Genomic DNA, 144,179 nt, shown 5'->3' with positions numbered 1-144,179 from the left:
GACTATGTTTTGCTTACGCCGGGCTCTACTGTAAGAGAAATGGAATGCCAGAAGGGCTAGCATGTTTTTAGCATTTATTGTAAATTGGGATTGTTGTTTTGCAGGCATTATTTAATTTCAAATTCACAATTACTCTACTTTTTGGTTTGCTAAGCTGCTGAAATGCAATATACCAGAAATAGATTGGTGTTTACAATTGGAGTTTATTAGTTCACAAATTTATAGTCCTAAGGCCATGAAAATGTCCCACTTAAGGCATCAGCAGGATGATACATTTTCTGAAGAAAGGCCAGTGGCATCTGGGGTTCCTCTGTCACATGAGAAGGCACATGGAGATGTCTGCTGATTCTTCTTCTCCTGGTCCAAAATGGCTTTCCCAAAAATGTCTCTGGGATTCTTCCTCTCTTAGATTCTCTTGACACTCTGCTTATTTCTCACAGGGCATTTCTGTCTCTAAGGATCTCAGGAATGCTCTCTTAGCTTCCCTATTTTCTCATGTGGGAAAACTCTGAATTACATATCTTAGATTTTCTCCAGCTTCTAATTCCAGTGACTTTCTCTTTAAGCATCTATGGGTTCTCACATAGCTTCTCTGGGGCCACCTCTGGTTTTCTTTTCTTAGCTTAGCATCTCCAAGTGTTTTTCTGTCTTCATCTCCAAGTGTCTGTGTCTGTGTCAGGTCTGAGCTCGCTCTCCATCCCAGAGCTCTCTTAAGGACTCCAGAACACTAATTAAGACCCACTGTGCCAGTTTGGTTATATCACATCCCCACAAAAGCCATGTTTCAATCCAATCTTGTGGGATATTTGGATTAGGTTGTTTCCATGGAGGTGTGACTCACCCAACTGCAGGTGATAATTTTGATTAGATTATTTCCATGGAGTTGTGGCCCTGCCCATTCAGAGTGGGTCTTGATTAGTTCACTGGAGTATTTAAAGGAGAAGATAAGGGCCAACCCAGACAGATACTTGCTGACACTTTGAAATGCTAGCCCAGAGTTTGCTCCAGAGAAGCTAGGAGAGGACAAAATGTACCAAGTGCAGCTGAGAAAGACTTTTGGAGAGACACTTGGGAGCTGACAGAGATGCTCAGAGATGCTTGGGGTTTCAGACAGAAGGACATTTGGGGATTCTAAGCAAAGGATGCACAGGAGCTGAGAGAGGAGCTGAAACACAACCTGGGACCAGCAGACACCAGCCATGTGGCTTCCCAGCTGACAGTTGATCTGGATGACATTGGCCTTTCTTCAGTGAAGGTATTCTCTTGTTGATGCCTTAGTTTGGATGCTTTAAGGACCACGGAACTTTAAGTTTTTTACCTAATAAATCCTTTTAATAAAAGCCAATCTGAGGGGTGGGGCAAGATGGCAGATTGGTGAGGTGTATGTTTTAGTTACTCCTCCAGGGAAGTAGGTAGAAAGCCAGGAACTGTGTGGACTGGACACCACAGAGCAATCTGACTTTGAGCACACTTCATACAACACTCATGAAAACATGGAACTGCTGAGATCAGTGAAATCTGTAAGTTTTTGCAGCCAGGGGACCCACACCCCTCCCTGCAAGGCTCAGTCCAATGGGAGGAGGGGCCATCAGTGCTGGGAACCAGAAGGGAGAACTGTACTGGCAGCTCTTATTGGAAACTCATTCTACTGATCCAAACTCCAACCATAGATAGACTGAGACCAGACACCAGAGAATCTGAGAGCAGCCAGCACAGCAGAGAGGAGATAGCTATAGCAAAAAACAGCAAGAAAAACCCAAAAATAAAAGCAAAGGCTTTTTGAAGTTCTGGTGAACACAGAAAGGGGAAGGGCAGAGCTCAGGCCCTGAGGCTCATATGCAAATTCTGAAGAAAAACTGATCTCTCTACCCTCTGGCTCTTTCCTTAATGGCCCTAACTGCTTTGTCTCTTAGCATTTCAATAACCCATTAGATCTGCAAGGAGGGCCTTTTTTTTTTAAATCATTTTTTCTTTTTCTAAAACAATTACTCTAAGAAGCCCAATACAGAAAGCCTCAAAGACTTGCAATTTGGGCAGGTCAAGACAAGAGCAGAACTAAGAGAGCTCTGAGACAAAAGGCAATAATCCAGTGGCTGAGAAAATTCACTAAACACCACAACTTCCCAAGAAAAGGGGGGCATCTGCTCACAGCCATCATCCTGGTGGACAGGAAACACTCCTGCCCGTCACTGAATCCATAGCCCAGAGCTGCACCAGACAACCGAGTGTGACAGAAGTGCTTCCAATAACATGCATACACCACAAAATTAGGCGTGGACATTAGCCTTCCCTGCACCCTCAGCTGGTTGTCTCAGAGATGGGAAGGTGGAGCAGTGTGAATTAACAAGCCCCATTCAGCCATCATTTCAGCAGTCTGGGAGCCTCCCTACACAGACTGGAAGCCCAGAACTGCCCTCAGGGTATGGCACTCACCTGTGACATAACATGGTCATCCCTTAACAGAGGACCAGGGGATGAACGGCCTGGAAGAGGGACCCACTCGCAAGTCTCAGGGGCCATACGCCAATACCAAGGACTTGTGATTCAGTGGCAGAGACAAACCGTGGCAGGACTGAACTGAAAGATTAGACTATTGCAGCAGTGTTAAAACTCCAGGAACACCAGGGAGATTTGATTGTTAGAGCCTCACCCCTGCCTGACCGCCCAGACACACGCCCCATACACAGGGCAGGCAACACCAACTACACACGCAAGCTAGGTAAACCAATTGGACCCCACAAGACTCACTTCCCCACTCACCACAGAGGCAAAGTAGGGGAGAACTGGCTTGTGGAGAACAGATGGCTCATGGACACCACCTGCTGGTTTGTCAGAGAAAGTGTACTCCACGATGCTGTAGATCTGACAAATTAGAAACAAGGATTTCAATTGGTCTACAAACCCTAAAAGAACCCTATCAATTTAAGCAAATGCCAAGAGGCCAAAAACAACAGAAACTTTTAAAGCATCTGAAAAAACCACATGATATGGATAACCCAAGCCCAAGCACCCAAATCAAAATCAGATGAGACACAGTACCTAGAACAACTAATCAAAGAACTAAAGATGAATGATGAGACCATGGCATGGGATATAAAGGACTTGAAGAAGAGCATGGCATAGGATATACAGGACATCAAGAAGACGCTAGAAGAGCATAAAAAAGACATTGCATGACTAAATAAAAAAATAGATGATCTTATGGAAATTAAAGAAACTGTTGACCAAATTAAAAAGATTCTGGACACTCATACTACAAGGTTAGAGGAGGCTGAACAATGAATCAGTGACCTGGAAGATGACAGAACACAAAATGAAAGCACAAAAGAAAAAATGGGGAAAAAAATAAAAAAAATCGAAATGGACCTCAGGGATATGATAGATAATATAAAACATCCAAATATAAGACTCATTGGTGTTCCAGAAGGGGAAGAAAGGGGTAAAGGTCTAGGAAGAATATTCAAAAAAGTTGTTGGGGAAAACTTCCCAAATCTTCTAAACACCATAAATACACAAATCATAAATGCCCAGTGAACTCCAAATAGAATAAATCCAAATAAACCTACTCTGAGACAAATTCTGATCACACTGTCAAATAAGGAAGAGAAGGAGCAAGTTCTGAAAGCAGCAAGAGAAAAGCAATTCACCACATACAAAGGAAACAGCATAAGACTAAGTAGTGACTACTCAGCAGCCACCATGGAGGCAAGAAGGCAGTGGCACGACATATTTAAAATTCTGAGTGAGAAAAGTTTCCAACCAAGAATACTTTATCCAGCAAAGCTCTCCTTCAGATTTGAAGGAGAGCTTAAATTTTTCACAGACAAACAAATGCTGAGAGAATTTGCTAACAAGAGACCTGCCCTACTGGAGATACTAAAGGGAGCCCTATGGACAGAGAAACAAAGAAAGGAGAGAGAGACATGGAGAAAGGTTCAGGACTAAAGAGATTTGGTATGGGTACATTAAAGGATATTTAATAGAGAGAGGGAAAAATATACATGACAAACATAAACCAAAGGATAAGATGGCCGATTCAAGAAATGCCTTCATGGTTATAACATTGAATGTAAATGGATTAAACTCTCCAATTAAAAGATATAGATTCGCAGAATGGATCAAAAAAATGAACCATCAATATGTTGCATACAAGAGACTCATCTTAGACACGGGGACACAAAGAAATTGAAAATGAAAGGTTGGAAAAAAATATTTCATGCAAGCTACAGCCAAAAGAAAGCAGGTGTAGCAATATTAATCTCAGATAAAATAGACTTTAAATGCAGGGATGTTTTGAGAGACAAAGAAGGCCACTACATACTAATAAAAGGGGCAATTCAACAAGAAGAAATAACAATCATAAATGTTTATACACCCAATCAAGGTGCCACAAAATACATGAGAGAAACACTGGCAAAACTAAAGGAAGCACTTGATGTTTCCACAATAATTGTGGGAGACTTCAACACATCACTCTCTCCTATAGATAGATCAACCAGACAGAAGACCAATAAGGAAATTGAAAATCTAAACAATCGGATAAATGAATTGGATTTAACAGACATATATAGAACAATACATCCTAAATCACAAGGATACACATACTTCTCTAGTGCTCATGGAACTTTCTCCAGAATAGATCATATGCTGAGACATAAAACAAGGCTCAATAAATTTAAAAAGATTGAAATTATTCAAAGCACATTCTCTGACCACAGTGGAATACAATTAGAAGTGAATAACCATCAGAGACTTAGAAAATTCACAAATACCTAGAGGTTAAACAACACACTCCTAAACAGTCAGTGGGTTAAAGAAGAAACAGCAAGAGAAATTGCTAAATATATAGAGATGAATGAAAATGAGAACACAACATACCGAAAACCATGGGATGCAGCAAAAGCGGTACTGAGGGGGAAATTTATAGCACTAAATGCATATATTAAAAAGGAAGAAAGAGCCAAAATCAAAGAACTAATGGATCAACTGAAGAAGCAAGAAAATGAACAGCAAACCAATCCTAAACCAAGTAGAAGAAAAGAAATAACAAGGATTAAAGCAGAAATAAATGACATAGAGAAGAAAAAAACAATAGAGAGGATAAATAACACCAAAAGTTGGTTCTTTGAGAAGATCAACAAGATTGACAAGCCCCTAGCTAGAATGACAAAACCAAAAAGAGAGAAGACCCATATAAACAAAATAATGAATGAGAAAGGTGACATTACTGCAGATCCCAAAGAAATTTAAAAATTATAAGAGGATACTATGAACAACAGTATGGCAACAAACTGGATAATGTAGAGGAAATGGACAATTTCCTGGAAACATATGAACAACCTAGACTGACCAGAGAAGAAACAGAAGACCTCAACCAACCAATCACAAGCAAAGAGTTCCAATCAGTCATCAAAAACTTCCCACAAATAAATGCCCAGGGCCTGATGGCTTCACAGGGGAATACTACCAAACTTTCCAAAAAGAATTGACAGCAATCTTACTTAAATTCTTTTAAAACATTGAAGAAAATGGAACACTACCTAACTCATTTTATGAAGCTAACATCGATCTGATACCAAAACCAGGCAGAGATGCTACAAAAAAGGAAAACTACTGGCCAATCTCCCCAATGAATATAGATGCAAAAATCCTCAACAAAATACTTGCAAATTGAATCCAAAGACACATTAAAAAAATCATACACCATGACCAAGTGGGATTCATTCCAGACATGCAAGGATGGTTTAACATAAGAAAATCAATCAATGTATTACAACACATTAACAAATCAAAAGGGAAAAATCAAATGATCATCTCAATAGATGCTGAAAAAGTATTCAACAAAATTCAACATCCCTTTTAGATGAAAACACTTCAAAAGATAGGAATTAAAGGAAACTTTCTCAATATGATAAAGAGCATACATGAAAAACCCACAGCCAGCATAGTACTCAATGGTGAGAGACTGAAAGCCTTCCCTCTAAGATCAGGAACAAGACAAGGATGCCCGCTGTCACCACTGTTATTCAACATTGTGCTGGAAGTGCTAGCCAGGGCAATCCGGCAAGACAAAGAAATAATAGGCATCCAAATTGGAAAGGAAGAAGCAAAACTGTCATTGTTTGCAGATGATATGATCTTATATCTGGAAAACCCCAAGAAATTGACGATACAGCTACTAGAGCTAATAAACCAATTTAGCAAAGTAGCAGGATACAAGATTAATGCACATGAGTCAGTAATGTTTCTATATGCTAGAAATGAACAAACTGAAGAGACACTCAAGAAAAAGATGCCATTTTGAATAGCAACTAAAAAAAATCAAGTACCTAGGAACAAACTTAACCAAAGATGTAAAAGACCTATACAAAGAAAACTACATAACTCTACTAAAAGAAATAGAAGGGGACCTTAAAAGATGGAAAAATATTCCATGTTCATGGGTAGGAAGGCTAAATGTCATTAAGATGTCAATTCTACCCAAACTCATCTACAGATTCAATGCAATCCCAATCAAAATTCCAACAACCTACTTTGCAGACTTGGAAAAGCTATTTATCCAATTTATTTCGAAAGGGAAGATGCCTTAAATTGCTAAAGACACTCTAAAAAAAGAAAAACAAAGTGGGAGGACTTACACTCCCTGACTTTGAAGCTTATTATAAAGCCACGGTTGTCAAAACAGCATGGTACTGGCACAAAGATAGACATATAGATCAATGGAATTGAATTGAGAATTCAGAGATAGACCCCCAGATCTATGGCTGACTGATCTTTGATAAGGCCCCCAAAGTCACTGAACTGGGTCTTAATGGACTTTTCAACAAATGGGGCTGGGAGAGTTGGATATCCATATCCAAAAGAATGAAAGAGGACCCCTACTTCAGACCCTACACAAAAATTAACTCAAAATGGATGCAAGAGCTCAGTATAAAAGAAAGTACCATAAAACTCCTGGAAGATAATGTAGGAAAATATCTTCAAGACCTTGTATTAGGCGGACACTTCCTAGACTTTACACCCAAAGCACAAGCAACAAAAGAAAAAATAGATAAATGGGAATTCCTCAAGCTTAGAAGTTTCTGTACCTCAAAGGAATTTCTCGGAAAGGTAAAGAGGCAGCCAACTCAATGGGAAAAATTTTTGGAAACCATGTGTCTGACAAAAGACTGTTATCTTGCATACATAAAGAAATCCTACAACTCAACGACAATAGTACAGACAGCCCAATTATAAAATGGTCAAAAGATATGAAAAGACAGTTCTCTGAAGAGGAAATAGAAATGGCCAAGAAACACATGAAAAAATGTTCAGCTTCACTAGCTATTAGAGAGATGCAAATTAAGACCACAGTGAGATACCATCTCACACCAATTAGAATGGCTGCCATTAAACAAACAGGAAACTAGAAATGCTGAGAGGATGTGGAGAAAATGGAGCTCTTATTCATTGTTGGTGGGACTGTATAATGGTTCAGCCACTCTGGAAGTCAGTCTGGCAGTTCCTTAGAAAACTATATATAGAGTTACCTTTCAATCCAGCGATTGCACTTCTCGGAATATACCTGGAAGATTGGAAAGCAGTGACACGAACAGATATCTGCATGCCAATGATCATAGCAGCATTATTCACAATTGCCAAGAGATGGAAACAACCCAAATGTCCTTCAACAGATGAGTGGATAAAGAAAATGTGGTATTTGCACACAATGGAATACTACACGGCAGTAAGAAGGAACAATGTCGTGAAACATATGACAACATGGATGAACCTTGAAGACATAGTGCTGAGCGAAATAAGCCAGGCACAAAAAGAGAAATATTATATGCTACCACTAATGTGAACTTTGAAAAATGTAAAACAAATAGTTTATAATGTAGAATGTAGGGGAACTAGCATTAGAGAGCAATTAAGGAAGGGGGAACAATAATCCAATAAGAACAGATAATCTATCATGGGTAAATTTAACGTTCTGGGAATGCCCAGGAGTGACTATGGTCTGTTAATTTCTGATGGGTATAGTAGGAACAAGTTCACAGAAATGTTGCTATATTAGGTTACTTTCTTGGGGTAGAGTAGGAACATGTTGGAAGTAAAGTAGTTAGGTTAGTTGTCTTTTTCTTACTCCCTTATTATGGCCTCTTTGAAATGTTCTTTTATTGTATGTTTTTTTCAATTATTTTTTTATTTTTTTTATTTTTCATACAGTTGATTTTGAAAAAAAAAAGTTTAAAAAAAAGAAAACAAGGAAAAACATATGCAGAGCCCCCCTGAGGAGCTGGTGGAGAATGCAGGGGTATTGGCCTGCCCCACCTCGATGGTTGCTGATGTGCTCACAGATATAGGGGACTGGTGGTTTGATGGATTGAGCCCTCTACCACAGGATTTGCCCTTGGAAAGACTGTTGCTGCAAAGGAGAGGCTAGGCCTCCCTATAACTGTGCATAAGAACCTCCTCCCAAATGCCTCTTTATTGCTCAGATGTGGCCCTCTCTCTCTAGCTAAGCCAACTTGGCAGGTGAAATCACTGCCCTCCCCCCTATGTGGGATCAGACACCCAGGGTAGTGAATCTCCCTGGCAACATGGAATATGACTCCCAGGGAGGAATCTAGACCTGGCATCATGGGATGGAGATCATCTTCTTGACCAAAAGGGGGATGTGGAAGGAAATGAAATAAGTTTCAGAGGCAGAGAGATTCCAAAAGGAGCTGAGAGGTCACTCTGGTGGGCACTCTTACACACCCTAATGAATTGGGGTAGCTGGTGGTAGATACCTGAAACTATCAAACTACAACCCAGAAACCATGAATCTTGAAGACAATTGTATAAAAATGTAGCTTATGAGGGGTGACAGTGGGATTGGGAAAGCCATAAGGACCACACTCCCCTTTGTCTAGTTTATGGATGGATGAGTAGAAAAATAGGGGAAGGAAACAAGCAAACAAACAGACAAAGGCACCCAGTGTTATTTTTTACTTTAATTGCTCTTTTTCACTTTATTATTATTGTTATTTTTGTGTGTGTGTGGTAATGAAGGTGTCAGGGATTGATTTTGGTGATGCATGTACAACTATGTAATGGTACTGTGAACAATCGAATGTACAATTTGTTTTGTGTGACTGCATGGTATGTGAATATATCTCAATAAAATGAATATTGAAAAAAAAAGCCAATCCATTTCTGGTGTTTTGCATAATGGCAGAATTAGCAAACTGGAATGGATTTTGGTCTCAGAAGAGACCAACATATTGGAATGGCTTTCTAAATGGATAAGGGGAAAATTCTGGAAGAATTGTGAGGAGCTTGATGGAAATGGCCTAGACTGCTTTGAAGAGGCTGTTGGTAGAAATATGGACTCTAAAGATACTTTCAATGAGGCCTTAGACAGAAATGATGAATGTGTCATTGCCAACTGGAAGAAAGGCAATCCTTGTTTTGAAGTGGCAGAGAATTTAGCAAAATCATTTCCTGGTGTTAGATGGAAGGCAGAATTTGAAGGCAACAAGCTGGGATACTTAGCTGAAGAGATTCTGAAATTAAATGTCAAAAATGCAGCCTGGCTTCTCCTTGCAGCTTATAGCAAAATGTGAGAGGAAAGAGATAAACAGAGAAATGAACTCTGGGGTTCAAAGAAACCAGAAGTTGATGGTTTGGAAAACTCTGGGCTTTCAGAAAGTGAGTCCCCAGAGGCTACAGCCCCATATGAGGCTTTAAGAAAATCTGGAATCAGCACACCTGTAACTGATTTTGAGGAGATCTTGGACTTACCTATTGTTACTGAAATGGTTTAGGCTTTTGTGATATTGTGATGGAATGAATGTATATTGTATATGGAAATAACATGTCCTTTTGGGGTCCAGGGGATGGAATGTGCCAGTGTGGACATATCATGTCCCCCCAAAAGCCATGTTTTAATCCGATCTTGTGGGATATTTGGATTAGGTTGTTCCCATGGAGATGTGGCTTACCCAACTGTAGGTGATAATTTTGATTAATTATTTCCATGGAGGTGTGACCTTGCCCATTCAGGGTTGGTCTTTCTTGATTAGCTCACTGGAGTATTTAAAAGAGAAGCTAAGAGCTGACCCAGACCCAGATGCTGGCTGACTCTTTGAAATCCTAGCTGAGTTTGCTCAGAGAAGCTAAGAGAGGAGAAAATGTCCCAAGAGCAGCTGAGAGAGACTTTTGGAGAGACATTTGGGAGCTGACAGAGATGCTCAGAGATGCCTGGAGTTGTGGACAGAAGGACATTTGGAGATGCTAAGCTAAGGATGTACAGCAGCTGAGAGAGGTTCTGAAACAGAACCCAGGACAAGCAGATGCCAGCCATGTGCCTTCTCAGTTCACAGAGGTGTTTTGGATGCCATAGGCCTTTCTTCAGTGAAGGTATCCTCTTGTTGATGCTTTATTTTGGACACTTTATGGCAACAAAACTGTAAATTTGTAACCTAATAAATACCCTTTATAAAAGCCAATCTGTTTCTGGTATTTTGCATAATGGCATACTGGCAAACCAGAACACTCACCTTGAATGGGCAGGACCAAATCTCCATGGAAATAATCTAATCAAAAGGCCACACTCACAATAGGGTGCCCCCATTAGAGTGCATTAAAAGAACATAGTCTTTTATGGGGTATATAACAGATCCAAACCAGCACACTCTATGAGGTAGAAGCTAGTGTTTGTATATAAGGAAACTAAAACTAAGAGAGGTTATGCAATCTATCACACAGTCAATTCATGGTGGAGGTAGAGAAACTTCCCATGATTTTCTGAAAATTCTACGTCTGGTAAGTGGCAGAGCCCAGATAGGAGCCCAGATAGGAACCCAGGTTTTCTGTTTCCAAATCCCATGCTTGTTCCAATATTGCAAATTCTGTCTTCTACTGGATGAGGCATCAATTTTCCTTGGTTACTGAGATAATTACAAAGCATCTGGGGTTGTCATTCTGAACATATATTTCATTCTGTCTGTGACAGTTTTGAAGATTAGACATTAGATGCTCATCTCCAGTGACTTGGGATATTTTCTGTCTGCTCCTTCCTTCTTTCCTAAATTTCCTCAACTGTAAAATTAGGATAATATTGGGCTATATCTGGGATTGCATAGAATAATGCAGGCTGGTGTCCATCACTATGGAGTCAACACATACCTTGTCCAAAAGGTGGTTGTGGGGAGAAGCAAGAGAACACACACACAAATCATAGGTCAGAATGAAACAATTCTCATCCAGTTCTTGGGATGGCAATGAGAGTCGAAGGAGGAACAGGATATCAATATGCAGATATCAGTATGGAAGCTATTACAGGGACTGGGAATAATGCAAAGAGAGTGCTATTTAGGGGAAAGCACAGATGTGTTATAAAGACTAAGAATGCAGCTGACTTGGTGGAGATTAGGGTGTGTAAGAGGGAGTAGAAAAGCATGTGACTTCCAGATTGCAGAAGCCTTCAGATTCCAGGATCCTTTGACTGTGTTGTAAAGGTAATGATAAAATGGTGGAGGTATTGAGGGAGCGAGTATGTAAGCAGTGCCTTGCAAGATAGAAATATAAGAGAAAGACTCATGAGGAAATGCTTTCTTGAGGCCACTTCATTATGGGAAATGAAGAGAGCATGAAAGCCAAAGTGATTTCAATTGATATTTGTACACCAGTGGCCATAGCAGCAAGTTCACAGTTGCCCAAAGGTGGAATCAACCCATGTCCATCAGCAGATGAACAGATAAATGAAATGCCATATATACATACAATGGAATATTATTCCATTATTATAAAAAGTAATGGAGTTCTGATACACCCTACATCATGGATGAATTTTGAAGACATCATGTTGATGTCACAGAAAGACAAATATTTTATGACCTCATTTTTTTGAGATACCTAGAATAAGCAAATTCATAGAGACAGAGTGGATTACAGGTTACCTGGGGTGCAGGGGAGGTGAGGAGCAGGGAGTTATTGTTTAATGGGTACAGAGTTTCTGTCTGAGGGGATGAAAATTTGGGGTAATGGATGTTGAGGATGGTAGCACAATATTGTGAATGTAATTAACACTGATTTGTGTGTTTGAAAGTGGTTAAAATGGGAAATTTTAAGTGGAATATATGTTACTCCAATAAAAAGTTTGAAATTAAAGAAAGCAAAACCAAAAAGAAAGTTTATTTCACCTTCTAGAGGCCGAGTGACAGGGTGAGGACATTAGGCAAGGTGACAAAGGCAGAAGAAACTTTGAGGGAAGGATGCTGAGTTCCCTTTTGGCCTTACTGAATCTGAGGGGCTTTCTGAGCATAAAAGTGGAGGTGTCCTGTTGGTAAGTACAAAACGGAGGTGATAGTTCAGGAAAGTTCAAGGACAAGCATATGATTTTAGGAGGCAGAAGTTGAAGACATAGGTCAATGAGTTCTCCCAAAGTGACAGTGTAGAGAAATGGCATAAAGACAATGCCAGAATTTGTGGTTTTGTATTTTCTGTTGTTGACAAAGCAAAATAAAGTTTCTTGAAATGTTTCTCCCCCGTGATAGAAAAGCTTGATTTGTGAAGTTGTGTTCAAGAGCTGGAAGTATAAATATCAATGCAGAGTGAAATAAAATTATGTGGCAAAAACATTTAAAATATGGTAATTAAATAAATCAAAAGAGTAGAATATTTACAGAAATTATTTGGAATTTTTCTGCATGGGAGATTTGTCTCTTCTCCCCCACCTATTTATACGTCCAATCACTTATTTATATCAGTATGGATGCATGGATTTCTTTTGAACTTTAGGTTATGATCCAATACTACTTTATTTATTTTTCTCAAATTCCTCCAGCTTTAGCCACTGCGAGCTCTTTCAGTTGGCTATGGTGTCCCTCTGACATACCCCCATTAATGTGGCAATGTAGATTGGGGGTATTTTTTTGAGCACTTCATTACATTTTGGTACTGAAAGATGCCTCAGGCTCATTTTGTACATTTCCTGTCTCAGTCCTAGAGTCAGACACTGCTCTAAAAACCCTGGTTCCTTTTATCAGAGAATGTTGGTGGAAATAAGACAGTTGCTACTGAACTGACATTTCTTTAAGATCCCTGAGGCCAACAAAGCAGGGATTTCACAACTGCTTGATGGGCTATAATCTGCAGCTTGGAAAATGTATTAAAATGACCTTTTTCCTTCTTTGTTCCCACTAAGCACATTTAGGGCAGGGGCTTGGCTTTGAAAGCAGATACCCATCAGGACCTGGGGAAAAGAGACATGGGTAGAGGGAAAGAGAAATGAGCAGGGGGAGAGGCTGGGAGAAATCACCAAGCTCATAGGGACCCTTGTTCCAGCCATGGATGAAAAGGTGGCAGATGGTGGGATCAATACAGGTGACGGAGGCAATGGAACACAGTAGAAGACTTGTGGGGAAGGGAGGAAATTCCCCAAATATTTTGTGTGCAGGCTCCATAAGAGGCTCAAAGCATTGCTCCTTCTTACACTGATGTGCAGGAAGAGCCATCTGTGTGTCTCCTGGTGGAAGATGTCCACCACCATGCTTCCTTCCCTGGCTCTGATTTAGAAATTCTGGTCTTTTATTTCTCTGGAGGCATCCAGTGAGCTTGAGAGAAATTTGGTAAATGAAAACAAAAGCAGATATGTCATGAAATAAATATTTTATTTTGAAGCATGTGACTTCCAAATCTCCTGAGGTTCAGCCCGTGTCCTTTCCTGTGCTCACAGCCTCTGCAGCCACGGCCACCAGCCAGTGCCCACTAGCAACTAATCACCAGATGCAGGGCCTTAGCATGTCTGTACCCTTTTCCAGGAGTGCTCCAGTCAGCCGTCTTTCCACTATAACTTCTGAGAATAATCTCTGAGGCACCCCTGTTGCTTTTTCCTTGTGTAACAAAATGCAGATATCCGGAGTGGGCACTCAGAGTGGAGATAAACCTAGAGTTTGGCTTGGGAAATCTGGTGCCCATGTAGAGCTCAATAATGCCTCAGCCCCTTCCCAGACTCACCCGTTCTGATCCTTCTTGCACAAACAATCTCAGAACCCAGGTCTGGGGCACTTTGTTCCCCCGTTACTGACCAGGGCTTCTGCCTTTATCTGGAGTCCCCTTCCTTAGACTGTTAGCACCTCAAGCAGAGTATCTTTTCCATAGGGTTTCCAGATAGATCTCAGAAGCACCCAAAGTCTTTTCTGAGAAGTGAGGGTCTGGTCTCTGGGTTCTGCAAGCTGTTACAGTTCAGTAATGAAAAAAGGGAACATTATTATCAATCACACAGAAGTAAAAAGAACTGTAAGGGGATACTATGAACATCTGTACAGCAACAAATTAGATAACCTAGATGAATTAGAAAAATTCCTAGAAACACACAAACTACCTACTCTGCCCTAGGAAGAAATAGAAAATCCCAGCAAATGAATAATGCACAATGGGATTAAATCAGTAATCAAAACTCTCCCAAGAAAGAAAAGTCCAAGACCATATGTTTTCAAAGGAAAATTTTAACAAACATTCCACAAGAATTAAGGCAAATCCTACTCTAACCATTCCATAATATTGAATACGAAGGAACATTCCCTAATTCATCTTATGAGGCCAACATCTCCCTCATACCAAGGTCAGAAAAAGATATCACAAAGGAAAGAAAATTATGGGCCAATTTTTTTTATGAATATAGATGCAAATATCCTCACAAAATAATAGCAAACCAAATCCAACAGCACATTATAAGAGCTATATATAATGTCTAAATGGGATTTATCCAGATATGCCAGAGTGGTACAACATAAGAAAATCAATTAATGTATTATACCACATTGTTAATGTTCTGCTCTGTTAGAACGAAGGGAAAGAAAAAACACATAATCATCTCAATTGATGCAGAAAAGTCATTTCACAAAATCCAGTACCACTGTTCAATAAGGACACATTAAAAACTTGGAATAAAAGGAAACTTCCTCAACATGCTGAAGGGTATTTATGAAAAAACCACAGCTAACATCACATTCAATAGTGAGAGACTGAAAATTTCCCTTTAAGAATAGGAAAAAGACAATGTCCACTGTCATTTGTTGTCCTGGTTTGCTAATGCTGCCATTATGCAAAATACCAGAAATGGATTGGCTTTTACCAAGGGGGTTTATTTGATTAATCAGTTACAGTCTTAAGGCCATAAAGTGTCCAAAGTAAGGGATCAATAGGGTACCTTCACAGAAGGATGGCCATTGGCATCTGGAAAATCTCTCTTAGCTTGGAAGGCATGTGGCTGGCATCTGTTTGCTCCCAGGTTGCATTTTAAAATGGCATTGTCCAAAGTGTTGCTCTTGGGGCATTTTGTCCTCTCTTAGCTGCAGCTCCTCTTCAATATCACTCTCAGTTTCTCTCCAAAATGTCACTCACAGCTGCACTGCATCTTGGCCTGTGTGACTCTTTTTAAAGTACCCTAGTGATCCAACAAAGACCTACCCTGAATGGGTGGGGCAACACCTCCATGGAAATAATCCTTCCTTCACTGAAGGAAGTCCAATGGCATCCAGAAAACCTCTGTTAGCTGGGAAGGCCTGTGGTTGTCGACTGCTGATCCCATGTTGTGTTCCAGCTCTACTCTCAGCTCCTGTTCATTCTTCAAGGTGTCTCTCTTGACTGCAGCACCTCCTTCTGTTTGTGAACTTTTTTTATAGGACTCCAGTGATTCAATTAGGACCCACCCTGAATGGGTGGGGTAACACTTCCAAGGAAATTATCTAATAAAAGATCTCACCCACAGTTGATTGAGTTGATTGAGTCACATCTCCATGGAAACAAAGGATTCTGACCTAATCAACACTAATACATCTGCCCCCACAAGACTGCATCAAAGAACATGGTGTTAAATGGCATTTTGGGGGACATAATACATCCAAACCAGCACAGGGACTCAAATAGCAAAAGCCATCTTGAAAAAAGAAGAATGCTGCTGGAGACCTCACACTTCCTGATCTAAAAACTTACTACAAAGCCACAGTAATCAAAACAACGTAGTAATGGAACAAGGGCAGATATATAGGCCAAGGGAATTGAATTAAGAGTTCAGAAATCAACCCTCACAGTTATGGCCAACTAATTTCTGACAAGGGGATGAGGATCCCTCTACTGAGAGAGTATAGTGTCTTCAACAAATGGTGTGGGAAAACTGTGTTAGAAACAGAGTTGTACCTGGAAGAAAACAAAGGCTCACTCAATTGTGGAGAAGAAAATAAATTTATTTTTGTTTTTGCAAGAGTGGGTGCATGGCTAAAAGAAAATGAAATGGCTGGCACCGCAAACAAAGGAAGCAACACAATTTATTTTTTAAGCTTATTATGCAGGTCCCTCCCTTGTTTTCCCATTGGCTGGGTACTCCAGAGGTTACAATTTATCCAAGAGAGCTGACTAACATGCTTTTGATTACACCTCATATTTCTTTGCATTTCAGTGACCTTGGTTGTTACTGGCATTAACTCTAGGCTTACATCAGAGGCCCTTTCTTTCCCTCTAATTGCAGAGTCAGTTTGTGCTGGTTGTTTTAGCTTTTATTTCCCCTATTCCATGTCACCTTTACGTGAAAGCTAAACTTAACCCTTTTCTTACAACTGGATCTTCACAAGCAAAGAATCAGCATGAACTCTTATATCACACCATATATAAAAGTCAACTCAAAATGGATCAAAGACCCAAAAACAAAAACCAGGACTATAAAACTCATAGAAGAAAATATAGGGAAGCATCTTCAGTTCTTGTATCAGGCAATGGTTTTTTAGACTTTACACCTAAAGTACAAGCAACAAAAGAAAAAATAGCTAAACGGGCCCCACCAAAATTAAAAGTTTTTTTAAAGTAAAATGACAATCTACACAATGGGATAAAATATTTGGAAACCACATATCCAATAAGGGCTCAATATCCAGAACATATAAAGAAATCCTACAACTCAACAGCAAAAAAAAAAAAACCAATTTAAAAATGGGTAAAAGACTTCAATAGACATTTCTCCAAAGAAGATATATGAATGGCCAAAAAAGAATATGAAAAGACGCACAATACCATTAGCCATTAGGGAAATGCAAATAAAGCCACAATGAGATACCCTTTCATACCCACTAGAATGGCTGCTCTTGAAAAAATGGAAAATTACCAGTGTTGGAGAGGATGTGCAGAAATAGGAACACTCATTCATTGCTGGTGGCAAGGTAAAATGGTGCAGTCACTGTGGAAGACCATTTGGTGGTTCCTCAGAAAGCTAAGTATGGAAATACCATACGACCTGGAAATCCTGCTACTAGGTAATACCCCAAATAATTTCAAGCAGGGCCTTAAGCAGGCATTTGCACTGATGTTCATGGCAGCATTATTCACAATTGCCAAAAGATGGAAGCAGCCTGAGTGCCCATCAACTGATGAATGCATAAACAAAATGTGGTATATTTGTACAGTGGACTATTATCCAGCTGTATAAAGGAAAAAATTCTAATATATGTGACAACATATATGAACTTCAAAGATAATCATACTAACTGGAAAAAAAGCCAGACATGAATGGAAAAATATCATATGAGCTCACTGATATTAAATATCTAGAATAAGCAAATTCAGAGTCATGAAGTTAATACAAGTCACTAGGGGATGGAGCGGGGGTAAGGAATATGGAGTTAATGCTGAAATTGTACAGTGTTTCTATTAGGATGATAGAAAAGTTTTGGTACTGGATTCTGGTGATGGTAGCACAACATTATGAATCTAATCAACAGCACTAAATTATATATTTGAAAGTGGCTAAAAGGAGAAATTTTAGGTTGTATATTTGTTACTAGAATAACAATTTTTTAAAAAATCCATGGGAGTGTACAACAGAAACAGTGAACCCTATGGTAAACATGGACTATGGTTAATAGTACATTTATAAAAATGTACTTTCATCAATTGAAATGAATGTATGATGCAAATGTAAGGTGTTAATAATAGAGTGGCATATGGGAACCCTGTATCTTATGCATGATCTTTCTATTCATCCTCAATTTCTCTAATAATAAAGAAACATATTGACATATCATTATACACTTATCAGAATGGCTAAAATAAAAAATAGTGACAACACAAAATGCTGATGAGGATGCAGAAAAGCTAGATCACTAATACATTGTTAGTGGTGATGTGTGAAATGGTACAACCACTCTGGAAACCAGTTTGGTGGTTTCTTTAAAAAAATAATCTAATGATACACTTACCAAAATGACTCAGCAATTGCAGTTCTGGGCATTTATGCAGAGAAATGAAAATTTATGTTCACAAAAGCCTAAACATGAATGTCTGTATCAGCTTTATTCCTAATATCCACAAACGGAAAACAATCGGATCCCTCTGTTGGTTGAATGGTTAAACAAGCTATGGACTAGCCACACCATGGAACTCTGCTCAGCAATGAGAAGGCATGAACTGTTGATACAGGCAACTATGCAGGAATCTCCAGAGATTAAAAAGCCAACCCCAAATGGCTGCATAGTGTATGAAATGTAATCATTTCAATCAAGCTGCTTGAAATGACAAATTGTGGAAAGGGAGAAAAGGTTAGTGGGTGCCAGAGGTTAAGGATGAGGTGGGTGTAGCTATAAAAGGGCAGCGTGAGGGACCCTGTAGTGAGGGAATGTTCTGCATTCACTTTGCATCACTGTCCATATCCTGGCTGTGGTAGGATACTAACGTTTTCAAAATGTTTCTCTTGGGGGGAAGCTGGGAAAAAGGATACCTGGAATGTCTCTGGATTCCTATAATTACATGTGATTCTACAATCATCTCATAATAAAAGTTTTCAGTGAAAAAAGAAAAAAATGAAAACAAAATATAAGTGTATCTTAAGAGCCTACTGATTAAAATAAGAAATGTTAAAGAAGACTGTTCTGCTTTGCTAATGCTGCCTTTTTGCAAAATACCAGAAATGGATCTGCTTTTTATAAAGGGGGTTTATTTGGCTACAAAGTTACAGTCTTAAGGCCATAAAGTGTACCAGGTAAGTCATCAACAATCAGGTACCTTCACTGGAGGATGGCCAATGGCGTCCGGAAAACCTCTGTTAGCTGGGAAGGCACATGGTTGGCATCTGCTCCAGAGTTCTGGTTTTAAAATGTCTTTCTCCCAGGACATTCCTCTCTAGGCTGCAGCTCCTCAAAAATGTCACTCTTAGTTGCTCTTGGGGTGTTCATCCTCTCTTAGCTTCTTAGGAGTAAAAGTCTGCTTTCAAAGTCCATCTCCAAAATGTCTCTGTAAGCTGCAGCTCCTCTCTCAGCTCCTGTGCATTCTTCAAAGTGTCCCTCTTGGCTGTAGCAAGCTCGCTCCTTCTGTCTGAGCTTATATAGTGCTCTAGTAAACTAATCAAGGCCCATGCTGAATGGGCAGGGCCACACCACCATGGTGATTATCCAATCAGAGTTATCACCTACAGTTGGGTGGGTCACATCTCCATGGAAACACTCCATCAAAGAATTACAATCTAATCAACAATAATGCATCTGCCCACACAAGATTGCATCAAAGATAATGGCATTTTGGGCGACATAATACATTCAAACTGGCACAAAGACCATCACCAATTTGCAACAATGGTGACAGCTCATAGACATTCTCATACAATTTCATGTGGCATCAGGAATATCATTAATATCTGGCTCAACCTTTCCGAAGGACAGTTCACAAATATACGTCAAAACCTTGAGAAATATTCATACCCTGTAGAAAACTTCTACAAATATGCTCTACGAATATCATCTAGCATTTTGCAACTATGTTTGTAAACATAATTTCAATACAATGTTCTTCATAAATTTCATTACTCCGAAGCTCTGAAATATACTTAAATGTCATACAGAACATACTATTTTTACTGAAGCACATTTCTGGCATTTAAGAATGATGTGAAACTGCAGCTGTAAGGATATAGAATTGCATTTATGATGTAGCTGTCCATGAAAAAATTGAGTTCAGTGAACCAATTTCTGAATAATCTTTTCAAATACACACCTCAGTCCTAGAGTAAAAAGGCATCACCTCCTGCTTTGGGTTTTCTTTTTCCCTTTTTATTTTTTCTGACTCATTCCAGTTCAGACCAGGTCAAGAGGAACATACAGCACAACTGGTGTTAAAGAATTTTCCTTAAGGAGAAATCACAGATGACTGAAGTAATGGGAGAGGCCCTGGGAGAAGACATTGAGAATTGCAGAGAAGTGTGTGGTGGGAGCTAATGGGCCTTTCTAATACCACTAAGCACCAAGAAGGTTGGGATGAGCGCACTGAGTTCCTCTGACCTTAACACCCCATCAAAGTGCTTTTCTAGTATTTTAATGGCCCAAGAGAATAAGTATTGTTTTTCCCATTAAAACTCCTGCATCACCATGACTCTATTGCTGGGCCTCCAATGAACTAGGGGCTCAAAGGGGATGATGTTGGCTCATCTCTTGCCTTGGCACCCAGGACCAGGATTTGTTCCCACAAGGCCTGAGATTGGAGCCCCTCCAAGGGGTTCATCCACATGTTTCCTTGCACTGACAATACTTTGTGAAACCTGGACCTAAAACGGTGACTGGCAATGACTTCCCCCATGTCAACCATTCTTATTCCTGAGTGCTCTGAGCAACTCTACACCCTGCTTCCCCTTTTGCAGTGGAAATCAGCCCTAATGCTCTATGTCCCTCATAGAGATACCAGAGATAGGAGAACTGTCCAGATGATCTTGCTGGTCCTTGTGTCAGATATGAGGCATGATTTTTGACCAGCAGAAGGAAGATGAGGAACATGGATTCTCTCTCGCATGCTCTGGTTTGGGTTTAAGGAGAGTAAACTTACTGGCAAAGGCAGAGAGGGCTTAAAATATCTCATCACCCCTGCACATCCTTCCATGGCAGCCAGAATGGTTACAATAACTTAAATTATTCTCTTCTGTACTTATTAGAATGTGTGCTTCTGTGAAGACTACTTCTATATTAATCCATTTTCCCCAACCACCAAATTACTACAAATAGAATGGAGGAGGATGTTTTCTGAAAAAGATATCATATGTAAAATTAGAACTGCAGGATAATCAATGATCCCAAAAGGAATGTACTTATTATTTCACTTAGATGCTGATCTGGGTCCTGCCAGGTGTACCAGTTCTCTGGACTAGTGTAGTAGGTCAGTCAAGAAATCAGATTGAAATTTTTCCCTCCTGGAGCGAGCATCCTAGTGGTGAGAGTCAGATAAAATCACACAGGTGAAATGTGTTATAGAGGATGGTGAAAACTTCTGGTGGAGAAGTGAAGCAGTGGAAGCAGAAAGGAAGTGTTTGGGGGAAAATAAATCTTCCCTGAAAGATTGGCTTATGAGTAACACTAGATGGAGGTGAGAAAGTTCATGATGTGAAATGTCCTTGGAAAACCTTTCCGGTTGGAAGGAAGAGAAGGAAGAGTAAATGCAAGGGCCTATAGCAGGATAGACCCTGGAGCTGTTGTCGATGGCCAGAGGACAATGAGGCTGAAATAGCAAACCAGGAGAGCAGTCCAGGAGTGGTGAGGGTCAGGCGCAGCTTCTATGGGACTCAAGGCATCATAAGGACACTGGCTTCCACTTTGATAATCCTGATGAACTGATGACTTCCATTGACAAATAAAATAATGGAGATTGTTGGGTGACTGCTTTTGCATTATTATTATTACTATATTCAAATAATTTTAAATTAATATATTGATATATTTGACTACATTGATAGTAGACTGAAATGTAAATAATACATTGAAATGATGGTTTAGATATAAATGAAACCTTTTCTGCCTGAGTGCATTACAAAAGTTCTGTGGTATCTGCAGTTAGTGTATACTGGAATAAACATTCTGCTGAGATGGATTCTAGAAAACACCACCAGCTGTAGCACTTACAGGCTCTGAAGGTCTTGTTTGAGTTAGACAGATGTGATGGAAGGGTATAAAGTCCATTAAGGAGTCCCTGGACCAGCCACACATCCTGATCTGGGAGCCTGCAGGCAGCTTCTGACTGCAGCAGAGCCTTAAGAAACCACACCGGGGTGGCACATATGGAGAAGACCTGAGGACTCTGGTAGCCAACAAGGTTCTGCAGCTCCTCCCCAAAGCTTTGGAAAGCTCCAGCATCAGAGAAAAGAGACAGGTGAGAAGAAATGCATATATTTTATATTATTTGACTTTTACCCATTTTCTCTTCTTTGGATATTCTTAGCATCTCTTTTCCTATTGTGCCAGCCTTTGCCTGGGAGAAGTGATGTCTTTTCCATGTGCTAACTCAATGTCGGTGCCTCCAATGCCAAGGGGAGCAGGCTGAGCTGGCTTTGCTTGTCCCCCTGGAGAATGGGATAGGGACACTCAGGAGACAAGGCAGGGGCACCGAGAACCCCTGAGGGGACAATGGGGGACTCCACGTGCCCACACCCTCTTAGACACGCTGCTCTATGCCTTTCTTTCTTCTTTTGTTTCTCAAATCTCCTGAGAATAAATTCTGAACTCTCAAGTAAGGAAGGAAAGGCTCTTTTAATATTTCAGCTTCCATGGGGGAACTTCCCCAAAAGGAAAATAAAAACACAATTCTTGAAAATAAAGAAAATGTATCAATTTCTGAAAGTCACATCTTAAAACCCGCACATATTTGGTCATAAGAGAAGAAAACAGTAACCTAGAAAAATGGAGTAGATTCCATATCTGCCAGGATGGGTGGTAACCAGGCTGCACGTATTCTGAATGTGATAAAAGGTGTCATTCATAAGAGAAAGTCACACTGAGGAAAGGTGACTGAGAGAACCACTTTGGACATGTTTTAGTTTCCAACAAGATGATCCCTTGTTAAAAGTTGAGTACTGTCTAGCTCCAGGGGCAGAGCTCAATACACTTCAGGGATGTCTGTCTCAAGAGCTTTAATCTTTACCACATAATTGGATCCACTGATTGCATTATCAATCTACTGAAGACAATAAAAGCAGGATAAATACTACAAGATACCAAGAAATCTCAAGTGACCGAGGGTGAATAGCAACTGTGCTTCAGATAATTCAGAATTAAGCAGTGAGTTTCCATCCCACTCTCTATTTCATACTGTGCAGTGCTTCCCTCTGCATGATTCATTATAGACTAATTTGTGTTGTGTTTCTATGCATGAATATGTCTCAGGCCTTTAGAATCAGTCCACACTTATTGGGACTAATGATTATGAGCCTCTGAATTATTGAGACGTATCTATCCATACTCAGCAAAGACCCAAGTCTTCCTCATGGCTGCATTTTCTCTCTGTCACTTCTTGGATAGCTTTGATTGCAGAATTAGAAATGTATAGAAAATAAAATAAGGTGACTCCACTTACTTTCCCCTAATGTATTCACTGATTTTATAAAGTCAGGAGACTGCTAAGATAGATAATCAGTAAAATGATGAAGCACTTTGGCAGTGCATCTTCAGTGAGAATATTTCAGTCTATACATAACTCATCGTGACTTTATGAATATACTGATTATAGAAGCATGTCTTAGGACAGATATATTGGAAAGAATAAGGAAATGTATCCCTTGTAGTGGATATTTCTGGGTGAAAAAGGATAGGCTAAGTTTTTAATCCTCATTGAAACCTGCTCTTAGAAAATTATATTTTCAATTGCATTCCAGAAGTCTATAAAAGTGTTTAGAACTGAAAGATACTGCTATGTAGTAAAGCAATTACTTCAATTGAAAAAGTAAGGATGCTTGCTTTCAATAATGGCAAATGAATTAGTTGAGTACAGCCATCCCATTAAAGACAGTTAGAACTGAGCAAATGATTAAAAATAGTTTTAAATCTGTGATTAAATAATTGAAAAACATATTGAAGAATTACTAGGCCAAGTTTCAATAGAAGACTGAACAGAGAGAAAGGAGCTTGGCACATGGAGCTACATTTCCACTGGGCAGTTTTACAATCCAATAAATGGCTTACTGGGACGTGAGTTGGAAACTAAGTCCTAGCAAATGTAGAGGCCCTGGAAAATCCCAAGAACACTGTGCTGCGATCTTGAAGGTTTGATACCCAAGAGCAAAAGTGAAAAGGTAAACTGGCTCCCCCTTAGACGGCAGGTCAGGCTGAAGTCGTTTGGATTTTCTGGAAAAGTCAGTCTCTGAAATTGGGCAATAGGATTAGTGGTTGCTTGTGCCTAAGATGCCTGGCTGAGAAAGCAACATTCCTCGCTTGTGCAGATAACATCATTGAAGGACATAAGCTATTGCTTTACCATATCTGGGATGAAATGGTTGACACCTGGTATCACAGATATTCAGGTGCAAGTGGAGACAAGACCACATCAAGAGTAACCAGAAATGAGCATACAAGTCCACCAAAAGGCACATACAATATACATATAGCAGCTTTATTTATCATAGTCTAAAGCTGAGAGCAACAGAGAAATGGATAAACAAATTATATTATCTTTATACCATGGAAAAACTGTACATCAATAATTGAGAAATAATTATGAATATATGCTAAAAGAGAGACATCCACAAAGATTATATGAAGCATAAGAAGCTAAAGTTACATACTCTGTTATATAATTTATATGACTTTCGAAATAGGCAATTTAATCAATTGTGACAGAAATCATAAAAACTGTTATCATCGTAAGACATAACATGGAAAGGGGAGTAAAGAAACATCGTGATGAAGGAATTATTTCTATCTTCACCTGAGTGGTGGTTAGATTAAAAAGTACGTAGTGTATTCCATTAGAACAACATAAGACTGAGAGTAGGCCGTTCAAGGAAAACAGTGGAAGCCAGAAGACAAAGAAACAACATGGATAAGAAGGTGAAAGAAAGTAAGTGTCAAGTTAAAATTCTATGAAATATCTTTAAAATAGAGGTAAAATAAAATGATTTTCATAATAACAACTACTGATTTAATTTATTGCTCATAGTTCTGCTTTAGGCTAAACATTAAAGACAGTTCTGGCATTTAGAAAATTGTTCCAGATGGAAATATAGAATAGCAGGAAAGAATAAAGAGCACTGGAAAGGGTAAATAAGCTTGTAAATACAAATGGATATTGACTGAAAGAAAATCTCTTCTGAATTTTTTCTGAAAGTTTTGTACACTGCTGGAGGGAATATAAGTTGGTCCAAATATTTTGTAAAATCATTTGCTTGTATCTAACTACTAATCCTGGTGTTTGTATAGACTATAAAACAGCATTTATACCCAACAGAGACCTGTAATACGTCCCTAAAACCAGGTACCTGGAATGTTCATAGCTTTACTACTTTTAATAGGCAAAGTTGAAAATTCCCATCAACAGTAAGATAGACAAATTTTGGTGTATCAATGCAATGGAGAACTATAAAGCTCTGAGAATAAATGAACGATGCAACCTAGACTATATTACTAAGTGAAAGACACCAGACATGAAAGAGTTTGACAAGTTTGATTCTGATTTTATCAAGTTCAAAACTAACAACAACCATATATTATATTGAAAATCAGGAAACTGGCTACCTTTTGGAGGAGTAATTTCTGAAATGCAGTGCAAAGGGGGCTCCAGTGACATTGCTACTGGTGTGTTTCTTGATGTGGGTATGTTTCTATGAGTGTGTACATTTTTGTGAAAATGTGTTGATCTGTCTAGTTACGTTGAAAGTACTGAACTCCATATATCTTATATTAAATAGTAAAATAGCACAATGGGAGAAAGAGAGGGAGGGAAGGGGGGGAGAGTAAAAAGAGGGAGGGGAACCCAGGCAAGTTCCCTTGTAAACATGCTCATCAGACCCCTTAATGGTATTTACAGGAGCAGATATAAAGAAGGGCTCTTACATTTGGGATGCTTTCAGCAGGATACACCTGGTCTACCTAGATGGTTCTGGTAAGCAAATCTGGAGGTGACGGATTTGAGAGCATAGGAAACGTCACTGTCAGCTCCGTAGCTGTTGAAGTATAAAGAGCCCTTCTGCGTTAAATCTGGGCCAGCATGCATCCGAATGCTGTGACTATACAGGAAAGCTCCCGGGACTTGCCCTTCTCCAGGCCGTGCCTGTGTTTTGTGGTTTCCTGTACCTAGGAATTATAGCAAAATTTGGTACAGGCTAAGATCTCTAATTCTAATGACACTGATTTGGCAATAGATCAGTTGCAGAATCCTGCTGTCTACCTGTTTCTTGACTTTGTATCATCTGTACCATTACAGGAAAATAGCTTTGAGTCCAGGTGGAGCTGGGGGAAGGAGAGGGCAGAAGTGGGGGAAATAGTGTACTTTGCTGCGAGCTGCTCCAGGTTCGGGGGAAAAAAAGATATCTCTAATTGGTGATGTTAATTCCTGAAGTTTCTGGGCCATTGTTAGTCCTGCCTGGTTTGAGCTGTTGCAGTTTTTCATTGATATTCATGAGAAATGCACTGTGTGTCCTGGCAAAGCATTGGGTCAAGGAAATTTCCCTAAGGGAGGTGACAGCTGAGGTGGTTTCATGCACATATAGGAGTCTGGGGACAGGTTGGTGCTTTCTCAGCTATCACATAAATGTATCCCGATGCAAATGACAACACAACAAATGCTAAAGGGAAACAAGTACAATCACAAGCTGAGTGCTTAAAATATGGGCCTGGAATCTGGAAATGCAATTTGGCAGTAATGAAAATAACAAAAAGTTCAAATGCTCTCACACAGCTATCCTATAGGAAAAATATTCAATACAAAATAGTTTCTAAACATGCAAGAGGTTTTTATTTAATAGAACACAAAATCAAATTAAATGTCTATTATTAGAATGTCAGTTAAGTACCATACTTAAATAAAAGTGTAACAGTTCAATGTAATGAAGAGGATGCAGCAAATAAGTGGTAATAAATAGGAAAACATAAAGAAATGTTTCATGCCTTCACACTGATCTGAAGTATTGAGTTAAGCACTGACAGTTCACAATCTTTTCTATGCCATGCATATAGTATTTTTTCTACTCATTCAACAGACATGAGTATGTGTGTGTGTGTGTGCATGCATGTGTGTGAGTGAGCTATGTGCTGGAAAATACACCTGAGTGTGAATCAACACACCCACTGAGTTTTTTAAAGTGATAATTGAAAGAAAACAGGTAAATATCTTTTTGTATATTTTTTTCTGATGTGTGTGATTTTATTATTCATTTTAATTTAATATTCTTTCTGATGTTTCCAATTAATTAATAATTTATAGAATATATTCATGGAAAAGAAGTCAATGGTGAAAGGAAAGAAAGGTTGAAGAAAATGAGAAATGCAAAGCTTATTAGTTATCCCACTGTGGTCCTTTAGGCACGTTGGAGAAACTTGCATCTTATGCACACCCTATTGGCTGGTTCTGGAACGGATATGTGAATCTAGAGTTTCTCCAAGAGTTTTCAGGGGGAGAGACTGGCCCTTAGGATCAAGAACAACACTCGTTCAGTTCACACGCACTAGCATCCTGGTGTGGTGAGAAGAGAGTCCTTAGGCTGAAAGAGGGAGGCAGGTGTGTCTATCCTTAGGATCACACACTTTTGCCCTTGGTGTTAGTCTCTGTGGGAGGGTCTGAAGCACGAGTCTGCTGGGTGAACAGGATTGTCCCTGACATCACAGGTCCCTGCTCATCCCCATCTCCCTGCCTTCCTAGGGGTGACTTCCACAGCAGAGCCCAGCAGGTGTTTCCAGAGCCCAGAAATGACACCCTGGCTATCAGATCCAACTAACGGATCTGAGCCACCAATGGAGAACGCAACGGTAGGCACTACATTGAATGAAGACACTTACCACTCCTTTCTCAATTTTGAAAATATCGTTTTCTTGGTCACTGTGTTAATTAGCCTTTGTGGGTTAGTGGCGAATGGAATTGTCATCTGGTTGCTTGGCTTCGTCATCAAGAGGAACCCCTTCTCTGTCTACATCCTCAACTTAGCAAGCGGTGACTTCCTCTTCCTGTTATGTGCAATTGTGTGGTTCATAATTTTTATTTTAAAGCTACAGATATCTATACTAGTGTCACTCGTGGTAGGACTCACCATGACCTCCTGGCTGGTGGACCTGAGTCTCGTGACAGCCATCAGCTTCGAGCGCTGCCTCTCCGTGCTCTTCCCGATATGGTACAGGTGTCACCGCCCCGCACACCTCTCCACCATCTTCTGTTCCCTGATTTGGGGACTGTCATTTTGTTCCGGGATGATGGAGTGCTTATGTGATCAATTAGAAGCTTTACCTTGTGTCCTGATATATTTTGTCTGTTACGTGTTATTCCCCTTTGCACTTTTGGTAATTTGTGTGTCCAGCCTGATTCTCCTCATCCGTGTCCACTGCTGCTCCTGGCACAGACAGTCCAACAAGCTCCACCTGATTGTCTTTCTCACGGTCTTGATATTCCTGACATGTGGCTTCCCTCTGGGTGTAGGCATAATAACATGCATTCTCTCACAAGTTGTCCCTAATTGCCCGGTTGTCATGAGCATCTTCCGTCTCCTGTCTATGGTGAACAGCAGCGTGAACCCCTTCATATACTTCTTCGTTGGAAGGCACAGGCAAAAGAGGGTATGGAAATCACTCAGAGAAGTTCTCCAGGGTGCGCTGGAGGATGATAATGAACCGACCTCAGGGGTCGAAACATTAGCCTCAAGCACAACGTGAGGTCCGTCAGAGCCCGGGGGAAGTGGGAAGCTCAGCTATCACCCTAAAAATGACCCTACATAAAGGGCCACCTCTCTGGGGCCTATAGCTTAAAAAACAGACATCATATCTCTACTGTCGTTACATTATGTGTGCCTGTGTGGGTGCATACAACAGCATGAATTCATTAGGAGAAAATAGATCTTAAAACTATCAATTGGTAATTACAAGTAGAGTATTGCTACCATGTCCATGTTTACTTCCTTGTGTCTTCCTATTAGAAAACATCCTCTCCTGTTGTTGTTGAACCCAGGCTTTCCAAGGTTTCCAGACCCTCTACTCCTAGTGGAGAGGTTGAACACAAGGTCCATGTGTCTGAGAGATATCCTCAGCCCAGCAGGAGGCAGTCCTGTTACCCTCTGCTGGTCCTGACCCATCTTTGGATATCTTCCCTCTCCTCTGACATGGTGCCCCTGGAACCACCTGCAGTGGCATGTGCAGCAAAATCTCTTTTCCAGTACCTGGAGAATATTACAATCAGATGTCTTTTGCTGTAATCGTGATCTCTCTAAAGTTGCCTGGCATGCAAGTCCCTAGGACCTTCATCTGACCAATCAATCTTGGGATATCCAATATATTATGGGTTTAACATATTCCCACAGAAGAGTTTCATTAAACACACAATGAATAAAAGTCTGTATTTGAATGAATTAACTCCTGCTGGATTTATTTTAACTCTACAATCCCTTAAACTGATTAATTCATCTGTGTATCTCCTTGATGCCTAGACAAGCAGGCACAGAGTTGCTAAGGTGAGCTTGGCTCTAGCATAGCAGGAGAGGGGTTTGTGACAGAGTCTTCCCGGTTACCCACTCAGCCCAAACCTCCTTTGTAACAAAGAAACTCACCGACTGGACCCTTCTTTATGCAGGCAGTGAAGGTGAAGTGATTATAGGATTTCTGAAGCAAATTCTACACAAAAAATAAGCTGTCAGTACTGTGAGGGGGCCATCCGGCTTCTCTGTTAGCATATATGGGTCCCATTACTCAAACTAAAAAAAATAATTAAATGAGGGGGTATAGGATTGAATGACATATACTATTTCCAAAGGTAAAACACATATATTTTAAGAAGAAACAACATTCATAGTGGCACTATTCACATTTGCCAAAAAGGTGGAAGGAACCCAACTGTCCATCAATCAATGAATGGATAAATAAAATGTGGTATATACATACAAGGGGATATTATTCAGCCATAGAAAGGAATGAGGTCTGATACATGTGATAACATTGATGAATCTTGAAGACGTCATGTTGAGTGAAATAAGCCAGACACAAAAGGACAAATATTGTATGTTCTTACTGATATGAAGCAATTAGAGGAAGCAAACCTGTAGAGTGAAAATCTAAAATATATATTATCAGGGGACAGGGTGGGTATAGGAATGGGATATTGAGGCTTAAAATTTACAGGGTTCCTATTTGGAGTGATGGAAATGTTCTGGCAATGGATGGGTTGTGACAGCACAGCATGGTGAATATAACATCACTGAAATAAATAGCTGAATGTGATTAAAGGGAGGAATGTTACATTGCATGCATGGTAACAGAAAAAAACATTTTCAAACAAATCCATGGAGCTACACCATAGAAACAGTGGACCAGTAAGCTAAACCATGGTCTTTGGTTAACAATAAAATTATAAAAATGTGCTGTCATCAATTGAAACAAATATTTCCCAACAACGTAAGGTGGTGTTGTTTTTGGTGGTGGTAGCGTATGAAATCCTGTATTTATGCTTGATTGTTCTGTAAACCACAAATCTCTCTAATAAAGAAAAAAAGAAGGAACAATGATATATAAAAAGAAACTACTTCAGATGGGTTTGGAAAGTATCAGAATGGAGACACATCATTAAAATATGCATGTAAGTATCTGGGGTCTCACCTCTTTCAGGAAAGAATAGGCTTCAAGTGTCCGTTATAGAAAAACACACGGTGATACCAAGTAGGCCAGAGAAGAAATTAAAATATTTGCAGAAAGGGTCTACAATGGCAAGGAATGATCAGGGGAGGTATATTAGTCAGGGTTCTCAGGGAAACAGAACCAACTGGAGATATCTGGATATGAGATTTATTAAAGTGTCTAATGCAATTGTGTAACTGCACAAATCCAAATTTTGTAGGGCAGGTCATGAGCTGGCAACTCCAATGAAGATCCTCGATGAACTCCCCAGGAGAGGCTGGCTGAAGAAGAAATGAAAGTTCTCTCTTCTCCCTTAAAAATCTACAATTGATAGTATTAAGTCCAACTGTTTGGATTCTTTCATTGCGGAAGACATTCCCTTAGTTGATCGTGGATGTAATCAGCCACAGATGCAATCAATAGACTGATGATTTAATAAACTAGACTTCTGGTTTATTAACCAGCCTGAAAAGTCCTTCCAGTAATGAGTAGGCCAGTGCTTACTTGACTGGACAACTTGGCACCATCACCTGGCCAAGTTGACACATGAACCTAATCATCACAGTCCACCCCTTGTCAACATGGCAGTTATACACATCACGTTAACCATACTTCATCTCCAAATAGAATGCAAAAACACACGTTTCATCTAACAATACTCAGCTGTCCTGCGTACAAAAGGAATGCACTAAACCTCTCCAGAATAGGTGCAAGTCCTTAGATAACAATCACTTTTTTTAAAATTCATTTTTGTTGAGATATATTCACATACCATGCAGTCATACAAAGCGTACATTCAATTGTTCACAGTACCATTATACAGTTGTGCATTCATCACCAAAATTAATTTTGGACATTTTCATTACCACATGCACAAAAATAATAATAATAAAAATTAAAGTGAAAAAGAACAATTAAAGTAAAAAAGAACACTGAGTGGTTTGTTTGTTTGTTTGTTTGCCCCCATTTTTCTACTCATCCATCCATACACTAGACAAAGGGGAGTGTAGTCCATATGGCTTTCCCAACCACATTGTCACCCCTCATAAGCTACGTTTTTATACAATCATCTTCAAGATTCATGGGTTCTGGGTTGTAATTTGATAGTTTCAGGTATTTACTGCTAGCTACTCCAGTTCATTAGAAACTAAAAAGGGTTTTGTATATTATGTGTAAGAGTGCTCACCAGAGTGACCTCTCAGCTCCTTTTGGAATCTCTCAGCCATTGAAACTTTTATTTCCTTTCACATCTACCTTTTGGTCAAGATGTTCTCCATTTCATGATGCTGGGTCTAGATTCCTCCCTGGGAGTCATATTCCACGTTGCCAGGGAGATTCACTCCCCTGGGTGTCTGATCCCACGTAGAGGGGAGGGCAGTGATTTCACCTGCCAAGTTGACTTAGCTAGAGAGAGAGGGCCACGTCTGAGCAACAAAGAGGCATTCGGAAGGAGGCTCTTAGGCACGATCATAAGCAGGTCTAGCCTCTCCTTTGCAGCAACAGTCTTGCCAAGGGCAAGCCCTGTGGTAGAGGGCTCAGCCCACCAAACCACCAGTCCCCTAGGCAACATTTACTCTTATACTTGATATCCTACAACTTAAATACCATGAAATGAAAATACAACATATGTGAAATGATAAGGGGAAAAGAAAGAGAAGAAAACAAAGCATTTGCTTTATGTTCAAATAAAAACATACTCGTAACAAAACAAGGAAGAAATATGCATGCCTCCGTAGTCCTTATTTCTGTACTGGTCATGATGTCATGGTGCATATTTATCACTAACTTCTTCCACTACCCATTTCATGTTCCTTTTACCCTCAGAAAGCACTTCAGCTAGCCATGGCTCTTTTCCTGGCAGGGTAACCCAAACCTTCATTCCTGAAGTTTCTGGACCATTGTTAGTCATACCTGGATTGGGTTATGGCAGTTTTCCATTGACTGTAATCACAAGGCATGGTAGTACTAAGAGATGCCTTAGGGGATATCCTGTATTCCAGGAAACCTCTTCTTTACCTCCATTCTGTAGTTGCAGTCCTGTTTCCTTTGATAATCAGGATCAATCACCCAGCTAGTACAGTAATTCCTGAACCCATGCATAATCTCCATCCCTACCACTATGACTACTTGTTCATGAGCCCATTGGACAATGACAGGAGTAGCTGGGGAAAGAGGCTGACTGGTATCCACAGAATGGGTTATCTTATCCATTTGATTATTAAAATGTTCCTCTGCTGAAGTCATCCTTTGGTGAGCATTCACATGGGACACAAATATCATCTTGCTTTGTGCACACTCAGAAAGGTGTATCCACATACCTCTTCCCCAGACTTCTTTGTCACCAATTTTCCAACCATGTTTCTTCCAAGTCCTTGACCATCCAGTCAAAAATCATTAGCTACAGCCTATGATTCAATATACAAATGCACATCTGGAAAGTTCTTCTTCCAAGAAAAGTGAACAACCAGGTGCACTGCTCAAAGTTCCACCCACTGGGAGGAGTTCCCCTCACTACTCTCCTTCAGGGACAATCCCAGAAAGGGGGCCTGCAGTGCTTACAAATATTCCCTTTTTGGGTTATACCTGCATATCATGCAGAACCATCTGTAAATCAGGCCTGAGTTTTCTCTTCCTCAGTCAATTGATTGTAAGGAACTCCCCAAGAGACCATAGCTCTGGGCTGGGAAACAGAAGGTAATGTGGCAGGAGTGGGGGCCATGGGCATTTGGGCCACTTCTTCATGCTACTTACTTGCACCTTCAGGACCCACTCAAGCCCTGTCTCATATACACCATTTCCATTTCGTGATGCAGTTCTGCTGTACATGCTCAACTTTATGGCTTGCCGTGTCAGACAACACCCAGCTCATGATAGGCAACTCAGGTCTCATGGTAATTTGGTGGCCCATGGTTAAGCATTCTGTCTCTCCTAAGGCCCAGTAGCAAGACAAAAGCTATCTCTTAAAAGGAGTGTTGCCATCTGCAGAGTATAGGAAGGCTTTACTCCAAAATTCTAAGGGCCTGCATTGTGGTTCTCCTATAGGAGCCTGCGAAGGCTCCTGCAACTGAAACTTTCAGCACCATTGGATCAGATGCATAATATGGTCCAAGTGACAGAGCAGCTTGCACAGCAGCCTGGACCTGTCACAGAGCCTCATCTTGTTCCAGTCCCCACTCAAAACTAGAAGCTTTTCCGATCACTCAGTAAATGGGCTGGAGTAGCACACCTAAATGAGGAATATGTTGTCTCCAAAATCCAAAGAGCCCAACTAGGCATTGTGCCTCTTTTTTGATCATAGGAGGGGCCAGATGCAACAGCTTATCCTTCACCTTAGAAGGGATATAGCAACATGGCCCATACCACTGGACACCTAGAAATTTCACTGAGGTATAAGTCTCCTGTATTTTTGTTGGATTTATCTCCCATCCTCTGACACACAAATGCCTTACCTATAAGTCTAGAGTAGTTGCTACTTCTTGCCCACTAGGTCCAATCAACATGATATCATCAATATAATTGTCTAGTGTGATGTCTTGTGGTAGGGAGAAAGATCAAGGTCCCTGTGGACAAGATTATGACATAGGGTTGGAGAGTTGATATAACCCTGAGGTAGGACAGTAAAGGCATACTGCTGGCCTTGCCAGCTGAAAGCAAGTTGTTTCCAATGGTCCTTACTAAACAGCTCTGGAGAAAAAAAGCATTTGCCAGATCAATAGCTGCATACCAGGTATCATGGGGTGTGTTGGTTTCCTCAAGAAATGATACTATATCTGGAACAGCAGCTGCAATTGGAGTCACCATGTGGATCAGTTATGACAATTCATTGTCATCTTCCAAGACAGGCCAAATAGTTGAGTTTAATGGGGATGTGGTGGGAATCACCACCCATGCATCCTTCAAGTCCTTATGAGTGGCATTAACCTCTGTAATCCCTCCAGAAATCTGGTATTACTTCTGATTTACTATTTTGCTAGTCAGGGGAAGTTCTAGTGGCTTCCACTTGGCCTTTCCTAACTTAATAGCCCTCACTCCACAAGGCAGGGAATCAATGTGGGGATTCTGCCAGTTGCTGAGTATGCTCCAATTATGCATTCTGGAACAGGGGGAATAACAAGAGAATGGGTCCAGGGGCACACTGACTCACTGTGAGATGGTCCTGACCTAAAACCCCATTGATCATGGGATCTCCATAAGCCCCTACTCTGGTGGATCAGAGTGATGTTTTGGGTCTTCTGGAATTAATGTTACTTCTGAGCCAGTGTCTAATAATCCCCAAATTATCCTTTTCTCCAATGCACAGTTACCCTGGTAAAAGGCTTTAGGTTTCCCTGGGGAAGGCTATGAGGAAGATTAACAGTATCAGTTTTGGCAGTGTAACACGGTCCTTCCCCAAGGGTACCTGGCCTTCCCTTCATTCAAGGGCCTCTCAGTCTGTAAACTATCTCATGTCTTGGAATTGATTAAGGGGCCATGACTCTCTCTTTTTGTAATTCAAGTTAGACTTTTGTTCACTTGATCTAGAATTTCACTGCTTGTACAGATCAAACAAGAATTCAGCAGACTGCCCATCTGTTTTACTCCGAGGTACCCCATGAACTACTAGCCAGTGCCATAAGTCTCTGTGAGTCAGATTATTTTGACAGCTGCTTTGGGTCTGCTGTCCATTATGGTAGCTGCAACCACCTTGTCTTTGGAGAATCAGTGCTGCTATGCAGCTTCTGCCAACTCAATATCCAATTATCTCCATTGTGTTTAAGGATTCCAGCTCAGTGACAGCAGTTTCCACAGTAATATCTGACATACAAAGAGTGACCACAGAGCTCTTCAGGGATGATGGAGCTAGTCTCACAAATTTATTCCTCACTGTCCTGGTAAAAGGTGTGTCTTCTGGACATTCCTGGGGTGTGTAAGCAGGTCTTCCATGATAAATCCAATCTAACACTCCAGGGTCTTTAAGCCTTTGAATGCCCTCTTCTACACTATACCAGGGCAGTTCTGGCATTTGGGCTTCAGGTAATGTCAACCACCTTTTTACCCGTATTTCTGACAGCTTCCTCAGAAAACTGTTAACTCCATTTCTAACCCCTTGAGCTACAACACTGAATGCAGAATCTCTGCTTAGTGGGCCCATATCAATAAATTCAACCTGATCCAACTTTGCATTCCTTCCACCATTATCCCACACACTTAATATTCATTTCCACACATAGTCCCCTGATTTCTGTCTATATAAATTGGAAAAATCATGCAGTTCTTTTGAAGTACAGCATACTTTCCATGGGTTACACTTTGTACCTCACCTTTCACATTCTGTTTGGACTTTAGTTATAGGTCTTGAAGAAAAGAGCAGTGGGGTGGTGGGTCATTAAGAGAACTAGAAGTGTCCTTCAAGCAAATTACCTCAGGGCATTCTATTGCAGTTTCATTTGGCGAAATGGGATTAATCTCTCCAGACAGAGGAGTGAGGCATGTTTCCCCAGGGGAGGTGATTTCAGGTTTAGTAGACACTGAAGGGTTAATGGGCAGGCTCCTCAGGGAAGATTGGAGATTGTGTGGCTCTTTCCTCAGGGTAGGCTGGAGGTGGGGGTGCTGTTTCCTCAGGGCAGATCATTACAGTATATCTAGCAAAGTCTCTGCAGAAACTAGGGTTGCAATGTCCCCACTGCCATCATTCTCAACCCATATGTCCCCATCCGAATTTTCAGGATCCCATTCTTTTCCAATCAATACCTTTACTTTAACAACAGACATCCTGTGAGTTTGAGATTTTTGTTTACATTGTAAATCTGCTACTGGCACAATGAGACTCTGGGTCTGGTTTTTGGAGATCTCAAGTCTTTGGCCACAGGAAATAAGATTTTCTTTCAGGGCACAAAAACCTTTATATCTGTCATACCATGTTTAAGTTGCAAATTAAAAACCTTCAGCTCATCCCTTTCTCTTATAACCATATCCAGCATATCTAAGAAAAACCAGTCAAAAACATTGTACCCCTTGTGCCAGTTTGAATGTATTATGTCCCCCCAAACACCATTATCTTTGATGTAATCTTGTGTGGGCAGACCTATCATGTTAATTAGATTGTAATTCTCTGTTTCCATGGAGATGTGCCCCTCCCAACTGTGGGTGATGACTCTGATTGGATAATTTCCATGGAGGTGTTGGCCTGCCCATTCAGGGTGGGTCTGAATTAAATTACTGGAGCACTATATAAGCTCAGACAGAAGGAGCAAGCTTGCTACAGCCAAGAGGGACACTTTGAAGAATGCACTAGAACTGAGAGAGGAGCTTCAGCTTACAGAGATTTTGGAGATGGCCTTTGAAAGCAGACTTTTGCTCCAGAGAAGCTAAGAGAGGACAAACACCCCAAGAGCAACTAAGAGTGACATTTTTGAGGAGTTGAAGCCTAGAGAGGAACGTCCTGGGAGAAAGCCATTTTAAAACCAGAACTCAGAGCAGACACCGGCCACGTGCCTTCCCAGCTAACATAGGTTTTCCGGATGCCATTGGCCATTCTCCAGTGAAGGTACCTGACTGTTGATACATTACTTTGGACACCTTATGGCCTTAAGACTACAACCGTGAAACCAAATAAACCCCCTTTTATAAAAGCGAATCCATTTCCGGTGTTTTGCATTCTGGCAGCATTAGCAAACTAGAACACACCTTAACTCCACAAAACTGTTAAGGTGTCCAAAAACACTGTCACCCAGAGCCTTGCTTCATACAAGAGTATGATGAGGAGAATCAAATGGTGATATTTTGCATATCTCTATTCCCAACTCATGCCATGGACTGCCAATGCCATAATGATTATTGGAAATAGAGTCATTAGTGCCTTTGAATCTAATTAGAGTAGAAAACCAGTTGTAAAAGCCCATTTTAAGATTCTATTTCTCAGGAACCACTCCCGGTACCAGGCTGTATTAGTTAGGGTACTCTGTGGAAAGAGAACCAACAGGATATATCTGTAAATATGAGATTTATAGAATTGTCTCACAGAACTGTGGTGATGCATGAGTCCAAATTCTGTAGGGCAGGATGCACAAGTCCAAATTCTGCAAGTCATGTGGTGATGAACTCTCCAGGAAAGGCTGGCTGGCTGTGCCAGATATGATATATTATGTACCCTGCAAAGCCATGTTTTAATCCAAACTTGTGGGATATTTGGATTAGGTTATTTCCATGGAGATGTGACTCATCCAACTCTAGGTGATACATTTGGTTAGATTATTTCCATGGAGGTTTGGCTCTGCCCAATCAGGGTCTTAACTCACTGGAGTCCTATAAGAGAGCTCCCAGGTAGAAGGAGCTCAGAGTAGCTGAGAAAGGCTTTTGGAGAGACACTTGCTGATACTATGAGACGCTAGCCCAGAGTATGCTCTGGAGGAGCTAAGAGAGACAAAACACGAAAAAAGCAGCTGAGAGAGACTTCTGGAGATATGCTTACTTGCTGATGCTTAGAGATGCTTAGAGATGTTTGGAGATGCTAGCCTAGAGACGTTTTGCAGGAAGCCATTTTGAAGCCAGAGCAAAATATCAGAAGACACCAGCCATGTGCCTTCCCAGCTACCAGAGATTTTCCAGATGCCATCAGCCTTTCTTCAGTGAAGGCATCCTCTTGTTGATGCCTTAGTTTGGACACTTTTATGGCCTTAAAACTGTAAAATTGTAACTTAATAAATCCCCTGTATAAAAACCAATCCATTTATGGTATTTTGCATAATGGCAGCATTAGCAAACCAGAACACTGGCTGAAGAAGAAATGAAAGTTCTCTCTTCTCCCTTAAATGTCTTCAACTGATTGTATTAAATCCAACTGATTGGATTCTCTCATTGTGAAAGACACTCCCTTAGTTGATCATAGATGTGATCAGTCTCTGAAGCAATCAATTGACTGATGATTTAATAAACTAGCCTTCTGTTTTATTAATCAGCTATGAAATGTCCCTCTAGTTATGGTTAGGCCAGTGATTGATTGACCAGACAACTGTTCACCATCACCTGGACAATTTGATGCATGAACTTAACCATCACAAGAGGGATGCAGGGAATAATGCATAATTTATTGAGTGATTCTTGTAGCATGTGTACCTAAAGACATTTAAGGAGAGATGGGCATGTTTAGAAAGAACATAAGGAATACAGTTGGTTTTATATTCTTGGGAATGGAAAATATTTGATAAACCAAGAAGGAGAGTTTCTCAGTCTGCCGGAGCTGCTGTCACAAATACCACAAACTGGATTGGGCTTCAACAACAAACATTTATTTTCTCAAGGTTTTTAGGCAAGAAAAACTCCAAAATCAACACATCAGCAAGGCCTGCTTTCTCCCAGAATGTATAGTGTTCTGGTGCTGGCTGCTGGCAATGCTTTGGGTTCCTTGGCTTGCCTATCTGCATTCCCTCTCATAGTTTTATCTCTCTCTTCTTGTATGTTCTTCCATTTTTTTTCTGACTTCTGGCTTCTGGCTCCTCCTTGTGGCTTTCTCTGACTTCTGTGACTTCTCTGTTCTCTTTTTAAGGCCTCCAGTAAAGCAGATTAAGACCCATCCTGATTCAGATGGTCACACCTTCACTAAAAATAGCATCTTCAAGGGTCCATTTAAAATGTGTTCAAACCCATGGGAAGGTGGATTAAGATTAAAAACATTTTTTTAGGGGGTTAGTTATATAGTTCAACCTACAACAGGAGGAAATAGGAAAAAAAAAATCAGAGGTAGATATATTGTCCTTGTAAACATACCTACCCAGAACAAATGCCAGCTCTAAAAACTGAGCCAGAAGCCTCAATTCATTTATGGAGATTTTGATTCATAGAGTCCACTCCTGATGTATTCATCTTTTTTCCAGAAACACACAAATGTTCACTTGTACAATGATTAAGTGATGGTATCCTTGTTTGTTTTTAAATTCTGAATCAATCAAGCAGTAAAAAATTTAGAAACAAAAAAAATTGATAATACTCAACTAGATATCAGATTCTCAGAGAGCTACACAATATGTACTGTTTTACTGGTCACAGGGTAGACAAAGATCTGGAAAGTCTCCTGTTTCAGTTGGCTAAAGCTGCCCAATTGCAATATGCCAGAAATTGGTTGACTTTTACAAATGGGGAGTTTATATATTACAAATATACAGGTCTAAGTCCACAAAAATGCCCAAATTAAGGCATCAAGAGGAAGACACTTTCTCTGAGGAAACACTACTTGCATCCTGGGTTCCTCCATCCCACAGGAAGGCACATGGCAACATCTGGTCCTTCTCTGCTGGGTTCTTGTTTCAATGGTTCTCTCTCTCTCAGCTCTTGTGGGTCCTTGATTTTTCTCCTGGGGCATTTCTCTCTCCTTGCTCTCTCCAAATGTCTCTGCCTTTTATCCTCTCATTACAGATTCCAGTAAAGGATTAGGACCCAACTTGAATGGGCTGGGTCACATCTTAGTTGAAACAACCTAATTCAAATGTTCCACCCACAATAGGCCTGTCCCCACAGGGGTGGAAGGAAAGAACACGGCATTTTCTGGGGTACATAAGAGCTCCAAAATACCACACTTCACCCTCTGGACCACAAAAAGATATGTTCTTTCCATATGCAAAATACATTCACTCCATAACAATATCACAAAAACTTAAATCATTTCAGTAAAAGTAAAGAAAAACAAAGTCTTATCAAAACCATTATGGGTATGGTCTATCCTAAGGCAAAATTTACTGTCTGGTTGTGGACCTGTGAAACTTAGAACAAGTTATCTGCTTCCAATATATAAAGGAGGGACAGTCCTAAGATAAATGTTGCCATTTCCAAAGGGAGAAATTGTAAGGAAAACAGGGGTCAAAGTTCCAAAACAGTTCCAGAAACCTGCAGGGCAAACTCTATTAGATTTCAAAGTCTTAGCGTTGTTTACAGAAAGATGTTTTATCCTCAGAGCATGAAAAAGAAGCAGTCCCACCCTCTCCAATGGCTTATGCAGTAGTCCCCTGCTCTCTACAAGCACTGGGGTGAGGGTTGCAACATCTTTTGGAGAGACCACCATGTTCTTGGCCCCACTGTCTTCAGGCATCAGGGTGGTACTGGGACCCTCTGCCATCCCTGAGGCACACTCTCAATCCTCTTAGAACAGGAGGGCAGTGGCCAGCCTCTCCCCATTCCCCAGGGAATATGCTCCACCCTCTCTGAGGCCTGCGGCAGCAGCACTCTTCCTGAACAATGGGGTGGTCAAGCTCCCCTCAATTTCCCAGGCATTGGAGAGCCCTTGGGTTGTAACACTCTTCCTGAGCAATGAGGAGGAAGGCCTGACATCTGCAAACTCTGCTGCAAACTCATTTTCTCCATGTCCATGGGTGGGTCTACTCTCCTGGCCCAAGGTTTCTTTGTTCCAGATCTCAGCTTCCATGTTTCCACCTCTGAAGTCAGTTTTCCTTCAATTGGTCCATTTTCTGCCCCTTTTAGTCTAGGCTGGCAGTGGTTCCTTTTATATAAATCCTACAACAAACTTCTCAGTTTAGCATGCAGCACAAGGGGTCCCAACTGTCAGACCATAGGACTTCCCACAAATCTCTTCTGGATAACTCCATCTCTAATCCTGATTCACACTGAGGTAGGTGCTTGGTTCCATGTTTTGGTAAAATCCTCTCATGGGGCACTAGCTTCTGTGGTCTCACTTTCTGGAAGCCCAGAATTTTCCATACCATCTATGATGATTAGGATCATGTGTCAACTTGGCCAGCTGATGGTGTCCAGGTGTCTGGTCAAGCAAGCACTGGCCTAACCATTACAGCAAGGACATTTGTGGCTGGTTAATAAACCAGAAGGCTGGTTTATTAAATCATCAGTCAGTTTGGCTGCAGCTGTGACTGATTACATCAATGAAGGGCATGTCTTCCACAATGGAGAATGTAATCAGCTGGATTTAGTCCAATCAGTTGAAGACTTTTCAGTGAGACAGATAGAGGACTTTCACTTCTTCTTTGGCTAACCAGTGAAGAACTTCCTGAGGAGTTCATCAAAGTTGCCAGTTCATTTCCTGAGGAGTTCATCGAAAGCATTCATTGAAATTGCCAGATCACTGCCTGAGGAGTTCATCAAGCATCTTCATGGGAGCTGCCAGTTTGCTGCCTGGCCTATGGAATTTGGACTCATGCATCCCCACAGTTGTGTGAGACACTTTTATAAATCTTATATTTATAGATAACTCTTGTTGATTCTATTTCCCAAGAGAACACTAACTAATACAACTTGGTACCAGGACTGGTTCTTGAGAAACAGAATCTTAATATGGGCTTTTACAATTGGTTTTCTACCCTGATTAGATTCAAAGGCACTAATGACTCCATTTCCAAAAATCAAGATGGCACTAACAGTCCATGGCATGAGTTGGCAATGGAGATATGCAAAATATCACTGTTTGATTCTCCTAATCATACTCTTGTATGAAGCAAGGCTTTGAGTGACAGTTTTTTGACACCTTCACAGAGTTTTGCAGAATTAAGAGGTATAATGATTTGGGCTGGTTGCTCTTAGATACACTGGATAAAGTTATAAGAGAAAGAGATGAGCTAAAGGCTTCAAATTTAAAACTTAAGTGCCATATGACAGATGTAAAGGTTTCTATGTGTTCCATGAAAGAAAATCTTATTTCTTGTGGCCACAGACTTGAGATTTCTGAAAACCAGACCCAGAATCTCATTGTGTGAGTCATAGATTTACAATGTAAACTAAAATCTCAACCTCACAGGGTGTCTGCTGTTAAATAAAGGCATTGATTGGAAAATAATGGGATCCTGAAACTTGGGATGGGAACACATGGATTGATAATAATGGCAGTGAGGACATTGGAACCCTGGATTCTGCTGCATCTTTGTTAGATATACCTGTAGTAGTTGTCCTGAGGAAACAGCCCCACTTCCTACAGTCTGCCTTGAGGAGACAATCAACCTCCAGCTTGCTTTGAGGAAAGAGCTTCCCAACCTCTAGTCTGCCTGAGGAGTCTGCCATCCAACCTCCACCTAAAGAGATTAACCCTTCAGTAACTGCTAAACCTGTAATCACCTACCCTGAGGAAGCAGCCCTCACTACTCTGACCCACCCCCAACACCAGTCTTCACTTCAAGAACTATAACTAAAGTCCCAACAGGCCCCAAAGGGTGAGGTACAAAGTGTGACCCATGAGGAAGTACACTATACTCCAAAAGAACTGTATGAATTTTCCAACTTATACAGACACAAATCAGGGGAATATGTGTGGGAATGGATATTAAGGGAGTGGGATAATGGTGGAAGGAATATAAGGTTGGATCAGGCTGAATTTACTGACATGGGCCCACTAAGCAGAGATTCTGCATTCAGTGTTGTAGCTCGAGGGGTTAGAAAGGGCATTAACACTTTGGGTTGTTAGTTAAAACATGGATCAAAAGGTGGCCAACATTATCTGAGGTTGAAATGCCAGAACTGCCCGGGTATAATGTAGAGGAGGGAATTCAAAACCTTAGAGAGATTGGAATGTTAGAGTAGATTTATTAGGGGAGACCTGATCTCACACCCCTGGAATGTCCAGAGGACACACCTTTACCAGACTGTGAAGAATAAATTTGTGAGACTAGCTCCATCATCTTTGAAGGGCTCTGTAGTTGTCCTTCTCTGCAGGTCTGATATTAATGTGGGAAGTGCTGTCACTGAGCTAGAATCCTTAAACACAACGGGGATAATCAGATCCTGAGTCAACAGAAGCCATGTGGCAGCAGTTAATTGTCAGAAACAAGGTGGGCATGGCTACCAAAATGGAAAAGAGGCTCAAGGCAGCAGTCAAAATAATCTGACTTGCAGAGACTTATGGCTTTGGCTAGTAGATCACAGAGTACCTAGCAGTAAAATTCATGGGCAGTCTAGTAAATTTTTGTTTAAGCTGTATAAGCAGAAGTATTCTAGGTCAAGTGAGCAAAAGTCTACCATGAATTGCAAAAACATAGTCACAGCCCCTTAATCAATTCCCAGACTTGAGACAGTTTACAGATCCAGAGCCCCTTGAATGAGAGGAAGGCCAGATACCCTCGGGAAAGGAACCTGTAACACTTCCAAAAATTTATATTGTTAATCTTCCTCCCAGCCTTCCATAGGCAGGACCTATGGCCTTTTACCAGGGTAACTCTGCATTGGTGAAAAGGAAATGATCAGATATTTCAGGGATTATTAGACATGGATCAGAAGTGACATTAATGCCAGGAGACCCAAAACATCACTCTGGTCCCTAGTCAGAGTTGGGGCTTATGGAGTTCAGGTGATTGATGGAGTCTTAGCTCAGGTTCATCTCACAGTGGGCCCAGTGGGTCCCCAGACCCATTCTGTAGTTATTTCCCCTGTTCCAGAATGCACAATTGGAATAGACATAGTCAGCAACTGGCAGAGTCATCATATTTGTTCACTGACTCGTGGAGTGAGGACTATTATTGTGGGAAAGGCCAAGTGGAAACCACTAGAGTGGCTCTTGCCTAGCAAAATAGCAAAGCAGAAACAATACCAGATGCCTGGAGGGATTGCAGAGATTAATGCCACTCTTAAGGACTTGAAGGATGCAAGGGTGGTGATTCCCACCACATCCCTATTCAACTCTATTTAGCTTGTGCAGAAAACAGATGGGTCTTGGAGGATGACTGTGGATTACTGTAAGCTTAACCAGGTGGTTACTCCAATTGCAGCTGCTGTTCCAGATGTGGTATCATTGCTTCAGCAAATCAACACATCCCCTGGTACCTGGTATGCAGCTATTGATCTGGGAAATGCTTTTTTCTCAATAGCTGTTAGTAAGGACTACCAGAAACTGTTTGCATTCAGCTGGCAAGGCCAGCAGTACACATTCACTGTGCTACCTCAGGGTTATATAAACTCTCCAGCCCTACGTCATAATATGGTCCACAGGGATCTTGATCATTTCTCCCTCCCACAAGGCATCACGCTGGCACATTATATTGACGATATCGTGTAGATTGGACCTAGTGAGCAAGAAGTAGCAACTACTCTAGATTTGTTGGGAAGGTATTTGCATGTTAGAGGATGCAAGATAAAACCAACAAAAATACAGGGGCCTTCCACCTCACTAAAATTTCTAGGTGTCCAGTGGTGTTGGGCATGTCAAGATATCCCTTCTAATGAGAAGGGTAAGCTGTTGCATATGGCCCCTCCTACTACCAAAAAAGAGGCACAATGTTTAGTTGGCCTTTTTGGATTTTGGAGACATTTTCCTCATTTGGGTGTGCTACACCAGCCCATTTACTGAGTGATCATAAAGCTTCTAGTTTTGAATGGGGACTAGAACAAGATGATGGTCTGTTACAGATCCGGGCTACTGTGCAAGCTGCTCTGCCACTGGGACCATATGATCCAGCTGACCCAATGGTGCTGGAAGTGTCATTGGCAAATAGAGATGCTGTTTGGAGCCTTTGACAGGATCCTATAGGAGAATCACAATGCAGTCCCTTAGGATTTTGGAGTGAAGCCTTACCATCCTCTGCAGATAACTACTCTCCATTTGAGAAACAGTTTTTCCCTGCTATTGGGCTTTAGTAGAGACAGAATGATTAACCACAGGCCACCAAGTTATCATGAGACCTAGTTATCTGTCATGAGTTGGGTGTTCTCTGACCCACCAAGCCATAAAGTTGGGCATGTACAGCAGCACTCCATCATAAAATAGAAATGGTATATATAAGATAGAGCTTGAGCATGTTCTGAAGGCACAAGTAAGTTACAAGAGGAAGTGGCCCAAATGCCCATGACCCCCACTCCTGTCACCTTACCTTCTATTTCCCAGCCCATAGCTATGGCATCTTGGGGAGTTCCTTACAATCAGTTGACTGAGGAAGAGAAAACTTGGGCCTGGTTTACAGATTGTTCTGCAGGATATGCACGCACCACCTGAAAGTGGACATTTGCAGCACTGCAGCCCCTTTCTGGGATGTCCCTGAAAGAGGGTAGTGAGGGGAAATCCTCCCAGTGGGCAGAACTTTGAGCAGTGCAACTGGTTGTTCACTTTGCTTGGAAGGGAACTGGCCAGAGGTGCATTTGTATACTGATTCATGGGCTGTTGCTAATGGTTGGCTGCATGGTCAGTGTCTTGGAAGAAACATGACTGGAAAATTAGTGACAAAGAAGTCTGGAGAAGAGGTATGTGGATAGACCTTTCCCAGTGGGCACAAAACAGGATATTTGTGTCCCATATGAAGGCTCACCAGAGGGTGACTTCAGCAGATTTTAATAATCAAGAGGATAAGATACTCATTTGGTGGATTCTAATCAGCCTCTTTTCCCAGCCACTCCTGTCATTGCCCAATGGGCTCATGAACAAAGTTGTCATGGTGGTAGGGATTGAGGTTATGCATGGGCTCAGCAACATGGATTTCCACTGACCAAAGCTGACCTGGCCACAGCCACTGCTTAATGCCCAATCTGTCAGCAGCAGAGACCCACACTCAGGAATAAGGCACCATTCCCTGAGGTTATCAGCCTGGTACCTGGTGGCAGGGTGATTCCATTGGACCACTTCCATCATGGAAGAGGAAGCAATTTGTTCTTACTGGAATGGATACATACTGCAGATATGGGTTTGCCTTCCTTGCATGCAATGCTTCTGCCAAAACTACCATCACTGGACTTATGGAATGCCTTATCCACCATCATGGTATTCCACACAACATTGCTTCTGACCAAGGAACTCACTTCACAGCAGCTGAAGTGAGGGTATGGGCACATGCACATGGAATTCTCTGGTCTTACCATGTTCCCCATCATTCAGTGGCAGCTGGGTTGATAGAATGGTGGAATGGCCTGTTGAAGACTCAATTACGGTGCCAACTGGGTGGCAGTACCTTGCAGGGCCGGGGCAGTGTTCTCCAGGATGCTGTGTATGCTCTGAATCATTGTCCACTCTATGGTGCTGTTTCTGCCATAGCCAAGATTCATGGGTCCAGGAATCAAGGGGTGAAAACAGGAGTGGCACCACTCACTATCACTCCTAGTGATCCACTAGGAAAATTTTTGCTTCCTGTCCCTGAAAGCTTAAGCTCTGCTGATTTACAAGTCTTAGTTCCAAAAGGCATAGTGCTTACACCAGAAAACACAACAATAATTCCATTGAACTGGAAGTTAAAACTGCCACCTGGCCACTTGGTGCTAATGCCTCTGAATCAACAGGCAAGGAAGGGGATTACCATACTGGCTGGGGTGACTGATCCTGACTAACAAAGGGAAATAGCACTTTAACTACACAATGGAGGTAAAGAAGAGTTTTCATGTAATATAGGAGATCCCCTAGGGTGTCCCTTAGTACTAATATGTCCTGTGATTAAAGTCAGTGGAAAACTGCAACAACCCAATCCAGGCAGGACTGCCAATGGCCTAGAAACTTCAGGAATGAAAGTTTGGGTCACTCCATCAGGCAAAGAACCATGGCAACTGAAGTGCTTTCTGAGAGTACAGGGAACATGGAATGGGTAGTGAAAGAAAGTAGTGATGAATATGAACTACAACCATGTGACCAGTTATAGAAACGAGGACTGATGGCATGAATACTTCTCCTTGTTTTGTTATGAGTATGTTTGTGTTTGTCTGTAAAGCAAGTATCTTTCTTTTCTTCTCTCCCTTATCCCCTTGCCACATGACATAAGCTGTATTGTTCATTTTGCAGTATTGAAGTTAAAGGAAATCAATTTTAAGAGTTAATGTCACCCAAGGACTTGCACCCTATTCTGGAGAGATTTAGTGCATTTCTGGTTGTACACAGGACAGTGGAGTATTGTTAGGCAAAATATATGTCTGTTATTGTCCTCTACTTAGAGATAAAGCATGGTTTAAGGTGATGTGTATAACTGTCAAGTTGACAAGGGGTGGACTGTGATGGTTAGGTTCATGTGTCAAGTTGGCCAGGTGATGGTACCCAGCTGTCTGGTCAAGCAAGCACTAGCCTAACTGTTGCTGCGAGGATGTTTGTGGCTGGTTAATAAACCAGAAGGCTGGTTTATTAAATTATCAGTCAACTAGCTGCAGCTGTGACTGATTACATCAATGAAGGGTGTGGCTTCCACAGTGAGAGTATTCTATCAGTTGGATTTAATCCAATCAGTTGAAGATTTTTAAGAATACAGATATAGGACCCTCTTCTTCTTTGGCTAACCAGAAAAGTGCTTCCTGAGGAGTTCATTGTAGTTTCCAGTTCATTTCCTGAGGAGTTCATTGAACTCATTCATCGAAGTTGCCAGTTTGCTGCCTGAGGAGTTCATCAAACATCTTCATTGGAGTTGCCAGTTTTCTGCCTCCCCTAAAAAATTTGGACTCATGCATACCCACAGTTGCATGGGACACTTTTTAAAATCTTATATTTATAGACATCTCTTGTTGATTCTGTTTCTCTAGAAAACCCTAATAAACCACCTGTATTGGTTTGTATGTATTATGTTCCCCAAAATGCCATGTTCTTTAATGAAATCTTGTGGGGGCAGAAGTATTAGCATTGATTTGGTTGGAATCTTTGGATTAGGCTATTTCCATGGAGATGTAACCCACCCAACTGTGGGTAATACCTTTGATTAGATTATTTCCATGGATGTGTGACCCCACCCATTCAGCCTGGCTATTGATTTCATAACTGGCATCCTATATAAGGGCTCAGACAGAAGGAGCTCACTGCTGCAGCCAGGAGAGACAGTTTGGACACTTTTGTGACACTTTCTTCTGGAGAAGCTAAGAGAGGACAAAATGCCCCAAGAGCAACATTTGGAAGAATGCATAGGAGCTGGGAGAGGAGCCAGAGCACAAGATCAGCAGATGCCAGCAATGTGCCTTCCCAGCTAATAGAGGTTTTCCAATGCCAATGGACTCTCTCCAGTGAAGGTACCCCATTGTTGATGCCTTACCTTGGACACTTTATGGCCTTTAAGACTGCAACTGTGTAACCAAATAATCCCACTTTATGAAAGCCAATCCATTTCTGATGTTTTGCAAAATGGCAGAATTAGCAAACCAAAACAGATTTTCATAGCATAGAAGTGGGGTGCTGCTGAGTTTGCAAATAGCAATCATGTTGGAATGGCTTTTTAAATGGATAAGGGGAAGATTCTGGAAGGATTATGAGGAACTTGATAGAAAGGGCCTAGACTGCTTTGAAGAGACTGTTGGTGGAAATATGGACTCTAAAGATACTTCTGATGAGCCCTTAAACAGAATTGATGAATGTGTCATTGCCAACTGGAGGAAGGGCAATCCTTGTATTAAAGTGGCAGAGAATTTGGCAAAATAGTGCCCTGCAGGCAGCCAATTCAGCCCCCGGCAGTCGGCCTAGTGGCACGGTCCCTGGGCCTTCAGTACATGTCGTGGTGACTGTTCTGCAAGGTGGAGCATCGAGTGGCACCTACGACTCCTGCCTAAAAGGAGTTTGTTTCTTGCTGCTGTTTCTTATATTCATACTGCTTCTTTTTCTCATTTGACATCTTTTGGGCTCTGTGGTGGTGGAATGCTCCCACACCTAGCTACATTAATAAGCCAGCGGCTTACCCTGCATTAGCGTCAGCGTAGTGACAACGCCTGCTCCTTTCTGATTAGACAACAGGTCACCCTTTCTGCTCACTCCCACTGGCCACCTGTCAACTAGGCGGTAATCCCCCTTCCCCAGCTTTGAAAGAGTTAGCTAGAAGAAACAAAAAGGTAATGATTAACAGATTCAAAAACATGAACACAAAAAATAGTTACAGATTGCTTGGTGCTAAATAACAGGAACTGCTATGTCTGTGCCCAGACACTGTGTCTTGCTGCGCTCCAGGGAGTCTGTCCCTGCTAGCCCATTGATCACTGTGTAAGAATAAATAATGTCTGAGATTTAGGCAAAATATTCTAGTATTGCATGCCTGAATGCTAGTGTGTATGTTACAGAGAATTATAAAAATAAAGCTCTGATGCTCTGCTTGGTCGAAGATTCCATCTTCGTACCCGGACACAAGGTGTCTGTCTCCTTCCCTCACCGACTCCAGCCCCCCTATCAGGACCCTGACGTTTGCTGAGGCTGGCCTCGGCAGTGCCCTGGTGTTGGATGGAATGTGAAAGTAAGCTGGAATACTTAGCTGAGGAGATCTCCAGACTACATGTGGAGGATGTAGCCTGGCTTCTCCTTGCAGCTTATAGCAAAATGTAACAGGATAAAGATAAGCTGAGAAATGAATTCTTGGGTACAAAGAAACCAGAAACTGATTGCTTGGAAAATTCCAGGCTTCCAGAAAGTGAGACCTCAGAAGCTACATCCCCATGTGAGGAGTTAACCAGACATGGAACCTGACCTCTATTTCAGTACAAGCCAGGATTGGAGATGGAGTTATCCAGAAAGGATTTGTGGAAAGTCCTATTGTCTGATGTTTTGACCCCTGTAAACTACATGCCAAGCCTACAGAATTTTTGCAAGATCTGTATAAACAGAACCACTGCTGGTCTGGACTGGAGGGGATGGAGAAGGAACAAATTGAAGGAAACATTTATTCAAGGACAGGATCATGAAAGTTAAGGTCTGGAATCAAGAAATCTCAAGCAAGGGTGGCAGAGCAACCCACACATGTGGGAAGGGTGAGTTTTCCCTGGAGGCAGAGTGCTGGCCTTCCGCCTCATTGCTCAGGAAGAGTGCTGGCACCCGGGCCTCAGAGAGTGTGGAGCACATTCCCCAGGGACTGGGGAGAGCCTGGCCACAACTCCACTGTTCTGACAGGGTTGAGCACATGCTCTGGAGAAGGAAGAAAGTCTGGGTGCCACCCTAATGTTTGAGGAGGGTGGGGCCAAGAAGGCAGTCTCCTCAATGCACAGATATGTTGTAGCACTCACCCCAGTGTTTGGAGAGAAAAGGTCTGCCATGTAAGCCCTTGGAAAGGGTTGGACTCCTGCTCTTTCAAGCCCCAAGGATAAAATATCATTCTCTAAATGACTCCCAGACTTTGAAATCAAATGGAGTTTGCCCCATGGGTTTTAGGGATTGTTTGGTCCTATGAACCCTGTTTTCCTTTCAGTTTCTCCCTATGGCAATGGGAATGTTTATCCTATGACCGTCCCTCCTTTTCATATTGGCAGCAGATAATTTGTTCAAAGTTTCACGTGTCCACAGCTAGAGGGTAATTTTGCCTTAGGACAGACCACACCTGTAACTGATTTTGATAAGATCTTGTACTTCCTTACTGTTACAGAAATGATTTAAGATTTTGTGATACTGTGATGGGATGAATGCATTTTGTATATGGAAGGATCATGTCATTTTGGGGTCCAGGGGGTGGAATGTGCTGGTTTGGATGTATTATGTCCCCCAAAATGCCATGTTCTTTAATGAAATCTTGAATTATAAATTTTCAGGTCAAAGGCCATGAAAATGTCCAAATTAAGGCATCCAGGGGAGATACTTTCTCTGAGGAAAGGCTGCTGGCATCCAGGGTTCCTCTATCACATGGGAAGGTACATGATGATGTCTCCTGGTCCTTCTCTCCTGGGGTCTGGTTTCAATGGTTCTCTCTCTCAGCTCCTGTGGGTTCCTGCTTGTTTCACTCTCTCCTCTCTCCAAGTGCTTCTGGCTTTTATCTCTCATTAAGGACTCCAGTAAAGGATTATGACCCACCTTGAATGGGATGGGTCACATCTTTATTGAAATAACCTACTCAAAAAGTCCCACCCAAAATAGGTGTGGCCCCACAAGAATGGATTAAAAGAACATGGCATTTTTGTGGTACACAACAGCTCCAAACTACCACAACTTCCATGTATAATAATACACATGGAAGACCCTAAACTTTTAGAAAATCACTCATGTAGGTATACTTAAAAATATCAAAGGTAGCACAACAGAGAATTGTGGGAAGACCATGTGTTCAAAGAGTACTTGCCAAATAATGACTCCTTCTACTTTAAAAAATCATTCCTAGGAGAGTTGTAGGCTCAAAGGTGAAAGATTAAACATTGAATATAATATAGAAGAAAATCTTTATAATACTGTAATACAGTAATTTTTAAAATTAAACAAAAGCACTAAGAATAAATGAAGAAATTCATAAATTGGACTATGAAAGAATTGAGAAATTCTGTAGACATCATGAGAAGAAAAAGTAAAACCTCAGAGTGGAAGAGAAAATATTTTGCAACACATATAACCAATAATAAGCTATTATCCTGGGATCACTTGAAAACCTATAAATAAGGTTATATCACTTCCTAATGAGTAAATCATTTGGACATTTCATAAAATTCCTAAAATATATACCAGATGAAACCTGACAAGAGAAGAAACATAAAATGTGAACATTTAAAATTGAATACATAATTATAGTCTCACTAAAAAAACTCCAGGCCCAAAGAATTTCACTTTTGATTTCTTCCAATTCTTTTGGTAAGCAATTATACCAGTCTTACACATACTCTTCCAGAGAATAGGAAAAGAAGCAGTCATACAAATGTGTTTTCTTAGCCTGTAGTCAGCTTGATACAAAAATCTGGAAATTATTACAGGACAGGAAAACTGCAGACAATATCTCTAATGACTGTGTGCAAAAACCCAAACACAAGGTTATCAAATGAAAACCAGTGCTCTATAAGTCAACTGAGTTTTACTTTAAGTGGACAAGGGAAACATCAGAGGAAAAATCAAGGAAACTCAGGGTTTTGGTGGCCTCTGCTTGACTGCATTTAGGGATTCCACCATCCTTTCAGGAAGGAAAAAGGAGTGGAACTTTGAGAAATGTTCTTGCTGTGGGAGTGACAGGAATTGGAGAAAGAAGCCATCTACAGTATCACTGTTGAATGTAATGTGGAAAAAGACCTGAAGTTATGCTAATACAGGCATGAAATGCCTGAAATCTCCAGGGAACATGGACATTTGCTATAATAATAGAGAAATACATCTGCTCGGGATCAGATGGGAGACAAAATATGAATTTAGAAGTTCCTTGTGTTCTGAACCCCTAGCTTCAGTCCTAGTCTAGACCATAACTCAGACTCCTTCAGGATATCATGTAGGGTGTAATCATTCATGATGATAAGTCTTTGGTTGTTCTAGTTTCCTGGCAAATGGATCATGAGAATCATAGAACCTACCACAGCAGGTTGTTCCTGATCTGCCTAACTTACAAGATCACCAAATGGGTGAAATGCTTGTATGTGTCTCCTGGTGGTTAAATTTTATGGAATCAATGCAGTGCTGATTCTCAAGATGTCAAGATCACCAAGGAAAAGATAAATCCTGGGCAGATTCAGAAAGGAAAATAATAATATAAGAATCACAAAGTTAAAATCATGATGTACCTGAGGACCAAAAGTGAGCCCTACAAAAAGGGTAATGTGGAAATTTGGAAAGGCAAGTTGTATGAAATTGTTAGACAAAGTGTACAGAACCTGTCCCCTCAGTTATTCAATGCATGAGGTATTTTCTGAGATCTGATGTACCAAAGAGTTTCCTAGAAGATTCACCTATAAATGCAGACAAGGAATCCATGAAAAAGTGGACAGTGATGCAGATTTTCAAGAGATAAAAGGAGTTTTTAAATGTCTTATATTGAATAATGGCAAGAAAAGGGTAATTTTAAAAATGCCTGTCAGTGAGAAAGGGACACTTAATTGTGCAGTTGTTGAAAGCAATATATGTCATCGAGAATTCTCCAGGATGTCGTCAGACAACCTATTAATAAACCCAATCTTAATGTACTAGAACTCTCTGCAGTAAATGGAAATACCACCTTAAAAATGTATCAGCAGTGTCTAGGAAGGGGGGAGTCAGATGTGGATTTTATATAGAGCTTTGGTGTCTGGCACAAATGATCTATGGTGACTCACTCCTGGTTAGAAACTGGTGAAACTTTTGGTGAAGTTTGTGATATAAGAGCTTAGTATTCTTGCTCACAGTGAGGCAAGGGTCTTGAGGTGAGTATTGGTAAGTAAAGCCTTATTTTATAAGGAGATTTTGCTTGGGTGAAGAGGCTGTTGTCCATGATAAAAAGATCTTTGAGAATTTACTGACTCAAATGTGACATTATTTATTAGTTTGCAGATGATCTTTCCTGGATAAGTTTTTCTGGGACGAAAAACCAAGTTGACATAGGTGGCTTACAATTTTATCTAATTCATATTGTCATATGTGGTCTCATTTCTCAATTATTTATTTCTCAATGGTACTGATCAGTGTGATTCAGCTCTTAAAAAGTGTGGCCAGAAGCCTGATGTAATGCTGGACAAAATGACACTGATTCTGAGAAGACACAAGAGAAACCACTACTACGAGATGGAGATTCAAATACCTATATTTCATTGCTCCTTGATAATAGGAAGGAAAACCTATGTATGGACAAGAATTTTGTTTATAGTTTTCACTTGAATATGGTAACATCTTAAGGTTGATAGGAAGACTATTAGGTTTGTGATCTTACATTTTAAAAAATCAAGTCTTTCTAATTTTTCTAATCAAATTTAAAACTCTATGTTCAAATAAAATTACAAACAAAATTTGAGTATTTGCACAATGAATAAATGAGGCTCTAACCATTTTCAATAAATTTTGATAATCCTTGGAAAATAAGTTTCCAGAAAAATAAAAATGAGAAAATATTGCCATGATAATTATTAAAATAGTAAGGAATAGGATTACAAGAGGTTGCTGTAACATTCAGTTATAATTTAAAAATTGAAAAACACAACTTAGATAAAAAGCTTAGTGAATGAGCCCAAAAAAAGAATGGAGAAGGTCAGAGGAAAGAATTAATTACTGGAACTTATAATGATGGAAAAGCTCTGTGGTCATGGATGAATAATTCTCTCTGTAATTCAGATTCCTCTTGTACAAGAAGGAGGTAAAAATGTTTAACATAAATGTTGTGAGGATTAATTAACTCCATGAATATACAGGACTCACTGTTTTTATTTATAAGATGTAGATCAGTCATTCAGTACGGATTATTATTAATATTAAATGTGTGGAATAAAATTACAAAATCGTAGGTTGGATTATATAATCCCTCCTCACTAGATCAGAAAGATGTCCAAAACTTTGCCTTGGACCCACATGTCTTGTATAATGTAGAGTGTCGTCTCCAACCTAATACCATTACATCCTCTCTCTTACTTACTAGATTCTTTCTCCACTAGTTTTCTTTTGTTAAATGGGACAAATTCATTTCACAAGTATTATTTCCTCTATGGGTTATGTCACCAATGTCTTTCCTTGTCTTTGCCTTTTCTAGTTGGCATTTATATATAAAAGCCAACTTCTTGACCTAGCTAGTCTATTATTGTTTTTTTTTCACAACACGTATCAAACTTTGCAATGACTTCTGCCGTTTTGGTGTTACTGTATGCTTCCCCTCGCAGCTGAGAAGACTTGTGAGTTTGAGAATATTGCCTCATGATTAAGTTACTATGTTGTTAAAATCTCTGAAAAATTCTTCTTTGTAGTTTGAATATTCCATTGTCTTTAACTGTTTCCACTTTATTTCACTCATTAGTTTAAGATATGCAAATTCAAACATTCCTTAAAGGACTAGAGTTGACATTTCATGACATTGCTCTTTATACATTTGTCTTTTCCTTAAATTCTAATTGTTTTCATATTTTATTTCTTTGTGGGTAAATATTACCAACAAAATTGTATTTTTTGCACATTCTTAAGATTTTCTCTGTGGCTGTAAACAGGATCAGTGTGATGGTAAGGTTCATGTGTCAACTTGGCCAGGTGATAGTACCCAGCTGTCTGGCCAAGCAAACACCGGCCTAACCGTTGCGGTGAGGACATTTGTGGCTGGTTAATAAACCAACAGGCTGGTTTATTAAATCATCAGTCAATTGCCTGCAGCTGTGACTGATGATGTCAAATGAAGGGTGTGTCTTCCACAATGAGAGACACAGTCAGCTGGATTTAATCCAATCAGTTGAAGACTTTCAAGAGAGACAGATAGAGGACTTTCACTTCTTCTTTGGCTAACCAGTGAAGCACTTCCTGAGTTCATCGAAGTTGCCAGTTCACTTCCTGAGGAGTTCACCAAACATCTTCATTGGTGTTGCCAGTTTGCTGCCTCCCCTACAGAATTTGGACTCGTACATACCCACAGTTGCATGAGACACTTTGATAAATCTTATATTTATAGATATCTCTTGTTGATTCTGTTTCACTAGAGTACTCTAATATGATCAGTTTTGTCCTCCATGAAGTTTAAAATCATGTATGATAACTTTTTAAAGTACAGCTTTTCAAACAACCTTTAATTTGGTATTACTCCTATTTGTACTTAATAATTATGCATAACTTCTGTAAAAAATAGTTTGATTAAAGCCTTATGTTGTGTAGATTTTATTTCTACTCTTATTTATAGTAAGACACCTCTACAGAACTATCCATATTCACAGGTTTCACATCTGATTCAATTCTTCCCTGCACCTATTTGAATGAGGATTTAAAGGAAAACATTCTGAAAGAATTTTTGACAGAGACATAATGTGCTCAACATTGACAAAGTCATTGGCCTGGTCTTTATTTTTTTAACAAGAGAGTTAAAATTGATTCAGTTCATCACTCTCCCATCTTAGAAGCATGATTCAACAGGCATTGTAACAAAGCTCTTTCCTTGTTTTGCCAAATTTTTCTCTCTACTTGAGCCTTCTTTGCTGGTTACTATTTATTCTGACATTCATAACTATAGAGAACTTAAGAAACCCATTCTCAGACTTCTTTCCATAATCATCCTCCTAAACCTGACTACCCAGGTGACTTCATCATAGCAATGACTTTAACACCATATATAGACAAATGACAGCAAGTGTTGAAAAATATTTAAATACTATCCACCAAATATGAAAACATATACTTAGGTCCAAAACATAATGGAACCAAAGGTGCTACTCTCTTGTTACAATCCATGGATATGATAGATTGATATGATTTTTGTATATTTTTGTATTGGGAATCGTAAGTTTTTGGTGTCTATTCAGGTAGTAATTGAATTAATGTTATAAGAAAGTATTTTTTAGTTGGGTAAGAGTGAAAACCTTGAGAAGGACAGATGCCAATAAATCTGAATACATTGAACTACTGAACAACTGAATCCATTGGTCTTCTGTGGCCAGAAAAGCAAAACGTCCTCTCCTGTCTGAGAATTCAGTCACCCCATATTTGGGACACCCAATAGTGACCTTATTTGAGGCAGTTATCTTAGGCAGAGCATCTCCATCTCTATGACTGATCATCCCCAGTGATCATCCATTCTATGGTTAATTCTTCGAAAGATCAAATGTGTTTCCACCATGACCTAGTTATATGAAGATTGCATAGAGGGATATCTTGGTATACAAATTATCTGAAGAAGTAAGAAGTCAACAGTTTTGGAGTGGTTTGATCATGTATCACCTGCCCTCCCCCCAAAGAGACCTTCATTTATGTCAAGTGGAGGCCTAAGAAGGTATCCCAGTCCTCATTTACAAAACCATTAATTGGTGGGCATCAAAATCCTGAAAAAGATGAGATGTGAATGTACTGAATGGACCAGAAATAAGGATGGGAGAATCCATGATGAAAATGTTTCCCCATTCCAATGGAGATAATGGTTGTCCAAAGAGACATAATGGGACTCCAAATTTGGGGTTTATTTGTATCAGACTTGGGGTCAACTGGTACAGAAGCAGAGTAGTAACTGTTTGACCTGCATAGGCATTTCACTTTGGTAGTAGTGAATTTGTATCCCTAGGAATGAAAGAGATATCATATTACACATTCTTCCTGGTTATGCTTAATGCAAACAACTCCAAGGGTTTATAACTGGAAGTTAGTTTTAAATTGAACATCAAAGCCACTCATCCATTTCCAAAGAAAGTCTCTTGATTTAAGACATGTAAGTCACTTTAGTACCCCATATTCTTGCCACAATATGCACCATATGTCCTTAGTCACAGCATTCCTCAGATGAATCTCTAGACATTCATTAATCAGGGAAAGAAAATTCTTGGATTCGGGAGGAATTAGGGATGTCTGGCTTTGAGTAAAAAAATGCTAGAATGGGCCAACAGTTGTACTGAGAGCTTGTGGCAGGTAAGAGATAAAAGTAGTTTTAGCCTGGAACTTTCCCAGAAGGGTCTCATGTCCATAAGTCTATACTGTGGTTATTTCCTCTATTGGAAAATTTCCAGAGTCCCCCTATTAGTTCCCTGATCCTTGGAGTGAGGGCTCTTTGGTATAAAGAGCCAAGTGGAAGCTACTTTCCTACCAAAAGTGTAAACCTCATATGACATGGCAATCCTGGGGAACTAAAAGATATTTTTTCCCACTAATAAAGTTTTGAAAAATAAAAGAGTATGAAATCATATCATAGCCCATTGTCTGGTAAAAAAGAGAGATGAGTCTTAAATAAACAAAAGGCAATCATAACATTAATCTAGTGGTGACTCTAATAATCAGCTGCTCTTTCATAAATGTTCTCAAAATGAAGCTTATTAAGGCAGCCACTAGCCTGTAAAATAGGGTTATTTGATGTGATGCATGTTCCTCTATGAATTAAAAATACCAAAAGCAGTTTGCTTTTTCCTGATGGGGCCAACATCCTACCTTTTACCATTTTTTACCATTTTAACACTTCCAATTGATTGCATAAGGAGACTCCCCTTGTTCCAGTTTGCTAAAGCTGACATTTTGCAAATAATCAAAAATGGATTGGCTTTTATAAAGGGGATTTATTAGGTCACAAATTTACAATTTTAAGGCTATAAATGTGTCCAAACCAAGGCATCAGCAAGAGTATATCTTCACTAAAGAAAGACCAATGGTGTCCGGAACACCTCTGTCAGCTGGGAAGGCACGTGGCTGGCATCTGCTGGTCCTTTCCTCCTAGGTTGCATTTCAAAATGGCTTTCTCCAAAACTTCTCTCTTAGCTTCTCTTTTAGCTCCTGTCTCAGCTCCTGTGCATCCTTCCTTCTTTCTCCCAGCGCATTTCTCTCTAAGCATCTGGGTGTCCCCCTCTAGGCTTCTCCAAGGTGAACTCTGGGCTTCATCTATTAGCTTAGCATCTCCAAACATCCTTCTGTCTGCATCTCCAAGTGTCCCCAAGTGTCAGAGTCTGTGTCAGTTCTTAAACTCTGTTAAGGACTCCAGTGAACTAATCAAGACCCACCTTGAATGGGCGTGGTCCACACCTCCATAGAAATAATTCAATCAAAGCTATCACCCACAGCTGGGTGAGTCACCTCTCCATGGCAACACTCAATCAAAATGTTCCTTCTAACAAAATTGGATTAAAAATCATAGGTTTTCTGGGGTCCATAACAGCTTCAAACCGGCAAACCCCTCATTGCTGATGTCAATTGTACATATTTTCCTATTTCCATTATGGACAAACATATCCTAAACTCTATGATAATTTCCAAAGCTATGACATATTGTGATCTCTTTAGAAAGTTGGATGCATCATTTATATCCAATATGAGCTTGGTGTGGAGATCTTATTGGCATTCTATCTCAGACAAATCTATAGAAACCAATAGTACTTAGCATCAGTCAGAATCAATCTAGAGAAATATTATAATAAGCTCTAATGTCCAGGCAAGAAACACAGGGAGACAGATCAGGATGGCTGGGCCAGTTACTTACACTTTCCAGCCAGCAGCTTATCAGAGAATGGGCTTATAAATGCTGGGTTAGGTCACTGGAAGAATTAAAAGTACAGGCCAATATCAGCCACTGAACAGTGGAGGTTCCTTCCACTTTTTTACCCAGGATGCCTCCATTGTTACATAATGCATAGGGGCCACGTCCTCACTCCGTTTTCCCTGTAAGTATGTAGTGTTAGAATTAGTGTTATTGTTTCATGACATGTTTCACTGATTTCCATGCACTTAACTTCACTTACTGACACAGTTAAAAATATGTTTCACCTACAAAGCTGCAAAACTGCATCATGGGACAGGGTTCTTTTCTATTGGTAAATGGGTTGTGCTTTGAGATAAAAACATTTGTAGGATAATTAGTGTTAAAGGCAGTACACTGTCTATTCTCTACTCATAAGCATTTGCCATCAACCCTGTTGTAAAACTCCTTTTGTTCCCATGCTGCCTTTGTATTACGTGGATTGCTTATATGTATGACCATAGAGATACTATAGAGTCTCACGCTTCATTTTTAAAGTGGGTTATACTGCATGTAGTCTTCTATTAATGACTTTCTTTTACTCAATATCATATTGTTAGGGAGACTCCTACTTTCAAACAATGTAGAACAGCAGAAACTGATTTAAACTGTCATGTGAAATCTTTTTTTTTTTTAATGAGCTGAACAATGATTTTCAGACATCAAATATCAGAGAGCAAACACAGTGACCCCTGAGGGAGGATACAGAAATTAAGTAAGCACTATCATTTTCCAAGTTTACTACCTCAACAAAATTTGCAGTTTGCAGTGGATATTGGGGGAACCCAGGAAAAGCATGGCAGACACCTGGAGCTGTGGAGACAGAGCAAGGAAACCAGGGAGTTCAACGTGGCTAGAATTCACTGGGCAGAGTACCAGGCAGAATTGTACGACAGGGAGAGAGAGATTGGGAGATATTCAGAGGGTCCCATTTGAGTCTTCTGCTGAATACTGATCAGTATTTGCACATGAGGAAACTACAAGCGGCCGGCTGGGGAAAGAACCACCAAGGATCAGAGGGAACATGTCATGGAGTTCTCAAGGGAAGGGAATAGATTGTTTTAACACCATAAATACAAGGAGAAGAAAATCTCAAAACTCCTGGCATATTGGATAGAGTAATCAGAAGCATGTTGCCTTAGTACTTGGGAATAACTAACTCAACACAAGAGGCTGCTGTCAGCCAATCTAACAAAGTTTTAATACAAGTGTTGAAAAGTTCAATCTGTTGCCAAGCAATTTACATCTTCACAAAGCAAAACTCAGTATTAATAGGAATTTAAAAAGTTTTACACAAAAAGTTAAAATTCTGACATCCAGATAAACATCACCAGATATGCAAAGAAAAAATAAATATCAACACCAAGGAGGAGAAAAATGAGTGAATTGAAACAAGCTTTAAAACCTGTATACAAAACATTAAAACAGATACTATATTTCTTATGGGTAAAACAGTACAGGGAAGATTGAGTGTGGTTTAAGTAGAGACATGGAAGTCATAAGATATATGCTGCCTATAAGAAACACTATTAAATATAAGTGTAGAAATACATGTGTGGGCATGATTCTAAGATGGGCCCAGTATCCCCACCACAAGATGTGCACAGCCTGCAAAATTCCCAGGATTGTTAATATGATGGATTCCATTCTGGTGACTGGGGCATGTTACATGAAACAGTTAACTTGAAGCACTGTGGTATTATTGGGAGAACCTGATCTGATCACATGAGCCCTTAAAAGGCAAAGGTTTTTGACATCCTGTGCACTAGGAGGATTTGACTCAACACTGCCAGCTTGAAGAAGGAAGGGCCAACTGGAAAGGAATGGAGCCACTCTCCAGTGCCTGAGAAGAGCCCCCAGCTGACAGTCAGCAAGCACATAGGCGCCTCAGTCCTGCAAATGCAAAGAACTGAATTCTGCCCGCTAAACTAAAATGAACTTGTAAGGATATATTCCTCAAGTCTCCATAAGAGAATTCAGTCCAGCCAACACCTTGATTTCAACCGTGATGACCCAAGCGAGAACTCTGCCATACTGTGCTGGACTTCTGAGGTAAAGACTGTGACCTAATAAGTGGGTGTTGTGGAAACCACTAAGCACGTGGCATTTCCTTGACCAACAAGTGAAAACTAAAATGATACAATAAAAGTAAGCAGGTGGAAAAAGAAACATTTACACAAATCCAAAGAAAACTAAGGAAGATCCGAACCAACCAACCAACCAACAAAAGCTAGAGCGCGGGAGCCTTCCTGCAGGAGGAATATGTGGAAGGGAAAATCCAGGCGGGACCATGGCAATACGCAATGGCTCCGCCCACCCAGCAGCACCTTTCCCGTGGAGGCCATTCACAGTGTGGGCAGGAGGGGAGTTACCCTTTCCCGGCAACCTCCACGCGGGAGAGTGACGGCTCCTCGCTGAGGCCAAACTTACCGGGCAGAAAAAGAGCGCGGGCTCCACCAGCCTTTCCCAGCTGGGGGAAGATGGCGGCCCTGGGAACTGGAGTGAACTGTGCATCTGGGACGGAAGAGGAAGAGGGACAATTGCAGTCTCAATGCTGATGGCCGGGAAATAGAGACCCATGGAGTCTGAAAATATTTACCTGTGTCCATGCATTTAGTTGAACAGTGTCACACAGCATACAATGTAGTTTTGTTTTTTTTTTTAATGGATTACACATTCATACAGAAAAAGTAAGTATAGTCAGGAAAACAAAAAATTTAAATGTAAACACAGAACTATTGTGACATAATTCAACATATTTCCCTTATGTGCATTTCTCTTTGTGGCTTTAACCTTAATTAACTGCTCTGAATACAGCAGGAGCTCTCTAAGTTTAGCAGATCTGTCTAATCCAATTAGGTGGCAGACTTTCATTTCACATGAATAACAAAGTCCTCTTAGGAAAATAGAGGCCCCATTGATGGATGAAGTTGAATGTAACTAGGATCAGCTCAGCCTCTGCCAGGAATGCCTGATAAGTCTGAATCAAACTCAGAGGGTGAGTGTCCAAAGAGTTCTGGATCATAGTCAAGGGCCCCTATTGTAGCAAGAAACCATGGGTTCATCCTTGGCAGTAGTCCTTATAAATTCTGGAAACTATGGCTCCATATCAGATCTAATATTGATATTAGGATCTGAAATTGAATCATGAAAATAATGTGGTAGACCTTATATACCCTGAGCCACACCCACACCCATACCCACACACTTTTTTTGGTTCGGACATTAGTGAAATTAGGCTATTCCACACAACAAACCAAGTTGCTCATGACCCTAGTAGGTTTAACAAGACACTTAGTGTCAAGAAAAGAGAACCACTTATAGCTCTTAGGAGGCAATGAATTCACCTGTCTAGGGGGGTATCACTGGCTCATTCATAGGTAAGTCAGATTCTCCCCTATAGATTGCAAACCACAGCAGTTAAGAGATGACCTTTTCAAAATTTCCCATCCCACGTCATCATTCACAGCAACTTGTCCTAGTTCAGTGAAATTTCAAGCAAAGAGCCTTTGTTCTACATGATAAACATGTACCAACCTTGCCCATCCTAGAGAAAAGGTGGAATCCACATTCAGAATCCCATAACATGGAGTTCTTTCCTTCCAATTCTGACATGAATGTCTATAAGTGTGCTGGCTTGGATATATTATGTCCCCCATAAAAGCCATGATCATTTTTTATAATATTTTTTGTTGAATACAACATACATACATAGAAGTGATAACTTTCCACGTGCAATTTAACAGGTAGTTAGAGAGCAAAGTTCAAAGAATATTATAGGTTATAGTTCCACAGTTTGTTATTTCCTTATTATGAAATATTATATACAAAAAAGTAATATCTTTGAAAGTATGATTTAACAAGTAGATATAGAGGAAATTTCCAAATTTGTTATGAGTTATATTACCATAGTTCCAGTTATTTTCTTATTGTGAAATACAACATACATACAAAAAGAATTGCTTTCAAATTACAATTTATCAAGTAGCTATAGAACAAATTTCAAAGGATGCTATGGGTTACACTTACACCATTTCAATTCTTTCCTTCTAGCTTTTCTAATACCCTAGCATCTAAGAAGAAGAAAATTATATAGAGATTCAGTATTTATCATCCTTTGTTAAATTCCTTCTTGTCTGTTGCTACCCCTTCCTCTAGTTTAATCACTTTTCCGATCTTCAGGATGGCTAGGCAGTGACCACCCTAACCTGTTCATGTTGAAAAGGGGTGTCAACTTTATGAGCAAAGGGCACACGTCTAGCTTATGTTCTTGAAGAGGCTATTACCTCTGGGTTTGGGGACTTAGCTGGCATAGGCGCACTCTAAAGGATTTAAGTTTCTAAAGAATGAACTTAGTGAGTGAAGCTTATATAGAGTCTAAGATAGGGATCTAGTACTCTTTGAGGTTTTCAGGACTACTGTTGACTTGGGCTTAACATATTGTGGTCATTTGGCATATCTATGTGAAATTTGCCTAGGAGTAACCTCCAGGACAGTCTCTCCACTATTTGAATTCTCTTAGCCACTAAAATCTTATTTTCTTGACTTTCTTTTCCCCCTTTTGGCCAAAAAGGCATTCTTAATCCCTCGATGGCAGTGTCAGACTCATTTCCGGAATCCATGTCCCACATCATCAGGAAGGCTCATTAATCTTGGAGGTCCGGTCCCACGTTGGGGGATGGTGGTGAATTCATTTGCAGAGTTAGGCTTAGAGAGAGAAAGTCCACATGTGAGCAAAAAAAGAGGTTTTCTGGAGGTGACTTCTAGGCATAATTATAGGTGGGCTTATCCTCCCCTTTACAACCATAAGTTTCATCTGAGAAAGCCTCAATATTGAGGGCTAGACTTATAAAGCAGGGGGTCCCTAAGTTCACATAACATATGTTATATCCACAATAATCCATCCATATCTCACATTATCATCACTTAGGTGTACAGTTCTCCTCCCTGAGTATTTTAAACAATTCTCATGACCAGAAACATCTTGTCGCTCTTGTCAGCCCTTAATTATTTGTCCCTACTATTTATGTAATACTAGTATGGTATTCCTATTAATTATAGTCCCTAGTATGCAATAGGTAGTGTTTTTCCATATACCCTTCTGTTGTCAACTCTCTGTGCTAGGGTCATACCTTAGAAGTATATCATGCAAATACCTATCTATATTTGTGGTACTGATCTGTGGGAAACATGCCTTTAAAGAACCTTTCAATCCTATTCACCTTCAATATGGCTCTGATACTTATAATCCTATTAACAAACATTTGTCACCTCTGTTCATTACCATAGCTTTGAATTCACCATCATTAACATATATGAACATATTAAATTATCATCTCCCCCCAGTAGCTACTGTCTATCACTAGATCCTCAATATTCTATTTTATAAGACATTGATTTTACATTGTTCAGAGTTCACAGAAGTGGTAACATACAATATCTCTCCTTTTGTGTCTGACTTATTTCACTAAGAATTACATCTTCAAGGTTTATCCATGTGTCCATATGTTTCAGGACCTTGTTGCTTCTTACTGCTGCATGGAATTCCATTGTATGTATAAAACACATTTTGTTTATCCATTCGTCTGTTGAAGGACAATTGGATTGTTTCCATCTCTTGGCAATTGTGAACAATGCTGCTATGAACGTCAGTGTACAAATGCCTGTTCGTGTCACTGCTTTCAAATCTTCTGGGTATGTACTGAGAAGTAGAATTGCCAGATCATAGGGTAATATCTAGTTTTCTGAGAAATTGCCAAACTGTATCCCAGAGTGGCTATACCATTGTACAGTCCCACCAGCAATGAGTAAGAATTCCAAGTTCTCCACATCCTCTCAAGCATTTGTAGTTTCCTATTTGTTTGATGGCAGCCATTCTTATTGGTGTGAGATGATATCTCATTGTGGTCTTGATTTGCATCTCCCTAATAGCTAGTGAAGATGAACATATTTTCATGTGTTTTTTTAGCAATTTTTATTTCCTCTTCAGAGAAATGTCTTTTCACATCTTTTGCCAATTTTATAATTGGTCTATTTGTACTACTGTCATTGAGTTCAGGATTTCTTTATATATGCAAGTTGTCAGTCTCTATCAGATACATGGTTCCATATATTTTCTCCCGTTGCATTGATTACCTCTTCACCTTTTGACAAATTCCTTTGAGGTCCAGAAGCTTTTGATTTTGAGGATTTCCCATTTATCTAGTTTTTTTCTTTCATTGCTTGTGCTTTGGGTTTAAGGTCTAAGAAGTGACCTCCCAATATTTGGTCTGGAAGATGTTTCCTTACATTCTCTTCTAGGAGTTTTATGGTACTGCCTCATATATTGAGGTCTTTGTTACACTTTGAGTTAATTTTTGTATAGAGTGTGAGGTAGAGACTTCTTGCATTCTTTGTCTTAGGGCTATCCAGTTCTCTCAGCCCCATTTTTCAAAGAGACTGTTGTGTCCCAGTTCAGTGGATTTGGCAGCCTTATCAAAAATCAGTCGACTGTATATCTGGTAATCTATTTCCAAACTCTCAATGCAATTCCATGGATCAACATGTTTATCTTTATGCCAATACCATGCTGTTTTGGCCACCGTGGCTGCATTGCAGGCTTCAGTGTCTGCAAGTGTAAGTCTTCTCACTTCATTCTTCTATTTTAGGATGTTGTTGGAAATTTGAGGCCGCTTTTCCTTCCAAATAAATTTGATAACAAGCTTTTCCAAGTCTGCAAAGTAGATTGTTGGAATTTTGATTGGAATTGCATTGAATTTGTAGATAAGTTTAGGTAGAATGTTTAGTCTTCCTGTCCATGAACATGGAATATTTTCCCACCTATTTAGCAGTATTTTATAATTTTCTATGTAGAAGTCTTTTACATCCTTGGTTAAGTTTATTCCTAGGTACTTGATTTTTTCAGTTGCTATTGTGAATGTAATTTTTTTATTACCTCTTCATTTAGGTCATTACTAGTGTATAGGATATTACTATGTGCATTAATCTTATATCCCACCACTCTGCTGAATTTATTAATTCAAGTAGCTTTGTGGTCAAATTCTTAGGATTTTTCAAATATAAGATCATATCATTGGCAAATAGTGTCAGTTTTACATCCTCCTTTCCAATTTGGATACCTTTTATATTTTTGTCTTGGCAAATTGCTCTGGCTAGAACTTCTAGCACAATGTTGAATAATAGAGGTGACAGTGGGCATCCTTGTCTTGTTCCTGATCTTGCAGGAAGGCTTCCAGCCTCTTACCATTGAGTACTATGCTGGCTGTGTGCGGGATACTGATTACGTGCTTCAACCTGGCGGGCCTGGGCCGGGGGACCGGATCCACCCCTGGGGAGGGTAGTGGGTACGGGTGACAGCGCCCTCCACAGCCCCCCGGGCCTGAGAAGGTGAGGCCGGAGGCAGGCCCCAATTCCTCACCCAAAACCAACCGTTGGAGGAAGCTTGCCGGGTAAGACCGCCTCCCTCGTCTAACCACTCAACCCCTCCGTTACAATGCAACGTCCCCTACTGCCAGTGCGCATGCACCAATCATTGTGCAACACCCAACAACCAACCTCCGCGCCCTCTCAGAACCAATCCAAGCCTTTAACCTCTACAGCTACCCCGCCCTCTAGACCGCCCGTTATAAGCTTGTACTCTCCCCTAATAAACTCTCTTGGTTTCTTCACCCTAAAAAGAAACGTGTCCCGCCTGTTCCTTTCTCGCCGCCCTCCATACTTTGCACGCCTCCGCCGGGGACCTGGCCAAGTCCCCCGCCTCGCCCTCGCCTCTGGGAAAGAGCCCCCGCCGCCGGTACCCTCCGAGCAATCCTGAGAGCCTAGGATTTAGCGACCGGCCGCCACCCCCCCCCAGACGAATCAATTGCGACTGCAGCTGTGGATTTTTCATACATGCCCTTTATCACATTGGGGAAGGTTCCTTCAATTCTTACCTTTTGAAGTGTTTTTATCAAAAAGGGATGTTGAATTTTGTCAAATGCTTTTTCAGTGTTGATTGAGATGATCATTTGATTTTTCCCTTTTGATTTATTAATGTGTTGAATTATATTAATTGATTTCTTATGTTAAACCACCTTGCATGCCAAGAACAAACCCCACTTGGTCATGGTATATAATTCTTTTAATGTGCCTTTGGACTCTATTTGCAAGTATTTTGTTTAGGATCTTTGCATCTCTATTCGTTAGGGAGACTGGCCTATAGTTTTCCTTTTTTTGCAGGGTTTTTATCTGTTTTTGGTATCAGAGTGATATTAGCTTCATAAAATGAGTTAGTGTTCATTTTTATTCAATTTTTTGAAAGAAGCTGAGCAGGAATGGTGTCAATTCTTTTTGGAAAGTTTGGTAAAATTCCCATGTGAAGCCATCTGGCCCTGGGCTTTTATCTGTAGGTAGATTTTGGATGACTGATTGGGTCTCTTTGCTTGTGATTGGTTTGTTGAGGTCTTCTATTTCTTCTTGCATCAGTCTGGGTTGTTCATGTGTTTCCAGGAAATGTCCATTTCCTCTAAATTGTCTAGCTTGTTGGCATACAGTTGTTCATACTATCCTCTCATAATTTTTTTTATTTATTCAGGATCTGTAGTAATTATCCCCTTCTCATTTCTAATTCTCTTTATTTGGGTCTTCTCTCTTTTTGACTTTGTCAGTCTAGCTAAGGGTCTATAAATCTTTTTGATCTTCTCAAAGAAGGAACGTTTAGTTTCATTTTTCTCTCTATTGTTTTTTTGTTCTCCAGCTCACTTATTTCTGCTTTAATCTTTGTTATTTCTTTTCATCTTCTTGCTTTAGGGTTAGTTGGCTGATCATTCTCTAGCTTCTTCAGTTGTTCAGTTAGGTCTTCAGTTTTAGCTCTTTCTTGCTTTTTGATATATTCATGTAGAGCTATAAATTTCCCTCTCAGCACTGCCTTCACTGCATCCCACAAGTTTTGATAGGTTTTGTTCTCATTTTCATTCATCTCTCTATATTTACTAATTTCTCTTTCGACTCCTTCTTTGACCCACTGGATTTTTAGGAGGGTATCTTTTAACCTCCATATATTTGTGAAAGGTTGGGTTCTTTGGTGGTTATTGACTTCTAGTTGCATTACATTGTGGTCAGAGAATATGCTTTGAATAATTTCCATTTTTTTAAATTTATTAATACCTGTTTTGTGCCCTAGCATATAACCAATCCTGGAAAATGTTCCATGGACACTAGAGAAGAATGGTACTGGTACTTTGGGATATAATGATCTATATATGTCTGTTAAGTCTAATTCATTTATCATATTGTTTAGGTTCTCAATTTCCTTATTTATCCTCTGTCTAGCTATTCTATCTAAAGAGACTTCTGTATTGATGTCTCCCGCTATTATTGTAGTCCTGTCTATTTCTCCCTTCAGTTTAGCAAATGTTTGTCTCATGTATTTTGAAGTTCCTTTATTGGGTTCATAAACATTTATAATTGTTATTTCTTCTTTTTGAATTACCACTTTTTAAAAAAATAGAATGTCCTTCTTTGTCTGTTATGACATGTTTGCATTTAAACTCTATTTGGTCCACCACTGGTGGACCAGCTTTCTTTTGATTGCCGTTTGCATTAAACATTTTTTCCAACCTTTTGCTTTCATCTCTTTGTGTCACAGAGTCTAAGACGAGTCTCTTGTAAACAGCATATCGATGAGTTATATTTTTAAATCCATTCTACCAGTCTGTATCTTTTAATTGGAGAGTTTAATCCATTCACATTCAAAATTACTACTGTGAAGGTAGTTCTTGATCTAGCCATTTTATCCTTTGGTGTTAAATTGTTAGATCTAGTTTTTTTTCCTCTTTAAGTTACCCTTACTAATAACACTTCAATTCTGTGCTCTTCTCCAGACCTCTCTCCTTTCTTTTTTTCTCAGCTGGTAGAGCTTCCTTTTGTATTTCTTTCAGGGCAGGTCTCTTGTTAACAAATTCTAGCAGCATTTCTTTGTGAAAATTATAAACTCTCCCCCAATTTTGAAGGAGAGCTTTGCTGGATAAAGAATTCTTTGCTGGCAATTTTTCTCTTTCAGAATCTTAAATATGTCTTACCACTGCCTTCTTGACTCCATGGTGCCCACTGAGTAGTAAGTTCTTAGTCTTATGTAGTTTCCCTTGCTGCTCTCAGAAGTTGTTCCTTCTCTTTAGCATTTGATAATTTAATCAGTGTGTCTCAGAGTAGGTTTATCTGGATTTATTCTATTTGGCATTCATTCAGCATCTTTGATTTGCATATTTATATCATTTAGAAGGTTTGGGAAGTTTTTCTCAACTATGTCTTGAAACACTCTTCCTAGTCCTTTACCCTTCTCTTCTTCTTCTGGGACACCAATGATTCTTATATTTGTTTGCTTCATGCTGTCCATCATTTCTCTGAGATCCATTTCAAATTTTTCAGTTTTTTCCCATTTGTTCTTTTGTGTGCTCGCATTCAATTAATCTGTCCTCAAAGTTCACTTATCCTTTCTTCTGCCTCTTCAAATCTGCTATTGTGTCTCTAGTATATTTTTAATTTGAGCCACAGTGTCTTTTATTTCTATAAGGCTGCTATTTTTAAATTTACTCTTTCAAATTCTTCATGGTGTTGTAGAGTCTTCCTGATTTCCTTTATGTCTTTAGCCATCTCATTGAAGTTGTTTTAGAGATTTATTTGTACTTCTTTAATTGATTGCTCCAAATTTTTTGTCTCTTTTGGCTTTTTAATTTGTTCATTTGGCTTGTCCATATCTTCTAGATCCTTCAAGTGCTTTGTAATTTTCTGTTGTCTTCAGGGCATTTGCTTGTCTTGATAGGGTTATTTCGGAAGTACAGAAATCTTTGAACATTTATATATAATTTGGTTTGCTGGTGTGCAGTTTTCCAATCCTACCATCATGTGGCACTTTGAGGTACAGCTTGCTGGAATGCAGTTTCTGCAATCTACCAGCAGGTGGAGCTCTCAAGTAGGTTTTCCCCAAACTTCTCCTCTGTGGTGGACAGGGTCTAAACTGGGTGGGGAACCAAGCAGTGCACCCATTGTCTCTGTGCACTGGAAAATGCCTGTCCTGGGGCTGTGTCATGGGCCCTGAGCAGGTAGGCAGGAAGTCCAATCAAGGGCCCCCTTCAGATGGAACATGGGCCCTACCTGCCTGCCCCCTGACTTCTGTGTGCCTGCAAGTCTCTGCAGTGTGGGAGGGGCTCTTGATCACTGGTATGGTGCCTCCCCCTTTCCCGCTTCTCACCATTGTACCCCCTGGACTTCCATGGGGAGAGTCCAAATGCTGCCTGCTGGGTTCGCTCATGGGAGCTCCCTGCTGTCTTGACTGGAGGATCATCCCCCAGGTGCATGGGAATGGGGAGCTGCTGCTCACTCCCTTGCTTGGTGGTGGTTTGCTCCTGCCAGCTGGGAGTCTGTCCAACAGGAACATACTCACCATGTCCCTCCAAGTGCTGTCTCTCCTCTGTTTTTGTCAGTGTCCCCTTCATGTACTGTGGGGGACACTCAATGGCCAGTCACAACCTGAAACTGCAGTCTCTGGTGTCCTCTGGCCCCTTTCTGGTTACTTTCATGGAGGAGAAGCCTGTTCCTCCTTAGCTATTCTGCCATCTTCCCACAAGTCTGCTGAGCCATGATCATTTAATCCAATCTTGTTAGGTGGAAACTTTTGATTGAATGTTCCCATGGAGATGTGACTCACCCAACTGTGGGTGAAACCTTTGATTATATTATTTCCATGGAGGTGTGTCCCTGCCTATTCAGTGTGGGTCTTCATTAGTTCACTGATGTACTTAAGAGAAGTTAAGAGCTGATACAGAAGCTGATGCTGAGAGATGCCTGGAGATGCCAACAGGAGGACGTCTGGAGGTGCTAAGCTAAATGATGAAGCCCAGAGACTTCACCTGAGAGAGAGGACCTAAGAGAAGATGTGCAGACAGTTAGAGAGAAATGCCCTGGAGAAAAGAAGCAAGGATGTATAGGAGCTGAGAGAGAGAAAGCCATTTTGAAACACCTGGGAGCAAATCACCAGCCAACGCCAGCCACATACCTGCCCAGCTGACAGAGGTGTTCCGGATGCCATTTACTGTTCTTCAGTGAGGGTATCCTCTTGTGATGCCTTAATTTGGACATTTTCTTGGCATTCAGACTGTAAACTTTGTAACCTAATAAATCCCCTGTTCTAGTTTGCTAATGCTGCCGGAATGCAAAACACCAGAAATGGACTGGCTTTTATAAAGGGGATTTATTTGGTTACACAATTAAAGTCTTAAGGCCATAAAGTGTCCAAGGTAACACATTAGCAATCGGGTACTTTCACTGGAGGATGGCCAATGGTGTCCGGAAAACCTCTGTTAGCTGGGAAGGCACGTGGCTGGCGTCTGCTCCAAAGTTCTGGTTTCAAAATGGCTTTCGCCCTGGACGTTCCTCTTAGGCTGCAGTTCCTCAAAAATGTCACTCTTAGTTGCACTTGGGATATTTGTCCTATCTCAGCTTCTCTGGAGCAAGAGTCTGCTTTCAACAGCCGTCTTCAAACTGTCTCTCATCTGCAGCTCCTGTGCCTTCTTCAAAGCATCCCTCTTGGCTGTAGCAGCTTGCTCCTTCTGTCTGATCTTATATAGTGCACCAGTAGTTTAATTCAGACCCACACAATGGGTGGGCCAACACCTCCATGGAAATTATCCAATCAGAGTCATCACCCACAGTTCAGTGGGGCGCATCTCCATGGAAACACTCAAAGAATTACAATCTAATTAACACTAATAGGTCTGCTCACACAAGATTACATCAAAGATAATGGCATTTGGGGGGACACAATACATTCAAACTGGCACATCTCCCTTATAAAAACCCATCCATTTCTGGTATTTTGCATAACAGCAGCATTGGCAAACCAGAACAATAAGGAAGATCAGATCTTTTCTTTTTTTTTCTTTTTCTTAAGACAATTGTAAGAAGTTGTTTAATTCAATTGAACATAGCAGACATTCTGCACTGGAGAATGCATTGTTTTACATCAAAACAGGGGTCTTATGACCAATGAAAATAATTGGGACTGATCAAAAAGCTTGGCAGAGGACAAAAAGACAAGTTACTTTGACCAAGAATTTCAACCCAGCAGCACTGGCAAAAGACTCTGTTGTTTGTCTAAGACAATGAAATTGTCTATGGGGCACATAGAGCCTTGTTGCTGAACACCCAAGAGAACATATGCAGGCTTTCTTTGTTCAGAAGATAAAGATCAGAAATTCAGAGACTAATAATTATACTGAGTTATATCCCTCTGAGAAGCCAGCTTCCCATGTGCAAGGAAAACAAAGGCCACAGAAGAACATAATGAGAACCTGTGAGGTAGGTTCAGGGACATGACAATAACAGAGCACCTGGAGCTCCAGTGAGCACCTGTGCCTTAAAGCTGATACGGGGGAAGACACGATAGGCAGGCTGGAGTGGTCACCTTCCATCCTGTTCATATCCTTTCATATATACATGGAAAACTACAAAACATTGCCAACGAAATCAAAGATAACCTAAATAAAGAAAAGGGCATCTCTATGGATTGGAAAACTAAATAATGTTAAGATGTCAATTCCACTCAATGTAATTTAGAGATTCAATGTAATCCCAATCAGAATTCCAACAGCCAGCACCTGCCCTTGCACTCAGGGCCTCCTGGAACAATGCCATCCCAGTCTGGCACTCCACCCCTCGCCTGCTGTTTCCCATCCTCCTCACAGCACCTGCCAGTGGGCTTCCCCTTGGTCTCTTAGGAATATTGAGCAGTCTTTGTTGCATTTCCTGACCTCCTCTGCAGAAGCCAAGGTTTGTACCTGAGTCTGGCTTCAGCCTTGGCCAGCAGAGCCCCAGGCTGGGTCAGGAGCCACAATGTCTCAGGCTGTGCAGACAAATGACACTCAGCTCTTAAGCAAAATTGTGAATTTTATTCCTCCAGAATCTTTGTATATTTTTATTTTTCTATAAAAACTATAGTATATTCATGAATGCCAAGGCTCAAATTTACTATGCTTAAAAACAATTCTCGTAGCATTAATAATTTCATGGTATCTTCTTTGCAGAAATGGAAAAGCCAATCATCAAATTCATATAGAAAGATAAAGGGGCCTGGATAGCCAACACCATCTTGAGAAGGAAAAACAACATTGGGTGACTCAAAATTCCTGATTTTAAAAATTATCACAAAGCTACAGTAATCAAAACAGCATAATACTGGCACAAGGACAGACACATAGACCAATGGAATCAAATTTAGAGTGCAGAAATAAGCCCTCATACATATGTCCATTTGCTTTTTGAAATGAGTCCCAAATTCATTCAATGGAGAAAGAAAAGTCTCTTCAACATATGGTGTTATAAAGCTGGATATCCATATGCAAAAGAATGAAACTATATACACAATAAAAAATTAACCTAAAAGGGACAAAAAACTAAACATAGGAGCCCAAAGTATAAAACTCCTGGAAGAAAACCTAGGGAAGCTTGGAAAACCTAAGACCTTGAATTAGGCAATGGTTTCTTAGACTTTACACCAAAAGCATAAGTAACCAAAGAAAATACAGAAAATGGGACTTCATCAAAATTAAAATCTTTATGGGTATTGAATGACTTTACCAAGTGAGTAAAAAGTCAACCTAGTAAGAATGGGAAAACGTATTTGGAAATTGTGTCTCTAGTAAAGACTTTAATATACAGAATCTATAAAATCTCTTACAACTCAACAACAAAATAGACAAACAACCCAATCAAAAATAAGGTACTCAAATAGCCAATAAGCATAGGAAAAGATGCTCAACCATATTAACCATTACAGAAACATACATCAAAATCACAATGAGATACTACTTGACACACAGCAGAATGGCTGTTATTAAAAATGGGGAAGAAGAGGAACTCTAATACATTGTTGGTGTGGAAAAACGTTCAGCAGTTCCTCAGAAAATTATGTATAGAATTGCCATATGACCTGGCAATCCCTTTGTTAGGTATATGCCTCATAATTCAAAGCAAGGACACAAATATATGCACACCAATGTTCATAGCAGCATTATTCACAATTGCCAAAAGATGGAATGAATTCTGTACCCCAGCTGGACATGATCTTGGTTTTGGCCTGCATTCTGGTAGGTGTAGACCCCTTGTTCTTTCTCCATCTGACATTCACTCTGCTTATAAAGGACTCCAGTTATTGGAATAATGCTCAATCCCTTCCAGTTTGTCTATACCTTAACTGAAGTAACATCTAGAGGATATCTTATATACAATGTGTCCACTGTCCCCAGAATGTTCACCAAAACCCAGAGCAATTCCAAACCAGGGTACTCAATTCAATCTACCACAATCAGTAATAAAAAACAAAAGCCTCCCCACAAAGAAAAGACTAGAAGCAGTCCGCTTCATTGGTGGATTTACCTAACATTCCAAGAAGAATTAACCACAATCCTGCTCAAACTATAAAAAAAATTGACGATGAGGGAAAATTCCAGAATTCATTCTATGAGGAAAGCTTCACCTTAATATTAAAGCCAGATAAAGATATCACAATGATAGAAAATGACAGAACAATATCCTGTATGACTATAGATGCAAAATTCCTTAAAAAATCCAATAGCACATTAAAAGAATTATGTATATCACTCTACTAAAAGAAATAGAAAGGGACCTAAAAAGATGGAGAAATATTCCATGTTCATGGATAGGAAGGCTAAATGTCATTAAGATGTCAATTCTACCCAAACTCATCTACAGATTCAATGCAATCCCTATCAAAATTCCAACAACCTACTTCACAGACTTGGAAAAGCTATTTATCAAATTTATCTGGAGAGGGAAGATGACTCAAACTGCTAAAACCATTCTAAAAAAAGAAAAACAAAATGGGAGGACTTACACTCCCTGACTTTGAAGTTATTATAAAGCCACAGTAGTCAAAATAGCATGGTACTGGCACAAAGATGGAATCAAATTGAGAATTAGGAGATAAACCCCAGATCTACTGTCAATTGATCTTTGTTAAGGCCCCCAAAGCCATTGAACTGGGACATGACAGTCTTTTCAACAAAAGGTGCTTGGAGAGCTGGATATCCATATACAAAAGAATGAAAGAGGATCCCTACCTCACACTCTACACAAAAATTAACCAAAAAAGAATTAAAGACCTCAACATAAGAGACAGTATAAAACTCCTAGAAGATAATGTAGGGAAATATCTTCAGGACCTTGTATTAGGAGGTCACTTCCTAGAACTTACAGCCAAAGCACAAGCAACAAAGGAAAGAATAGATAAATTGGAACTCCTCAAACTTAAAAGCTTCTGTACCTCAATGGAATTTGTAAAAAAGGTGAAAAGGCAGCCAAATCTATGGGAAAATATATTTGAAAACCATGTATCTGAAAAAAGACTGATATCTTTTGCATATATAAAGAAAAATCCTATAACTCAACAATAGTACAGACAGCCTAATTGTAAAATGGGCAAAAGATATGAAAAGACAGTTCTCTGAAGAGGAAATACAAATGGCAAAAAACACTTGAAAAAATGTTCAGCTTCACTAGCTATTAGGCAGATGTAAATTAAGACCACAATGAGATACCATCTCACTCCAATTAGAATGGCTGCCATTAAACAAACAGGCAACTACAAATGCTGGAGGGGATGTGGAGAAACTGGAACTCTTATTCATTGTTGGTGGACTGTACAGCCACTCTGCAAGACAGTCTGGCATTTCCTTAGAAAACTAGATATAGAGTTACCCTTCAATCCAGCAATCACACTTCTTGGTATATACTCAGAAGATCTGAAAGCAATAACATGAACAGATATCAGCATGTCAATGTTCATAGCAGCAATATTCACAATTGCCAAGAGATGGAAACAACCCAAATGTCCTTCAACAGATGAGTAGATAAATAAAATGTGGTATATACACACGATGGACTACTACGCGGCAGTAAGAAGGAACGATGTCATGAAACATGTGACAACATGGATGAACCTTGAAGATATAATGCTGAGCGAAATAAGCCAGGCACAAAAAGAGAAATACTGTATGTTACCACTAATGTGAACACTGAAAAATGTAAAATAAATGGTTTATAATGTAGAACGTAGGGGATCTAGCGATAGACAGCAAATTAGTGAAGGGGAAATGATAATCTAATAAGAACAGATAAGTTACTGTGGGTAAATTCAATGTTCTGGGAATGCTCAGGAATGACTATGGTTTGTTAATTTCTGGGGGGTATGGTAGGAACAAGTTCACAGAAATGTAGTTACTTTAGGTTATCTGTTTTTCTTATTCCTTTGCTGGGTTATAGTCTGTTTATTTTCTTGGGGTAGAATAGGAACATGTTGGAAGTAATTCTAGGATATTTGTTATTCTAGGATATTTGTTTTTTCTTATTCCTTTGTTTTGGTTTTGTTTGAAAAAATTAACTTTTTAATTTTTTGAGAAAGTTAATTTAAAAAAAGAAACAATTAAAAAATATGCCAAACTCCCCTGAGGAGCTGAGGGGAAAATGCAGAGGTGTTGGGCTTCCTCACATGGATGGTTGCTGATGTTCTCACAAACATTGAGGACTGGTGGGTTGATATGCTGAACCCTTTATCACGGGACTTGCCTTTAAGAAGCCTGTTACTGCAAAGGAGAAGCTAGGCCTGCTTATAATTGTACCTGAGAGTCTTCCCCTGAATCCCTCTTTGTTGCTCAGATGTGGCCCTCTCTCACTAACTAAGCCATCTCGGCAGGTGATCTCACTGCCCTCCCCCCTACATGGGACCTAACTCCCAGGGGTGTAAATCTCCCTGGCAACATGGGATATGACTCCTGGGGATGAATCTGGACCCAGCATCATGGGATTGAGAACATCTTCTTGACCAAAAGTGGGCACGAAATGAAATGAAATAAATCTTCAGTGACTGAGAGAATTCAAATGGAGTCGAGAGGTCACTCTGGTGGATATGGTTATCCACATGTGACAGAAATTGATTAATAGGAGGGAACATACCTGATAGAGGAGAGTGGGTAGGAATCAGTGGAAATGACTCCACACTTTACTGTCTACAATATGGACAACCATCACTAAGCAGCACTTCATGACATCTCGAGACTTTAATTAATAATGGGAAATTGGATATAATATTCACATCTGAATTGATTTAGGTGTGGGAACCTTATTGACGTTCTACCTAAAATGGATCTATGATAACTGCTAATATTTATAATCAGTGCAATAAATCAAGAGAAATATATTTAATAAGCTCACAGATCCAGCATGGACCACTGAGAGTTCTGGATGGCTCTGCAAGTTACTTTCAATTCTTTCCAGAGGTTTATCAGAGACTGGCCCAGAAATGATGGTTAGTTCCATGGAAGAACTAAAAGTACAGGCTATTAGCCACTAAGGCAGAGGAGGCTCACTTTTCCTTACTCAGGGTGCCTGCATTGTTACGTAGTTGAATAAGTGTCCATGACACACTGCGTTACCCTATAAAGATGTAAAGCATCATGAAACAGAGTCCTCCACAGTAAATGCACCAGGGTATGGGCAGCTTGAGATAAATACATTTTTCTGTAGGAAAAGTAGAGTTAAAGGGAGCACACTGTCAATTCTCTACTTAAAAGCTTTTTTTTTGGGGGGGGGGGGGAGCATTGGTGTTCTTATTTACATACAGTGACACACAAAAACCTAAATACCTTTCCTTCCTGCTTGCCATTTCGTTTACTTTGGGAGTCTGTATGTCCCAAGGTCCTTTAAGGAGTTAATGCCAAACCTTGAGGTGACCCCTGGGAGGTGAGCAGTTCACTGCAGAAGCTGCTGCAAATGTGTCAAGATACAAGGAGGGGAATACAGATAAAATGGCAGCATAGAGAGGAGTGGAAGCTAAGCAGTCCCCCTGGAACAACTACAAAAAAACAGAAACAACTAGTAAATAATCCAGAACAACTGCGGGGGGACAAACGAGACCATCCACTCATCATACACCAACCTGAATTGGGAGGAATGCCCGAGAACACAGCATAAAATCTGTAAGTAAAACCTGCAGATCCAAGTCGTGAGACCCCCTCCCCCATAGCCCGAGCTGCAGAGCTGCGTGGTGCCACAGAGAAGCTCTCTCCCAGCAAGCGAATACAGCTCAGCTGAGCTCCAGCTGGGGTTTTAAGTAGCGAGTGTGAACTGCTCACTACAGATACGCATCCCCAAAAAACAGAGGCTTTGGGTGACGACTGACCTTGGAGAGCCGGAGGGTCACCTTGGACTGGGTCTGAAGGGGACTATCTGTTTTTTTTCGGCTCAATGGAAAAAGCCCCAGTCATTGTCAGTTTCCAGGGCTGTGACTCTGGGAAGGGTGGAGACACCACAAGCAGAGAGTGAGACCACTGAAATGCTAATGACCTCCACCTGGGGGGTCTGTCTTCTCTAGGAGGAAAGGGGTGGGGCCCTTTCCATTCAGAACCAGACCCCAGAGCCTGGGGGAACTTGGCCACACCTCCTCACACCAGTCAAGAATTATAGGCTAACAGGCATCACCTGCTGGGCAGAAAAGCACAGTGACCTGAAGCATCCAAGGGTGGAGCAATTTTCTAAGACACACCCTCAGGGAAACCAGATACTGAATATTTCTTCCCTCTGGGACCTGAGCCTGTTCTGGTCTGGGAAAACCTGATTTGGATAACCAAGGAAACCATGCCTAGACAACAGAAAATTACAACCTACACTAAGAAAAGCAAAGTTATGACCCAGTCAAAGGAACAAACGTACACTTCAACTGAGATATAGGAATTTAAACAACTAATGCTAAATCAATTCAAAAAGTTTAGAGAAGATATTGCAAAAGAGATAGAGGCTGTAAAGGAAATACTGGGCATATATAAGGGCAGAAATCAAAAGTTCAAAAAAACAACTAGTAGAATCTATGGAAATGAAAGGCACAACACAAGAGATGAAAGACACAATGGAAACATACAACAGCAGATCTCAAGAGGCAGAAGAAAACACTCAGGAACTGGAGAACAAAACACCTGAAAGCCTACAAGCAAAGGAGCAGATGGAGAAAAGAATGAAAAAATATGAGCAACACCTCCGGGAACTCAAGGATGAAACAAAGTACAATAATGTACATATCATTGGTGTCCCAGAAGGAGAAGAGAAGGGAAAGCGGGCAGAAGCAATAATAGAGGAAATAATCAATGAAAATTTCCCATCTCTTATGAAAGAGATAAAATTACAGATCCAAGAAGCGCAGCGTACTCCAAACAGAAGAGATCTGAATAGGCCTACGCCAAGACACTTAATAATCAGATTATAAAACATCAAAGACAAAGAGAGAATCCTGAAAGCAGCAAGAGAAAAGCGATCCATTACATACAAAGGAAGCTTAATAAGACTATGTGCAGATCTCTCAGCAGAAACCATGGAGGCAAGAAGGAAGTGGTGTGATATATTTAAGACACTGAAAGAGAAAAACCGCCAACGAAGAATCCTATATCCAGCAAAGCTGTCCTTCAAATATGAGGGAGAGCTCAAAATATTTTCTGACAAACAGACAATGAGAGACTTTGTGAACAAGACACCTGTCCTACAGGAAATACTAAAGGGAGCACTATAGGGTGATAGAAGACAGGAGTGCGTGGTTTGGAACACAATTTTGGGAGATGGTAGCACAACAATGTAAGTACACTGAACAAAGGTAACTATGAATACGGTTGAGAGAGGAAGGTGGGGAGCATGTGAGACACCATAAGAAAGGAGGAAAGATAAAGACTGGGACTGTGTAACTTGGTGAAATCTAGAGTATTCAACAATTGTGATAAAATGTACAAATATGTTCTTTTACGAGGGAGAACAAGCAAATGTCAACCTTGCAAGGTGTTAAAAATGGGGAGGCATTGGGGGAGGGATGCAATCAGCATAAACTAGAGACTGTAACTAATAGAATCATTGTATTATCCTTCCTTTAATGTAACAAAGGTGATATACCAAGGTGAATGCAGATAAGAGGGGGGGATAGGGGAGGCATGTTAGACACTTGACATTGGTGGTATTGTCTGATTCTTTATTCTACTTTGATTTAAGGTTATTTTTCCTTTTTCTGCTTCCTAGTTGTCATTTTTTTTTTCCTCTTTCTTTTGCCTCTCTACCTTCTTTGACTCTCCCTTCTGCCTTGTGGAAGAAATGCAGATGCCCTTATGTAGATAGTGGTGAAGGTGGTGAACACATAAATGTATGACCATGCAGAGAACCATCGATTATTTACTTGGGATGGAATGTATGGTGAGTGAACAAAACCATAGTAAAAAAAAATGGGTTGATGACAAAACCTCGAGGGCAATATACTGAGTGAAATAAGCCAGACACATAAGGACAATTATTGCAGGGTCTCACTGATAGGAACTAATTATAATATGTGAACTCACAGACATGAAATATAAGGTACCAGGATATAGGACGAGGCTTAAGAATGGGGAGTGGTTGCTTAGTATGAGCAGAATGTTCAGTTAGGACGAACTTAAATGTTTGGAAATGAACAGGGCTGTTGGTAGCAAGATGTGAGAATAACTAACAGCGCCGAATGGTGTGTGAATGAGGTGGAAAGGGGAAGCTCAGAGTCATAGATGTCACCAGAAGGAAAGTTGGAGGTCAAAAGATGGAAATGCATAAAACTGAATCCTATGGTGGGCAATGTCCATGATCAGCTGTACAAATACTAGAAATCACTTCCATGAACCGGAACAAATGTATGACAATACAATTAGAAGTTAATAATAGAGGGGCATATAGGGAAGAACTATATACCTATTACAAACTATATACTACAGTTAGTAGTATTTCAACATTGTTTCATAAACAGTAACAAATGTACTATACCAATACTACGAGTCAACAATTGAGGGGGGTTGGTTAGGGATGGGGAGGATTAGAGTTTCCTTTTCTTTTTTTCTTTTTTCATCTTTCACTTTATTTCTTGTCTGGAGTAATGAAAAGTTTCTAAAAATTGAACAAAAATTAAGTGTGATGGATGCACAGCTGTATGAGGGTACCCAGGGACAAGTGATTGTACACTTTGGATCTTTGGATAATTGTATGGTATCTGTGCCGGTTTGAATGTATTATGTCCCTCAGAAAAAGCCATATTCTTTGATGCAATCTTGTGGGGCAGACATAATAGTGGAGATTAAGTTGGAACATTTGGATTAGGTTGTTTGCATGGAGATGCGCCCCACCCAACTGTAGATGATAACTGATGGGATATTTCCATGGAGGCGTGGCCCCACCCATTCAGGGTGGGCCTTGATCAGTGGAGCCATATAAATGAGCTGACTCAAAGAGAAGGAACTCAGTGCAGCTGTGAGTGACATTTTGAAGAGGAGCAAGCTTGCTAGAGAGGAACGTCCTGGGAGAAAGCCATTTTGAAACCAGAACTTTGGAGCAGACACCAGCCACGTGCCTTCCCAGCTAACAGAGGTTTTCCGGACACCATTGGCCATCCTCCAGTGAAGGTACCCAATTACTGATGTGTTACCTTGGACACTTTATGGCCTTAAGACTGTAACTGTGTAGCCAAATAAACCCCCTTTTTTATAAAAGCCAATCCATCTCTGGTGTTTTGCATTCTGTAGCATTAGCAAACTAGAACAGTATCTGAACAATCTCAATAAAAATGAATAAATAAATAAATAAATAAGTAAAATAAACCAGACACTGAAATGTAAAATGTAAAACAATAAAACTCTTATAAGGAAAAAAAAAAAAAGATACAAGGAGGGCACCAGAGGGTTTGCTTCTCTAGTGGGGTTGGTTGAGGTAAGAAATGGGATACTGTAAGTGTCTTCCTGTGGAACCTATGTGTGCAGCTGTCTAAACGAGTCCCAAATGTACCGAACAGTTTAGGTCTAAAGGCAATCCTTTATGTCAGGATTGTTTAAAGCAAGTTTCTCCCTATCCCAATGGTTGACCCAGAGGAACGGTCTTACTGAGAATTTTATTTTTAAAAACCTTCCTTTTCTACTCTAGCCTGATGCCACCATGACAGCTTTCTTTTTCTGAATTCCTAAAAAGTGTGATGGTTGTCGGTACGTCTTTGTTGCTGCATTGCGTTCTAATCCGTATTGTTCTTTTATTATTGTTTTCAACTGCTATTTAACCTAATGATATACTTTTAACTTTTCACTTATTTTCATGAGTTCTATTAACTAGACTGTAATCTCCTCAAGAGTCTTTAACTTGTTCCGTTCCTCCAGGGAACTTTCCCTATTGCCCCAATTCTAAGTTCTTTTCTCCTTGGCTGCCTGCAATATAAATTCAACACTGCACTACCTTTAAGATGGAGGACATATATTTTACTTCTTTGTAAAGTGCCTTGACAAAACAGGTGTCTAATCAACCTTTGTAAAAGAATTACTAGATCTTCCATGTTAAAAACTGGATACAGCTGACCGCCTGAGGTGAAGTCCTTATGATCTTCCTGTCAAGATTCCAGAAGGCCCACAGTCAGACCAGTGTATTTGAAGAATAAACCACATGAACAGGATGGTTCCCACCTCACGAATATCCCTAGTATTCCTAATCACTAGGATCCCTCTACCCATATCCTCCTTCTCCCATGCCATCCCTATGAGACACCCACCTCTATCCCTTAAAACAAAATATATTTCCATCTTCCCTTCAAAACTGTTATTTAATTAAAAGCCATAACCAACATTTAGAGCCTTTCAAAAAAAATCTAGCACTCCAGGCCCTGTTATCTTAATTGAAAACAAAGCTGATTTCATGCCCACCCTTTTCAGGTTTTCCCTGTTACTAGAAATCGAAAATACTAGAAGGTAACCTGAGAGGGCTGAGATGCCATCTTGGAGGAACTATTTTTCTCCCCTTTTAGAATTTTTTGTTGGTTTTATTTGGTGCCATCACCACTGCCCTGACCACAATCATTCCACCTGATCCTTTAACAGGATCAAAGAGGTGACCAGGGTAGCCCAAAGATTGGTAAAGTTTTTCTTTATAACTCAAAGTTTTCTGAACAGATTTGACTTAAGCAGAGCTGGATTACTGCAATTTACCTCAACTTTATCATTAGCTATTACAAGAAGAAATATTATTCCTTAAAGATTTTTGTTGGTTGCTTCAGTTTTTGTTTTCTCTTTATGACTTAGATTGGGCATCTTCTTTAAGGGTTGCTCCCTCACTCCTAGTATGAATGCTCTATAAATCTCTTCAAATTCTTCAATTAGGATCACCCCTAATGAAACCTAGAAAGTAGCAGAGCTTTCTCATTTTTTTAATGCTCCATAAAGCATCACTATTACATTATCACATATGTGTGCATACATTCAAATATATATATGTGTGTGTATATATATATGTATATATGTATTTGCTGTTTTTAAAAAGCAAAAATGTTCCCCTTATTCTTTTTTGTTTGATGTGGCACCCAGGTGTGTAGTGGAAAGAAATTTTAAAACACCACAAAAACTTCCCAAGGAAGATCACTAAAAAGAAAAATCCTCTCTTCCTCTCCATTTCCAAATAAAATAAAACAAAGAAACAAGAAAGACAAATACCCTGATAGAACGTCATTGATATAACTGATATAACTGATACAACTTCATTACTTCCAATATGTTCCTACCATACTACAAAAAAATTAACAAATCATAGTCATTGAACATTCCCATATCATTAAGTGTACACTCAATATCTTGTCTGTTCTTATTAGATTATCGTTCCCCTTTACTAACTGCTATCTATCTATAGGTCCACTATATTCTACAGAGTTCACTTTAGTGATAACACATAATGTCTCTCCTTTTGTGTCTGACTTATTTTCCTCAGCTTTATGCCCTCCATAAAGCCATGCTGTCCTATGCTTCACAACCCTGTTCCTTCCAACTGCTGCACAGTATTCCATCATAAGTATGTACTATATTTTGTTTATCCACTCATCCAATGTAGGACCTTTAGGCTGTTTCCATTTCTCGGCAATTGTGGACAATGCCACCATGAACATCAGTGTGCAAATATCTGTTCATGACACTGCTTTCAGATCCTCTGGGTAAATACCGAGAAATACCAAGAAATGAAATTGCTGGATCATAGGGTAACTCAATACCTAGATTTTTTAGAAGTTTTAAGAAACGGCCAAACTGTCTTCCAGAGTGGCTGTACCATTAGGCAGTCCCAAAAATGAAGAAGAGTTACAATTTCTCTACATCCTCTATGACAACACGGATGAACCTTGAAGACGTAATGCTGAGCGAAATAAGCCAGGCATAAAAAAAGAAATATTATATGCTACCCCTAAAGGGATGAACATTGAAAAATGTAAAACAAATGGTATATAATGTAGAATGTAGGGGAACTAGTGATAGAGAGCAATTAAGGAAGGAGGAATGATAACCCAATAAGAACAGATAAGCTATCGTGGGTAAGTTTAACGTTCTGGGAATGCCCAGGAATGACTATGGTCTGTTAATTTCTGATGGGTATAGTAGGAACAAGTTCACAGAAATGTTGCTATATTAGGTTATTTTCTTGGGGTAGAGTAGGAACATGTTGGAAGTAAAGTAGTTATCTTAGGTTAGTTGTGTTTTTATTACTCCCTTGTTACAGTTTGTTTGAAATGTTTTATTGTATTTTTTTATATATATTTGATTTTTTTAAAAAAAGAGTTAATTTAAAAAAAAAGACAGAAAAAAATAATGAAAAAAAATATGCAGATCCCCCTTGAGGAGCTGGTGGAGAATGCAGGAGTAATGGCCTGCCCTACCTCGATGGTTGCTAATGTGCTCATAGACATAGGGGACTGGCTGAGCCCTCTACCACGGAATTTACCCTTGGGAAGATGGTTGCTGCAAAGGAGAGGCTAGGCCTCCCTATAATTGTGCATAAGAGCCTCCTCCCGAATGCCTCTTTGTTGCTCAGGTGTGGCCCTCTCTCTCTAGCTAAGCCAAATAGCCAGGTGAAATCACTGCCCTCCCCTCTACGTGGGATCAGACACCCAGGGGAGTGAATCTCCCTGGCAACATGGAACATGACTTCCAGGGAGGAATCTAGACTTGGCATCGTGGGATGGAGAGCATCTTCTTGACCAAAAGGGGGATGTGAAAGGAAATGAAATAAGCTACAGTGGCAGAGAGATTCCAAAAGGAGCTGAGAGGTCACTCTGGTGGGCACTCTTACACACAATATAGACAACCCTTTTTAGATTCTAGTGAACTGGAGTAGCTAGCAGTAAATACCTGAAACTATCAAACTACAACTCATAACCCATGAATCTTGAAGACGATTGTATAAAAATGTACCTTATGAGGCGTGATAATGTTATTGGGAAAGCCATATGGACGCACTCCCCTTTGTCTAGTTTATGGATGGATGAGTAGCAAAATAGGGGAAGGAAAACAAACAAACAAAGGCACCCAGTGTTCTTTTTTACTTTAATTGCTCTTTTTCACTTTAATTTTTATTCTTGTTATTTTTGTGTGTGTGCTAATGAAGGTGTCAGGGATTGATTTTGGTGATGAATGCACAACTATGTAATGGTACGGTGAACAATTGAATGTATGCTTTGTTTTGTATGACTGCATGGTATGTGAATATATCTCAATAAAATGAATTTAAAAAGCCAATAGAGGAAAAAAAAAACTGTTTATTAAGATCACTCAAGCAACTTTAAGTAATTCTGACCATGAAAAGACCTTGGCAAAATAACTTGCTGTTGCTGTAATCTCAACAACAAAAACTCATTCTCTGCTCCAGGGAACTTTCCCAGCATTGCCTGCAGTAAGACATGAGGGATGTAACCACATGGTCTCATAATCAGGACCTTGGAAAACAAACCTGCATGAGGGGAGAGCCTGAGGATAACAAGGAAATGCTGACCAAACAGCTTTCTCTCTTCTATTTTTCTTTTTTTTTTTTTTTTTTTTTTTTCTTTTCTGCTTTCTTCTGGCTTCTGGTCATTTCTTTGTCTGTTTGGGGTTATAAAAGCCCAAATAATTCTTCTCACTCTGAACTGGTCTTGGAAAGCTTTTTTTTTCCCTCCAGTTCTTTGTTGATGCATCTTCAATAAACTCACCTTCTCACCAAGCAAAGAGACTCGTTTCTCTGTTTGATGCAGGATCAGGCGGGCCTAACTATTTAGAACCGTGTTTTCAAACGGTAACAAGACTAAGTGCATATTTGGCCCACTAGAAGTGGCATCAATTTAATAGAACTGAAATGAAATTAGCCAGTGGGTCTTAAATAGGGATTCTCACTGGACACCCATTTCACTGATATCTTTGTCCCTTTATGAGGCCTCCTTCACCCCAAACCCAGCATAGACATCTGAAAACTTGTAGAAAATACTTCATTCATTAGTGGCTTAGTAATTGCATGATTTAATGATGCAACAACTGCTGTCCTGACAAAGAATCAGATCATAAAAATGACAACTCCCGTATTTGAGGGAAATGGGTACATGAGATCTGTGGCTTGCAGGGCAGATGCTACCTGATGGAACATTTGGGAAAAAAACTTCTTGCTTAGATTCTTAAATTTTCCATTGGTGACCAACTCAGTGCATTACATATCACAGTGATGCAGAGGAGTAGGCTCATGTGATTATCATGGATATTCAGTTCTGCAGAAGCTATTGTTTGCAAATAAGGAAACTAAAACTAAGAGAGGTTATTAACCAATCAATCAGGCAATCAATTCATGGTGGAGGTAGAGAAACTTGCCAAGATTTTCTGAAAATTCTACAGCTGGTAGTCTCCTATATGGACTTGAGGAGGAACTGAGTCTTCCCTGTGGAGATTCATCAGCTTAAAGACCAAGATCTAGGAAACCAAAGGAACCATCATCAACATCTCTCAACATTCATCTTCAGGGTTCTTCTCTCCATCCTGTGAATCCAGACCCAAGAGAGATGTCTATGGCTTCCAAGGATCCTTCTAGATGAGACCAGAGCTAGGAGTTATTCTCCTAGAATGGAATGTTAGGAGAATGTTATTCTTCTAGAATGGAATGTTTCCTCCTTGGGTGAGGACCAGAATTGTTGGTGCCTTTCCTGGGTGACAGGGACTGAATACAGTGATCAAATCTGTGGTGGGCTTTGTTTGGGAAGGAGTGAGACTCAGGGAGTTATCCTCAGCCCATAAATTATCTGCTCTTCTGTAGTATCCTCTGATATTCCCACACTTGGAAGACAACAAACCATATAGATCTCCGAGACTGACAACTTCAGTGCAATGAATAAGTGTTTTGTTTTGGTTTTTTTTATTAAATTCAGTTTTATTGAAATACATTCGCACACCATACAATCATCCATGGTATACAATCCACTGTCCACAGTATGATAACATAGTTATGCGTTCATCACCACAATCTATCTCCCAACATTTAATGAATAAGTGTTTTAAAGGAAACACGTGACAAGAACAGCCTCTTATGTAGCAGGAAAATCAGGGAATGGACTCATGGAAGCCAAAAAGGAACAAAGAAGGTTCAAAATGGTGGGTGTGCTTATCTGTTCAGATGTTGCAAAAAGGGGAAGATGAGTGGAGAGATGGGGTCTTCCATTTAGGGCCATGTCCACAACTCTCCTTTACCAACTTTATTCCTTACTAGAAGCTTCAGTTGGAGGTTGCAAACACATCACTGGAGAAACCTACAGAATCTGAGTTTGGCTTTGTTCCTGTTTCGTAAATCAGACTACTGCCACCTATGGGCCCAACAAGGAACTGCTTCCTGACTGCCATTCTGAGTTGAGAATCTCCAGACTTTTCCTGATTACCACCCCCTTTTGCCAAACAGCCATCCCCAAATGGGGTTCAAAACTTGCACAGCACAACCCCATTCCATACGTATTTGCTTGTTTCTGTGTCTTGTTTTATGTCTCCCAGTTGCCTGTGTGTGCTTGACCTTTTTCTGAATATGAAAATATGACGATAAGATCCCATACACAGAAGAGCAGCTGATGGAAGGAGACATCCCAAAGAGTACAAGAAACTTTACTATAGAGACACTCACCAACTACAATAGCCACAGGGTCCCAAGTGTTCAGAACGTTCTCTTTCTCCCAGCCTCTATGATCCCCCAGCAGCTCTCCCTCCCCATAGCTCCTGCCTGACATAGACCCAAATTCCTGGTGCCTCCTCACTTCTTATCCTATCCCCCTGGTTCTGGAGCTCAACAGAAGAATCAGCGTCCAGTTTTGAGGGTAGGTCTTAGAAGGAGGGGTTGGAATCAGGAGAGGTGATAATGGAAGACTCAGGGAGCACGGAGAGGGAGGCCCACAATGCCAACGCTGCCCGGAACAATGAAGGAGGGAATTGTGAGGCTTTTCCAGCATGTTCCAAGGCAGCAGCTCCCAAGTGTGGTCACAGCCCACCCCATGTCTGACGGCTGAGCAGGACAGTGGTCTGGTACCCCCACCCTGGAGGAGACGGCCCCCAGCCAGGAAAACTTGCTGACTAAATGCAGGGAAGGGGATTCCTTGGTGAGCAAGACTGAATGTCTATCCTTGAGGAATGCACCAATCCTTGGTAAGGATATCGTGGGACCCTGTCCCCACATTCTGTGCATGTGAGAATGGAAAGAATAAACAAGAGAAAGCAAGGTTAGAAATGCCCAGAGAGATACTAGCTCCCTAAACCCAGAGACTGGACCCTTGCTTCTCAGAAGAGACTTTGGGTGCTCCTGAGATCGACCTGGAAACCCTCTGGAAAAGATACTTCTCCTGAATGGTGCTAACAGTCTAAGGAGGGAGACTCCAGATAAAGGCAGAAGCCCTGGTCAGTAATGGGGGGCAAAGTGCCTCAGATCTGGGTTCTGGGGGTGTATGTACAAGAAGGATCAGAATGGGTGAGTCTGGGGTGGGCCTTGGGCCTTATTGAGCTCTAAGTGGGCAACAGATGCCCCAAGCAAAACTCTAAGTCTTTCTCCACCCTGAGCGCCCACTCTAGATCTCTGAATTCTGTTACACCAGGGAAAAGTAACAGGGGTGTCTCAGAAATTATTCTCAGAAGTAACAGTGGAAAGGGGGCTGACTGGAGCACTCCTGGCAAAGGGCTCAGATGTGCTAAGGCCCAATGGCCAGCAGGAGTCCAGGCATTGGAGGGATTGGGAAGCAGCCAATGGAGTTGTGGCTCAGAGTGCAGGTGGCAGAAGGGGACCTATCACTGAGGTAGGTATCATGGTTTTAATCCTGGGGATCCTTCTGATGTGTGCATCCTATACCCTCACACCAATTATTCTCAACTTGGTGAAATCTGGGTACCCATTCATTTGTGCCAAGTATGTGAGTAGAATGGGGCAACGTTGCAGGGAGGGCCTGGGAGAGAGGGGGTCCACAAGCTGCTCACATACTACCTCCTAGTGTCTCTGCATTTGTAAAACAAAGACCCAGACATGGAACTTGTTTGGGGGGTTAAACAGGCAACAATGGCAATGGGGGGCTTTGGGAGGAGGCCAGGGTTTGGGTGGTGGAAATGGCTCTGCTGATTGGAACACTGGATTGGCTGGCTCAAACATCATTTCCTCTGGTGGCAATGTAAAACGGTGCAGTCGCTGTGGACGACCATTTAGTGGTTCCTCAGAAAGCTGAGTATGGAACTACTATATGACCTGAAAATCCCACTACTAGGTAATATTCCAAATAATCGAAAACAGGGCCTTAAGCAGGCATTTGCACACTGATGTACAGAGTGGCATTATTCACAATTGCCAAAACATGGAAGCAACCCAAGTGCCTGTCAACTGATGAATGAATAAACAAAATGTAGTATATACACACAATATTATTCAGCTGCAAAAAGGAATAAATTCTAATGTATGTGACAACATGGATGAACCTTGAAGATATCACACTGATTGGAAAAAGCCAGACACAAAAGGAAAAATATCATACAATCTCACTAAATATTAAATATTTAGAATAAGCAAGTTTATAGTTATAATCTGGAATACAATTCAGTAGGGGATGAAGTGGGAGTAGGGAATACGGAGTTAATTCTTAAATTGTATGCTGTTTCTATTTGGGAAGATGTAAAAGTTTTGGCAATAGATGGGTGGAGATGATTACAACATTGTGAATGTAATGAACAGCACTAAATGATATATTTGAATGTGGCTAAAAGGGGAAATTTTTGGTTGTATATTTATTACTAGAACAAAAATTGTGCCTAAGTTTCTCCTCCTGAATGCCTTTTTGTTGCTCACATGTGGCCTCTCTCTCTAGCTAAGCCAACTTGGCAGATGAAATAACTGCCCTCCCCCCTACATGGGATCTGACACCCATTCTGTGGATTCCAGTCAGCCTCTTTCCCCAGCTACTCCTGTCATTGTCCAATGGGCTCATGAACAAGTGGTCATGGTGGTAGGGATGGAGATTACGCATGGGCTCAGGGATTACTGTATTGGCTGGGTGACTGATCCTGACTATAGAAGGAAAACAGGACTGCAACTACAGAATGGAGATAAAGAAGAGATTTCCTGGAACACAGGAGATCCCCTAAGGCATCTCTTAGTACTACCATGCCTTGTGATTACAGTCAACGGAAAACTGCCATAACCCAATCCAGGCATGACTAACAATGGCCCAGAAACTTCAGAAATGAAGGTTTGGGTCACCCTGCCAGGAAAAGAACCATGACTAGCTGAAGTGCTTTCTGAGGGTAAAGGGAACATGAAATGGGTAGTGGAAGAAGTTAGTGATAAATATGCACTATGACATTGTGACCAGTTACAGAACTAAGGACTATGAAGGCATGCATATTTCTTCCTTGTTTTGTTACGAGTATGTTTTTATTTGAACATAAAGCAAATAGTTTGTTTTCTTCTCTTTCTTTTCCCCTTATCATTTTACATAAGTTGTATTTTCATTTCATGGTATTTAAGTTATAGGATATCAAGTTTAAGAGTGAATGTTACCTAGGAGACTGGTGGTTTGGTGGGCTGAGCCCTCTACCACAGGGCTTGCCCTTGGCAAGACGGTTGCTGTAAAGGAGAGGCTAGACCTGCCTATAATTGTGCCTAAGAGCCTCCTCCCGAATGCCTCTTTGTTGCTCAGATGTGGCCCTCTCTCTCTAGCTAAGCCAACTTAGCAGGTGAAATCACTGCCCTCCCCTCTACGTGGGATCAGACACCCAGAGGAGTCAATCTCCCTGGCAACGTGGAATATGACTCCCAGGGAGGAATCTAGACCCAGCATTGTGGGATAGAGAACATCTTCTTGACCAAAAGGGGGATGTGAAATGAAATAAGTTTCAGTGGCTGAGAGATTACAAAAGGAGCCAAGAGGTCACTCTGGTGGTCACTCTTACGCATAATATAGATAACCCTTTTTATGTTCTAATGAATTGGAATCACTAGCAGTAAATACCTGAAACTATCAAACTACAACCCAGAACCCCTGAATCTTGAAGACAATTGTATAAAAGTGCAGCTTATGAGGGGTGACAATGTGATTGGGAAAGTCTTATGGACCACACTCCCCTTTGTCCAGGGTATCGATGGATGAGTAGAAAAATGGGAGCAAAAAAATGCCATTATCTTTGAAGTAATCTTGTGTGGGCAGACATTATCAGTGTTGATTAGATTGTAATTCTTTGAATGTTTCTTTGGAATGCGCCCCACCCAGCTATGGGTGATGACTCTGATTGAATAATTTCCATGGAGATGTTGCTCTGCCCATTCAGGGTGGATCTAAGTTGATCAGTGGAGCCATATAAATGAGCTGACATAACAGAAGGAACTCAGTGCAGCTGCAGCTGAGAGTGACATCTTGAAGAGGAGTTATATCCAAGAGGGACACTTTGAAGAACGCACTGGAACTGAGAGAGACGCTTCAGCTTACAGAGACATTTTGCAGACGGCCTTTGAAAGCAGACTTTTGCTACAGAGAAGCTAAGAGAGGACAAATGCCCCAAGAGCAACTAAGAGTGACATTTTTAAGGAGCTGAGGCCTAGAGAGGAACGTCCTGGGGGAAAGACATTTTGAAACCAGAACCTGGAGCAGACACCGGCCATGTGCCTTTCCAGCTAACAGAGGTTTTCCAGATGCCATCGGCCATCCTCCAGTGAAGGTACCCGATTGCTGATGTGTTACCTTGGACACTTTATGGCCTTAAGACTGTAACTGTGTAACCAAATAAACCCCCTTTATAAAAGCCAATCCATTTCTGGTGTTTTGCATTCCAGCAGCATTGGCAAACTGGAACACACACCCAGTGTTCTTCTTTACTTTAATTTTTATTCTTACTACTTTTGCATGTGTGGTAATGAAAATGCTCAAAATTAATATTGGTGATGGACACACAACTATATGGTGGTACTGTGAACAACTGATTGTATGCTTTTTGTATGGCTGTATGGTGTGTAAATATATCTCAATAAAATTGAATTACTGAAAAAAAAAAAAAAGAAAGAAAAGCCATGGGAGTGTACAACACAAACAGTGAACCCTAAGGTAAACAATATACTACAGTTAACAGTACATTATAAAAATGTAGTTTCATTAATTGAAACAAATGTACCACACAAATGCAAGGTGTTAATAACAGGGTGCTATATGGGAAACCTGTATTTTATACACGAGCTTTCTGCTGATCCTCAATTTCTCTAATAATTAAAAGAAACATAATGACATATCATTATACACTTATCAGAATGGCCAAAATAAAAAATAGTGACAACCCCAAATGCTGATGAGGATGCAGAATCATTAGATCACTAATACATTGTTAGTGGTGATGTAAAATGCTACAACCACTCTGGAAAACAGTTTGGTGGTTCTTTAAAAAAACAAACAAACAAACAAACAAAATAATCCTAATCATACACTTACCAAGTGACCCACAATTGTTCTTCTGAGCATTTATGCAGATTAATGAAAATTTATGTTCACAGAAACCTGAACATGAATGTTTATATCCGGTTGGTTCTTAATACGCACAAATTGAAAGCAATCCAGATCCCTCTATTGGTTGAACGCTTTAACGAGCTGTGGACTGTCCATGCCATGGCATACTGCTCAGCAATGAGAAGGCATGAACTATTGATACACGCATGAATCTCCGGAGGTTAAAAAGTCAATCCTAAATGGTTGCATAGTATGTGATTATGTTTATATGACATGCTTAAAATGACAAATTGTAGAATTGGAGTAAAGATTCATGGGTGCCAGAGGTTAAGCATGAAGTGGGTGTAGCTTGAAAAGGGCAGTGTGAGGGGATTCTGTGTTGATGGAATGTTGTGCACTCACTTTGCATCACTGTCCATACCCTGGTTGTGGTAGGATGCTATCTTTTTTCAAGATGTTCCTATTGGGGGGAAACTGAGAAAAGGGTACCTCAAATCACTTTGGACTCTAACAGTTGCATGTGATTCTATAATCAATTTAAAATAAAAGTTTTCATTGAAAAAAGAAAAAAATGAAAACAAAATATGATTATATCTAAGAGCCTGTTTATTAAAATGAGAAATTTTAGAGAAGACCATTACCATTTTCCAATACGGCATCATCTCAGATGTTTTTGTACATTCTCACACACCATCGGTTGAATCTTTCTGAAGGACAATTCAAAAATACAAATGAAAACCTTTAGAAATATTCATATCCTGTAGAAAACTTCTATAAATATGCTCTATGGATACCATCTAACATTTTGCAACTATGTTTGTAACAAATTTGCAACACAAGATTCTTCATAAAGTCTGCAGCTCAGAAGTGCTGAATAGTCATAAATGTGTTATAGTACATATCAATTTTACTGAAGCACATTTCTGGCATTTAAGAATGATGTGAAACTGCAACTGTAGGGATATGGAATTGCATTTATGATGTAGTTTTCAGTGAAACAATTGGGTTCAGTGAACCAATTTGAATAATCTTCCAAATACACTCACCTCAGTTTGAGAAAGAAAAGGCATCAGCTCCTGCCTTGTGTTTTCTTTCTCCTTTTTTATTTTTCCAGACTCATTCCAGGTCAGGGCAGGTCAGGGGGAGCATGCAGTAAAATCGGTGTTAGAGAACTTTCCTTTAGGAGAAATCACAGATGACTGAAGTACTGGAGAGGCCCTGGGAGAAGACATTGAGAAATGCGGGGACCTGTGTGCTGGGAGCTAATGGGCCTTTCTAATAGCACTAAGCACCAAGATAAGGTTGGGGTGAGTACCTGGACTTCCTCCATCCTAAACACCTCATGGCAGTGCTCCTGTAATATTTTAATGGCCCAAGAGAATGAGTATTTTGCTTTTGCTGTTAAAACTCCCGCATCACCACATACAGCAATGCAGAGCCTCAGATGAACCAGGGGCTCTAAAGGGGTTACGTCAGCTCATCTCTCACCTTGGCACCCAGGACCAGGATTTGTTCCCACAAGGCCTGAGATTGAAGCCCCCTGCAAGGGGTTCATCCAGATGTTTTCCTTTCACTGACAAGACTTTGTGAAACCTGGACCTAAAATTTTTGGTGGTAACAGGCAATGGTATTCCTATGTCCACAGTTCTTGATCCTGGGTGTTCTAAGCAACTCTACACCCTGTGCCCCCTTTCCCAGTGGAAATCAGCCCTAATGTTTGATTTCCCTGATGGGGGGACCAGTGATAGAAGAGCTGCAGAGCTGGTCTTGCTGGTTTTTGTGTCAAACATGAGGCACGATTTGTGACCAGGGAAGGAAGATGAGGAACATGGATTTCTCTCTGTCACGCTCTGGTCTGGGTTTAAGGAGAGTAAACTTACTGACAAAACCAGATAGGGCTTAAAATGTTTTATCACACCTGAACATCCTTCCATGGCAGACAGAATGATTACAATTGGAAAATTTAATTATTCTCTTCTGTAGTTGTTAGAATGTGTGATTTTGCAATGACTATTCATATTTATTCATTTTCCCCAACCACTAAATTAATAGAAACAGAATGAAGGAAGATGTTTTCTGAAAAAGATATCATATGTAAAATTAGAACTGCAGGGTAATCAGTGATTCCAAATGGAATGTGCTTATTACTTTCCTTAGATGCTGATCTGGGCCCTCCCAGGTGTACCAGTTCTCTGTACGAGCATAGTTGGTCAGTTAAGAAATCAGATTGAAATTCTTCCTTCCTGGAGTGAGTAGTGAGAGTCAGATAAAATCACAGAGGTGAAGGGTGTTATAGCAGATGGTGAAAACTTCTGGTGGAGAAAGGAAGCAGTGGAAGGAGAAAGGGAGTGTTGGGGGAACATAAATCTTCCCCGAATGTTTGGCTTATGAGTAAGACTAAACAGAGTGAAATAGTTCATGACCTGAAAAGTCCTCGGAAAACCTTTCCAGCTGGAAGGAAGAGAAAATGCGATGGCCTGTAGCAGGGTAGACCCTAGAGTTTTGTTGTCAGCCAGGAGGGCAATGAGGGTGAAACAGCAAACCAGGAGAGCAGTCCAGGAGTATATGAGTGGTGAGGGTCAGGCACAGCTTCTATAGGACACAAGGCATTGTAAGGACACTGGCTTCCACTCTGATAATCCTGATGAACTGATGACTTCCATTGACAAAGAAAATAATGGAGATTGTTGGGTGGCTGCTCTTGCATTTTTATTAATGCTATATTCAAATAATTTTAAATTATATTAATATATTGATATATTTGAATACATTGATAGTAGCGTCAAATATATTTGTAAATAATATACTCAAATGATGGTTTAGATATAAATGAAGACTTTTCTGCCTGAGTGCATCACAAAAGTTCTGTGGTATCTGCAATTAGGGTATACTGGGATAAACACATTCTGCTGAGATTGATTCTATAAAACACCAGCAGCAGCAGCACTTAACAGGCTCTGAAGGTCTCGTTTGAGTAAGACGGATGTGATGAAAGGATATCAAGTCCATTAAGGAGCCCCTGGACCAGCTGTACATCCAGATCTGGGAGCCTGCAGGCACAGTTGGACTGCAGCAGAACTTTAGGAAACCACAGTGAGGTGGCAGATACGGAGAAGATCGGAGGACTGTGGTAGCCAACGAGGCTCCCCAACTCCTCCAAAAACCTTTGGAAAGCCCCAGCATTGGAGAAAAGAGACAGGTGAGAAGAAATGCATATATTTTATATTATTTGACTTTTACCCATTTTCTCCTCCTTGGATATTCTTAGCATCTCTTCCTTATTGTGCCAGCCTTTGCCTGAGAGAAGTGATGTCTTTTCTATCTGCTTCCCCATTGTCACTGCCTCCAGTGCCAAGGGGAGCAGGATGAGCTGGCTTTGCTTGTCCCCCTGGAGAATGGGATAGGGACACTCAGGAGACAAGGCAGGGGCACCAAGAACCCCTGAGGGGACAATGGGGGACTCCACATGCCCACACTCTCTTAAACACACTGCTCTATGCCTTTTTTTCTTCTTTGGTTTCTCAAACCTCCAGTAAATGATGCTTAATTGTCAAGTAAGGAAGGAAAGGCTGTTCTGTTTGAGCTTCCGTTAGGTAACTTCCCCAAAAGAAAAATAAAACACAATTCTTGGAATTTAAGAAAATGGTATGGATCCTTGAAAGTCACATCTTAAAACCAGACATATTTGGTCATAAGAGAAGAAAACAGTACACTAGAAAAATGGGGTAGAATTCATATTTGCCAGGATGGATGATAAGCCAGCTCAATGTATTACTCCACCTGTTTAAAAGATGTCATTCATACAGGGAAGTCACAATGAGGAAAGGCAACCAAGAGCATCACTTCTGACATGTTTTAGTTCCAATAAAACGATCTCTTATCAAAACTTAAGTATTGTCTGGCTCCAGGGGCAGAGCGCAACCTACCACAGGGATGTCTATCTCAAAAGCATTAATCTTTACCACATAATTGGATCCGCTGACTGCATTATCAATCTAATGAAGACAACAAAAGCAGGATAAATATTGAAAGATTCTGAGAAATCTGGTGACCAAGGATGGATAACTGCTGTGCTTCAGATCATTCAGAATTAAGCAGTGAGTTTCCATCCTGCTCTCTATTTCATACTGTGCAGTGCTTCCCTCTGCATGATGATTACAGACCCATTTGTGTTGTGTTTTTATACATGAATATGACTCATACCTTTAGAGTCAGTCCACTCGTATTGGGACAGATGATTGTGAGCCTGCAGGGTGTTGAGCCCTATCTACTTGGCTGTCAGTACTCAGCAAGGACACTCTCTGTCACTTCATGGATAGCTTTGATTTCAGAACTAGAAATACACAAAAAATAAAATAAGGCAACTCCACTTACTTTTCCCTAATGTGTTCCCTAATTTCAGGAGTCTGCAAAGATAGACAATTATTAAAATATTGAAGCACTGTGGCTTTCATCTTGATTGAGAATATTTCAGTCTCCACATAAATCATTGTGACTTTATGTATAGAATGATTATAGAAGCATGTCATAGGACACATATATTGGAAAGAGTAAGGAAATGTATTGATCGTAGTGGATATTTCTGGGTGAAACAGGGCAGGCCAATTTTTTCATCCTCATTTAAACCTGCTTTTAGAAAATTGTATTTTCAGCTGCATTCCAAAAGTCTATAAAATTGTTTAGAACTGAAAGAGACTGCTATGCAGTAGACCAAGTACTGAAACTGAAAAAGTAAAGACACTTGCGTTCAATAATGGCTCACTAATTAGTTGAGTACAACCATTCCTGCGAGGACTTTAAGAACTAACCAAATGACTGAAAATAGGTTTAAGTCCATGATTAAATCATTGAAAAATACTGAGGAATTACCAGGCCAAGTTCCAACATAAGACTGAACAGAGAGAAAGGAGCTTGGCATATGGAGCTACATTTCCACTGGGCGGTTTTACAATCCAATAAATGACCTACTGGGACATGTGTTGGAAACTAAGTCCTGGCAAGTGTAGAGGCCCTGGAAAATCCCAAGGACACTGTGCTGCGATCTTGAAGTGTTGCAACCCAAGAGTAAAACTGAAAAGGTAAACTGGCTCCCCATTACATGGCAAGCCAGGCTGAAGTCATTTGGATTTTCTGGAAATGTCAGTCACTGAAATTGAACAATAGGATTAGTGCTTGCTGGTGCCTAAAGTGCCTGGCTGAGAAAGCAACAATCCTCACTGGTGCAGGTAACATCATTGTAAGACAAAAGCTATTGCTTACCAGATCTGAAATACGATGTGTGCACATGGCATCACAGGTATTCAGGTGCAAGTGGAGACAAGACAACATCAAGAGTAACCAGAAAGAAGTATACAAGTCCACCAAAACACATATAAAATATACTAATAGCAGCTTTATTTATCAAGGCATAAGCTCAGAGCAACAGAGAAATGGATAAACAAATTGTATTATCCTTATACCACAGAATATTGCAGATCAGTAATTAAGAAATAATTATGAATATATGCTAAAAGAGAGAAATCCACAAGGATTATTTTGAGCAAAAGATGCTAAAGTTACACACTCTATTATATAACTTATATGACTTTCAAGCAAAGCAATTTTAATCCATTGTGATAGAAATCATAAAAATAGTTGTCATTGTAAGGTAACACATGGAAAGGGGAGCAATAGAAACATCTTGTTGAAGCAATTATTTCTATATTCATCTGTGTGATGGTTACAGAGATTAACCATATATATCTGTGTGGATGTGTGTGTGTATATATACATATTTATGTATATATATGTGTCTATGGTTATTATATAGAGAGAGCTCATTATCTTTATATACACACTGCATCAAATTATATCTGTAATGTGCACCATAAACATATATATTATATGTAATGAAGATACTGATATATACCCTCAAAGGTTGTACACTTTGTATATCTCATTTTATATTTTATACCTCTATGAAAATAGAGTAAAAATGGATAAAATAGATTTAAAAGTGAAAAGTACTAAATAGACATGCTATAACTAAAAAACTCAACATCTAAAAATTAAGAATTTGCTAGATGAGATTAATAAGGGATTGGAATTAAAAGAAGACAGGATTTATGTTCTAGAAAAATAATATACATAGAAAATATGAAACCCAAACATAGAAAAAAAATCTATTAAAAGTGGAAAGGAGCTTAAGAGCTTCATGGAACTCCTTAGGTCTAAACAGACTTATAATTGGAGGAAACCTGTATGTGAAGAGATAATGATTGACAATTTTCCAGAAGTTCAGCAAGACCTCAACAAAAAAATTCAAGAATCTCAGTGAACCCAAAGCAGGATAATTACAAAGAAATCACACTTGCCCATGTTATTGTCAAATTTCTGAAAGACAAAGACAAACATAAAATCATAAAAGCAGTCGGATTAAAAAGTACATAGTGTACCCCATCCAAGAAGCAACATAAGACTGAGAATAGGCTGCTCAAGGGAAACAGTGGAAGCCAGAAGACAAAGACACAACATGGATAAGAAGCTGAAAGTAAATAATTGTCAAGTTAAAATTCTATGAAATATCTTTAAAATAGAGGTAAAGTAATATGTTTTTCATAAAAACAAATACTGGTATAATTTTTTGCTAATAGTCCTGCATTAGGCCAAATATTAAAGACAGTTCAGGTGTTTGGAAAATTATTCCAGATGGAAATATAGAATAGCAGGAACAAATAAAGAGCACTGGAAATGGTAAATATGCATGTAAATACAAATGGATATTGACTGAAAGAAAATCTTTTCTGAATTTTTTCTGAAACTTTTGTACACTGCTGGAGAGAATATAAACTGGTCTAAATATTTTGTAATACAATTTGCTGGTATATTTGTAATATAAAATCCTGATATTTGTAAAGACTATAAAACAGCATTTACACCCAACAGAGACCTGTAATATGTCCCTCAGTCCAGGTACATGAATGCTCATAGCTTTACTACTTTTAATAGACAAAGTTGAAAATTCCCATCAACAGTAAGATAGACAAATTTTGAAGTATTCATGCAATGGAGAACTATGAAGCTATGAGAATAAATCAATGATACAAACTACAATATATTACCAAGTGAAAGAAGCCAGACATGAAAGAGTTTATCATGTACGATCCTGATTTTAGCAAGTTCAAAAACTAGCAACAACAATGTATTATATTGAAAATCAGGAAACTAGCTACCTTTTGGAGGAGTAATTTCTGAAATGCAGTGCAAAGGGGGCTCCAGTGACATTGCTACTGGTGTGTTTCTTGATGTGGGTATGTTTCTATGAGTGTGTACATTTTTGTGAAAATGTGTTGATCTGTCTAGTTACATTGAAAGTACTGAACGCCATATATCTTATATTAAATAGTAAAATAGCACAATGGGAGAAAGAGAGGGAGGGAAGGGGGGGAGAGTAAAAAGAGGGAGGGGAACCCAGGCAAGTTCCCTTGTAAACATGCTCATCAGACCCCTTAATGGTATTTACAGGAGCAGATATAAAGAAGGGCTCTTACATTTGGGATGCTTTCAGCAGGATACACCTGGTCTACCTAGATGGTTCTGGTAAGCAAATCTGAAGCTGATGGATTTGAGGGCATAGAAAATGTCATGACCAGCTCCGTAGCTGCTGAGGTATAAAATGGAGATGCGCTAGTTGAGTAGCTGATGGACCTCACTCATCATCCATCACTTAGAGACCTTCCGTGTTAAATCTGGGCCAGCATGCATCTGAATGCTGTGAGGAGGCTCCGGGGAGCTGCATTTCTCCAGGCCATGCCTGTGTTTTGTGGTTTCCTGTACCTAGGAGTTATAGCGAAAACTGATACAGGCTAAGATCTCTAATTCTAATGACACTGATTTGACAATAGATCATTTGTAGAATCCTGCTTTCCAACTGTTTTCTTGACTTTATATCATCTGTCCAGTTATAGGAAAATAGCTTTCGGTTCAGGTGGAGCTAGGGCAAGAAGAGGGTAGAAGTGGGAGAAATCATGCACTTCCCATTCAACTGCTCCAGGCACGGAAGAAAAAAAAAAAAAAAAAAAAAAAGATGTCTCTTATATAACCTAATTGGTGATGGTTTATTTTCCTTCCACTTAACCAAATTCATGAATCACTGATATTCCAATCATTGTCTCTTCAACAGGATAAATATTGTTTGACCTCAAAGTTTTATAGTGGGTCTTAGTGGAAAGATTCTCAGGAAGATAAAATATATCCCTCTATGCTTGACAAGATAGTTTCTCACAGGAAGTGTCTTTGGACTACTCCATATACCTGGGTAAGTTGCTTTACTTTCTTTTATTTTGACGGCACTGCTTTACAATAACTCTAAATTTCTATTTCTTCTAGTTTCACTATTATTCTTTTTATGTCAGTGGTGAATGATATTTTTATATTTTTCTACTTCTGGATATTAATTAATTGTAAGAGAGACAAAAGGTGGGTGTAAATTTCAATACTTAGGCATTCTTTGAGATAACTTTGGATATTAATTTCTAAATTTGAATTAATGAGTGTTAAATACATCAAATAGATTAAACAGATTATTTATTTGATATGATACAGAATAATAGTACAAAATTTGAAGCATACAATTTAAAATTTACTGACAATTATAAACATTCCAAAATAAAATTATAATTACAATTAAAATGAAGAGAACATACTTCAGAACATATTTGTTTGGTAAATATTTGTTAATAACTATCTCTTTGTTCACAGTCAGTGCTGCCATTAAAGGGATTAGCATGGAATAGATAGAAAGTCACATAAAGTACAATTTTCATGGGAAATCCACTGTGTGTTATGGAAAGCAGTGGGACAGGGAAATTTCCCTAAGGGAGGTGATAGCTCAGGTGATGATTCAAGCACAAATAGGAGTTTGGGGGGACAGCATGGTACTTTCTCAGCATCACGTAAATGTATCCCAGTGCAAATAACACAACAAATGCTGCAGTACATTTGCGCAGTCACAACCTGAGTACTTAAAATATGGGCCTGAAATCTGGAAATGCAATTTGTCAGTAAAGAAAATAACAGAAAGTACAAATGCTCACCCACAGCTATCCTATAGGAAAAATAATGAATACAAAATAGTCTCTAAGCATGCAACAGGTTTTTAAATAATAAAACACAAAATCAAATTAAATGTCTATGAATAGATTGTCAATTAATAGATTACTTAAAAGTGTATCAGTTCAATGGAATGAAGATGCAGCAAATGACTGGTAATAAAAAGGGAAAAATAAAGAACTGCTTTATGCCTTCACACTGATCTAAAGTATTGAGTAAAGCAATGATATTGCTCAATCTTTTCTATGACATGCTTCTAATATTTTTCAACTTATTCAAAAGACGTGTGTGTGTACACATGAGTGGGTGTAAGTGAGCTATGTGCTGGAAAATATCACTGAATGTGAACCCACACACCCCTTGAGTATTCTGTATGTAGTAACTTAAAAAGCAAACAAGTAAATACATTTCTGTAAATTAATTTCTGATGTGTTAGGTTTATGTGATTTTATTATTATTCATTTTTATTTAAATATTCTTTTTTATGATTTTTCCACTGAATTATAAATTTAAAAAATACATTCAGGGAAAAGAAGTCAAGGGTGAAAGGAGAGAAGAGTTGAAGAAAATTTCAAATGCAAAGCTTAGTAGTTATCCCTCTGTGGTCCTTTAGGTACATTAGAGAGACCTGCATCTTATGCATGCCCTATTGGCTGGTTCTGGAAGGGATGTGTGAATCTAGAGTTTCTCCAAGAGTTTTCAGGGGAGAGACTGTCCCTTAGGATCAAGAAAAATACTCACGCACACGTTCTAACATCCTGGTGTGGTGAGAAGAGTCCTTAGGCTGAAAGAGGGAGGCAGGTGTGTCTCTCTTTAGGATCACACACTTTTGCCCTTGGTGTTAGTCTCTGTGGGAGGGTCTGAAGCACGAGTCTGCTGGGTGAACAGGATTATCCCAGACCTCAGAGGTCCCTGCTCATCCCCATCTGCCTGCCTTCCCAGGGGTGACCTCCGCAGCAGAGCCCAGCAGAGCCCAGAAATGACACCCTGGCAATCAGATCCAAGTAATGAATGAAGACACTAACCATTCCTTTCTCATTTTTTAAAACATCATGTTTTTGGTCACTGTGTTAATTAGCCTGTGTGGGTTAGTGGCGAATGGAATTGTCATCTGGTTGCTTGGCTTCATCATCAAGAGGAACCCCTTCTCTGTCTACATCCTCAACTTAGCAAGCAATGACTTCATCTTCCTGTTAGGTGTAGTTGTGTGGTTAACAATGTCTCTTTTACATCACCATCCACCTATTTATGAGTCACTCATGGTAGGACTCACCATCACCTCCTGGCTGGTGGACCTGAGTCTCATGACAGCCATCAGCTCCCAGTGCTGCCTCTCCGTGCTCTTCCCAATCTGGTACAGATGCCGCTGCCCCGCACACCTCTCCACCATCGTCTGTTCCCTGATTTGGGGCCAGTCATTTTTTTTAGGGATCTTGGCACTTTCGTGTGAATACTTTGAGGATTTACCATGTGGTGTGATGTATGTTGTCTGTTATGTGATTGTTCCCTTTGCATTTCTGGTGCTTTGTGTGTCCAGCCTGATTCTCCTCATCCGTGTCCACTGCTGCTCCTGGCGCAGACAGTCCACCAAGCTCCACCTGATTGTCTTTCTCACCGTCCTGACGTTCCTGATTTTTGGCCTCCCTCTGGGTGTAAGCTTACTGACATGTAGTACGCATTCAGACTTTCTCCCTGAGTGCCAGATTCTTGCGCCCATCTGCCTTCTCCTGTCTGTTGTGAACAGCAGCATGAACCCCCTCATATACTTCTCTGTTGGAAGGCACAGGCAAGAGCGGGAGAAGAAGTCACTCAGAGAAGTTCTCCAGAGTGCGCTGGAGGATGGCAACGAGCCAAGCTGAGGGGTAGAAGCCTTATCCTCATGGACAACGAGAGGTCTGTAAGAGCCCAGGGGGAGTGGGACGCTCAGCTATGACTATAAAAATGACCCTACACCAAGGACCACCTCTCTGGGGCCTATAGCTTAAAAAAAGATATCATAACTCTACTATAGTTTATTATGTGCATGTGCATTTAACAGTAAGAATTCATTAGGAGAAAACAGATCTCACAACTATTGATTGGTATTTACAAGTAGGTTATTGCTACCATGTCCATGTTTACCTCCTTGTGTTTTCCTATTAGAAAACGTCCTCTTCTATTGATTTTTATCCCAGGCTTTCCAAGGTTTCCAGACCCACTACACTCCTAGTGGAGGGGTACAGCACAAGGTCCATATATGTGAGGGATATCCTCAGCCCAGCAGGAGGCAGTCTCCTGTTACCCTCTGCTGATCCTGCCCTGTCTTTGGATATCTTCCCTCTCTTCTCACATGGTGCCCTGGGAACCATCTGAAAGAGAATGTGCTGCAAAATCCCTTTTCCAGTGCCCACCTGGAGACTGTTATAATCAGATGTCTTTTGATGTAATTGTGATCTCTCTAAAATTCCCTGGCATGCAAGGCCCTGGGTTCTACATCTAACGAAGTAATCTTTTTGATCTGATTTTGCATATTTGTTCCATTCCCCAAATGGGTGGGGACACATCTCCATGGAAATAATTTAATAGAAGTTATCACCCACATTTGGGTGACTCATTTCTCCATGGAAACACTCAGTCAAGAGGTTCCATCCACCAAGATTGGGTTAAAAGAGCATGACTTTTGTGGGGGACATAATATGTCCAAACTGGCACAAATGGATAAATAAAACATGGCATATACATACAAGGGGATATTATTCAGCCATAGAGAGGAATGAGGTCTGATACATGTGACAGCATTGATGAACCCTGAAGACACCATGTTGAGTGAAGTAAGCCAGACAGAAAAGGACACATATTGTAAGTTCTTACTGATAAGAAGCAATTAGAGGAAGCAAAATAATAGAGTGAGAATATAGAATACACATTACCAAGGGACAAGGTGGGGATAGGAATGGGATGTTAAGGCTTAAAATGTACAGGGTTCCTATTTGGAATGAAGGAAATGTTTTGGTAATAGATGAGTGCTGACAGTAGCACAACATGGTGAACATAATTAACATCAATGGAATACATATCTGAATGTGATTAAAAGGGGAAATGTTAGACTGTATACATGGCAACAGAATAAAACTTTTTATTAATAAAACATCTTTAAAAATCCATGGAACTATACTATATGTACAGTGGGCCCTAAGCTAAACCATGGTCTTTGGTTAATAGTACAATTAATAAAATGTGCTGTCATCAATTGTAACAAGTTTTTCCCAACAATGGAAGGTGTTCTTGGGGGGGTAGTGTATGAGAATCCTGTATTTTGTTCTTGATTGTTCTGTAAACCCCAAAGGTCTCTAATAAAGAAAAAAAGAAGGGACAATGATATATAAATAGAAACTACTTCAGGTATTTGGAAACTTTCAGAATGGAGACACATCATTAAAATATGCATGTTAGTGGAACTTTGAATAGGAAGTGAGCTATGGTAGGTCTGTACAGATTAGAATGAAATAGCAACACATCCTCAAGTAATTTGGATAGAGAATAAACATATATATTCAGGGCCCCTCTGAAGAGTGGGAAGGGGATGTAGAGGTTTTGGACTTCCTCACCTGGATTGTTGCTGATGTTCTCACAAACACTGGGAACTGACAGCTTGATGTGTTGAGCCCTCTGTCCTGGAGCTGGCCCCTATGAAGGTTGTTACTGCAAGGAGAGGCTAAACCTGCTTGTAGTTGTGCCTAAGAGTCTCCCCCTGAGTGCCTCTTTGTTGCTCAGATGTGGCCCTCTCTCTCTAGCTAAGCCACCTTGGCCGCTGACCTCACTGCCCTCCCCCCTACATGGGACCTGACTCGCAGGGGTGTAAATCTCCCTGGCAATGCAGGATTTGACTCCTGGGGATGAATCTGGACCCAGCATCGTGGAACTGAGAACATCTTGACCAAAAGGGGGATGAGAAATGAAACAAAATAAACCTTCAGTAGCTGAGAGATTTCAAGTGGAGTCAAGAGGTCACTCTGAGGGACATTCTTACGCACTATATAGATAACACTTTTTAGGTTTTAATGTATTGGAATAGCTAGAAGTAAATACCTGAAACTACCAAACTCCAACCCAGTTGCCTTGACTCTTGAAGACGATTGTATAATAATGTAGCTTACAAGCGGTGACAGTGTGATTGTGAAAACCCTGTGGATCGCACTCACTTTATCAGTGTATGGATGGATGAGTAAAAGAAAGGGGAGAACACCTAAATGAAAAATAGGGTAGGATGTGGGGGGGTGACCTGGGTTATTTTTTTTTTTATTCTTATTCTGATTCTTTCTGGTGTAAGGAAAATGTTCAAAAATAGATTGGGGCGATGAATGCACAACTATAAGATGGTAGTGTGAACAGTTGATTGTACACCATGGATGATTATATGGTATGTGACTATTTCTCAATAAAACTGAATTTAAAAAAATATGCATGTAAGTATCTGTGGTTTCATCTCTTTCAGGAAGGAATAGGCTTTGTGTGTCTATTATAGAAAAAAACAGGGTGACAGCAATAGGCCAGAGAGGAAATTGAAATATTTACAGAAAGGGTCTTTCATGGCAGAGACTGATCAGGAAGAGGGATTCAGGGAATAATGCATAATTTATACAGTGATTCTTGTACCAAGTGCACCTGAAGACCTTTCAGGAGAATGAGCATGTTTAGAAAGAACATAAGGAAACCAATTGGTTTTACACTCCTGGGGACTGAGAATACTTGGTGAACTGTTAAGAAGGGTGTCTTAGTTTGCCAGAGCTGCTTTCACAAATACCGCACAGTGGTTTGGGCTTCAACAACAAGTATGTATTGTCTCAAAGTTTGGAAGCAAGAAGTCTCAAATCAAGATATCAGCAAGGCCTGCTTTCTCCCAGAATGTGTAGTGTCCAGGTGCTGGCTGCTGGCAATGCTTTGGGTTCCTTGGCTCACCTATCTGCATCCTCTCCCATGACTTCATCTCTCTCTCCTTGTCTGCTCTTTCATTTTTTTTCTGGCTTCTGGCTTCTGACTTCTCTTTGGGGCTTTTACTGACTTCTGTGACTTCCGTGTTCTCTTTTGAAGGCCTCCAGTAAAGCAGGTTAAATTGATTCAGTTGGTCACACCCTGATTCGGTTGGTCACATCTTCACTAAAAATAGCATCTTCAAGGGTTCACTTAATATTGGTTCACACCCACCAGAAAGTGGAATAAGATTAAAAAATATGTTTTCTGGTATATAGTTCAACCTACCACAGGAGGAAATAGGAAAAAGCAGAGAAAAACAGATTGTCCTTGTAAACATACCTACCTGGCAATAAGTCAACTCTTAAACTGAGCCAGAATCTTCAATCTCCTGATGTATACTTTGATCCATATAGTCCACTCCTGATGTACTCATCATTCTCCCAGAAACATGCAATATGTTTACTATTGTGCAATGGTCAAGTGATGATATCCTTGTTTGCTCTTCCTAAATTCTGAACCAATAAAGCAGTAAAAATCTTGGAAAAGAAAAAAATTATATGTCACTCTGCTACACATTAGATTCTCACTCAGCTACACAATTTGTACTGTATTTTATTGGTCATAAGATAGACAAAGAAGAGAATAGACTTCCGTGCATAATAATATACATGGAAGACACTAAACTTTAAGAGAATCACTCATAGTTAAATAAATATCAAAGGTACCACTACAGAGAATTGTGGAAAGACCATATGTTCAAAGAGTGCTTGCCAAAGAATCAGACTCCTTCTAAATAAAAAAAAATTTCAAGAAGAGTTGTAGGCTTAAAGGTGAAAGATATAACAGAATATAATATAGAAGAAAATCTTTATAATCCTGGAATACAGTAATTTTTAAAAGTAAAGAAAAAGTACAAAGAATAAATGAAGAAATTGATAATTTGGCCTACAAGAGTTAAGAAATTCTGTAGATATGAAAAGAACAAGAAAAATCTCACAGTGGGAGGGTAAATATTTGGAAACACATATAACCAATAAAATGCTATTACCCTGAGATTGAAAACCTAGAAATTAGGTTATATCAGTTCCTAATGAGTAAGACAATTATTCAGGCATTTCATAAAATTCCTAAAAACATAAACCTCATCAACCCTGACAAGAGAAGAAATGTAAAATATGAACATTCCTGTATGTAAAAATTGAATATGTAATTACAAAGTCTCACTAAGAAAACACGAGGCCCAAACAATTTCACTATGGTTTTCTTCCAATCCTTTTGTAAGCAATAACATCAATCTTACACATACTCTTCCAGAGAAAAGAAGAGGTAATTCATTCAAATGTGTTTTCTAAGCCCATATTTAGCTTCATATGAAAATCTGGAAATATTACAGGGCTGGAAAACTGCAGACTAATCTCTCTAGTGACTCTGTGTTCAGAAACCCAAACACAATGTTACCAAATCAAAATCAGTGCTAAATAAGTCAACTGAGTTTTACTTTCAGTGGACAAAGTAAACATCATAGGAAAAATCCAGGAAGCTCAGGGTTTGTTGGCCTCTGCTTGATTGTGTTCAGGGTTTGCACCATCCTTGCAGGAAGGAAAAAGGAGGGGAACTTAGGAAATTCTGGTGCTGTGGAGTGATAGGGATTGGAGGAAGAAGCCATCTACAGTATCACTGATGAACGTAACGTGGAAAAAGACATCAAGTTATGCTAATACAGCATAAAATGCCTGAAGTCTCCAGGTAAAATGGGCATTTGCTATGAAAAGAGAAAAATACATCTGCTGGGGATCAGACAGGAAACAAAACACGACTTTGGAGTTCCTGGTGTTCTGAACCCCTAGCTTCAGTCCTGCTCTAGATCATAACTCAAACTTCAGGATATCATGTAAGGTGTCGTCTTTCACAACGATAAGTCTTTGACTGTTCTAGTTTCCCGGGAAATGTATCACAAGAATTGTAGAAAACTGCCACCGCATGGCTGTTCCTGATTTACTCATCTTAGAAGATCATCAAATAGGTGAAATGCTTGTTTCGGTCTCCTGGTGGTTAAGTTTTACAGAATAAAAACAATGCTCATTCTGAAAATATCAAGTACACCAAAGAAAAGACAAAACAGGGACTGATTCAGAAAGGAAAATAAAATAAGGTAAGAACTACAGATTTAAAATCATCAAGTACCTGAAGACCAAAAGTGAGCCTTACAGAAACAGAACTTTCTTTAAGAGGGTAATGTAGAAATGTGGAAAGATAAGCTGTACAAAACAGTTAGACGAAGTGTGCAGAACCCATCTCCTCACTTATTCAATGAATGAGGTATGTTCTGAGATCTGATATACCAAAGATTTCCCAAGACGACTCACCTATAAAGCAGAGAAGGAATCCATAGAAACAGTGGACAGTGAGGCAGATTTTCAAGAGATAAAAGTAGTTTTTAAATGTCATATAGACAATGATCGTAAGAAAAGGGAATTAAAAAAAAAATGCCTGTCAGTGAGGAAGGGACACAATTCTGAGTTGTTGAATACAAGGGGATTAATTCTCCAGAGTGTCACCAGCAACTATTAATAAACCCAAGATAAATGTACTAAAACTCAGTGCAGTAAGGGGAAAAAACACCTTGACAGAGTCTCAGCAGAGCCTTAGACAGGGGAAGTCAGATGTGGAATTTCTATAGAGCTTTGGGGTCTGGCACAAATGATTTATGGTGACTTGTTCATGGTTGGAAATTGTTTGGTGAAACTTTGGGTAAAGTTTGCAATACAAGGGCTTAGGATTCTTGCCACAGTGAGGCAAGTGTCTTGAGTGAGTATTTGGTAACTAACTCTTATTTTATAATGAGCTGTTTGCTCAGGTGAAGAGGCTATTGTCCATGATAAAAAGATCTTTAGGAATTTGCTGCCTCAAATAGTGAAGTTATTTGTTAGTTTGCAGATTAACTTTCCTGAACAAAGGTTTTCTAGAACAACCAAGTTGACATAGGTGGTTTACAATCTTATCTAATTCATATTGTCATAGATGGTCTCATTTCTCATTTCTTACGATCATTTTGTCAATGGTATTGATCAGTGTGATTCAGCCATTAAAAGCTGTGATGGCCAGCAGCCTGACATAATACTGAACAAAACAGCACAGGTTCTGTGAAGACACAAGAGAAACCACTAGCTCAAGATGGAGATTCAAATACCCCTGCTTCATTGCTCCTTGATACTAGGAAGGAAAACCTATGTATGGACAAGGATCTTGGTTATATATGTCATTGAATGTGATAACATCTTGAGATTAATAGATAGGAAGCCTATTAAGGTTGTGATATATTTTTAAATCAAATCAAATTTTTCTTATTTATCTAATAAAATGTAAAGCTCTAAGTCCAAACAAACTTACATATTTGAGTTTTGGCACAATGAATAAACATGAGGCTTTATCCATTTTCAATAAATATCGATAACTATTGGGAAATAAGAGTTTCCAGAAAAATACAAATGAGAAAATATTTCCATGATAATTATTAAAACAGGGGTAAGGAGTAGGATTACAAAGAGCTTGCTGTAACATTCAGTTATAGTGTAAAAACTGAAAAAATATAGGAACTGATAAAACCTCAGTGAATGAGCCCAACAGCAGAATGGAGGAGGTCAGAGGAAAGAATTTAATTATTAGAAGTTACAACAATGGGAAAGCTCTGTGGTCATGGATAATCACTCTCTCTGTAACTCAGTTTCCTCTTGAGCAAGAAGGGGGTAGAAATGTTGCTTAATTTACATGTTGGGGGATTAAATAACTCTGTGAATATACAGGACTTGTTTTTTATTTATAAAAAGTTACATTAATCATTCAGTAAGGATTACTATTAATATGTAAATTGTGGAATAAAATTACAAAATCATAGGTTGGATTATATTATCCCTCCTCACTAGATCAGAAAGATGTCCAAATCTTCGCCCTGGACTATTATGTCTTGTATCATGTACAGTGTCCTTCTGTCTAGCCTAATACCATTATTTCCTCTTTCTTGCTTACCAGATTCTTTCCCATTGCCTTTCTTTTGTTACAGGGACAAATTCATTTCACAAGTATTCCTTTTTTTTATGGGTTATGTCTCCAATGTATTTCCTTTTTTTTTTTTTTTTGCCTTTTCTAGTTTGCATTTATAAATAAAGTAAACTTCTTGTCCTTACCAGTCTATTATTATTCTTTGATCATAACCCTTATCACAATTTGTAATGACTTCTGCCATTTTGGTGTTATTGTATGATTCTCCCAGCCTCTGGGAAGACTTCTAAGATTGAGAATATTGCCTCATGATTAATTTACTACGTTACAGTGCTTTGTACATATTAATCTCTGAAAATTTTACCTTTGTAGTTTGAATATTCCATTCCCATTAAATGCATACATTTTATTTCACTCATTAGCTTAAGATATGTAAATTCAAACACTCCTTAAAGGAATAGAGTTGATATTCCATGACATTGCTCTTTAAACATTTGTCTTTTGCATAAATTCTAGTAATTTGCATATTGTATTTCTTTTTGGGTGAATATTACCAACAAAATTGTATTTTTTGCACAGTCTTAAGATTATGTCTGAGGCTGAAAACATGAGCAGTTTTGTCCTACATAAAGTTTAAAATCATATATGTATGTATGTACTCTTTAAGTACAACTTTTCAAACAATCTTTTAATTTGGAATTATTCATAGCTATCGTTATTAATTATGCATACTTTTTGTAATAAAGAAAGGTTGGTTAAAGCCTTACCTTGTGCAGGTTTTATTTCTACTGCTATTTATAGTAAGACACTTCTACAGAGCTGTCTGTTTTCATGGATTTCATATCTCATTCAATTCTTCCCTGCCCCTATTTGAATGAGGATTTAGTTGCCAACATTCCACTGACAGCATTTTTGTCAAAGACATAATGTGCTCACCATTGACAAATTCATTGGCTTGGTCTTAATTTTATTAATGAGAGAGTTAAATTTGATCCAGTTCATCACTCTCCAATCTTAGAGCATGTTATTCAACAGGCATTATAACTTAGCTCTTTCCTCGTTTTTGTTTTACCTGCTTTTCCCCTTCACTTGAGTCTCCATTGTTGGTTACTATTCATTCTGGCATTCATAACTATGGAGGCCTGAAGAAACCCATTCTCAGACTCCTTTCCTTAATCATCCCCCTAACCCTGACTACCTAGTGACCTCATCCTAGCAATGACTTTAATGCCATATATAAATAAATGACACCAAATGTTGAACAATAAATACTATCCACCAAATTTGAAAATATGCACATAGGCCCAAAAAATAAAGGAACCAAATGTTGTGGTCCCTTGCTATAAACCATGGATGGAATAGATTCATGTGATTTTTGTATATTTTTACATTGGGAGTCCTAAGTGTTTGGTGTCTATCTAGGTAGTAATGCAGTAATGAATCAAGGTTACCAGAAATATTTTTGGTAAGTGTGAAAACCTTGAGAAATGGATACCAATAAATCTGAATACACTGAACCACTGAACAATTGAATCCATTGGTCTTCTGTGGATAGCAAAAGCAAAGCATCCTCTTCTGTCTGTGAATCCAGTCATCCACTACTTGGACACCCAACATTGACCTTATGTGACAGTTATATTAGGAGACATGTCTCCATCTCTATGACTGATCATACCCAGTGATCAACCATTCTATGGTTAATTCTTTGAATGGCTGAAATGTGTATCCACCATGGCCTAGTTATATGAAGATGGTGTACAGGGATATCTTGGTATAGAAAAGGGTCTGAAGGAGTAACAAATTAATTCTGGAGCAGTTTCAGGTATCACCTGCCCTCCCCCACAGACACTTATGTCAACGTGGAGGCCTAAAAACTCCAGTCCTCATTAATAAGCCATTAATTGGTGAGCATTGAAATTCTGAAAAGTCTGAGACGTGGATGTACTGAACGGACCAAAAATAATGGTAGGAGAATCCATGATGAAAATGTTTCCCTGATTCCAATGGAGATAATAGTTGCCCAAAGTGATACAATGCGATCCAGACTTTGGGGCTTATTTGTATCAGAGTCAGGGTCAACTTGTATGGAAACAGTAGTAAATGCTTGAACTGTACTTTGATATTGGCTAATTTGTTCCCAGGAATGAATGAGGTATCAGACTACACATTCTTCCTGGTTATGCTTAATCCAAATAACTCAAAGTGTTGATAACAGGAAGTTAATTTTACATGGAACATCATGGCCATTCGCCCATTTCCAAAGCAAAATCTCTTGATTTAAGACACGGAAGTCGCTTCAGTACCCCATACTCTTGCCACAAAATGCACCACATATACTTACTCAGCCTTCCTCGGATGAATCCACAGAAGTTTATCAGGGAAAGAAAATGTTCAGATTTGGGAGGTATTGGGGATGCCTGGCTTTGAGGAAAAAAAAATCTAGAATGGGCCATCAGTCATACTAAGAGCTTGTGGTTGCTTAGGGATAAAAGTACTTTTAACCTGGAACTTTCCCAGAAGGCTCCCATGTCTATAAATCTATTCTGTGCCTATTTCCTCAGTTCTTGAATGCATAGTTGTGAAATACATGCTGGAAACTTTCCAGAATCCCCCTGATCCTTGGAGTGCTGGGTCACATGTATAAAAGCCAAGGAGAAGCTACTTTCTTAAAAAAAAAAGAGTAAACCTCATATGGCATGGCAATCCTGGGGAACTACAAGATATTTTTCCCACTAATAAAGTTTTGAAAAATAAAAGAGTATGAAATTGTACATTATCCCACTGTTCAGTAAAGTAGAGAGATGAATCTTTAATAAACAATAGGCAATTATAACATTAATCTAGTGGTGACTCTAATATCAGCTGGTATTTCATAAGCGGTCTCAAAGTGAAGCCCAGTAAGGCAGATACTAGCCCCTAAAATGGGGTTATTTGATCTGACATATGTTCCTCTATGAATTAAAAATACCATCAACAGTTTGTTTTTTCCTGATGGGGCCATCGGTCTGTCTTTTACCAGTCTTACACTTCCAACTGATGGCATGAGGCGACTCTGCTCTTTGCTAAGGTCAGTTGTACATACTATGCAATCAGCCATAGAAGCAGGAAAATGACTAATGATGTAAATCCATCTATGAAATACCCTCTCAGCAACAATCAAGCCAGTGCCTGCTTGACCAAACGCGTGAGTCCATCACCAAGTTGAAACATGAAATTAACCATCACACTAATGGTTTGGAAAGATACATGCATGTCAGTGGGCAGGAGATATCTCCCCATACATTTCAGAAGCCTGACAACTTTAAGAAGTTTCTAGGGGTCAGTCATCTGAAGGATGAAAAGACATCTCTTTTCCAGTGAAATACCAGATGCTCTAACCTGCACCCTGCACCAATACAAAAGATACACAATGCTTGCTAGGCCCTTTGAATTCTCATGGCAACTATCACCACAGTTGAACAGGCCAAGGTTTAATCATTGGATAATTGACTAAACCATTTTATCCAGTAACCTTTATGGTTTCCAGTTCCATGTGAGGCATGGAGAAAGACAACAACAACAGCTTAATCATCAATTAAATCTATAAAAATAAGAATTTCTACAAAGCACTGTGGCATAACTTTGGACTGAAATATATGTATCCATGAATAAACTAGACAAATAAAATATATAAGAAACCAACAAAATTTTCAAAAGACATCTATTAGCAAATGTGATACCAGACTATACCAAATGAGACAGAGACTCTGGTATGTACACAGATTATATTAATACATACATACATATACATATGTGTATATCATGTACTATGGCAGGCTAACAAATTCATTAGCTTATCACACTCTACACAGCTTCTGACTTAACAACAAAATGAAAGATATTCTTGCTTATCACTCTTTCAACAAGGGTGAAAGACATTAATAAAAGTGAATACCTAATATTCAGGAAAGAGGGTGGGAATCAGGAGAGAATGATAAACTTGCTATTTTTCTATTTTCAGTATGGACAAACCTATCTATCACTGATTTCCCAATGCTATGACTTATAATGTGATCTCTTGAAAAAGCTGGATGCATCATTCATATCCAATATGACCTTGGTGTGGAGATCATGTTGACATTTTATCTCAGGCAAATCTATAGAAAACAACAATACTTGCATCAGTCAGAATCAATGTAGAGAAATATTATAATGAACCCTAATGGTGAGGAATGAAACACATGGAGATAGATCAGGATGGCCGGGCCAATTACATTCACTTTCCACCCAGCAGCTTATCAGAGAAAAGGCTCATAAATGCTGGGTTATTTCACTGGAAGAACTAAAAGCACAGGCTAATATTAGCCACTGAACAGTGGAGGCTCCCTCCTACTTACGTTACCCAGGACGTCTCCATTGTTACATAATGCTTAGGGACCACCTCCTCACTGTGTTTTCTCTATAACTATGTAGGGCTGGAGTTAGTGTTATGGTTTCACGACATGTTTCACTGACTTGTATGCACTTATCTTAACTTAGCAACACAGATAAAATACAAGTTTCACCTTCAAAGCTGCAAAACTGTGTCATGGGACAGGGTCCTTTTCTACTGGTTTAAATGGGCCATGGTGTATGCTACTTGAGCTAAGCATATTTCTTTGTAGGATAAGTGGAGTTAAAGGAAGCACAGTGTCAATTCTCTACTTATAAGCATTTGCCATCAACCTTGTTTTATAACTTCTTTTGTTCCCATGCACCCTTTGCATTATGTGAATTACTTACATGTTTGACAATAGACATATTATTTAGTCTCACTTATGCTTCATTTTTAAAGTGGGTTATCCTGCATGTAGTCTTCTAGAAATGACTTTCTTTTACTCAATTTCATATTGTTAGGGAGACTCTTATTTACAAACAATGTAGAATAGCAGAAACTGATTTAAAATGTCACATGAAATCTTTTTTTTTTTAATGGGCAGAACAATGGTTTTCAAACTTCAGATATCAGAGAGCAAACACAGTGAACCATGAGGGAGGGTACAGAAATTAGGTAAGCACTACATTTCCCCAGTTTTCTACCTCAACAAAATCATCAGTTTCTACCAGATATTGGAGGAACTCGGGAAAAGCCTGGCAGACACCTGGAGATGAGGAGACAATGCAAGGAAACTAGGGAGTTCTAGGTGGCTAGAATTTACTGAGCAGAGTACCAGGCAGAATTGAACTACAGGGAGAGAGAGATTGGGAGATAAGCAGAGGTCACCCTTTAGTCTTCCACTGAATACTGATCAGCATCTGCATGTAAGGAAAACACAATGGGCTGGGGAAAGAACCACCCAAAAGGATCAGAGGGAACAAGCCGTAGAGTTCTTAAGGTAGGAAACTGATTGTTTTGACAACACTAATACTGGGGGAAAAGAATCTCATAACTCCTGGCATATTGGGTAGAATAGTCAGATCTGTTGCCTTAGCAGTTGGGAATAATTAACTCTACACAAGAGGCTGCTTTCGTCCAACCTAACAAAGCTTAAATGCAAGTGTTGAAAAGATCAATCTCTTTCCACATAATTAACTCCTCACAAAGCAAAACTCAAGAATATTTATAGGAATTTTAAAGTTGTTACCCAAAAAGTTAAAATTCTGAGATCCAGATAAGCATCACCAGACGTGCAAAGAAAAAAGTAAATATCAACAACACACAGGAGGAAAATTAGTCAATTGTAGCAACTTATAAAATTAGTATACAAAGACATTAAAACAGACACCATAACTATATTTCTTATGGGCAAAATGATAGAGGGAAGATTGAGTGTGATAAGCAGAGACACGGAAGTCAGAAGATATATGCAGCCTAGAAGAAACACAATTTAATAAAAACATAGAAATATGCATGTGGGCACAATTCTAAGATGGGCCTTAGATCTCTATCACAAGATGTGCACAGCCTGCAAAATTCCCAGGATTGTTAATATGATGGGTTCTATTTTGGTGATTTGGGTATGCTATTTGAACAAATTTAAACACAGGAATACTATTGGGAGAACGTGATCTAATCACATGAGCCCTTAAAATGCAAAGGTTTTTGATGTCCTATGCACTAGGAGGATTTGACTCAACACTGCCAGCTTGAAGAATTTAATTAAAACAAAGAAATAGAGGGGGAAGAAAGAGAAGAAGGAGGAAAAAGAGAGGGGAAAGGAGGAGGAGGAATTGATGAAACAATTGCATAACTTGGTATGTCTCAAAGAAACAACAATGTTCACTCCAAGACACATTCCCAAATACTAAAACACAATGGAGAAAAAATAAGACAAGAAACTGATGAAATATAATGCATCATGAAAACCCAAATTATTTTTTAGTGTTCAAAAAATATTACTATGATTTTTTGCCAACAAGTAAATCATCCATAAAAATTAAAAGACTTTATTGTCTGGAAATTAGCATTTTTCTCTTAAATAATGTTAATAGTAGAGTATTTTAACATGAATATTATTTAGAAAATAAAGATGATGAGCATATTGATAATGGGTTTAGCAAAAATGTCAATAACATAAAGGACCTACAGAAATTGCAAAACAACTATAGCATGAAGAGGATGAAAAGCCATAGGGGCAAATAAATTCAGATGTGGAATGTGAACCAGATAAATGCATAATGGACTCCATTGCTAGAGAAAGAAAAATATGAATAAACACAGAAAATGCTTTAATGAGTACATCACAGCACAGGTATTTATAAGGAAAAGGCAGATAGGCACTCTCATTATGTGCATGTTAAATGGAGCCACTCCAACCAGATGGAGAGCAACAGTAGATATGTCCTGAGGATAGGAATAACTATACCAGAGGAGGAAGATGGGACAATTGCAATCTCAGTGCTGATGGACAGGAAGCAGAGACCCATGGAGTCTGAAAATGTTTACCTATATCCATGCATTTGGTTGAACTGTGTAACACAGCATATCATGTAGGTTTTTTTATGGATTACACATTCAGACAGTAAAATGAAGTATAGTCAGGAAAAGAAAAATTTAAACGTAAACAGAGAACTATTCTGACATAATTCAACATATTTCCCTGGTGTATATTTCTCTTTGTGAGTTTAACCTTAATTAACTGCTCTGAAGACAGCAAGAGCTCTCTACATAATTGATCTCTCTTATCCATTTAGGTGGCAGTCATTCATTTCATATGAATATCAAAGTCCTCTTAGGAAAATAGAGGCCCCATGGGTGGATGAAGTTAAATATAACGAGGATCAGCTCACTTCTACCAGCAAGACCCAATGGGTTTGAATCAAACTCAGAGGGTGAGTGTCCTCAGAGTTCTGGATCACAGTCAAGGTCCCCTATTGTAGCAACAAAACGTGTGTTAATCCTTGGGGGCAATCCCTATAGATCCTGGAAACTCAGGCTCCATATCAGATCTAATATTAACATTATGATCTGAAATTCAAACAAGCAAATAAATGTAGACCCCATCTTCCCTGAGACACACACACACACTTTTTTTTGGCACTGATATTTGTGAAATTAGGCTACTCCTTTCAACAATCAATTTATTCATGACCCTCGTAGGTTTACAAAGACCCTTAGGCTCAAGAAAAGAGAAACACTGACAGCTCTGAGTGGTCAATGAATGCACCTGTCTACAGGCATCACTGGCTCATTTATAGGTGAGTCAGACTTCTTCCCTATAGGGCGGGAACCACAGCAGTTACGAGATGACATTTCCAGAGTTTCCCATCCCAAGTCATAATTCATAGCAATTTGTTCCATTCCAAGGAAATCTCAAGCAAAATTTCGAGTAAAAATTTGTTCTATATGATTAAAATGTAACAACATTGCCCCTCCCCCCCCAAGAAAAGATGGAATTCACATTCAAAATCCCACTTACATGAAGCTCTTTACTTCCAATTCTGACACAAGTGTCTTCAAGGAAGATCAGATCATTTCTTTTCTTCTTCTTCTTAAGATGATTTTAAGAAGGCATTTAATTCAGTTTGACATAGCAGACATTCTGCCCTGGAGGGTGCATTGTGTTACATTAAAACAGAGGCCATATGACCAACGACAATAATTGGGCTTGATTTCAAATTTCAGCAGAGGACAAAAACACAAGTTCCTTTGACCAAGAATTTCAACCCAGCAGCACTGGCAAAACACTCCATTGTTTGTCTGAGACAACAAAATAGATTTAACTGGGCTACAAAAAGCCTAGTTTCTGAACAGACAAAAGAACAGATGCAGGCTTTTTTGGTCCATAAGATAAAGAGCACAAACTCAGAGTCCAATAATTATACTAAGTTACATCCCTCTGAGAAGCCAGCTTCCCATGTACAAGAAAACATAGGCCACAGAAGCATTATGAGAACCTGTGAGGTAGGTTCAGGACATGACAATAACAGAGCACCTGGAGCTCCAGTGAGCACCTGTGCCTCAAAGCTGATACGGGGGAAGACACGATAGGCAGGCTGGAGTGGTCACCTTCCATCCTGTTCATATCCTTTCATATATACATGAAAAACTACAAAGCATTGCTAAAGAAATCAAAGAAAATCTAAATAAATAGAAGGGCATCTTGTATGGATTGAAAGACTAAATATTGTTAAGACATCAATTCCACCCAAAGTGACTTAGACAATTATTGTAATCCCAATCAAAATTCCAACAGCAAGCACCTCCCTTCATATCCAGGGCCTCCCAGAGTAATGCAGTCCCAATCCTGTGCTCTTCCCCAACCTCCTCACAGCACCTTCTAAGATGGCTTCCCCCCAGTCTCTCAGGAATATTGAGCCACCCCTGTTTCATTCCCTGAGCTCCACTGCAGAGGCCAAGGTTTGTACCTGAGTCTCACTCTGCCCTTGGGCAGTGGAGCCCCAGATTGGGGCAGGAGGCACAATGTCTCAGGCTCTGCCAACAAATGGCACTCAACTGTTAAGCAAAATATAGTGAAGTAGTTTGAAATAGTAAAACATCTTGCAGACTATAGCACCTTCAGGGCCCCTTGCAAGTGGAAGCATTTGGAGACAACAATAAATTCACCCAAAACCAAAAGCAGCTAAGCAAAACAGGATAGGTTACTCGACTACAAGTCATGGACTATAAATTCACATAAAGCAGTGCATTGTTTAAGATAAAGATTAACAAGGAGGGTAAGAGACATGGGGGAGAGAATGGAAAATTCCATTCCCAGAACCTCACCCACAGCCCCTCAGTTAGGTCAGAGGCTTCAAAGGCCAATTGACAATCCCTAATTTGAATGTGTATGAACCAATCAAAATGTGCCAGCATCTCTAATCTCACATTCCTTTGTTTAAACTAATAAAATCCTGTGTGCCAAAGAGCCTGGTGTGTGTCTCTCCCTGGAGCATGCCCATGCTCACCCCTTTGAGCATATACTTCTGTTCTCTTCAATAAACTTTTTTCACTTGTTTATACCTGCTTGTCTTATACTCGAATTCCTTCTTGCAACAAGACGTCGAGCCTAGAACAAGGGCACCAGTAACAAAGGTGTTCTGGTAACACTGGGTTCTCTCACCTCTGAACTTTCTTTTCTTGCAAGAGTGCTCACATGTTTTCTTACATGTGTACCTAATACATTTTCTACCTGCTTGCTCTTTGCTCTGCTGTGGCATTGAATTCCTTCTCACAGTCTGGCAAAGAACTTGGAAGCCTAGTCCAGTAACAACAGGAACTCAGTTTATATGAATTACAACCAATACCTGAGGAGGCAATAATGGATGGTCTGGAAACTGCAGTTTCACCCTGAGTTTACACAGTCAGCTAAGGTGCCCACTCTGGATATGTTGAAAAACACCATGACTACAAAGGAGTGCTTGCATTGTTTTGGTGCAGACTGCATTATCACAGCCCTCAGAATTTGCAAGCAGGTCAGTCCTACTTATTGTAAAAAACTAGTTTTCAAAAGATTACTAAGATCAGACCCAAACTTTGATGCACTGATCAGCAAAATTTATCCAAGTTGTGCTGAATATGAAACTCATCAAGACAGATTATTAGCCAGGACCAAAAAGCACAATAATCAGCTAGCACTCAGTCACAGCCTTGAGGAAGGACTGAAGATACAGGCCATGAAGAGACTCCAGTGAGGAAAGACACAACAGATTGAAAATGGTAGTGGAGCAGATGGTAATGGCAACAGTTCTCACTGTAGTAATGCACCCATACCTAGAAATCAGGAAGCAGGACCTAATAGCAAACAGAAAGAATTATCTGATGATTCTGGGCTTGAGCTTGATTATAACAATGCAACAATGTCCACTGACCCTGTAATGGATGGTGCTAGTGAAACTGAATTTGTATTCGAGCTTCATCCCACACTTATGCAAAAAGACAGCAGTACACAGACAAGATACATAAAAACTTCAAGCAACACCACTGTTGATCACTTAGCCAAATATTTGGCTGTGAGGTTAGTTTTAGAAGAACTCTGGGGCAAAAGAGAATGAAACCAGATGAACCTTCCTACAGCTAGTGAGAAGCAGCATACTATTTACACAGTAACAGCCAAAGGCCAATTCACTGTACTAAATGGCACTTTTTCTTTGGAGTTGGTCAGTGAGAAATACTGCAGAGTGAACAAACACTATGAACCCAAGAAAGAGCATAAATGAGCTTTTCCTAAAAACAATTCAGAGAATGAACTTTTTAAGTTGCCTATTTCTTTAACATTAAGATGTACAGTCATAAGACTTCTGGGAAGACAGCAGATTAGGAGAGGCAGAGAAAATTTCTCCTCTGTGAAAAAGAGTAGATAAAGGGCAAAGAGCACTCCCGAACAGCAGATCCAGGGCGCCACCTGATGAACAGGGACTCTATACCACATAGTGGGGACTTAGGTGGAGAGGCACAGAAAATGCACTGGAAAGGATGGGGTGAGTTTGTTCAGCCTGGACTGTTGTCAGGGACTGGTGGCCGGAACTGGCCACTAAGCACAGGAGAGAGAAGCTTTCCACACTGCTTGCATCCATTTCAGCAATTGACTGGGGAGATGCAACCATTCAGAGCCCTGCAGCCAAAAGCACCTGTGAGGGAACTCAGAATTCAGTGGTCTTCTGGTGACTGCACTCACTCTTCCTCCATGGAAGGCTGTGATGTGAACAGCTGAGAGGCAAGGGTGCCACACTGAAGTGACAGGAGCCCCTCCCCATCCCAGAGCCTCACAGGCACATGACAGACAGGGACTGTGGTACATTTGAGCTGGAGTTTGAAATGCACAGCCCCTCAGCCCCAGAGTGATCCACTCATAGCCCCGGGAACTGCTAGACTCTCTGTGTTCTGAAGCAGACTCCCCACAGAATTGTGCAGGGCCCACCCCCCATCCAGAGGACTGGCAGTCCCCAGTGCACACAGAATACACAGATAAAGTTGTGCACAGATGAAGTTGGGGGAGAGGTGGCTTTAGAGTAAATGGTGGCTTAAAAGAGACATCTTCTGGTAGGACAGGGAGAGTGTACTCTACCAAGGTGAAGCTCTGCCAATTAACAGATGAATGTTCAAATAATCCTACATATCCCAAAATAAACTTATCAAGATTAGCAAATGTCCTGAGGTCAATAACAGAAAATCATAAAGCACATAAAGAAACTAGAAAATATGGACAAACCAAATTACCAAATTAAAAATCTGGAGGAGACACAGAACTTGGAGCACTTAATCAAAGGACTACACACAAATCTCCAAAACAACTTCAGTAAGTTGTCTAAACACATAAGATATCAAGAAGACTCTAGAAGAGCATAAAGAAGAATGTGAAGGAGTAAATTTAAAAAATAGCATATCTTATGGAAATAAAACATACTGTTGATCTAATTAAAAATATACTAGAGACACACAACAGCATATTTGAAGAGGCAGTAGAAAGAAAATAAGTGAATTAGAGGAAAGAGAATTGAAAGTGAACACAAAAAGAACAAATGGTGAAAAAAGTAAAAAAAAAATTTGAAATGGATTCAGGGAAATGATGAACAACATGAAGCACACAATTATAAGAATCACTGGTGCACCAGAAGAAGAACAGGAGGGTAAAGATAAAGTCAGGGAAAACTTCCCAACTCTTATGAATGACATAAATATGGAAATCAAAGGTGCCTAATGAACTCTAAATAGAATAAATCCAAATAAACCCACTCTGAAGCCTATACTAATCAGATTGTGAAATGCTGAAGGGAAGGACAAACTCCTGAAATCAGCAAGAGAGAAGTGATTCACCACATACAAGGGAAACCAAATAAGACAAATTCAGAATACACAGAAGGTACCAGGCAGGTGAGAAGGCAGTGGTATAAAATATTTAAGACTTTGAAAATGAAAAATTGCCAGCCAAGAATTCTTTATCAAGTAAAGTTCTCCTTCAAAATTGATTTTCACAGACAAAAAAATGTTGAGAAAATTTGTTAAAAAGAGACCTGCAATGCAAGAAATATTAAAGGGAGTTCTACTGGCTGAGAAAAAAGAAAAGGAGAGCGAGGTCTGGGGAAGGACACAAAACTGAAGAGGATTAGTAAGGGTAATTTAAAGGAAAAAATAGAGGGGGTGGAAGAATGAATCTGACAAATAAAAACAAAAGAATAAGCTGGTTGATTCAGGAACTGACTTTGCAGTAATAACATTGACTGCGAATGGATTAGACTCCCCAATTAAAAGATACAGGTTGGCAGAATGCATTAAAAAATATGAACCATCAATATGCTATTTACAAGAGACTCATCATAGACACAGTGACACAAAAAGATCGAAAGTGAAAGTATGGAAGGAAATATTTCACACAGGCTACAGCCAAAAGAAAGCAGGGCTAGCAATAATAATATCACACAAAATAGACTTTAAATGCAAAATATCATAAGAGACAAAGAGGTACACTATATATTAATAAAAGGGACAATTCACCAGGAAGAAATATCAATCATAAATGTTTCTGCACCCAATCAAGCTGCTCCAAATACATGAGACCAACACTGGCAAAACTGAAGGTAGCAATAAATGTTTCTAAAAAAATTGTGGGAGACTTCAACACATCACTCTCTTCTATACACAGAGCAGCCCATCAGAGGACCAATAAGAAAAGTGAGAATGTAAAAGATGTGATATGATAAATGAATTATACTTAAAAAACATGAACAGGGCATTAACTCCCAAATTACTGGAATATACATTCTTGTCTTGCACTCATGGAACATTCTTCAGGATAGATGATATGTTGGGGCGCAAAACATGCCTCAATAAATTTAAAAAGAATGAAATTACTCAAAGCACATTCTCTGACCATGAAAGAATGCCACAAGAAGTCAATAACCCACCAGAGAAACAGAACGTTCACAAATATGTGGAGCTTAAACAACACACTCCTAAACAATCAGTGAGTCAAAAAAGAAACTGCAAGAGAAATTGGCAAATATCTAGGAATGGATGAAAATGAGAACATAACATATCAAAATGAATGGGAATTCTCAAGGAAACTCCACACCCAGGTCCAGACCTGGGCCTCTCTGGACTGGGAAAACCTGACTGGGGTTGACCATATTTGAGGAGACCATCACACAAAAAGGCTACATACTGGCAGGGCAAGAAACAGGAAAACAAGAGGTGAAGAACTCTGATCAACCTAACAGAATCTAAGTTTAAAGTCTAGAACAAGCTGAACTGAACACCAAAGGTTAGAGAACAAAGCCAACCAACAAGAAAACCCTAGGTAAAAGAGTGAAAACAAGCTCCAAAATAAACTAATCAAGAAAGTCAGATGCCTAGACAGCTTAAGATAATGAACCATACTAAGAAACATGAAAATATGGACCAGCCAAAGGAACAAACTAATAGTTCCACTAAGATGTAGGAGTTGAAGCAATTATTGTTAAATCAATTCAATGAACTGAAGGAAGAACTAATTGGAGATGTTCAAACAATCTAAAACAACTCAAAAATCAAGTCAGTGAACTGAGGGAAGTCATAGCAAAAGAGATGAAGGATATAAGGAGGACATTGGATGACAATAACGAAGAATTCATAAACTTGAAAAAGCAAATGGCAGAACTCACAGAAATGAAGGGCATAATGGGTGAGATGAAAAAGACAACGGAAGGATACAACAGTAAATCTGAACAGGCAGAAGAAAGGACCAGTGAATTGGAAGACTAGACATCTGAATTCACACATATGAAAGAAGAGATGGTGAAAAGAATGGAAAAATATGAGCAGGTTTTAGGGAACTGAGTGACAACATGAAATGCACAAATATACATGTTATGGGTGTCCCAGCAGGAGAAGAGAGGTGGAAAAGGGCAGAAAGAATAATAGAAGAAATAATCACTGAAAATTTCCCAACTCTTACGAAAGACAGAAAATTAGACATTCAAGAAGTGCAGTGCCCCCAAACAGAATAGACACCAATATACCTACTCCAAGACACCCGAGAAGAAACAGATGACTTCAATAAACAAATCACAAGTAAAGAGATTGAGTCAATCATCAGAAGGCTCCCAAAAACAAAAAGCCCAGGAAGAGATGGCTTCACATGTGAATTCTACCAAGCATTCAAGAAAGAATTAATACCAATCCTGCTCAAACTCTTCAAAAAAATTGAAGAGGGGGTAAAGCTACCGAACACATTCTGTGAAGCCAACATCACCCTAATACCAAAATCAGAAAAAGATACTACAAAAAAAGAAAATTATAGACCAATCTCTAATGAATATTGATGCAAAAGTCCTCAACAAAATACTTGCAAATTGAATCCAGCAGCATATTAAAAGAATTCATACACCACGACCAAGAGGGATTTATTCCAGGTATGCAAGGCTGGTTCAACACAAGAAAATCAATTAATGTAATACACCACATCAATAAATCAAAGCAAAAGAACCACAAGATCATCTCGATCGATGCAGAAAAGGGATGTGACAAAATTCAACACCCTTTCTTGTTGAAAACATTTCAAAGGATAGGAATAAAAGGGAATTTTCTCAATATAATAAAGGCAGTATATGAAAAACCCATTGCTAACATCGTACCCAATGGGGAGAGACTGAAAGCTTTCCCTCTAAGATCAGGAACAAGACAGGGATGCCCACTGTCACCATTGTTATTCAACATTGCGCTGGAAGTTCTAGCTAGAGCAATTAGGCAAGAAAAAGAAATAAAAGGCATCCAAATTAGAGAGGAAGAAGTAAAACTTTCACTGTTGGCAGATGACATGATTCTATATGTAGAAAATCCAGAAAAAACTACAGCAAAGCTATTAGAATTAATCAATGAATACAGAAAAATGGCAGGCTACAAGATCAACATGCAAAAATCTGTAGTGTCCTTATAAACAAGTAATGTGCAACAAGAGGAAGAAATAAAAAAAAATCCATTTACAATAGCAACCAAAAAAATCAAGTATTTAAGAAAAAACTTAATGAAGGCCACAAAAGACCTTATAAAGAAAACTACAAGGAACTGCTAAAAGAAATTGAACAGGACCTTAAAAAATGGAAGAACATACCATGTTCATGGATTGGAAGACTAAATATATTAAGATGTTAACTCTACCTAAACTGATTTATAGTTTCAATGCAATTCCAATTAAAATCCCAACAACTTACTTTGCAGAAACAGAAAAACCAATAACCAAATTTATTTGGAAAGGCAAGGTGCCCCAAATAGCCAAAAATATCTTGAGAGAGAGGAATGAAGTGGAAGGTCTCACTCTACCTGACTTTGAAGCATATTACAAAGCTACAGTGCTCCAAACAGCACGGTACTGGCATAAGGACAGAGATACCAACCAATGGAATTGAACTGAATGTTCAGAAATAGATTCTCACATCTACAGACAATTGATCTTTGATAAAGCAGTCAAGCCAAAGCAACTGGGAGAGAGCAGCCTCTTCAATAAATGGAGTTTGGAGAACTAGATACCCATTTCCAAAAGAATGAAAGAGGATTCCTACCTCACACCTTATACAAAAATTAACTCCAGTGGATCAAAGACCCAAGCATAAGTGCCAAGACCATAAGACTCTTAGAAGAAAACATAGGGCAATATCTTAAAGATCTTGTGATAGGGGATGGTTTCCGAGACCTTACACCCAAAGTGAGAGCAACCAAGAAACAAATAGACAAATGGGATCTCCTCAAAATCAAACACTTTTGTACATCAAAGGACTTTGTTAAAAAAGTAAAAAGGCAGCCTACACAATGGGAGGCAATATTTGGAAACCACATATCACATAAGGGTTAAATATCTTGAATATATAAAGCAATCCTACAACTCAACAAAAGACAAACCACCCAATTTAAAAATGGGCAAAAGACATGGAGAGGCCCTTTTCTGAAGAGGAAATACAAATGGCTCAAAAACATATGAAAAAATGCTCAACTTCCCTGGCTATTAGGGAAATGCAAATCAAAACTGCAATGGGATATCATCTCACACCTACCAGAATGGCCATTACCCAAAAAACAGAAAATTACAAGTGCTGGAGAGGATGTGGAGAAAGAGACACACTTATTCATTGGTGGGAGTGTAAAATGGTGCAACCACTCTGGAAGGCAGTGTGGAGGTTCCTCAGGAAGCTAAGTGTAGATCTGCCATATGACCCAGCTATTCCATTGCTAGGTATATACTCAAAGGAAGACACAAACGGACATTTGTAAACCAATGTTTACTGTGGTATTATTCATGATTGCCAAGAGTTGGAAGAAACCCAAATGTCCATCAACAGATGTGTGGATAAACAAACTGTTGTATATACACATGATGGAACATTACACAGCTGTAAGACAGAACAAAGACATAGAACATAGAATAATGCAGATGAACCTTGAGGACATTATGTTGAGCAATGGTAGCCAGAAACAAAAACATAAATACTATATGTTCTCACTAATATGAACTAACATTAATGAGCAAACTCTGAGAGTTAAAAGCTGATAACACAGGCTACCAGGAGATAGAAAGAGGGTAGAGACCAGGCATTTGATGCTGAAGGACTACAGAATGTTCAGCAGGATTGAATAGATCCAGAAATAGATAGCATAATACTGTGTGATGGCAGCACAATATTGTAAGTACACTGAACAAAGATGACTGTGAGTAAAGCTGAAAGGGACGGGAGAGGGGAATGTATGACACCAAAGGTAAAGATAGATGATGAAGACTGGGACTGTATAACTTGGCAAAAACTGGAGTGGCCAATGACTGTTACTAAATGTACAAATATAAAAATGTTCTCACATGTGGGAGAACAAGTGAATGTCAACCATGCAGAGTGTTGAAAAAGGGATGGTATTTGGGAAAAAACATAATCAAAGCAAACTGGAGTCCATGGTCAACAGTAACATTGTAACATGCTTCCATTAAATGTAACAACGGCAATATACCAAAGTTAAATGTGTGTGAGAGGGGGATATAAGGGAGGGATATGGGATTCTTGGTAGTGGTGTTCTTTTCTGTCCTCGTATTGTATAACACTTTATTTTTCTTTTCATTAGCTTTTTTATTTTTCACCAAAAAAAACAAGTTTTTCACAGTAGTCAATATGTGCAAGTGCTGACTGTGGTGATAAATGTACAACTATATGATGATACCATGAACAACTGATTGTACACTGTGAATAATTATGTTATATGAATATACCTCTATAAAATTGTAGGAAAAAATAAAAGTAGGGGTAAAAGGGCTGGAGAAAACAAGGAGAGAGGGATGTACCTATTTGCTGTTGGTGAGGAGGTAGGATGGTGTAGCCTTTCTGGAGGTCACCTATGGTGATTCCATAAGAAACTAAGTATGTGGGGGCCATAAGGTCCCACAATCTCATTATGGGGTGTATACTTGGAAGATCTGAGAGCAGAGACATGAATGGACATCTGCACGTGTTTATGGAGGCAGTATTCATGATTTACAGTGGATGGAGGTGACCTAAGGGTACACTGACAGGAACAGAATGGTGAACTGTGGTGTATGCATGCAATAGAATACTGAGGAACTACAAGAAGGAGTGAAGTTATGAGACATGCAAGGAGGTGAATGGATCCTGTAGACAGCATTTTGAGTGAAGTACACCAGAAACAAAGGCAAACACTATAATGCCTCACCGATATGGACCAACTACAATGTGTAAACAGAATTGAATCTTAGAGCACAGCCTAATAGGGAAACGATTATGGTAATGAATGGTCCCTAGACTGTAAGCTCTCACAGAAGTCAAACCTATTCCTGAATTGTAATGGCTATCTCCAGATTCTGAGATGTTGATCCCTTTGTGTATAGCCTGTTTGGTATCTGGAACATTGGGCATCTGACAACTGAAACTCAGAGCTAGAGCTCAGCAGATACGAATGTCAGTATTAATGCATACAGCAATTGTTAAAAAAAAAAAACCAATGGGATGCAGTGAAGATGGTGCTGAGGGGGAAATTTATATCTTTAAATGCATATGTTAAAAATTAAGAAAGAACTAAAATCAAAGACCTAGCCTAACAACAGAAAAAGCTAAAGAACTATCAGCAAACTAACCATAAAGCAAGTAGAATGAAAGAAATAACAAGGATTAAAGCAGAAATAAATGACATGGAGAACAAAAAAATCAATAGAAAAAAAACAAAACAAAACAAAAGTTGGCTCCTTAAGAAGATCAACAAGATTGGCAAACCCTTAGCTAGACTGACAAAATAAAAAGTAGAGAAGACCCAAATAAACAAAATCACAAATGAGAGGGGGGACATTACTGTGGATCCTGAAGAAATTTTAAAAACCTAAGAGGATACTATGAATGCAACAAACTAGACAATTTAGAGGAAATGGATAATTTCCTGGAAACACATGAACACCCTAGACAGACCCGAGAAGAAATAGAACACCTCAACAAACTGGAAACAGGACCATGTGAGTGTTTGAGGCTTCTGAGAAACCTAGAGACAGTATTTGGAGGTGGGTTAGTTTAAAAACCCAGAAAGTGGCTGCAGACCAAGCCGGCAGAAAGAGCTGCAGTCGAGCATGCATGGTGGAGAGTGCCTTCCACACCCCAGGCACCCACCTCGGTATCTGATGTGGGTGAAAGCCCTTCACACACCCACAGCTAACAGCCCCCACTGCAGCAGGTGGAGGACTGTGAAAGTGGGCAGCTTCCACACCCCGTGCAGCCATCTTTTCTGCAGGCTGGGAGACTCCCCCTCGCAGCACCACAGACAAGAGCTTCCTTAGGGATTCTGTTGCCTGTGATGGTGCACACTCCTCTTCCACAGAAGCCTGTGGAATGCACAGAAGTGCCAAGACCCCTAAACCAATCCCAGGAACTTGTGGGTCCATGGCAGGGAGAGACTGTACAGACTCTGAGCTGAAGGGTTAGACACGTGCTACAGCCCCAGAGTATTCCAGCCACAGCCCCAGGAACAGCTAGGAGTACTGGGTCTTAAAGCTCTCTGCCCTGCCTAACTGCACAGGCCATGCACCACACTCTCAGGGCAGGAGGTCCCAACTGTACATGGAAAATTGGTGTACTGATAGGACCTCCACAAGGTTTGGACACCCACTCACTGCATAGACAAAGTTAGGGAGAACTGACTTGAGGGTAAAAGGTGGCTGGGGACTGCCATCTGCTGGTAGTTCAGGGAAAGAGCACTCCAGCAAACTGCAGCCCAGTCAAATTTTAGATAATTGTTTAAAGAAGCCTGCATATGCTAAAAGAGCCCTATCAAGATAAGCAAATGCCAAGAGGCCAAAGAGAGCAGAAAATTTTAAAGCATATGAAGAAACCAGAAAATATGGATAACCCAAATGCCCAAATCAAAAAATCAGAGGAGACACAGAACTTGGAGCAATTAATCAAAGAAGTAATCACAAACACCAATATCATGTCTCAGGATATAAAGGACATCAAGAAGACACTAGAAGAGCATTAAGAAGAATTTGCAAGAGTAAACAGAAACAATAGAGGTGTTTGTGGAAATAAAAGAAACAATCAAATTAAAAAGATTCTGGAAACACATAGCAGCAGATTAGATGAAGTAGAGGAAGGAATAAGTGAACTTGAAGAAAGTGTTTTAGAGAGTGAAAACACAAAAGAACAAATAGAGACAAAAATCAAAAATTTGAAATGGATCTCAGGGATATGTGGACAACATAAAGTGCACAATTATAAAAATCATAGGTTCCAGAAGGGGAGAGAAGGGTAATGGTCTATGAAAAGTATTCAAAGACATTGTAGGGGAAAACTTCCCAACCTTTAAGCAACATAAATACAGAAATCATAGATGCCCAATGAACTCCAAACAGAATAAATGCAAATAAACCCACTCGAGACATATTCTGATCAGACTGTCAAATGATGAAGAGAAGGAGAAAGTACTGAAAGCAGCAAAAGAGAAGCAATTCACCACATATAAGGAAAACAACATAAGAATAACAGTGACTATTCAGTGGCCACCATGGAGGCAAGAAGGCAGTGGTATGACATATTTAAAATTCTGAAAGAGAAAAATTGCCAAAGAAGAATTCTTTATCCAGCAAAGCTCTCCTTCAAATCTGAGGGAGAGCTTAAAATCTTCATAGACAAACAAATGCTGAGAGAATTTGCTAAAAAGAGACCTGCCCCACAAGAAATACTAAAGGAAGCCCTACCAGCAGAGGAAAAAAGAAAGGAGGGAGAGGTATGGAGAAGGGCACAGAACTAAAGAGTTTTAGTAAGGGTAAGTTAAAGGAAATAAAGAGAGAGAGGGGGAAAATATATCTGACAAATAAAAACCAAAGGATATGATGGCATATTCAAGAATTGCTTTCACAGAAATAACATTGAACGTGAATGGATTAAGCTCCCCAATTAAAAGATATAGATTGGCAGAATGGATTAAAAAATGTGAACCATCAATATGTTGCTTACAAGAATCTCATCTTAGACCCAGAGACACAAAGAGATTGAAAGTGAATGGATGTAAAAAAATATTCCATATGCAAGCTACCATCAAAATAAAGCAGGAGTAGCAATACTAATCTCAGATAAAATAGACTTTAAATGCAAGGATGTCATAAGAGACAAAGAAGGTCACAATATACTAATAAAAGGGACAATTCAACAAGAAGAAATAACTATCATAAACGTCTATGCACCCAATCAAGGTGCACCAAAGTACATGACACAAAGACTGGCAAAACTGAAAGAAGCAATAGCTGTTTCCACAATAATTGTAGGAGACATCAATACATCACTCTCGCCTATAGATAGATCAACCAAACAGAGGACCAATAAGGAAATTGAAAACTTAAACAATATGATATATGAATTTGACTTAAAATACATATATAGAGCATTACATCACAAATCACCAGAATACAAATTCTTTTCTAGTGTTCATAGAACTTTTTCCAGAATAGATCATATGCTTGACATAAAACAAGCCTCAATAAATTTAAAAATATTGAAATTATTCAAAACACATACTCTGATCAAAATGGAATACAATTAGTAGTCAATAACCATCAAAGATTTAGAAAATTCACATTCACAGATATTTGGAGGTTAAACAACACACACCTAAACAATCAGTGGGTTAAAGAAGAAACTGCAAGAGAAACTGATAAATATCTAGAGACAAATGAATATGAGAGCACAACATATCAAAACTTATGGGATGCAGTGAAAGTGGTATTGAGAGGAAATTTATAGCTCCAAATGCATACATTACAAAGGAAAAAAGAGCGAAAATCAAAGAACTAATGGAATAACTGAAGAACTAGAAAATGAATAGCAAACTAATTCAAAACCAAGTAGAAGGAAAGAAATAACAAGGATAAAAGCAGAAATAAATGACATAGAGAACAACAACAACAACAAAAAAAACACAGAATAAATAAAACCAAAAGTTGGTTTATTCAGAAGATCAACAAGATTGACAAGCCCCTAGCTAGACTGATAAAATCAAAGAGAGAAGACTGAAATTAACAAAATAATAAATGAGAGGGGCAACATTACTGTGGATCCTGAAGAAATTAAAAAAAAAATTATGAGGATACTATGAACAATTGTAGGTCAACAAACTAGATAATGTAGAGGAAATGGACAATTTCCTGGAAACACATGAACAACCTAGAGTGTCCAGATAAGAAACAGAAGACCTCAATAAACCAATTACAAACAAAGAGATCCAATCAGTCATCAAAAGGCTTCCCACCAATAAATGCCCAGGACCAGATGGCTTCACAGGGGAACTCTACAAAACTTCAACAAGAACTTACACCAGTCTTATTAAATTTTTTCAAAAAATTGTAGAAAATGGAACACTACTTAACTCATTTTATGATGCTAACATCACTCTAATATCAAAACAAGGTAAAGATGCTACAAGAAAGGAAAACTACACGCTAACCCCCTCATGAATATAGATGCAAAAATTCTCAACAAAATACTTGCAAATCGAATCCAAAGACACATTTTAAAGATCATACACCATGACCAAGTGGGGTTCATTCCAGGCATGCAAGGATGGTTCAACATAAGAAAACCAATGTAAGACCATATGTTAACAAATCAAAAGGGAAAAATTAAATGATCATTTCAACAGAAGCTGAAAAAGCATTCAACAAAATCCAGCATCCTTTTTTGATAAAAACACTTCAAAAGGTAGGAATTGAAGGAAACTTCCTCAATATGATAAAGGGCATATATGAAAAACCCACAGCCAGCATAGAACTCAATGGTGAGAGACTGAAAGCCTTCCCTCTAAGATCAGGAATGAGAAAAGGATGCCCCCTGTCACCACGGTTATTCAACATTGTTCTAGAAGTGTTAGCCAGAGCAAATCTGTCAAGACAAAGAAATAAAAGGCATAAACAGTTATTGTCATTATCTGCAGATGATATGGTCTTATATTTCAAAAACCCTGAGAAACTGATGACACAGCTACTTGAGGTAATGAACAAATTTAGCAATGTAGTGGGATACAAGATTAATGCACATAAATCAGTAATGTTTCTATACAACAGAAATGACCTAACTGAAGAGATACTCAAGAAAAAGATTCCATTCTCAAATAGCAACTAAAAAAAGTACCTAGGAATTAACTTAACCAAGGATGTAAAAGACCTATACATAGAAAATTACATAACTTTACTAAAAGAAATAAAAGAGGACCTAAAAAGATGGAAAAATATTCCGTGTTCATGGCAAGGAAGGCTAAATGTTGTTAAGATGTCAATTCTCCCCAAACTCATCTACAGATTCAATGCAGTTCCGATCAAAATTCCAACAACCTATTTTGCAGACTTGGAAAAGCTAGTTATCAAATTTATTTGGAAGGGAAAGATGCCTCAAATTGCTAAAAACATCTAAAAGAGAAAAACAAAGCAGGAGGACTTACACTTCCTGACTTTGAAGCATACTATAAAGCCACAGTAGTCAAAACAGCATGGTACTGGCACAAAGACAGACATATTGATCAATGGAATTGAACTGAAAATTTGGAAATAGACCCCCAGATCTGTGATCAACTGATCTTTGATAAAGCCCCCAAAACCAATGAACTGGGGCACAGCAACAAATGGGGCTAGAAGAGCTGGATATCCATATCCAAAGAATGAAAGAGAATCACTACCTCACGCCCTACACAAAAATTAACTCAAAGTGGATTAAAGATCTCAATATAAGAGACAGTACTACAAAACTCCTAGAAGATAATGTAGGGAAACATCTACAAGACCTGGTATTAGAAGGTCGCTTCTTGGCCCTTACACCCAAAGCTCAAGCAATGAAAGAAAAAATAGTAAATGGGAACTCCTCAAAATTAAAAGCTTCTGTACCTCAAAGGAATTAGCCAAAAAGGTGAAGAGGCAGCCAACTCAATAGGAAAAAATATTTGGAAACCATATATCTGACAAAAGACTGATACTTGCATATATAAAGAAATCCTACAACTCAACAAAAATACTACAAACAGCCTAAGTATAAAATGGGCTAAAGATATGAAAAGACATTTCACTGAAAAGGAAATACAAATGGCTAAAAGACACATGAAAAACTGTACATCTTCACTAGCTATTAGAGAGATGCAAATTAAGACCACAATGAGATATCATCTCACACCAATTAGAATGGCTGCCATTAAACAAACAGGAATCTACAAATGCTAGAGAGGATGTGGAGAAATTGGAACTCTTATTCATTGTTGGTGGGACTGTATAACGGTACAGCCACTGTGGAGGACAGTCTGATGGTCCTTTAGAAAACTAGATATTGAGTTACCCTTTGATTCAGCAATTTCACTTCTCAGCATATATCCAGAAGATCTGAAGGCAGTGACATGAACAGGTATTTGCAGACCAATGTTCATAGCGGCATGATTCACAATTGCCAAGAGATGGAAACAATCCAAATGTCCTTCAACAGATGAGTGGATAAACAAAATGTGGTATATACACACGATGAAATACTATGCAGCAGTAAGAAGGAACAAGGACATGAAACATGACAACATGGATGAAACTCGAAGACATAATGCTGAGTGAAATAAGCCAGACACAAAAAGAGACATATTGTATGTTACCACTAATGTGAACTCTGTGAAAAGTGTAAAATAAATATTTTATATTGTAGAATGTAGGGGACCTAGAGATAGACAGCAATTAGTGAAGAGCGAACAATAATCTAATAAGAACAGGTAAGCTATTGAGGGTAATCCCAACGTTATGGGAATGCTCAGGAATGATTACGGTTTGCAAATTTTTCTCGGGTATGGTAGGATCATGTTGGAAGCAGTGTAGTTATTTTAGGTTATTTGTTTTTCTTATTCCTTTATTTTGTTTTTTGTTTTTTTTTTTAATTTTTAGTAAAGTAAAAAAAAAGCTATTGCATTTAAATAAAATTATTGGCTTCTAAGTAGTTTTTTAGGTTATTTGTTTTTCTTATGTCTTTGATTATGGTTTGTTAACTTTCTGGGGGTATGGTAGAAACATGTTGGAAGCAATGTATTTTAGGTTATTTGTTTTTCTTATTATTCCTTTGTTTCGTATGAAATATTGGTTTTGTTTTTTTTATTTTTCGATAAATAAAGTCAAAAAAAGAAGTGATCTACACTATCACTGTTGAATGTTATGTGGGAAAAGACATCAAGTTATGCTAATACAGGCATAAAATGCCTGAAGTCTCCAGGGAACAGGTACATTTGCTCAGATGAGAGATAAATACATCTGCTGGGGATCAGATAGAAGACAAAATAAGACTTTATTAGTTCCCAGTGTTCTGAAACCCTAGTGCTTCAGTCCCAGTCTAGACCATAACTCAAATTCCTTCAGGATATCATGTAGGATGTAATTTTTCACAATGGCAAGTCTTTGGTTGTTCTAGTTTATTGGGAAATGGATCATGAGAATTGGAGAAACTGCCACAGTTTGGCTATTCCTGAGCTACTTAACTTTCAAGATCACAAATAGGTAAAATGCTTGGTTGGGTCTCCTGGAGGTTAAACCTAATGGAATCAAAGTGATGCTCATTCTGAAGATATCAAGATCACCAAGGAAAAGAAAAAGCCTGGGTAGATTCAGGCAGGAAAAAAATTAATGGAAGAACCACAAAGTAAAAATCATCAAGTACATAAGGACCAACAGTGAGCCTTATGGAAAGGATAATGTGGAAATGTGGAAAGACAGTTGTACAAAATTGTTGCACAAGTGTACAGAACATGTCTCCTCACTTATTCAATGAACGAGGTATTTTCTGAGATCTCATGTACCAGAGTTTCCAAGAAGACTCACCTATAAAAGCAGACAAGGAATTCATTGAAAAAGTGGACAGAAATGTGGATTTTCAAGAGATCAAAGGAGTTTTTAAATGTCTTACATAGAATGATGGCAAGAAAAGGGGAATTAAAAAATGCCTGTACACAAGGAAGGGACACTTAAATGTGCAGTTGTTGAAGACAACATGTTATAGAGAATTCTCCAGAATCTCACTAAATAACCTATTAATAAGCCCAAACAAAATGTACTAGAACTCAATGCAGTGAAGGGAAATACCACATTGATAGAGTCTCAGCAGAGTCTTGGAAGGGGGAAGTCAGATGAGGAATTTCTATGGAGCTTTGGGATCAGGTACAAATGATTTACGGCACTCATTCATGGTTGGAAACTGTTCTGTGAAACTTTGAGTAAAGTATGTGATATAAGAGCTTAGGATTGTTGTACACAGTGAGGCAAGGGTCTTGAGTTGAGTACTGGTAAGTAAACTCTTATTTTTGTAATGAGCTGTTTGCTCAGATGAAGAGACTGTTGTCCATGATAAAAAGATCTTTAGGAATTTACTGACTCAAACAACGAAGTTATTTATTAGGTTGCAGGTAATCTTTCCTAGATAAAGATTTCCTGGAACAAACAGCCAATTTGTCACAGGTGATTTATAATTTTATCTAATTCATATTGTCATAGATGGTCTCATTTCTTTGTAATTTATTTTGTCAGTGGTATTGATCAATGTGATTCAGCCAGTAAAACTGTGATGGCCAGCAGCCTGACATAATATTGGACAAAACAGCAATGGTTCTGTGAAGACACAAGGGAAAACATTAGCTAGAGATGAAGATCCAAATAGCTATGCTTCACTGCTCTTTGCTACTGGAAAGAAAAACCTACTATGGACAAGGACCTTGGTTATAGTTTGCACTTGAATATGATACTGTCTTGGGGTTAACAGATCAGAAGCCTGTTAGATTTGTGATGTCATATTTTTAAAATCAAATCTTTCTCATTTATCTGATCAAATTTAAAATTTTAAGTTCAAACAAAATTATATATTTGAGTATTTGCATAATGAACAAATATGAGGCTTTAGCTATTTGCAATAGATTTTGATAACTCTCAGAAAATAAGAGTTTCCAGAAAAATTAAAATGATAAAATATTTCCATGATAATTTGTAAAATAGGGGTAGGAAGTAGGATTACAAAGAGGTTACCTTGTCATTCAGTTATAGTGTGAAAACTGAAAAATACAATCACCGAGATAAAAAGCTCAGTGAATGGGACAATAGCAGAATGGAGGAGGTCAGAAGAAAGAATTATTGTATATTATAACAATGGAAAAGCTCTGTGGTCATGGATGAATCCCTCTGTAACTCAGTTTCCTCTTGCACAAGAAGGGAGTAAAATGTTGTTTAATTCACATTTTGTTGTATTAATTAACTCTGTGAATATATAGGAATTGTTTTTTATTTACAAGATGTATATCAATCATTAGTAAGGATTATTATTAATATGAGATATGTGGAATAAAATTATAAAATCATAGATTGGATTATATAATCCCTCCTCACTAGATCAGAAAGATGTCCAAATCTTTGCCCTGAGCTAATAGATCTCGAATAATGTACAATGTCCTCCTCTCCAAACTAATACCATTACATCCTCTCTTTTACTTACTAGATTATTTCTCCATTGGTTTTCTTTTGTTACAGGGACAAATTCACTTCACGAGTATTCTTTCCTCTGTGGGTTATGTCCCCAGTGTCTTTCCTTGATTGCCTTTCCTAGTTTGCATTTGTAAATAAAAGCCAACTTCTTAACCTTGCCAATCTATTGTTGTTTTTCATCATGACACGTCACAATTTGTAATGACTTCTGCTGTTCTGGTGTTATTCTATGCTTCCCTCAGCAGCTGAAAATTGTGAGGTTGAGAATATAGCCTCATGATTAAGTAATTATGTTACAGTGCTTTGCACACATTAAGTTCTCTGAAAAATTCTCCTTTGTAGTTTGAATATTCCATTCCCTTTAACTATGTACAGTTTATTTCACTCATTAGTTTAAGATATGTAAATTCAAACATTCCTTAAAGAACTAGAGTTGACATCCCATGACATTGCTCTTTACACATTTGTCTTTTGCATAAATTCTAGTTATTTGCATATTGTATTTCTTTGTGGGTGAATACTAACGAAAATTGTATTTTATGCACATTCTTAAGATTTTCTCTGTGGCTGAAAACATGATTGGTTTGGTCCTCCATGAAGTTTAAAATCATGTATGAACCCTTTTTAAAGTATAACCTTTAATTTGGTATTATTCCTAGGTTTGGTTATTAATTATGTACACTTTTTGTTTTAAAAATGGTTGGTTAAAGCCTTATATCATGCAGCTTTTATTTCTACTCATATTTATAGCAAGACACCTCTACAGAGCTGTCAATATTTGCACATTTCATATCTCATTCAATTCTTCCCTGTACTTATTTGAATGGGGCTTTATTTGCCAACGTTTCACTGACAGGGTTTTTCTCAGAGATATAACGAGCTCCACATTGACAAAGTCATTGGCCTGGTATTTATTTTTTTTTAAGAGTGCTAAAATTGATTCAGTTCATCACTCTCCCATCTTAGAGTATGTTATTCAACCAGCATAGTAACACAGCTCACTCTTTGTTTTTGTTTTCCCTCATTTTCCTCTCCACTAGAGTCTCCTTTGTTGGTTACTATTCATTCTGACTTTCATAACCACGAAGGAGTAAGAAACCCATTCTCAAACTTCTTTCCTTAATTATACCCCTAATCCTCACTATCTAGGTGACTTCATCCTAGCAATTATTTTAACACCATATTTAAACAAATGACTCCAAATGTTGAACAATATTTAAATACTATCTACCAAATATAAAAATGTATACTTGGGTCAAAAAAAATGGAACCAAAGGTGCTGGTCCTTGTTATAATCCATGGATGTGATAGATTGATGTGACTTTTTGTATATTTCTGCTTTGTGAATCCTAAGCATTTGGTTTCTATCTAGGTAATAATTGAATTAAGGTTACCAGAAGTATTTTTAGTTGGGTAAGATTAAAACCTTGAGAAATGGACAGATGCCAATAAATCTGAGTACACTGAACTACTGAACAATTGAATCTATTGGTCTTCTGTGGCCATAAAAGCAAAACATCCTCTCCTGTATGTGAATTTAGTCACCCCATACTTGGACAGCCAACAATGATCTTATCTGAGACAGTTATCTTAAGATGAGCATCTCCATCTCTATGATTGATCATCCCCAGTGATCAACCATTCTATGGTTAATTCTTCTGAATGGCTGAAATGTGCACACACCATATGTACCATGGCTTAGTCATATGAAGATAGCATGGAGGGATTTATTGGCATACACAAAGGGATCTGAAGGAGTAAGAAGTTAATTTTGGAGTTGTTTGATCGTGTGTCACCTCCTCCACACAGACCCTCATTTATATCAATGTGGAGAACTAAAAGGTATACCAATCCTCATTTACAAAAGCATTTAATTGGTGAGCATTGAAATCCTGAAAAAGCTGAAATGTGGATGTACTGAACTGACCAGAAATAACGGTGAGAGAATCCATGATGAAAATGGTTCCCTTATTCCAATAGAGATAATGATTGTCTGAAGTGACATATTGGGACCCAAAACTTTGGGCTCATTTGTGTCACAGTTGGGGTCAACTTGTACAGAAGCAGAATAGCAAATGTTTGACCCACATAGACAGGTCAGATCATTTTGGTAATAGCTAATTTGTATCCCTAGGAATTAAAGAGAAAGCCTGCAAATTCTTCCTGGTTAATTAAGCTTAACCCAAACAACTCAAAGTGTTAAAAGCTGGAACTTGGTTTTAAATGGAACTTCATGGCCACTCACCCATTCCCAAAGCAAAATCTTTTGATTCAAGATGTGTAAGTACCTTTAGTACCCCACACCCTAGTCACAAGATGCACCACATATACTTACTCATAGCCTTCCTCAGCTGAGTCTCTAGACATTCATCAGGGAAAGAAAATGCTTGGATTTGGGAGGAATTAGAGAAGTCTGGCTTAGTGGGAAAAATGCTAGAACAGGCTACCGGTCATATCGAGAGCTTGCGGTAGGTAAGGGATAAAGGTAGTTTTAGCCACCGACCCAGCATCATCTCACCCATGGAGACCACCCCCTGCTGTGAAGTGCCTTCTCCCAGCAACCCCCGCGCCTGCGAGCAACGGCTCCTCGCTGAGGCCAAACTTCCTGGGAGGAAGGACTGGGAGGGCTCCTGCGGCCTTCCCCAGCTGGGGAAAGATGGCGGCCCGGGGACCTGCATTGAATAGCGCACCTGGTTAGGGATGAGCGCCAGGGCTGCCACAACCAGCTCTTTTCCTGGGTCTCCAGAACCACTCCCAGTAGAGGAGGAAGATGCGAAACAGATTGTCGACCTTGCACCTCAGCCCCCAGAAGGAGAGCACTCGTCACCGCAGGAATATCCTTAGCGAAGACATTAGTTTCGTCTTCTTTCCCATGGCTCTACCAATATTTAACTGTTGTTCAGTCCAAGGAGTTTTGTTCCAGATGAGTATTGGCAGTCTCTAAAAGTTGCACACCTGGTTTTCAATTATGTTTATTTGAACTGGGAAGGACAGAAAGATTGAGGGGTTACACTTCCTCCCTCGTGTTGGCAAGCATTTACAAGATCCTGCATCTCTGGGGGAAGAAAGTGTTCCGTTGCTGATTTGGTTTCTAGACCTGCCTAATCAGTTATGTCTGTTATAGCAGATATGAGGCTGTGAGGCTTTATTCATTAATGGTGCAACTAGAAAATCAGGAAATGTTAAGATGGATTTATTTCTTTTTTGCCAGTTGTGCTGTTGTTTCACATTGTATTGCTATATCTCTTACAAACATCTTGGAAACTATTCTCGCATTCTCTTTTCTGCTATCCTCTGACAGGTTCAGTCTGTGAACAGTATCAAGTGCCACCCCTGGAGTCACTTGCCTTCAAAATCTCTGTCACAGCTGCCAGTCCCTGGATACCCTTGCTCTTCAACATTTATGGCAAGAACAGGGAAAGCTTAATCTTATCCACAGCATTTTTTAATCTGTGGGAGTTGTCACTTTGGGTTTGTTTCTGATCGTTGATCATATTTTGTTTCATCACAATAATTGCTAAATGATCTGAATATTTGGGAGAATATACAGTGGTTTAGTCATCAAAGAGGTACCTTTGATGTAATGAGGCACATTCAAGAGCATCTTCAGCTTTAGTATTTGTAATGATGTCTTGGCACTCTACTCCTTATTAAAGCTACATTCATTGACCAGTTCCAGTGAAATTTTTCCAGTATCCCCAAGAATTGATTAGAAAAAGTCATTATTTCCACAAAGCACATATCTTTTACCTAAATCTTCAAAACCATTATATAAAGAGTTTCACAATGATTCACCATTTCACAGCAAAGAACTTTACCAGATTCAATGCAATCCAAATCAAAATCCAAAAATGCTTTCTTTTTATAGAAAAACTGACAAGTCATTTCTAAAATTCATATGGAAACAGAGAGAGAACCTAGAATAGTGAAAACAACTTTGAAAAAGAAGAACATAATTGGGAACTTAAACAACTTGAATTGTGAAGTTAAAATAATCAAAACAATGTGATGTAGGAGTAGAGAGAGACAAATGGATTGATTGAACAGAACAGAGTCCTAAAATAAACAAGTACATACATGATTAATTGAATTTTTGGCAAAGTGGCCAGGCAAACCACCATATGGTCAGAAACAATATAGCTATATTGAATACTGCTCTTTTTTGTAGAATGGATACCTATATTTGTAATTTCTGAGTGGAAGATAGTCTACAATAATGGTATATCTTGCCAGTTACCCTCCTTGTTGGTATATTCATCTGCTCCCTTCAGCCATGTGTGGGGGTTCCTGTTGTCCACAGTCTTTTCTATAGAGTTTGATGCAATTTTTTCAGTTCTTAATAATGTGAGTGTCAAGAAACTGTATATCAGAGTGATTTTAGCTTTAATTACTAATGAGAGAATTACACTAAATGAAAAAAGTCAATACCCAAATCTTACATACCACATAATTCCATTTACATAATGTCCTTGACTAGAGAACAGAGAAAAACTGAAAAGAGATTAATTTTTAACAGGGTTTGAGGGAAAGGAAAGAGGGCTTGAGGTAAAAGAAAAAGGTAACATGAGGTATTCTTGAGGTGATGGCAATGTTCTATATCTTGACTGGATCAATGCCAATATTCTGTTTGTAATATTGCACTTTAATTTTGCATGATGTTACCTTTGGAAGAAAAAGGGTAAAGTATACTTGGAATCTCTGTATTATTTCTTAGGGCTACATATGAATCTACATTATTTCAAACTAAAAAATTTAATTGCAAAATTTATAATAATGATAATGTAAAGAACTATATAAATATTTACAAAGGATGTAAACATTTACAAAGGAAGGAACTCTGTGCTTTAATGCATAAAATGCTTTGTCTGTTTAATTTAAAAGACTAAGAAAGGGAAGAAGAAGATGAGGAACAAGGAGACGAAAATGATGAAATAATTCCACACCTTGGTATATGTCCCAAAGAAACATCAAATGTTCACTCCAAGACATGTTCTAAAATACTAAAGAACAATGGGGAAAAAAAAAAAAAAAAAAAAAAAAAACAAGACAAGAGATTAATAAAATATAATGCATAAAGAAAATCCAAATTATTTTTTAGTGTGAGAAAAATATGCACCATGATCTCTTGCCCAAAGTAAGCAAATCATGCATAAAAAGACTTTATTAGGTGAAAATCAACATTTTTCTCTTAAATAATGTTAGTACTAGAGCATTTTAACATGAATATTATTTAGAAAATAAAGATGATGAGAATATTGGCAATGGATTTAGCAAGAAATGTCAACCAAATGCATGGCTATAGTTAAATATATTCTGAGTCCATGGGTGTCTGAACTGAGATTGATTCTCCACTCTTCCTCTTCCAGTATAGTTATTACTATCCTCAGGACATAGCTGATGTTGCTCTCAATCTGATTGGAGTGGCTCCATTTACATAAAGTGCATTTAAAGAGAGTGTTTACCATTCAGCATACCATGAAGTTGTTATTATAGGGATTACACATTCAGATAGCAAAAGTAGGTATAGTTAGGAAAAGATGAAGGTTTAAATGTAAACAGAAAAATTACTGCCTAATTCAACATATTTCCCTGGTGTATATTCTTCTTTGTGGTTTTAATCTTAATTAACTGATCTGAAGACAGCAAGAGCTCTTTAACTTTAATGGATCTGTCTGATCCATTTAGGTGGCAGGCATTTGTTTCACATAAATATTAA

General features: G+C 39.4%; 1 long non-coding RNA gene and 1 pseudogene across 1 annotated transcript; one reads left to right on the top strand and one right to left on the bottom strand.

Annotated features, from left to right (window-relative positions):
- Positions 1 to 63,467: 63,467 nt before the first annotated feature.
- On the bottom strand, positions 63,468 to 119,384 carry LOC119536452. The gene is made up of 4 exons (XR_005217396.1): positions 118,970 to 119,384; positions 94,097 to 94,268; positions 93,692 to 93,757; positions 63,468 to 63,919 (listed from the first exon to the last, which is right to left on the bottom strand). It is a non-coding gene; the product is annotated as an uncharacterized LOC119536452 (long non-coding RNA).
- Positions 119,385 to 119,973: 589 nt separating this feature from the next.
- Positions 119,974 to 121,709, top strand: LOC119536555 (annotated as a pseudogene).
- The last annotated feature ends 22,470 nt before the right edge of the window (positions 121,710 to 144,179 follow it).

Source organism: Choloepus didactylus, chromosome 6 (assembly GCF_015220235.1).
Source record: "Choloepus didactylus isolate mChoDid1 chromosome 6, mChoDid1.pri, whole genome shotgun sequence".
Classification (NCBI taxonomy): domain Eukaryota; kingdom Metazoa; phylum Chordata; class Mammalia; order Pilosa; family Megalonychidae; genus Choloepus; species Choloepus didactylus.
Note: the sequence above shows the minus strand (reverse complement) of the source record. Positions and strands in the feature narration are given on the sequence as shown.